This window comes from Lynx canadensis, chromosome A1, assembly GCF_007474595.2.
Source record: "Lynx canadensis isolate LIC74 chromosome A1, mLynCan4.pri.v2, whole genome shotgun sequence".
Classification (NCBI taxonomy): domain Eukaryota; kingdom Metazoa; phylum Chordata; class Mammalia; order Carnivora; family Felidae; genus Lynx; species Lynx canadensis.
The window spans coordinates 197,187,058-197,308,953 of record NC_044303.2 but is presented as its reverse complement, the minus strand read 5'-3'; the positions used below and the strand labels follow the sequence as shown (position 1 = coordinate 197,308,953).

The 121,896-nt window shown below is 46.0% G+C and overlaps 4 protein-coding genes across 5 annotated transcripts; 2 read left to right on the top strand and 2 right to left on the bottom strand.

Annotated features, from left to right (window-relative positions):
- Positions 1-408: 408 nt before the first annotated feature.
- On the top strand, positions 409-19,293 carry SLC26A2 (solute carrier family 26 member 2). 2 transcript variants are annotated; one of them, XM_030329515.1, is made up of 5 exons: positions 409-537; positions 3,860-4,008; positions 9,742-9,919; positions 10,997-11,726; positions 13,204-19,293. In XM_030329515.1, the coding sequence occupies exons 4-5, from the start codon at positions 11,022-11,024 to the stop codon at positions 14,722-14,724; spliced, it is 2,226 nt and encodes a 741-aa protein (XP_030185375.1). In that variant the 5' UTR covers positions 409-537; positions 3,860-4,008; positions 9,742-9,919; positions 10,997-11,021; the 3' UTR covers positions 14,725-19,293. The 2 variants fall into 2 exon arrangements, with proteins under 2 accessions (XP_030185375.1, XP_030185379.1); XM_030329519.1 differs by lacking the exon at positions 3,860-4,008.
- Positions 19,294-26,372: 7,079 nt separating this feature from the next.
- On the bottom strand, positions 26,373-31,285 carry TIGD6 (tigger transposable element derived 6). Its single transcript, XM_030329480.1, has 2 exons — positions 31,211-31,285; positions 26,373-28,342 (listed from the first exon to the last, which is right to left on the bottom strand). The coding sequence occupies exon 2, from the start codon at positions 28,257-28,259 to the stop codon at positions 26,685-26,687; it is 1,575 nt and encodes a 524-aa protein (XP_030185340.1). The 5' UTR covers positions 28,260-28,342; positions 31,211-31,285; the 3' UTR covers positions 26,373-26,684.
- Positions 31,286-31,472: 187 nt separating this feature from the next.
- On the top strand, positions 31,473-78,373 carry HMGXB3 (HMG-box containing 3). Its single transcript, XM_030327337.1, is given in 30 exon segments — positions 31,473-31,931; positions 34,577-34,715; positions 35,591-35,765; positions 39,556-40,053; positions 41,100-41,202; positions 46,691-46,705; positions 47,381-47,442; positions 47,444-47,494; positions 51,872-52,287; positions 53,892-54,067; positions 54,205-54,276; positions 54,279-54,301; positions 56,491-56,589; positions 58,990-59,139; positions 62,977-63,278; positions 63,792-63,919; positions 68,259-68,312; positions 68,315-68,395; positions 69,299-69,430; positions 69,433-69,476; positions 72,716-72,746; positions 72,749-72,838; positions 72,841-72,902; positions 72,905-72,935; positions 73,779-73,910; positions 74,456-74,463; positions 74,730-74,836; positions 76,442-76,661; positions 77,677-78,106; positions 78,109-78,373. Coding segments are annotated over 29 exon segments (3,867 nt in total). The 5' UTR covers positions 31,473-31,931; positions 34,577-34,578; the 3' UTR covers positions 78,147-78,373.
- Positions 78,374-79,254: 881 nt separating this feature from the next.
- CSF1R (colony stimulating factor 1 receptor) lies at positions 79,255-108,945 on the bottom strand. The gene is given in 22 exon segments (XM_030329489.1): positions 79,255-80,229; positions 80,328-80,436; positions 81,298-81,397; positions 81,941-82,052; positions 82,133-82,255; positions 83,176-83,370; positions 83,408-83,437; positions 85,539-85,696; positions 86,292-86,402; positions 86,892-86,996; positions 87,117-87,243; positions 92,215-92,330; positions 94,072-94,259; positions 94,353-94,473; positions 94,627-94,742; positions 97,066-97,252; positions 101,266-101,293; positions 101,295-101,426; positions 102,077-102,213; positions 103,872-104,156; positions 104,596-104,853; positions 108,742-108,945. Coding segments are annotated over 22 exon segments (3,075 nt in total). The 5' UTR covers positions 108,890-108,945; the 3' UTR covers positions 79,255-80,040.
- Between the last annotated feature and the right edge of the window lie 12,951 nt (positions 108,946-121,896).

The following is a 121,896-nucleotide window of genomic DNA, read 5'->3' as shown; positions in this document are numbered from 1 at the left end:
CAGCTCGAAAAGGCAGAACACTTAACCGCTCTAGGCCGAAAGCTTCCGGGTCTCTCCGGACACCTTTTCCTTGCTACGCTTTCAGGGTTCAGGTGCAAAACCGCCGATAATTCCTCACAGCCCCCAGCGGAGAAGGAACCTGCCGAAGAACCAGGGACTCGCGGCCCTGCCGGGCAGCCAATCGTGAGGAGGAAAACAGCCAGCGGGCGGCACCCCCGCGGTCCGGGCCGCGTCATTGGCTGGCGGCCGCGTCGCTCGCCCGCGGGGCCACGTGACTGCCACCGTCCGGGCCGTCGTACTGGCTGGGTCTTCCGCACCTCTCCGCCGGTGCTTCCAGGCCGCTCTCCGCGGTCCCGCCCGGTGGGGCCCCGCCTTCCTCGGGGGCCGGGCGATGGGCGGGGAAGGGGACTGGCCGGTTAAAGGGAGGCCGGCCCGGGACCGGGCTACCTCTGCCGGCGCTGCTGTGTCCCCTCAGCCTCGCCACGGCGCAGGACGTGCGGCGGGGCCTCGTCGCACGGGGAGGCCAGGGACCTAGAGGTGAGAAGAGGGGAGGGGACGCGAGAAGGGGGAACCGAGCGGTGTCGGCCTCCATGCGGTCGGCGGGCCCCTCTTAGGGTCGTTCTGGCCTGTGCCGGAGACGTGGTGGCAGGAAGCCCGGACCAACGGTCGACGTGGGCGTCGTGGCCAGGCCGTTGTAGGTGGGTGTGCGTCAGGGTTGTACCCTCGGTCCGCAGACCCGGAGCAGGATGAAAGCCCCCGTCTCTCGCTGCGGTGATTCCGACCCCACTCCTCGGCCTCAGGGCTACCCACCTTCCACCCCACATCACGCGGATGCCCCGCACCTCGTAGAGAGCGGTGCTGCTCTGGTGTCGGAGCCCTCGTCTAGGCGTCTCAAACTCGGAAAACTGGGAGAAAGACCTGGGAGATAGGAGCCGCCGCCACCACCCACCGTCCCACCCTCGGACAGATGGGGAACCAGGCTTGGACACGCGAGAGGACCTCATTCTCTTGGTTTTTAAAACCACACATCTGGTTAAGTACAAATCAGGGACTGTACTTCGAGACTCATAGACTAAGTTGTAATCTTTCACTGGATAGTTGGGAACACTGAAAGGACACAGAGAGGGAGGGCCAGGTCCTCTCCTGAAATTATACAGCATGTCATTTGCAGAGCTGGGACTTGTACCCACCTCTCCCAAACTCATAGAATATAAGGCTGAGTCCCTTTTTTTTTTTGCACGGATTGGGGACCACATGAGTTGGGAGCATTCAGGACTTAAACTTTCTGGCACCCATTCTAGTACCTTTTTTTCCGCCCCCCTCCTTTTCTCTGGGGCTCTTTATGTCAAATCTGGAACCAGTGTGATATCCAGTATTGGGTTAAGCAGAAGTTCTTTGTTTTTGAAAATCAAGAGAGAAAAGGAAAGCCAAACCTACTGGAAGACAGGAGCCCATTTTTTTTCCCCGTCAAGAATCTCGAAGGACGGACTAGTAACTGTCGTTTATTGAACAAATGCTATGTGCCAGGCACTGTGCTGGGTACTTGTGCTAGCTTTACAATAGCCCTGAAAGTTAGATAATGTTATCCCCATTTTACAGGTGAGAAAATGATGCTGAATAAAAGGAAGTTTTTCACCCATGCCATACAGTTGTTGAATAGTGTGGCTGGGATCTGAATAGAGATCTGTTCAACTCCAGGACATATCCAGTGATTTTCCTAGTAGGGCCCTTACCTCACTGGCTCCGAGTCTCCAGGGATTCAGTCTTGGATCTCATCCCTGGATTTGCCTGAGAAACTGCACTTGAATATCACTGTACTATAATATGCTGCCTCCCAGGGGTAGATCTAGAGATAACACATTCAGGGCTGGGGAGAGGTCCACATTGGATTCACGAGGGGTGAGGATTTTGATCATTGACTTCACTTTTAGTGAGCATAGACCCCCCCCAAGCAGATGCTTGCCACACTGAAATTTCATGACATAAACTTAGTTATGGCGCATGGAGGCGGAGAGAGAGAGAGGTCACTCCTTTTTCTTTTTTTTAATTTTTTTTTTCAACGTTTATTTATTTTTTTTTTTGAGACAGAGAGAGACAGAGCATGAACGGGGGAGGGGCAGAGAGAGAGGGAGACACAGAATCGGAAACAGGCTCCAGGCTCTGAGCCATCAGCCCAGAGCCTGACGCGGGGCTCGAACTCACGGACCGCGAGATCGTGACCTGGCTGAAGTCGGACGCTTAACCGACTGCGCCACCCAGGCGCCCCTCCTTTTTCTTTACTACATAGCTGTTCAACTGTCATTTCTCCATTCACTCAACAAATATTTGTTAAGCACTTATTAGGTGCTAGCATGGTTCAAGACCCTGGAGATAACAGCTGTGAACCAAAGAGCAAATTACTGCACTGATGAGAAAGACAATTAACCAAAAGTTAAATAAATAAATAAATAAATAAATAAATAAATAAATAAATAAAGTATGAGATGGTAAGAAGGGCCATGGAGAAAAATAAAGCAAAGTAAGGGGGACAGGAGTACAGGGCAGGGATGAGGGAGGGAGGCGTGGTGGCGGCAGTGATGCTGTTTTATGTGTTGTGTCTGGGAAGGAACTGCCTAGGGTAGTATTTGAGTGGAAACCTAAAAGCAAGAGGGAAAGCTATGAACACAGCCCCGAGCACCATTCTAGTTAGAGGGCCAGCAAAAGGAGACGGAGGTAGGAACAACCTGCTTGGCCTGTTTGACTCTTCGCTGGGATCTGAATTATTATTCTGGCCAAAGTACAGTTACAGAGATAAATTTTACATTGTTGCCGCTGACAGAAAAAAGAAAATGAAAACGTTACCAGCTCACGTGTGTAATGTGAAAGATAAAATTGATTTCATTCTTAATCCTCTACCAAACCTGCTTCAATAATGTTGTGCCAACAGCTTCAAGAGTTTTGCCACCTTCACTGATTAACATTAATAAGACTCAGAACTATGAGTTGAGCACTTGGCCACAAAATGGCAATTTGAACTAGCCCCGAAGACTTCTTAGCAAGGAAACAAATCTGGGGGGTCAGGTGGTATTTTGGAAAGAGAGGGAGCCTTGGAAATTGGAAAACGAGGGTTGAGACTTTGGTCCTCCTAGTTGAGGCAGTGACTACAACTTTGGTTTTTCTCATATTGGAGGAGAGGACTCATAATCTGTTCTCAGATCTGTTGAGGAGGCAAGTGGGAGGTGTATATGAAATCTTTTTGAAAGCTGTGACTTACTCTTCAAGGAACTATTATTTGATCGTGGTTTTACATGAAGTTATTTTCCTCTTTGGTATTTTAGTTTTTCGTCTTACATTGATTGGGCTTTATACCAGAAACAATACGTCATAGTGGCGTTTGAGGTGGGCCTTAAAGGATTAGGAAAAGGACCAAGATAGATGGAGATAGAAAGGAAAGGCATTCCAGACTGAGTGAACAACATGAGCAAAGGCCCAGAGGAACCAGGGATGCTTAATATTTTCCTAGATTGGTGACTAGAACACCAGAGCATGGAAGGAAGCAAAAGAAAGGCAGGTTCAACTCGTTCAGAGAGAGAAGCCTGTGCTAAACTTTGTAGACCGTATGCAGGAGGAGGTGGGGTGCCATTGCAGATTTCGAAGAGTGATCCAAATGGTTTGATCTCTTGTTAATGAATGCTTCTTTTGAAAAAGAGGCAACACAGCATGGTGGTTAAAAAAAAACGACGGGTTCAGTTAGGTGTTTAAGGCTGAAGTACGTCTGGGGACAAAACTCCAAACCAACCAACCGGTGTGGATGGAGAGGTGCAAAAGTGCAGACGTAGCAAAACATGGACAATTGGTGAATTGTGAAATTGTTTAATAGGTGAACTGTGAATATACCAGTGCTGCATGTATCATTCTTTCAACTTTTCTGAAGATTTGAGAAGTTTCAAAAGAAGCAGTCGAGAGACAGAGTGCGTGTGAATCACACAGGCTTTGCTTCCCGTCACAGTTCCACTACTTGCCAGAAGTGTGAGTACAGGAAAATTATTTCCAACCGCACAGTCCACACCTGTTACAGCCTAGTTGTAACTGAGATTTTTCCACGTAAGTGAAGAGAGAGAGTCTTTTGGTAGGTGACTTGTTCACATTAGTATGAGGTTAATGTTAAGACTTCAAGTTCCCCACAAACTTTAGATCTCGGTTACTTTATGGAGTCGCGATTTATTTTCCCTTCTCTGTTTTCTTTTGGATTGTTTAGTATTATTTTCTGTGATTCCATTTTATCTCCTCTGTTGGTTTATTAGCCATAGCTCTGTGATTAATGGAGTTGTATTAGGGTTTATAGTATGCATCCTTAATTTATCACACTCTGCCTTCGCCGTTATTATACCATTTTGTGTATAAGAGCCTTTTAATACTCTGCTTCCTCTCCTCCTGGTTTTATGTTCAAATATATATTAAAAATGTAAAATAGACCACTTTAACCGTTTTCAATTTGCAGTTCAGTGCATTAGGTATGATTCACTGTGTTGTGCAACTGTCACTACTTTTATTTTTAAAACTTAAGGGGCGCCTGGGAGGCTCAGTCAGTTGAGTGTCCAACTCTTGATTTCGGCTCAAGTCATTATCTCCCGATTTGTGAGTTCGAGCCCCTTGCCAGGCTCTGCGCTGATGTGCGGAGCCTGCTCAGGATTCTCTCTCTCTCTCCCTCTCTCTCTCTCTCTCTGCCTGTGCACTTTCTTTCTCTCTTAAAATAAACTTAAAAAAAAAAAACTCGGGACACCTGGGTGGCTCAGTAGGTGTTCTCCAGCTCAGGTCATGATTTCATGGTTCGTGAGTTCGAGCCCCGCATTCAACTGCACACCGACAGTGCGGAGCCTGCTTGGGATTCTCTCTCCCTCTCTCTCTGCCCCTCCCCTGCTTGTGCTCTCTTTTTTAAAATAAATGAATAGGGGCACCTGGGTGGCTCAGTTGGTTGAGCAGCCGACTTCGGCTCAGGTCATGATCTCGCAGTCCATGAGTTCGAGCCCCGAGTCGGGCTCTGTGCTGACAGCTCAGAGCCTGGAGCCTGTTTCAGATTCTGTGTCTCCGTCTCTCTCTGCCCCTCCCCCACTTGTGCACATGCTCTTGCTTGCTCTCTCAAAAATAAATAAACATTAAAATGATAATAATAAAAACCAATCCACCCATTAACAACTTATTAAGTGCCTTCTGTGTGCCAGATTTTATGCTAGGTATTGTGAGAATACACGAAAAGTAGAAAACATCTCCTTGAACAATTCTTAATCTAGTTGGGAAGATAAAGCATCTCCCCAACATCTAAACAATGGGAATTCAGAGAAAAAAATGAGGTACCATTTATATGCTAATATGTTCCTTTATGTGCAATATGTTCCTCCTCTCCCCATTTACTTTTCCAGTTTTGGCTTCTCTCTTGGGCCTGATACCCCCATTTCCAGTTGCTCACTGGACGTCCTCATGTGGACATCTGATAGAAATTTCAAACCTGTGAAACCTAAAGTCAAACTTTTTGTTGTCTCCTATCTTTTTGTTTCCTCCTCCGTGTTCCTATACCTCATTCTTCCTTGTGCGTGTCGCACCTCACGATCCGTCTTGGATTTGTCCATCTCCTTTAGTGTCTCCGGTCTTGTTCTACCACTGAAATGTCAAGCCTCTCCCATCCCTGCCCTGCCTTGGAGTTTATGCCTTTGTCAGCCGTAGCTTACAGGATGAAATCTAGGCTTCTTGGGATCAAATACGAAACCAGTCTTTCACTCTAGTCTTAACCTCCTGCAGCTTCACCCTAGGAATTGACATTCTAGGTGACTTTTTCCTGGGTCTTGGATTATACTGTGACCTTTTACTTGCCTGAGTTTCCTTTCCTTTCTTGTTTACAACTTGTTCACATTGGCCTACAGCTCATCCTCCACTCTCAGAATACGCCAAACCTCTGTTAATGGCACGTAGAGTGTTATAGCTTATCTGTTTATAATTGTCTTAGTCCTTTGATTGTTGGTAGAAACTGGGTTTCTTATTCATTTTAGCAAGAACTTACTGATCTATTATGTGCTAAGTATTGTTCTTGGTACTGTGGATACGAGAAAGACTATAAATAATAGTATTTTTAATGTATAAATACATTATATAATTTCAAAAGTCCCTGTGAAAGTGCTATGAAGAAATAAAGCCAGGTAAGGATTTAGAGAATGATGGAGTGGAGTATTATTTTATTTGGAATGGCCAAGGAATGTCTCTCTAAGGGGATGATACACCGGCTGAGCCCTGAAGGATGAGAAAAAGCCTGCAAAGGTCTGGGAGTGATTATTACAGGCAAAGAGAACTTGAGCAAGTGCAAAAACCTTAGAAAGGGAATCAACTTGGCGTGTTCCAGAACAGCAAGAAGGCCAGTAGGAAATGAGGGTAGAGAGGTAGGCAGGGTTCAGGTATTGTAGGCCATTAGAGTAGCCCAGATAAGATGTGATGGTAGAGGGGAGTGAAAAGTGATTAGGTTCAGGTACTTTGGACAGTAGGGAGCAGGTGGATATCATATTTGAGGTAGCACAGACAGGACTTACTGACGGATGATATATACGATTAGTAGGTTAGAGGAAAGAAAGATTGACCCCTTGGTTTTGGGTCTAGATTCTGAGGCAGTGTGTCTAGCACAGTGGTTAGCTTATGATGCTTAGAAGGGGCACCTGGGTGGCTCAGTCGGTGAAGTGTCCGACTTCGACTCAGGTCATGATTTCACGGTTTGTGGGTTCGAGCCCTGTGTTGGGCTCTGTGCTGACAGCTTGGAGCCTGGAGCCTGCTTCGGATTCTGTGTCTCCTTCTCTCTCTGCTTCTCTCTCTCTCTCTCTCAAAAATAAGCATTAAAAACAACAAAAATTAAAAAGAAAAAGATTGTCCTCTGAAAAGGCACTTCAGTTTCACAAATTACAGAACTGTTATACATGCATTGTTAGTTAAAAGTATGTGCTGTAATTACCAACAGCAGACATTGGTTTGCTTCTATCCAAATCTTCAAAAAGAAGTTGGCTGACTGCTATCAGGCTCATACAGAAAGGATGTAACCTCTCTTCTAGTCCAGTGCTCTAGCCTCTCAGTAATTCACACGGGAATTGTGTCAATGCTGCCTGTCTGCCACCTGGATCACACCGCTTTCTAGGTGTCACAGCTGCATGTGTGCAGCTAAAGAATAAAGTGAAGAAATGTCGTTCCTTTTTGTGTTACTCAAACTACCATTGTACTTTAATGTATGCATAGGTAAATGCACTGTTCAGACGTTTTGTTTTTTTCTTCCCCTGTGATTCCTGCAAGGTAATGTGGAAGGTTCAAGTATTTTCCTCTTGAACCTTTCCTTTTCTCACTCTCGATTATCAATGTTAATAAAGGGAGAAACTGGCCCAGATGATACGGTAGACTTGTGTTTTATTGAACTTCATGGAAAGTATAGTTTGTATTCCAGCCTCCTTAAAATGGAAGTCTGGCTGTAGGCTCTATTCCAAGGATAAACACTGTCATGTCTTAATTTCCACGAAGCAATTGATGAATACTATAACTGAAAGCAGTAACTGGCTTAAGGAAGTGAGAGAATTTTTGTGCGAAAAGGGGTATTTGAAAAATATGTTCCAAAGGAGATATTTCCACTTGAAAATAAATATTGCTTTGCATTCTACTTTTCCTGTACTTGAGTTATTTGCTTAGCAAATATTTTAGCTCCTATTTTGGAAAGCATATACCTGGACATGTTGGGGGATACAAAGATGAATTAGACCGGAGCTTGCTCTCAAGGAGCTTACTGTGTGTGAAGGTCACACCTACCATTTAGTGTAAAATAATTTTTAATGTAGTTTTATGGTGCTTTGTGTTTTAAAATCTGTGTGAGAAAGTAAAAAAAATAGTGTTGAGAGTTTTAGGAGGTGAGTAGAATAGATAAAGGAGACTATACGTGGCTTTTGGATTCAGACTGATGGCTGTATCAGTTCTACTTCTAGGACTGTTTGTGAATGAATACCTAAGTTTTTGAGAGTTAGAGGTGGAAAAGGGCCACGGCCAAGAGTATAGTAAAAGGAGAGTTGGGTACACATTTGTAGGTATCAGTCCAGGTCATTTGGGGTAGCAGGTAGGTGAAACTGGGATGTGTAGAGCAGCTGAATTCTAAAGTGTTTGGAATTATCTGAGGTTAGAGAAAGCTAATTAGATAGGTGATAGGAATAGTGCCTTGCTCAAAAAGAGCTATACTTAGAGTCCTAAAATCTGGATTTTATTAGCTGACTCAGTCAGTTACAAGCTAAATAAATTACTGCATTGGACAAGTCCTTTCACTTTTATAATCTATCTATATTTACAGTGGGTTTCTTATAGATAGCATATAGTTGGGTCTTAATTTTTAATCTAATCTGACACTTGCTACCTTTTCATTGGCATGTTTAGAGCATTCACATTTGATGTGATTATTTTTATGTTTGTTTTAAACTCTACCATCCTGCCAGCTATTTTCAGTGTGTTCCATCTACTTTTGGTCTCTTTTTTCCCCCCTCTTTTTTTGTTTTCTTTTGGATTGAGAATTTTTTATGATCTCATGTTATCTCCACAATTAACTTACTGTCTATGCCTTTCAAAAAATTTAGTGGTTCCTCTTGGGTTTACAAATACATCTTTAATCAGAGCCTACCTTCAAATAATAATGAATCACTTCACATCTAGTTTAAGACTTTACAATTCCCAATTACCCATTTTTTTGTGCTATTTTTATACATTTTATTTTGCGTATGCTATAAACAAAATACATTCCTACCGTTGCTTAGATGTTTACCTTTTAGAGCAGTTTAAGATATTTTAAATTAAAACATGGATTTGACTTGACTTTCATTTGTTCCATTCCTTGACTTTATTTCTTTGTTGTGTTTTGTGTAGCCCTAGTTTCTGTCTGGTATATGTATACATGGTAGTGCTGGTCTGCTGGATATTCTTAGTGTTTGGGAAAGTCTTTGTTTCTCCTTCATCTTCTAAAAGATATTTTCTCTAGGTGTAGAATTCTGGGTTGACAGCTATTTTTCTGTGATAAAGGTATTACGCAGTCACCTTCCGATGTTTCTAATAAGTCCACTGTAATTTTTGTCTTTATTCCTCTGTATGTAATGTGTGTTTTTAATTTGGCCGTTTTTAGGCTGTTATCTTTGTTTTCAGCAGCTTGAATATGATATGTGTAGGTGTGGGATTTTGTTTGGTTTTTCTTTCTATATTTGTCGTTTTTGGTATTCTCTGAGATTCTTGGATCTATACTTTGGTGTCTGCCTTTAATTTGGGAAAATTCTTGGCCATTATGTCTTCAAATATTTCTTCTCTCCATTCTTTGTCCTCTCCTTTTGGGATTCCAAGTACACATGAGTTAGATTGTTTACTATCTTCCATAGCTCTTGGATGTTCTCTTACATTGTTGTTACTGATTTAAAAAAAAAAAATCTGCTTTTCTCTTTCTTTTTAAATTTGGGTAATTTCTATTGACCTATCCTCAATTTCATGGATTCTTTCTTTGGCTCTGTCGAGTCTGTTGATGATCCTGTCAGAGGCATTCTTCATCTCTATTACTGTGTTTTTTCACTTTTAGTATTTCAATTCAATTATTTCTTATAGTTTCCATCACTCTTGTACTTTCTAGTATTAATTTTTATCTTTTTCCTTCCCGGATAGCAGCCGTGTGGGGCAAGATTTGGATTTTCTTAGGTTTTTTTCTTATGCCTCTTTTGCATATCTTAGGTTTGGAAAAGCCCTTTGACCCAGGAATCACCAAGAGCTGTTCCAAAATAAAAGGACCTAAGAAATGTACTCCAACTAGGTTGACCTAAGTAGGAGGTAAGAAGAGAGTTACAGACCAGTTGCATTGAGGAATGAAGACCTGCTGTGTGTATCCACCAATCTGATTGACTTGCTCAGGGTAAGTTGTGATCTAAATCTGTTCTTTTCTTCTTTTTCTACTTAATGAGACCATCAAGTAACTATTATTTTACTCTTGTTCATTGGGAGGATCAGCTATAGCCCCTTCATCCAAACAAAATTAATGTGGATTACTTTGCAAGGGTGTATTTTTCTGTCAGTTCCAAAACAGGAAACTTTCTGAGTCTTCTGTCTAGTATATTTTGTCTCTGTTTGCCCACAGTCATAAAGTGTGTATTCATTTGTTCTTTGATCCATTCAAACATTTTGTAAGCCTACTATCTTGGAATTACTATACACCTGTTGGTGATTACAATGATGAGCGAGATATCCTTTCCTCCAAGAGCTGGAGAGACTCTTACTTAACTAACACAAGAGTATTATTAGTACTATAATGAAAGTGAAAAATACTATGGGATATAGAAGTATAGTGATTCACTTGGGCTAGGGGATTGGTCAGTGCTTTGTAGAAAGGGTAGTGTTGTTTAACTGGGTATAAAAATGATTAGAATCTTGATGGGCAGAGAGGTTGATGGCCATTCTAAGCTAAGCAAACAGCTAACACAAACACACTGATTTGTGAAGTATCTGGTAAACAGTTTATGGTGTATTCAAAAAGAAAAAAAAAAAGACCATCTTCTTTGCTTCAGGGACTTGCAGGTAGCAGCAAAGTTTTGAGACTAGATCCTGTTTTGCAGTATACCTGGGGCTGAAAAACCTGGAAAGAAGATAGTGATAGTAGGAGACAGGCCACCCTGATACCTTTTCTGGAGGGAAAAACTGCAGGGGAAGCCAGGCAGAGATGGGGAAGAATCCTTGATGGTTTTTACTTTGGGGAAGTCCTATACCCAATCAATTATTTGCTTTGACTTGGCTATTTTTGGTCTATATTTGGTGTTTGTTTTTGTTTACCCTGATCAAGACATATGAGGCTCAACTAACTAAAGAAAGTGAATATAAGACACCTACCCCCGAACTGAACTCGTCTTCACTCTCATGGATGACAAGTAGGACTGTTAAAATGTGTGAGCACTGAGAATTACTTAACCAGTTAATCCTGGTTTTTTCTTTGGGGTAGGAGGCTGAAGCATCTATCTCCAGAAATGTCTTTGGAAAGTAAAGAGCAACATGATCTGTCACTCACTGACTCATCTGAAGGAAATGACCAACACGGCCCTCTCTGTAACATCCCTCCGGAGCCTGCAAATGAATCAAGTACCGACTTCAAGCAGTTTGAAGCCAATGATCAATGCACACCTTATCGTAGGATCCATATGGAGCCTCAAGAGAAATCAAATACTAACTTCAAGAAATTTGTCATTAAAAAATTGCGGAGGACTTGCCAGTGCAGTCCAACCAAAGCCAAAAATGTGATTTTTGGTTTCCTTCCTGTTTTGCGATGGCTCCCAAAGTATGATCTGAAGAAAAACATTTTAGGGGATGTGATGTCTGGCTTGATTGTGGGCATCTTATTAGTACCCCAATCCATCGCTTATTCCCTCTTGGCTGGCCAAGAACCTATCTATGGTCTGTACACCTCTTTTTTTGCCAGCATCATTTATTTCCTATTGGGTACCTCCCGTCACATCTCTGTGGGCATTTTTGGAATATTGTGCCTTATGATTGGTGAGGTAGTTGACCGAGAACTACACAAAGCCGGCTATGACACTGCCCATACTCCTCCTTCTTTAGGGATGGTTTCAAATGGGAGCACATTATTAAACCAGACATCAGACTGGATATGTGACAGAAGTTGCTATGCAATTGCAGTTGGCAGCACTGTGACCTTTATGGCTGGAGTTTATCAGGTAAGAAACAATGGAACGGGTGGTTGCTTCTACCAAAAGAAATCACCGTACATGAAATCTCAGATCTGTAAGGGATCTCAGAGATCATAGTAGTTAAAGCTGTCATTTACTGAATGCTTAGGATATGTGAGGGATAGAGCCAAAATTCAGACCATAGTTTGACTCCACATGGAAGATAAGGCTGCTTCTCTTTCCTCAACCTTAGGCTGCCTCTGAACCAGTGAATTTCAGTCAGCCAGATTGTAATTATTTGGTTGCAAAATGTAGACCAGAAAGGGACCTCAGATCACCTAGTACAACTCCTTAATTTTACATGTTGAGAAACACTGGGTTTTCTTGAGATTGTGTGTGGTTCCTTATTGGCAGAGTCAGCACTAACAAGCAGGAGGAGGGTAACAGGATGAGGGTTGGCAGAGGGAGGAGTGCAGGAGGTTTCAAACTATAGATGCCCGCCCCGCCACCAACCCCACTTTAGAATCGTTGCTCTAGTAAGTGACTCTCACTAAAGACAGCACTTCCTGTGGACTGCTAGGGAACAAGTTGAGAACCACTATTTCATATGATTAGCCAGAAGAAAGGATTACAAATTAAATTCTCCTTGGGTCTCCCATAGAATCCGCAAACCTACCATTATCATCACACCCCTGTCTTTTAGCATCTGGGAGTCGATGCCAGCATTAAACCTCTTCTCCATTATAGGCATCTGGTTCCAATATGGGAAAGGGAAGAGTAGCTCACTTAGTTTGGTGCCTGGGAAAGAGGAAGAGAAGGGGCTGCTGTGCAGAGTGGTGCTCTTCAGGGTCCGGTTTTGCTTTTTTGTTATTATGTCTCACCAAGAATGAGGAAGGGCTCAGGGAAATTCTGAGGAATTATCGGGAAGAGGAAAAAAATAAAGAAGTAAAAATGTTGTATCTTTGACGATGCAGAATTAATATGGGAAGCAGTTTGGCATAAGCACATACACACTGAATGAGAATAGTTTCTCAGCGTGAGGTTAAAGACTGTTCTATAATTTAAATGTGATTCTATTTTGATGTGAATCAAAATTTTTTTATTAATTAAAACTTTTATGGTAACGATTTATAATTTAACGGAAATACATGCCCTTGTCATTAGAAGAATTTTTCCAATTTGAGTTTTTGTAATTTTTTGTGGATCCTTGGAAATTGTTTTCTTGAGGTCTGAACTTTATTCACATTTCAGAAACATTGTACAAGAAGGTAGGAATCCTAAGTTCTTGTCTTATCCAGGCTGAGGAACAGTGGGACTTTGGACCAGTTGCTTAACCCTCTGAGTGTCAGTAAAATGAATCCTCTCTTTGTAAAATGAGAGGGCTGATGTATGATTGTGTTTTTTTCTACCTCTGACATTTTGTGATGCTCTGATGTATGTCTCCATGCAAGGCAGTGCCAGGATATTAGAGGATTTAGAAGCTCTTTTCCATTTATATTTAACACTTGTATATCCTTCCTTCCAGGTAGCGATGGGCTTCTTTCAAGTGGGCTTTGTTTCTGTCTACCTCTCAGATGCCTTGCTGAGTGGATTTGTCACTGGTGCCTCCTTCACTATTCTTACATCTCAGGCCAAGTACCTCCTTGGGCTCAGCCTTCCTCGGAGTAATGGTGTGGGCTCGCTCATCACTACTTGGATACATATCTTCAGAAACATCCATAGGACCAATATCTGTGATCTCATCACCAGCCTTTTGTGCCTTTTGGTTCTTTTGCCAACCAAAGAACTCAATGAGCACTTCAAGTCCAGGCTTAAGGCACCAATTCCTACCGAACTCATTGTCGTCGTGGCAGCCACATTAGCTTCTCATTTTGGGAAACTCCACGAGAAATACAATAGCAGTATTGCTGGACATATTCCCACGGGGTTTATGCCACCCAAAGCACCGGACTGGAACTTAATTCCCAGTTTGGCTGTAGACGCAATAGCTATTTCTATCATTGGTTTTGCTATCACTGTATCACTTTCTGAGATGTTTGCCAAGAAACATGGCTACACAGTCAGAGCTAATCAGGAAATGTATGCCATTGGCTTTTGCAATATCATCCCTTCCTTCTTCCACTGCTTTACTACTAGCGCGGCTCTTGCGAAGACTTTGGTTAAAGAATCAACAGGCTGCCAAACTCAGCTTTCTGCTGTGGTGACAGCTTTGGTTCTTTTGTTGGTCCTCCTGGTAATTGCTCCTTTATTCTATTCTCTTCAGAAAAGTGTCCTTGGTGTGATCACTATTGTAAATCTCCGGGGAGCCCTACGTAAATTTAAGGATCTACCCAAAATGTGGAAGGTTAGCAGAATGGATACAGTTATCTGGTTTGTCACTATGCTGTCCTCTGCACTGATAAGTACTGAAATAGGCCTGCTTATTGGGGTTTGTTTTTCTATGTTTTGTGTCATTCTCCGCACACAGAAGCCAAAGATTTCATTGCTTGGCTGGGTGGAAGAGTCCGAAATCTTTGAATCCATGTCTGCTTACAAGAATCTTCAGACAAAGCCGGGCGTCAAGATATTCCGTTTTGTAGCCCCTCTCTACTACATAAACAAAGAATGTTTTAAATCTGCTTTATACAAAAAAACTCTCAACCCAGTCTTAGTAAAGGCAGCTCAGAAGAAGGCTGCCAAGACAAAGATCACAAAGGAGACAGTGATTTTCAGTGGAATCCAGGATGAAGTTTCACTGCAACTTTCCCATGATCCTTTGGATCTCCATACCATAGTAATTGACTGCAGTGCAATACAGTTTTTAGATACAGCAGGGATCCACACCCTGAAAGAAGTTCGTAGAGATTATGAAGCCATTGGCATCCAGGTTCTGCTGGCTCAGTGCAATCCCTCTGTGAGGGATTCCCTGGCCTGCGGAGACTATTGCAAAAAGGAAGAAGAAAACCTTCTCTTTTATAGTGTGTATGAAGCGATGGCTTTTGCAGAAGAATATCAGAATCAGAAAGGAGTATGTATTCCCAATGGTCTAAGTCCTTCCAGTGACTGAGAAAGTAGATGGAAAGAATACTTATGTCTAGCCAGTAGGTTAGTTTGAAGTCTGTAACACTTTCCAGTTCCACAGCAGAAAATGTTGCACACTTGAAATTTTAACCTGATGATTAGGTATTATTCCTATGAAGCTGATGGCCTTTGTAGATATCTACACATATGCAGCAGAGTAGAGCTTATAGTCAACCAGAATCAAAAAGAAGAAAATACCATGGTTTCAAGCTTTCTTGCAGATATGAGGTATTCTTGGAATTAAATGTCTATTGAATTGAACTGTAAAGTGACCCCCAAACTTAATTACCATCATGTGTTTTAGAAGATTCGCATTTGGATTCTTCCTTCTCCAGGAAGTAAAGCTGTCGTTGACATTCTGGGAAGTGCTGGAGCCTGCTTGATAATGGCTCTTTGGAGAGGGAGTAGAAAGGAGGCAGGGAAACAGTGTTGTGCCTGCTCTTACACCAGCAGGTCGGGAGACTTCTGGAGCACCAGGTTCGTTCTTACTTGTGTTTCTCCATTCCCAGTCTTTACTCCCTAGACAGCAGTAAGATCTGTGGCTTTTAATACGAGAGCACCATTCCTTGCCTTAAGGCAAGGAACCACGGGCACTATCTTATTAGGAGCTGGATGGCTGGGCAGGCTTGTGAAATCCTACCAGCCAGCCTCATATTACTTACAGCATTCTCTGTAATACACTTGATGTTTTTATTCATGCCTTTTTGTTTAGGGTAAGTGGATAAGCAAAGGGCTCTTGCTCATAATCAGCCAAAATAATGGGAATCTGCCCTGTCTTTTCTGTGACCTCAATCAATCCCTGTTTCTGAGTATTTCTCTACCATTAAGCTCTGGTGTAGCTTTCATTCATCCATTGTTTCCCATGGAATCTGTCTTACACTGTTGTGGATTACCAGCAACTAGCTTGCCAGGTAGAAGGCAGAATGCCAACTCCACAAGTCTAGACGGCATTTTTAATGAGCTCGAGGCAAACTGTTGGATGGATTGCAAAAAGGAATGATTGACAGTTTCCCTTAAGAATTTGTATACTTAGCAGTGAATTTTTTTCCCCTTCCCTTGGCATTTTAGTGAGGGTCCACTGCGGATTGACAGTCTTTCTCAAGTAGGAGGTACTGTTCATCTTTACTCTGCAAGAATATTTTATTGTAACCAATGGAAAAGAATGCATGGAAGTGATAACGTGCTTCCAGAAGAACATCAATAATTAATTGGTGGATGTTTTAGTGAAAACAAAGCTAATGCTTACTGTCAGGCACCCTATTGATGTCCAGTAAATATGGATGACAGTGACAGCTTTTAACTCTTTGGGCCGCCTAAAGCTGTTATGCAAGAGGATTTAGAAACATCCCAAATTCTGTGGGTGTATTATTTATGACAGCTGGCCACAGGTTGTGGCTCCAGGAATAGTTCCTTTTGAAAAGCAAGAATGTCTGGCATTGAAAGCTTATCGTCCTGTATGTGGACCTTGATAGACAAGAAAAAACACAGGTTTTCCAAAGTTAGGACGAGGAGACTAATTTAGAGGACGTTAAAACATTTAGCCACAGTATTTAAAGCAAGAAAAATAATTGCAAAAACGCAAATCATTTTTTAACCTGCACTACATTCTAAACAATTTAAATGTGAGACCCAAACCCCATGGGGAGGGCATCTATTAGAATGGGACACTTTAAAACATATTTAGCTTTCTTTTGGGCTCCATAAATTTCAAGTATTGCTTTTCTATTGGTGGAGCTCTGTCCATCTATTTACATGGAAAATGCCTTTCAGTTGTTAAAGCAGTTTCTCAGTAAAAAAGTTGGATTTCTGTCTTTGAGGTGATTGATTTCATGATTAAATATAATAGTACTAAATTTTGACATCCTTTTAGAACTTAAGTCTAGAATTTCAGAAATGTTAACTACCGTTTGTATTCGTGGGGTTTTTTGGTTTGCTTTCAGCCAATATTTGCCCTTTCTACCCAGTTTTAGGGATAGAAATAGTAAAATTCCAGTGTCTTGGTTGTTTATTTGTTTTTAATCCCTGTTCCCCCTCCCGCAAGGCAGGTTTGAATCCCGACCATTATAGATGTCTAATGTCATGTGAGAGAGTAAATAAGTACATGTTCAAGATGACCCTGTCTGTAATTTAGCAAACACTACCACAGCAAAGAAAAGTGTCCACAGAATTTGGAGAATCCCTTAGGAGTAACAGGGTCTGATTTTTACCTGGCATTTCTGTCCACATGTGGATATAAGCAATTAATGGAGCTGTATGCAATTAGCAAATTCTCGAATTGTGTTCTGGTTTGTTCCTCTCCTACCCAAACAAACAAACAAACAGACAAACAAACAAACAGATTCTGCTTTTGGTAGCTACTTACAAAAACACTTAAGATTTCACTAGAATTTATAGCTCTATCCTCTGCTTTGGTCCACCTATACTTACACATTGTTGATTGCTAGTGTTTAAAAAAATCAAATCCGAAACCAAAATCTAGTTCACCAACAAAACTATTGTTTTCATTTTCTTTCTTGCTCAAGGGCTTAGACCTTGAGTTCAATAACTGATACTTTACATACTTTATTGATACAAAAATATCTTGCATACCTTAAACTTTAGCGTCTAAACAAAGTGTTTTCTCGTTGCTTATTGACAAATGTATAAAATTCTAAATATCTTAAAATGGTCATTTAATTGAAACGTAATGTGTACATTCTTGATAGTAAAAACTGGAAGGGGGGAGTATGCCAAAAACAGAAAGAGTGAGGGTAACTGTCAAGAGGAGTGAAGGGAATACACCATCGAAAAAAGACTATCTCTGACCAAATGAGGGAGAAAGGAGAGGGACTCAGTTGAATGGAGTCCAATCCCTGGTTGGTCCTGACTTTGGGAGATCAGGATTAGGAGCCACACCTTAGTTTTGACAGCAAGGTCGGAACTGGGTTCTGTTACGAGAAAGGGAGGGTAGATTCACCAAAGCAGAAAGAGCTGAGGAGCATGCGGTACCCCAGGGCTGGGGCAAAGGCCCAGTGGACCTGCTCCGGAGCACTAGACTGAGTGACTATAGCCTCTGATGGTGGTAGAAGTGACAGATGTCTAGTTGACAAGTTTTGTTTAATAGGACCAAAGGAAAACAAATTGTGATAGTCTGACTTAGCTTTTAAACAGTAGTAGTCATTGAAGCCAAAATTTGTTGGTAAATTTACAGTATGGTACATGGTAATCTTTAAACATGTATCAAGAAGTTCGATGAGTTCATTAGACTAGTCTAATGCTAATGAAAATGTTTTAACCAGAACAATAATTCTCTGTAAGGGGATTTTTCTTAGCAGTGGGTCACTGAAGAATGCATTGTCTGGCTTTTAGCCCTGATCTTAATATGAAACTGAGAAAAACACCATGAATTTCTTGGGAACTTAAATTAGTCTAGAAGTTACAGTGATAAATTTGAGCTTTGTGATGCTTGTTATTGTTCTTAAGGATTGTTTTCCTTTGTGTATTGCTACAGATGAGCTATAGGGTTTTGTTTTGTTTTTTCAGCAATGTAGATAATATCTCAGTACTTACTGAGGATCCATGCTGGAGTCTAGGGTCCTGCACCAAGTACTAGAACTATGGTACTAAATCTCGTAGATGGGCTATACTGGTCACCCTCCTAGGATAACACCCAGGACACTTGGAGGGGTTTATGGAGGGGCTAAGCTGAGCCTGGACTGAGGTCTGAGCAGAAGACCGGCAACTGAGGGAAACAAGGAGGCATTAACACTCCTGGTCTATTCAGGGAATGATTCCAGTGACATGGTAAAAATCCCATGAATAGGATTTAGACTTCGTTTAGTTTTTCTGTTCTTTGATGTTTTTCATTTTTTGCATCTGTTTTCTTTCTCTATTTTAGTGATGCCTTAATTTGAAGCTGGGTTTAAAAAACTGCAAAGAAGAGGAAATCAGATCTAGAAAGCTTTTAGCCTTTGAACTAATTTGGCTTTTTTTTCCGTTTGTACTAAGATTTTATTAGATAATCATGATTGGAATCATCAGGTGCTAATAACAAGAATGAAAATTTTAATGGAACAGGCCCAAATAATAAGCCTACTGGTTTGTTATCACAGCCTATGATTAAAGTAAAACACTATTGAAATATTGTAAGTTAAAGGTACATTTTAGTTTTTAAAAAACAAACATTAGTAACTTTAGGGATGGAGAATTTAGATGTGGGAGTAGGAGAAGATTTATTTTTATAAGGTAATTTTTATCCTAACAAGGACTATTTTTGAAAAGTGTTTTGCACCTAAAATTTTTAAGTGAACATATTCAATACAGTTGGGAAAGTTAAATAAGCAATGTACTAAATAGTGAATTTTTTGATATGAATTTTATTTTTCTCTTAATGACATAAGATAAGGAGATACTGAATTATGAAAACTAGAATAATGAAGGACACCAGATGCGTTCATTGGAGATATGATGTTTGCAAGTCTGCACTGGAGCATTGTACCTTTTTTGGACTTGAATTATAGCTCTTAAAAAGGCCAAATACTTACAATGTAATTAGTATAATCTAATCCAATATAAACAAAATACCAACGGCAAAATTTCTAACTGAAGGTTTTTTAGTTGGCAAATAGACAAGCAGACTTAGCCAGAAAGGATTTTTAACTGCAGCTTTAATGGACTTATTTTACGGGGCACGTGGGTGGCTCAGTCAGTTAAGCTCTGACTTTTGATTTTGGCTCAGGTCATGATCTCATGGTTTGTGGGATCGAGCCCTGCATTGGGCTCTGCACTGACAGCACAGAGCCTGCTTGGGATTCTCTCTCTCTCTTCCTCTCTCTCTACCCCTCCCCCCACTCACAATCTTTCTGTCTCTCAAATAAACTTAGAAAAATTTTTTTGACATTAACTTATTTTAGGGAAGTTCACACCCCCTTTTCCCCATCTCCCATCCCCCCGTCCCTCACCCCTAAAATAATAAGATGCTGGGAATCAAAAAGTTCTTGCCTTTTCCATTCAAATCAGTTGGGGAATTAGTATTTGAATTCTGATGCTACCATGATTTCTCAAAAATTAGTGGGAACAAATCAATCTATATACAACGCTACCTTTTTTTGTCTCCTTTGCAATGTTACATACAAATCAAGACAATATCAGGGTGACAGGTGAATGAACGTAAATTCTCAGTTTTGTCTATTCCCTAAAAAAGTATACTGCCCTTTTTTTCCCCAATTGTTCAAGGCTAATGACTTTTGGGAACATGTTTTATACCACATATATCTTTTTTTAATTAAAGCAAGTGCCTTGATGCCATTCTATATAAATCATGCTTAACCCTCTATGGGATGAGAATGAGTTGATGGATTGCAGTCTATTGCAGGAGGGGGGGGTGGGTAGTTGGTTAATAGCAGATGTTTTTCTTCTGGAAGGATATGTTCATGTTGTTTATTATGTAAGATCCTGTACGTGTTGAGATCTAGAGGTGTCATTTCATTCTGCTAATAAATTGTTAATGCTAATAAAATATTACTCTGTGTCTAAATTATTTAAGTGCTTCACTAAGAAATACATTCAGGTCACCAGTGATCTTTAAAATACCATCTCTTTACATTTGGAGAGGGATCCGGTCATTAATTTTTCCCAACTATGACAAGAGGATCTGTCCTTACAGAAAGCCATAATGCATAAAGAAACCCAGTTCTTTTGTCTCTGCTTTGTGATCCTGAGTGAGTACATTAACCCTTTGGGGACTCAATTTTTTCATCAGTGAAGAGGGGAGGAGCACTAGATTGCTTGAGGAACCTTCCAGTTCTCATGTTGCCTGACGACTACTACTCTGTACCATGTTGGAATCCGAAAACCCCAAAATGGCTAATGTCTCGCTAGTCCTAACTCTGAATTTCAGTAAGTGAATTTTGCGCCACATTTTCCCCGTCAGTAAGCGGAGGCTAACACCTTATACACAGAATGAAGGAGTTGGACTGAATGGTCGTCTAAGGGCCCTTCCAATCTTGCTGTCCTCTGTACTCACCCTGTCTGCACGCAGCACCTGGCGTGCAGAGCCTTGTGAAGTGCCTCACACACTCTGTAGCATCTCTGCAGGTGCCTTGGAGGGCTCTGCTTCCCCATCTGTCCTTTCGGTGCTCATGTTCTTGGTCTCTTCTCTCCTCATTTAGCATCATTGCTCGTTTTTAATTTTCAGATCTGATTGAGACCGATGAAAGTATGACTCTTGGAGAAATACCACATGTGCATGTAAAAATATCCACATTATTAAAAAGGTTGGTTCACAGACCCCACGTCATGACCATTTTGCATTATAAACTCTCTCCAGATGACTACATCCACGTCTATGGCTTCCGTTGCTTTATTATCTGCATGCTCGTGGCAGCCAAACACGATTTCCAGCCCTTCTAGATAGAACACCAGCCTGTCTATATATAAATCTCCAGAGCTGTTATTGGACAACTGTGCCTGGGTGCCCAGAGGCACGTCACATGCAACACATCCTCAAACTCCTCTTTTCCCGTTGACCTAGCTTGATCATGGCATGACCCAGCAACTCAAGCCAGAAACCTGGGAAATCCTAGAATATTCCTCTTCAATTCAATCACCAAATCCATCTCTTTCAACATCTCTTTCTTGCCCTGAATGTTCATTTATCTTCAGGACTATGCCACAGCCTGACTAGCTAATCTGTTTCTCCACCACTCAGCCTCCACACTAGTTATCAATTATTTTCTTTAAAAAAAGAAAGAAAGAAAGAAAGAAAGGACCTTTGCTATTTCTAAGTGGTTCTCTAGTGTTTTCAGAATAAGTTCAGAACTAATGCTGTAGCCAACGAGGCCTTAAAAACTTTGCCCTTGGGGCACCTGGGTGGTTCAGTCCGTTAAGCATCTATCGCTCAGGTCATGATCTCATGGCTCATGGGTTCAAGCTCCACGTCGTGCTCTGTGCTGACAGCTCAGAGCCTAGAGCCTGCTTCAGATTCTGTGTCTCCCTCTCTCTCTGCCCCTTCCCCACTCATGCTCTGTTTCTCTCTCTAAAAAATAAACAGTAAAAAAAAAAAAACAAAAAAAAACCCAAAAACTTTGCCCTTGCTTACATCTTCAACCTCTTGTCCTGCCATACATCCCTTTGCTTGACATAACCTCTGACCTTAGGTGATCCCAAATGGGCCGTTTAAAAATACTGTTATATACGCTCTTGTTACGCTGTTCCTTCCACCAGGAGTTGCCTCCCAGCCCCATATGCCTAGCTTTTTACTAGTCTTTCCAAATACTTCTTACTAAATGTCCCTTGCTCTTGCCAAAATTTCCCACTGAATTCCTCTTCTCTCATGCGGGGTCTCCCTTTGGGCTTCATCTCTGTATATTTTCTAAAATGGCATTTACCATTCTGTTGTTTTTTCCTCTCTCCTCTCCTAACTGGACTCCTTGAAGATAGGGCCATGTATTTCATCCTTAGAGACTTCATGGCCAGCAGTGGGTATAAGGTCCAATGTATGACTATTACAAGCATGGATATGTTTGGTGGATAGTCAATTCTCTAACATTGCCTCATTTGCAGAGCATGTCTATCTGTCCAGGGTCAATTACACGGCCTGTGGTTATCAATGGTTGGAAAAAGTCACTGGTGAAGGGGTAGATGTGCAATGGGGTGGATCACAAGGTGGTCCAAGTCAGTTATTTCTTAGTTGCCCGAACAAGTCTCACATCCTGTGTCTTTTCTCTCCTTGTCGTCCTTTTCAATCTTTGCCATGTCAGAGAAATTACACATGGCCGCTTCTAAGGATTCTTCGATTGGCCAAATTTTTCCATTATGTAGTCTTCCTCTGCCCTCTGGTGGCCAGAATGTGCTACAACATTCCACTTCAAAGAACTATGGCCTCTGGTAGTAGGAACAATTAAGAGGTATGCAACTTTGGAATACATTATCTGAGCCTATTTGTCCTTTTGCATTGCAATTTTCTGGAAAGATTAAATGATAAGGAGTAAAACGGTTCTTGGAATATAACAGGCAATAATTCTTAGCTTCTTTCCTTTTTAATGAAAGAACCCATCTTAAGAACAGGACAAAGAAAACTTGAATTTTATCTAATGATTAGGCTGGGTGGTTCCAGAACACTAAACCCCAAGATCTGTTAGTGAAAAAAAGGTCTGGCAAGGGAGGTCCCTGCCTCTAAAAAGTACCTGTAAAGTCCCAAATAGGGATGGAAACTAATGACCATAGATAGCACTTATAAAATACATAGTCTGGGCCAGGTATACTTTATCCTCTTAACAGCTCGGCTGAGGTAGCTGCCTAGTTCCAGAATATTGGCCTACAGAGTAGATTGGTCAACTGGGGTAAAATAAATCCTCAAGTTGGGGACGAGGGACAGGAGGGTCAGGGAGAAATCATGGCCTGATAAAGACAGCAGACTCAAAAGGGATAATATTAGATTCTTTTAGTTTAAAAAGCAAAGCATCAAACAAAAACCCTAATGTCCAACAGGATCAAAGGTTTATCCAGTGTAAACCAGACCGCAAAAGTTCTGCTTTAGATATGATTTCTATCTAATAGGATCTAATTCATATGATACACTAGAGTCAATGTGAGATTTAAAAAAAATGTTTATTTTTGAGAGAGAGAGAGTGGGGGAGAGGCAGAGAGAGAGGGAGACAGAGGATCCAAAGCAGGCTCTACACTGACAGCAGAAAGCCCGATGTGGTGTTTGAACCCACAAACCATGAGATCATGACTGATCTGAAGTCAGACACTTAACCAGTTGAGCCACCCAGGTACCCCCTCTCTCTCTTCCTATTTTTTAAAACAAGTTTAGGCACATATTTACTCAATACTACTATATGCAAGGCACTTAAATAAAGCCTTTCATACCAAAGTCTTGTGTGTATAAATTCTGCAATACCTTTATATGGAAGGAAACAGTTGAAATTCTTCATTATCAAAGAACAGATGATAACCTGGAATAATATATTTGAGGCAAAGATACTCATGGAAAACCTTTGCAAATTCTTTTAAATAGAGGACAGCCCTGCCCTATCTGCAAGTCATTTTCTGGTAGAATCAATGCTTCAAACAGCTTTTTTAAAAGGTGGCATTGACACATTACACATGTATATCAATTTATACACAAATGTTTATTGAAGTGCCTATGAATGCCCAGCACAGTGCTAGGCACCATTAAGGTTACAAGGGTCCCTGCTCCCATGGAGCTTACAGTCTAGTCAAAGAGCCACAGAACATAAACATTTAAGCGTTTGAGTGGTAGAGACAAAAAGTGCCAAGGACCTGAGAGACAGAAGGGTGCTTAATTCCTCAAGAAAGGCTAGGAGAAAGAGGACTCCAGTTAATTCTTGAAGGGCCTTATGTTCAGGGCCTACCTAGGTAGGGAGCAGGGCAAGGCATTCAGGTAAAGGCACACCAGCAGACATGGGGTTGGAGTGGAAGAAAACGGCCTATCCAGGAGCAGCACATACACTGAATCGTAGGGAACAAGCAAGCTAGAAACGTAGGTTGTAGCTAACTCTAGAGGGTGCTAAAACTCAACTGAATGATCGTCTTTTTTTTTTTTTTTTTTTTAAGGCATTTAGGGGACACCAAAGACACGTGGGCAGGGGGCCATCGCATGATGTCAATAGATCTGACATGTGCAAAGTGGACTTCAGGAGAAGAAAGGTGAGGGAAGAAACTCAAAATCATGTCAGTAACCCTGACACAAAATGGTGACCACAGGTAAGGTGCTGACAGTGAGATGGAACCCCAGGACTCAGCCAGAGGGCACTGTTTTCCTCTCCTAAGTATTAAGGATTTAAAAATATGTATAGTGCTTTTGGGGCGCCTGGATGGTTCAGTTGGTTAAGCGTCCAACTCCTGGTCTTGGCTCAGGTCATGATCTCGTGGTTCATGTGACTGAGTCCCATGTCAGGCTCTGTTCTGACAGCATGGACCTGCATGGGATTCTCTCTCCCTCTGTCTCTAAAAATAAATAAACTTTAAAAAAATTTTAAATAACGGGGCACCTGGGTGGTTCAGTCGGTTAAGCCAATCATGATCGGCTCAGGTCATGATCTCACAGTTTGTGAGTTCAAGCCCCGCAACAGGCTCTGTGCTGACAGCTCGGAGCCTAGAGCCTGCTCCAGATTCTGTCTCCCTTTCTTTCTGCCGCTTCCCCGTTCACACTCTGTCTCTGTCTTTCTCAAAAATAAATAAACATTAAAAAAAATTTTAAATATGTATAGTACTTTTAATTATACTAGTTTGTTGAGAAGAAAAATATCCAAAACAAGGTTTTAAAAATCCATTTAAGCATTTTTTTTGTGATTGTTGTTGTTTTGTTCAACATGGAAGCAATACTTTCTATAATTAATCTGCTTTATATGTGTTTCAATTAAAATGACTACAGAAATAAAAATCACTGAATGGCCACGGGTTTTTGAAGTAACCACAAAATTAAGCTGTGTGTGTAGGCCGGGGGAGGGGGCGGGCACGGGGGGGAATCTACCCGACAACACTGACAGGTATTGTACATACCTTCTAAAAATGAAACAGATGTCTCACATATTAGGAATAGATACCAGGGTTATAAAGGGTATCAAGGATATTAATAATATCCTTCTTTATGGGAAAGCAACTTTAATATTATAAATGTGGTCATAAGTTTATACAGTCCTAAATCACTTAAAATCAACTCAGCTCTAGCAGATATCTCTGAAGAACAAACATAAAGGCATAAAAGTGAAGTAATTTCAGTAAAGGTAAACATAGTGTGCCTTCATCTTAATCATAAAGTCCAGGCTGGATTATCCACAGGTGTGGAGAACAGTGCAAATGATCCAAGTAGAGGATGAGCCAAACCCTGTCACACATGTCCTCGCTCCCACAAACTTCCCTCTCACTTTGTCTGGAAAGTGAGAGGTACACTGGGCCGTATGTTCTCTCCCGTGATCCTGATTAGCAGGATTTTCTGATATTATACCATGCCTCCTGCTTTGTATTGTATCTCCTCTTTAATGCACCTCGTATTCCCCTGTGCCCCAGCTCCCTATAAGCAATAAGCCTCAAGTATTACAAGATGTGTCAATATGCTAGGTGACTCCTGTTAATTCTTTGGGCACAGACAGATGTACCTCTACTGAATACCTGGCTAACTGGTGGGGCATATAGGAGAAAAGCTAGGAAGGTTGTAGATTACCAAATCAGCAGAAAGGAGTCAACAGATCTGGAATAAGAACAGCTAAGGCTTTTCTTTTTTCTTTTCTTTTTTGCTAGTTAGTGAGTGGGAGTTTTCAGATGGCCAAACGAAGAGAGAAGTACTGGAATCCAGCTAAACCAGTGGTTCTCAAAGTATGGATCCTGGACCACATCAATATCAGCATAACCTAGGAACTTGTTAGGATTGCAAATTTGGGGGCCCCACCTAAGACCCACCGAATCAGAAAATATGGAGGTGGAACCCAGCAATCTGGGTTTTAGCAAGCCTTCCAAGTGATTCTAAAGGGAGCTAGCTAGCATTTGGAAAACACTGAGCTAGACTTACTGGGAAAAAGTTGGCTCTAGCCCCACAGCGTGTTTGACTTTCCTGTGGCCGATCCAATAAACTTTTCTGCACATCGGAATTACCTGGGGAGCTCCACAAACTAATGCCTGTGACCCATCACCAGTGATTGTGATTTAATTGGTTTGGGATAAGGCCTGGGCTTTGCAAATTTTTTTGAAGATCCTCAAGAGACCCTAAGGTGCAGACAACTTGGGGAACCATCTGATGAATCAAAAGATAACACACATAGTAGTCAAATTTCATTTCCAAATACCGTTCAAGGAAGTTTCCTGATTATTTCAGAGGACTGGAACGTTGTCATCAAAATCTTAAAATTTAAGTTCCGTATCCTATCTTTAAAAAAAAACCAAAACTCACTTTATTCTTGTAAACTACATTTTCTAAATTAAAAGGGACAGTTAATTCCTACATTATTTTGTTTGGAGAAAATCTGTAAGTTTGGAGTCAACAAGAGTTTGTGTCACTTTTCTCATTAAATATTCATCTATGCCATTTAGTTGTCCAAAAACGGCATCAGGAACACCTGCACAAGTGGAAAGGAACTGTCTGAGTTTCTGTACACTTGAGATGGCCTCTGTGATGGTGATTTTTGGCTGCTGTGGTGAAGATGCCTCTCCCTCATCCTCACTTCCAGCTTCATCTGTATTTTCACCAGCCTCCGTGCCCTGGATGACCTCTGTGTCCATCAGATCTTGAGAGATGATAAGGTCATCGTCTGCAGTGACAAAGTCCTGGAAATTTATTTCATTTGGGACACAGGTGGCAATAGCCACGGAGTGCCACAACTCTTCAGTGGCTATCTCTGGTTCACTGGCTGCTGCTTCTGGGCCGGAATCTGTCAGTTCCATAGGGATGATGCCCGCCTTCTGCCAGCATCTCACCACCGTGGACTGCTTGACTGACCACCATGCTGCAGCGATCATGTCAATGGCCTGCCTCATGTCCACTTTTTCTTGATCCTCACTGCTGTGGCGCTTGAGGAGGATCTGTTTCAGGAGGTGACTTCTATATAGCACTTTCATGGTGTGAATTATGCCAAGATTCAGGGGCTGCAGAACGGCAGTACAGTTGGAGGGCAGGTACCCCACCTGAATCCTTTCCAAGCGTGGCAGCATGTTGTGAGCCGAGCAGTTGTCAATCAGCAGGAGGATGCGGCGTTCTGCCCGCTTCATCCTGGCATCCACTTGCATCAGCCACTCGTTAAACAGGTCCTGCGTCATCCATGCCCACCGGTTGGCTCGGTAATCACAAGGGAGGGAATGGACATTCTTGAGACAGCGTGGGTTGGCTGACCTACCAACAATCAATGGTCTCATTTTTTCAGTCCCCGAAGCATTGCAACAAAAGAGTGCTGTCAACCGCTGCTTTGCTTTCTTGCCCCCTCTACAATGGTCCCCTTTAGCAGCAAGCGTGTGCTGGGGAAGCAACTGGAAAAACACTCCTGTCTCGTCAGCATTAAAGATATCATCTGGGCTGTAGTCAGCAATCAGTTTTATAATTTCCCCTGCATGCCACTCGTTAACCTTATCTATTCCTAGACCATTCATTAATCTGTCACTATCCTCTCTACAGACTGCTTTCAAAGCAATTCCGTGGCGATCCCTAAATCTGTTCAGCCAGCCCACACTTGCTTGAAAGTTGTCATAGCCAAGCATGTTGGCCAAGTTTAGTGCTTTTTTCCGAATGACAGAACCAGTCACAAGAATGTTTTTGGCATGGATTTCTCGAAACCAAGCAAAAACAGCCTTATCGATGTCGTCATAGAGAGCGTTTCTCATCCTTTTCCGCTGGGGTCCTACGGATGCCTCCCGGACCTTCTCTTCAAACTTGGCGCGGTCCTTTAAGAATGTAGACAAGGTGGAAGGAGTGATACCGAATTCTTTTGCCACATCGCCTTTCCTCTTTCCCGAGTCTACAGCTTCCACGACTTTCATTTTCTCCTCCAGGGAGAACTGCCGACGTTTCTTGTTCCCCTTGTTTGCCATGTCCGCAGAATGAGGGCCGGGCCACGATTACCAGGGCTGTGTGTGTCCCTCCTGCTGGCTTGTTTTGTCACAAGTGTAGAAAGCTGAGGAGACAAAATGGAGGACCTGTCGGGAACCAAAGATCACAGATTCCCCCTAAACGATGGGTCAGATTTTTCAAAATCCTACTAGGAAATGATAACATAAGGCCCAAATCAAGAGAAAACAGGATTCATACTGCTGCTTTTGGTAGGGATTACTTATTTAGACTCGTAGTATGTTTGAAATAGAAGAGATCTTACAGAGGATCTAGTTCACTTACACTTTCCGAGCTTCTGCAGAAATAATAATAATGTCTGCTCTGATATGAGAGTAGATTGAAATAATAGACGGTGAAGAGGTTTGCAAATAGCAGTGTGCTGTATAAATTCAAGGGATTATTTTCTGACTCATTTTAAAAACAGAAACTAAGGCCAAGAGAAGGGCCTACCCAAGTTCATACAGCTCAGATTTCTTGATTCCGAATTCGTGGCATTTCTGCTACTCCATAGTCCTGCTTGAAATGCCAACAAAATGAGATCTTCAAAGCTCTACCCCTATTTGGCTTGGAAGGATTTTCACTGTGGGGATGTTTGTGGTAGCCACACATTCGTTTATTGAATATTTATCGGTGCCAAGTGGCAAGGATATCGTGATGAACAACACAGTCAAGGTCCCCGCCCTTATGGAATATACAGTATGGTGGAGGAAGATCAACAGTAACTGAACAGATAAATAAGAGAATGATAGAGTGTGATATGGCTATGAAAAAAATAAACATGAGCAGGCAGCAGCAGTTTTGCTAATTGCCTGTGCAGACAGTTTATCATGAGAGTCCTCACAAGACAGGGGGCTGTGACCTTCTACTGTGACTGCAACTTTCCAAGCACTGACTTCTATCACCACCTCCACACTTATCTATTCATTCTTGGCATCCTCTACGTGCTAAGCACTGTGCTCGATGCCAGCCATACAGAGATGGATGGAACATAGTGCTCACCATTGAGGAGCGCACCAGGGACTCAGAGAAGACAAGCACTACAGTGTATGGAAAACTATAAAAGAGGTTACAGAGTACTATGAGCTAGAACACAGAAGTGGGGATGATCAACTGGGTGGGGCATGGGCAGTGCACTTCAAAGAGGAAACCACTGATATTGGGTCTGAAAGTATAAACAACTAGGAATTCATGAAATAGAAGGAAATGGGTGTAAAGGCAATAAAGTACTATATAAAACAAGATGGCATGGTCAGGAAAAAAAAGTCTCTGGAGAAGAAAGCAAGAGCCAAATCATAGAAATTCTAGCTTGATCCTGGGACAGTAAGAGGCCAGAGAGGTCTGTTTATTTGAATGACATGATCATATTTGCATTTTTTCAATGTTTATTTATTTTGAGAGAGAGAGCCAGTGTGAGCGGGGGATGGCAGAGAGAGAGAGAGAGAGAGAGAGAGAGAGAGAGAGAGAGAGAATCCCAAGCAGGCTCCATGCTGTCAGCACAGAGCCCTACGCAGGGCTTGATCCCACAAACTGTGAGATCATGACCTGAGCCAAAATCAAGAGTCAGACGCTTAACCGGCTGAGCCACCCAGGTGCCCCAGATTTGCGCTTTAGAGAGTCCTTTGGTTGCAAAGTGGAGAACCTGATGGTTAAAATCATTTCCCCAAGAGGTGGCCCTAACTCTGAAGATGAAAGCAAGCTAGCCTAATAGGCCATAGGCGGTTGGGATATGTTAATCTGAATGTAAAGGGAAGCTACTGAAGGATTTTAAGTGAGGAGAAAGATGACTGTTAGGTAAAGAATGGAACTGAAGGGGGTCAGAGAGAAAGCAGGGGAGACTAGTTAGGAGGCTGCTGTGTGAGTCCCAAAGTGAGAGAATGGTGACTGGGATTACAGGAATAGTGGATATGGTGAGAAATAGTCAGTTTGGGTCTATGTTTTTGCAGATCTTGCTGATGGACTGCATGTGAGGTGCAGGGGGAGTCAAAAGGTAACTCCCAGATTTCTGGCTGGAGCACTGAGCAATCCCATGGATGGTGGTACCATTTACTGAGATGAGAACTGATTACCGAGGAGATGGAAACCAATTACTGACGATCTACTTCATAAACGTAACTTGTTACTTTGCATGCTTTACACAGCTTACACACGACAGGACTGGGATTCAACTCCTGGGAGACTCGGCACGAAGTCAGTGTTCTGAACACTTACAGAGTGCTACATACCCTGTTCTGGGAACTACCAGTATCGAGAGGAGACACGGAAAGAGAATGAAGCAAGAGCCAAGCGAAAGTCTCGTAGGTCAAGCTAAGTTTGAATTTTATTCTAAGTGAATGAAAAGACACTAAGTGATCTTAAGCAGAAAGTGACCGAATCAGACTTAACAGTGCAAAAAGATCACTCCGCCTGTTGTGTGGAGAGCAGATGGCAGAGCTACAGGAGAGGAGGTGGGAAGAGACTGCATCAGTCCAGGAGGAAACAATGGTGACCAGGATGTTGGTGACAGTGGTACATGGAGAAAAGTATGCAGATTGGAAATACATTTGCAAGACAGTGAGGGTCGTGCAGGGACTTGTACAAATGTGGAACATTCTGTGACACTGGCGGGAAAATAGTATACCATTCTTGTCCGATTCCAGACCGTCTCCACTTGGGTCATTCGGCTAGGTTTCACTTCAGGAATTCACTATCATAACTGTGTGTGGGGCAGAAGGACGGATTGGGGGCAGATCACCCGGGTGAGGACAGCTTGATGCGGCACTAACAAGTAAGAATCCTATCCTGAAAAAGCAGGGACAGACTGGGCAAGGCTGGGGTCAGGCCTTGAACACCGTGCTGAAAGGGAGGTGCTGGGGCTCCAGAGGGCCCGACGTGGCTTTGAGAGGTGAGGCGTGGCCTCGACCTCTCACGCTCGGCACAGCCCCGCCCCAGTTACCTGAGCGCCCTACGGCAACGCCCGAGGGCTAAGCGGCCCCGGCGTCCCACCGCGGGCGGCCGCAGCTTCCTCCTCCTCCCGGAACTTCTAGCCGGAAGCAGTCCGTCCGCCTTACCAAGCCCCCTCTAAGCATCTAAGGAGTCCCTATGGGCCCGCCTCTCGACTAGGGCTGGACTGTTGCGCTTGCGCAAAGGGTCGCACGCAGTCACGCGCAGGTGGCCGCTTCCGGCGCGCCGCGAGGGCCGCCGGGAAGGGTCTCCCTGGCGATCCGAGGTGTGCTGCTGCCGCTGCTGCCGCCGCCGCCGCCGCCGCCGCGGAACCGGTGCTGCGGCGACGCCCGCGTCCCTGCTGTCTTCCTCGGGTTCCCCGGGGCTTGACCCCCGGGGCCCTCGGCAGGCGTCGGTGAAGAGCCTGCGGAGCGAACCTGTGCTCCCGTAGCCGCCTTCCACGACCTCATATCGCGACTCCGAGGAGGGGGAGCGAGAGGAGCTGTCGCGACTCCGCGCCGTGTGTCGCCGGGCGGGGCCGCGGGGCCGGGGCTCCTCCAGCCCCCGGGATGCGCGCGCGAGCCCTCGCCTCCACTTCCTTGTTGCCGCTGTCACGACTGGAGCCGCTTCTCGCCGACAGCGGGGAGCGCGAGTGCGCCGGCCAGCCCCCTCGTCGAGCCCTCGGGCCGGACGCCTCCGGGAATGTGAGCCGCGCGGCGTGCACGCTCCTCCGGGTAAGTCCCGCCCTCGGGCACCTCGCTGCACTGTGCCACCGACCCGCTGGGCCACCTCGAGTCGGGTCCTGCGGCTCTCGGAGCCCTGTTGCCACTTCCACAGAATAGGGGCAGTAAGCCTTAGTGTTCTTCCGCATTCGGAAGGGACGTCTGAGACCCCGAGAGGGGAAAGAACTAGCTCAAAGGCAAGCCATGGCCCCTAGTCGAACCGTCAAAGGCCATCTCGTGAGGTTATGAGGAGCATCTGAAAGAACAAAGTGTCTCCGATTTCACGTATTGCCCTTAATCCTGTTTTACAGATGAGAACAGTGAGGCTGAGAGAGTAAGTGGGTTTCTCAAGGTCATAGAGCTCTGTGTGGATGCCGTTAAAATGGGTAACTTAGAATCCTGATCTTTTGCCTTCTAGAGCTCTTGGTTTTAACCTTTATATTATCCTGCCTTTTTTTGCACTGGTGTATTGAGGCCTAGGGTCTGAAAATCATCTTGGACCCAGGTTAAAATGGGGTAGTCAAACAAGCAAAAACCCAGGGCAATCTATTCCTGCCCCCACCCCAAGGTGGTTGTAATGACTCTGTTTCCTAAATTGTTTTTGCTCTGGGTGCTAAAACCTTCTATGGCATTTTTTACAGATGCTTTCCGGCAGTTACTGCTTTTCTTTGCAAGACTCTCAAGGGCTGAAAAGTCAATTGATTAAGGGCAAAAAAAGGACAGTACCTACATAGCCTTGATTTGAATTCTAGCTACCCTTACCCTGTGAAGGCACTGGTCTGTTAACTTACCCAACCAAGTTGTGGGTTATATTCTCTTCCTGGGTTGCACTGTGACAGAATGCAGGGTTTATTTGTTTTAATGGGAAGGGAAATCATTAAAGTGACACAGAATGAGAAAGAACCTTGGGAATAATGTGTTTTTGACTGGGGGTGTCTTTAAAGTTATAGGTGACACATTGTTTGTCTGCATTTTCTAGGGGAGGGTTTTTAGCTTTCATAGCATTCTCAAAGGTATTCTTGCCTTCCCCAAATTTAGCAGCTTACCTGTTTCAGCTTTTTCATCGCACATAAGGAACAACTGAAATTCGGGGTGGAGTATCGACTTGTCTGAGATCACATGGTTAGAGTTGAGCCTTGAAGCCAGGTCTTCGTGCGCTGCTCAACATGCAGTGCTCTTTTTCTCGTTATACCTTAACCAGGTAACCTCGTCATTTGTTGAGTGAGGTTTAAATGAGATGTGAGTGGGCTTTGTAATACACAGATGTCTCCTGTGTTTTCTGCTCCGACTCCCTCCTCCCAGAAGCCTAAGTTCTCTTCTGACAGATTTTCAGGAGCAACAACAGTGTATCATTTCTGTCTCATAAAATTGAAGTGGTTTCTGGAAACCTTTCTCCCTCTAAGGATGGAGTCTTTTGGGTAAAACTCCTACTAAGAACGTGGCCACAGATATACTAGCTCTTGTGGCCACAAATATACTAGCTCTTCTTGAACTCGTCATTCAGGTTTTTTTGTGCCTTTCTTTTTCCAGCAAAATCTGTTCATAGATTTTCTGTTTCTTAGGCCGGACAGTAATGTTGGTCTGTCAGATTGCTGTTTAAACCTAAGCTGTCCAGTACTCTAGCCATATATGTGGCTAATTTAAATTCATTACAGTTAAACAAAACCAAATTAATTTGGTTCCTCAATCATACTAGTCATATTTCAGGTGCTTAGTAGCCGTATTGGAGAGCACAGATACAGAACATTCCCATCATTTGCAGAAAGTGTATTGAACAGTGCTGGTTTAGAGGATTGCCAGTGGAGATGGGGAGCCGTGTAGTGTAATGAAAGAAGGCTCGGAGAGTTGGCTTTTTCAGTTAAAAAAAAAAAAATCTGTTAAGTTCCTATTTGGGTGTGGTGGCCTTAGGCATGTCATGAAACCACAGATTATTAATCTTTACTAATGAACCCTTTATTTTGTGTAGCACTTGACTATTCTCAAATAGACTTACTTCTATGGTATCCTTTGAGCCTTATCACTGTAAATCTGTAGCAAAGGTGGATGAGACATCTTTCTTTTTATATGTGAAAGACTCGAACCTGAACTAGCTGAAGGACCTACCTGCTCAAAGTCACACAAGCTGGCAGAGTGTAAAGAAATCTATTACATACAGCCACTTACTGCGTGTCTGAATGAATCATTGAAGCAGTTTGCTTAAGGTAATGAAACATGAGAGAGGGTCCAGAACTTCTGACTCCTGGCTAAGTATTCTTTTTACCTGTTACCATATGGAATTCTTATAATGTGGGGGCTATTCTTTGAGTTGAAGAATTATTACGTCCCATGAATGATTATAAGCAAATGGGCTGTCTAAGCTAGTGATCCTAAATTTGCCTAGTCAAAGGAATCACCTGGGACACTTGTTAAGCATGCAGATTTCCATACCCTCTGGAGATTTCGGATTCTGAAAAGCTGAGGTGGAACCCTGGAATCTGTATGTTTGTTAAGTACTCCGCCCCCACCCCCCCTCCTCCCAGTGCTTCCTAGGATCTGCTGAGTTTGGGAAATAACTGAACCTTAAGGGCCTGGCAGAGATAGGGGATCACTGGATCAAGTGCCTGCTGTCCTTTTTAGGATAGATTCTTGAAACTTGTTTGTGTTTGCCTTTGCTCTAGCCATGGATGCATCATATGATGGTACTGAGGTAACTGTCGTGATGGAGGAAATTGAGGAAGCCTACTGTTATACCTCTCCTGGGCCACCCAAGAAGAAGAAAAAGTATAAAATACATGGAGAAAAGGCCAAGAAACCCAGGTTAGCCAACACATTTAGGTAGCTGACATTTATAAACACAAGCTGCTTGGAAAACTGTGTTGAGGAAGACCTTGGGCTGTGTCCAGATTCTTTGAGAGTGCCATGTCTGTTATTGAACGGGTGTGGTGTTGTGGGGAGAAGGGGATGGGAAGTAGGAAGTGATACCAGCAATTGCCATTCCTGGCCAGATTATGATCATGTTTTCCTGTCACTGGAAATTGTACTATACAAATGGTGGAAGCTATGTACAAATGAACTGTGTTATTTATTATTGTAATTGTCGATACTGAAGCATTTAAAATCGGGCATTAATAAAAATACAGAATCATAAACAGTATCAACGATGTCTATAAAGACCATCCATACTGTAGCTCTAATCTCCCTCTTAACTAAACACTCCAAACTTCTTGCTGAAGTTACCAGTTTCAGGTTACTTTGGTAGTTCATTTACTTCCCTTTCTCAACTCTGGGGAGGTGCTGTTCACCAGTGAGATGGCCAGAGGCTGTGTAGAGGAGTAAAGCATGTGAGTGATAACCAGATTGCGATCAGTCCCCTAAGTAACCTTTCCCTGAGAGAGGAGTGACAGGGCACTTGTATATCTTTGCTCATACTGGCCTTTAAAGTCAGTCATTCCTGTAGAAAATGCGGTCCATTGAAAAGTGAATCAGACAAGCTTCTGCTTCCAGCTTTCTGGAGGGAGAAACCCGTACACCATCTGGGGCTGTTATTTAAATGTTTGTTTGCTTCAGTCCCTGTTTGGTTAAATCCTTTGAAATAAAAAGCTAGGTTTTTGCCTCTTTACTGTCAAACCCTAACACTGCAGTATTTACTGGTTGAATGAGGGAAAATCTGAAGAGGTCACTGCTTCCTTTAGGTCGGCTTACCTTCTCTACTATTACGACATCTACTTGAAAGTGCAGCAGGAGCTCCCCCACCTCCCTCAATCCGAGATCAATAAGAAGATTAGTGAAAGTTGGAGGCTCCTGAGTGTGGCTGAGAGGAGTTATTATCTGGAGAAAGCCAAACTAGAGAAAGAAGGTTTGGATCCTGTAAGTAATTTTGTTTTCCAGCTAATTTCTCCACTGGGTCAATGGTGAAGGCCTTGGGAAGACCAGCCTCCTATTCTCGTTTCCTTTTCTTGGGAAAACTTTGAGTCCGTTTAATCTTTTTTTAGTTTTTCTTTTTTTTTTTTTTTTTTAAATTTTTTTTAACGTTTATTTATTTTTGAGACAGAGAGAGACAGAGCATGAACGGGGGGAGGGGCAGAGAGAGAGGGAGACACAGAATCAGAAACAGGCTCCAGGCTCTGAGCCATCAGCCCAGAGCCTGACGCGGGGCTCGAACTCACGGACCGTGAGATCGTGACCTGGCTGAAGTCGGACGCTTAACCAACTGCGCCACCCAGGCGCCCCTAGTTTTTCTTTATTAAGGTCTATTCATTTATTTTGAGAGAGAGAGCATGCATGTGCAAGGGAGGGGCTGGGGGGGGGGGCGGGAATGAATCCCAAGCAGACTTTGTGCTGTCAGCGCAGAGCTCAGCACAGGGCTCAGTCCCACGAACAGTGAGATCAAGACCTGAGCTGAAACCAAGAGTTGGGTACTTAACTGACTGAGCCACCCAGGTGCCCCAAGTTTGTCTTCATGTAGTAGCTTGTATAGGCATTTCTCCTGCACAGTGTTCATGTTACTCATTGAACGTAATGAATATGTGTCGTGCTGGTTGCTATCAGTTATAACATAATCAGCAGGTGGGCTTAGCTTGCAGAGTTTAGAAGTAGATATAGCTGCGTTGTATAATGTCACATTCTTCTGTTACCCGCTGGTGGTTGTGCACTGTGCCAGAAGCAGAAATGCAAGGTTAAAGCTGAAGATGATGGAGGAGACTGAGGCTTGAATTAAAGAATACTCTAGAGTGCCTTCCAGTTTGTGCCTGTCAGCCATTGTGTATTTGTAGTTCATAGTAACAAAACACACTGGCAACTATTAATAGGGCTGGCTTATTTTTGTTTGTTTGTTTTTACTCTTTTTTAAGAGAAAGAGCTAGAGAGCACGAGTAGGTGAGAGGGGCAAAGGGAGAAAGAAAGAAAGGAAAGAGAAAATCTTAAGCAGGCTCAAAAGAAAAGAAAAGAGAAAATCTTAAGCAAGCTCCATGCTCAGTGTGGAGCCCAATGTGGGGCTTGATCCCATGACCTATGCCAAAATTAAAGAGTCTGGATGTTCAACCAACTGAGCCACCCAGGTGCCCCAGGGCTGTTTTTTGTTCTGTTTTGTTTGTTTTTAACAAATTCCTGCAGGAAAAATATCCTTGTTACTGCAGGGTTAACCTTAACTCTTTTTTTCAGTTGAAACATTGTCTCTACTTTCTTTTTCGATAATATAGAGCAAAGGTTCTTCAGGAATGCAACAACTGTGTTACAGCAGAAGAGGTTGTGTTTTCCCTTAGTGGAGCCGTCTGCCAGTGCCATTTAGATTATGTTGTCCTTATTGGCTTGGCATTCCTCTTCTGGAAGAGTTTTGTGCTATCTACGGTTTTGGAGATACCACTTCGTATCCCCTCCTTTAGATGATTTGTTTATAAATAATCTGGGAGACAATTCCTGTTGGAGATGGAAAGTGGAATTTAGGAATTAAGTGCATATACCCCTGTGGTTTCTCCATTATAAATTCAGCAGTCTTTTGCCCTGATACGAGAAAATTTTCCCTATTCCCAGAGTGATAATAGCATTTAAAGGTAGACAGTAATATAGGTCCTTATTAAGACTTTAAAAAAAAATTTGTTTTTAAATGTTTGTTTATTTATTTTGAGAGAGAGAGAGAGATGGAGAGCGAGCAGGGCAGAGCCACCGAGAGAAGGAGACAGAGAATCCGAAGCAGGTTCTGCACTGTCAGGGCAGAGCCCAACGTGGGGCTCAAACTCACGAACTGTGAGATCATGACCTGAGCTGAAATCAAGAGTTGGACTGAGCCATCCAGGCACTCCTTGTCCTTATTAACACTTTAATTTTTTTTTTTTTTTTTAAGTAAATCATCTGCAGTATCCACATGGGATTTTATATATTTATTGTCATCTCTGCCACTACTGCCCAGAACATGAATCTCTGATATTAACTAGCTGTGACCTTGGAAGAATCACTTAATCTTTGAGTCTTAGTTTCCTCATTTATAAAGTGGGGAGTAATAGTAACTGCTTACAGTGTTTAAAATAGATAACATAAAGCATCTAGCTGAGTCCTTGGCACACACTGCCTTGGTCAATAAATATCACTCTTTACTAGGTTAAGTGTCCAGTGGCCACATAATAAGAAAAGGTGGTATTTCATGAGCATCTGAACGTGCCAAGACTGGGGAAGGCTTTAGGTGCTGTGTTTGAACTCTCCCATGTTGCCTGGTGTGAAGGTGAGACCCTCCTGCCTGCATACTTTGAAAGCCTGTCAGAGACTTTGTGGCAGCTCGGCGTCTCGGCAGCCCTTCCAGTGTCTTGCCAAGTGGCAAGACCCGTGGTTCCAGCGTCATTCAGGCCGGCCTGGTTTCTCTGTGCTCGGATTTGTTGATTAAGGCCAGATCATTCTTTGCATTTGCTACCACTTAATCTTGTTCTCCTGACCTGTCTGCTTCAAAGGGTGACTTGAGAATGTCATTTCTCCATTATCTCTCCAGTAAAGGCTCCATAAAGGATTTGGCCTGTCTGCTTTTATGTTTCATCTGAGTGCTTCTTTTAACTTTCATCTCTGAGTGCTTCCTTTGTACCTTAAGTAGTCTCATCGACTTCTTGCTTTTGATTTATTTAAGGATCCTTTTGTAATGGACTTAGTGTTCCTTTTAAAAGATGCATCTGAAATTATTTCCATTTAATTTCAGTTCTCACTTAACTGTTGACTTTGAACTTTTCTGTTTTACTTATTGGGTAACTTTCAGTTTAATTTGAAAAAAGAAAACAAAAGCACCTTTTTCTTGGGTACCAATTAGCCATGAAGGGTTGTGCTTTTAATACCTGGTTTCCTTTCTCCTTAGAAGAGCTGGCTTAGAGTCCTAGCTTTATTACTTTCTAATTTTGTATTTTAAGAAAATTTACCTCCCTAAGTTTTGGTAGGAATAATAATAGTACCCAACTTAATAGTGTTGTTTTTAAGGTCGGGAAAGTGTTTTCTAAACTTTAAGATCCTAGTCAGTGTTCATATTTCTATCTGGCCCACTCCCCCACCCCCACCAGTATATTCAGGTCCTTGTCAGATATCCCCATCCATACACACTTTGTCTCATGATGTGATCGGTTCATCTTTGTAAGTCTGGGAGAAACCAGTGTTATCAGAATCCTTGCTTGCTGCCTTGAGTTCCAGTTTGACCTGTTGACTTGTATTTTAGGCTTTTTGGGATTTTACTGAACATTGTACATTCTCATGTTTCAATCTTCTGCCACTTTGGAATCCTAAAGTACCGGAGCTGGGAAGAACTCATAAATAGCTAAATTCAGCTTCTTCATTTTATAGATGGGGCAGCAAGACCTAAAAAGTGGAAAGTATTTGCTCAAAACTATGCAGATCTGGGATTCCAGCTCACAGTTTCAAATGCCAAGATCAGTGCCCTTTCAGAGTCTGATCTATTTTATCTGTCTGTCTCCTGTGTGACTGAGCAAGTAAGCTACATTGGTGAAACTGTGATTCAGATGAAGGTGACATTGCTGTTGATGGAGGCTGACCCTAACTAAGTCTTGGGGTCAAGAGAGGAGTCTTTCTGGTACCCTTTTACAGGGGGGAAAAAAATCATCATACATGTGTGTCCATGCGGTCTCATGCCATTTATCTCTGCTTGTCTTCCCCTTCCTGGCTTACTCATCCTCAGAACTCTAAGCTCTCTGCACTGACTGCTGTGGTTCCGGACATCCCAGGTTTCCGCAAGATCCTCCCCCGCTCAGATTACATCATCATCCCCAAGAGCAGCCTACAGGAGGATCGGAACTGCCCTCAGCTAGAGCTTTGTGTGGCCCAGAACCAGATATCCCCTAAAGGGCCATCTCTTGTGTCCAGTGCTGCCCCGGAGGCAGTGCCCAGCCATGCAGGCATGGCAGAGCAGTGCCTGGCTGTGGAGGCCCTAGCTGAGGAGGTGGGAGCCCTTGCCCAGCCAGGTGCTGTACAAGAGATCGCTACCTCAGAGATCCTCAGCCAGGATGTGCTCCTGGAGGAGGCTTCCCTGGAGGTAGGAGAGAGCCACCAACCGTACCAGACAAGCCTGGTGATTGAAGAGACCTTAGTGAACGGCTCACCGGACCTCCCCACCGGAAGCCTGGCTGTGCCCCACCCCCAGGTTGGGGAGAGCATGTCAGTGGTAACTGTCATGAGGGTAAGTGACTTTGGTACTGATGTCTCTATTGCTTTATCTGAAATTCCTCCAAAGGCAGCAAGTGCCATGCAGTGGTAATTAAGAGTACTGGTGTGGACTTCTAGTAGGACTACAGTCCTCTTGAACCTTTTTGCCCCCGGGCTTACTCTAAAGTTCTCTTCAGTTTCTTAGGCACTCTTACCAACTCCTCTTGCCCATGATAGCTAGGGTTTTCTTCACATGAGATAGTCCAGAGGTACATTAACAGCATTTAAATGATATGGGCTATCCATGAATCGAAGCCAGGATCTGTCAAGCTGTTAGGATTTTATGTTCCCTGAAGATTGTTTTGGCAAACACAATAGTACCTTGAACTGTTGAGGAGAGTTTTCAGATGGTCTTCCTGGGCATAGAGTGTGTAGGAAAAAGGAAGCTCTACTTAAGGCCAGATCGATGGGACTTACAGTTAAGAGGAGTCTCTCCAGTGGCATAAGTGTCATGCCCAGCTGAGGGGAAAGAGCAGCTTCAGTGATCCCACTGCGTGGCTCCCCTCTATTACCCTGGGTAGTGTTGCATCCTTAGAGAGTAGGAGTTCTGCTTAGGCTGAGAGGAATGTAGGATGGCCTACATGTATGAGAGGAGAGCAGGTACCCCCTTGCGGAGGAATCTATGGTAGGCCTAAGTCCATTTTGTTTGTTGCCTCCCTGCTATTTATGATAATGAAGCATGCCACCTGCCTGCTTAAGGCAGATTGATAGGGTGTTAAGAACATGTGACAGGGTCAGAAGAGTTGGATTCTTTCACTAAGTGCTTATGTGATTTTAGGAATCCTAAGTCTGTTAGAACCTCAGTTTTCTCATCTGTGAAATGAGGATAGCACATTCTCTGCAGTAACAGTTTTCTCTTTATTCTAAATTAAAGTTTTGAGATGATCATAGATTCGTTTTTTTTGGGCAAGCACAGTGTTGTTATTGGACTTGATCAGTCTTTCAGTGTTGTGGGTGGCCCTGGGTGTTTGTTCTTTATTCCATCTCAGTAAAACCGTCCTTCTCTCCGTGTGCCCACAGGATCCCAGTGAGAGTAGCTCCTCTGCGCCAGCCACGCAGTTCATCATGTTGCCTCTTCCTGCCTACTCAGTTGTGGAGAACCCCACCTCCATCAAACTGGTCAGTGTGTGGGGAGCTGATGGAGATTAGGGCTCTGTAAGAATTCTCTTCCAGGTAGTTTTGTAAAAGTCCTAGTAACGTTAAGACAGTAGTACCACTGGCAAACTCAAATTATCTGGTCCAGGTATTTACTGGGCAGAGGGGTATGGGGAGGGTCTGTGAATGGGGTGCTGCAGGACCCTTAAACTCCTCAAGTTACATACGAACTTTTCTTCTTAAGAGCATTTACCTAGGATAGGTTCAGTACCTCTTTCCAAATTCTCAGAAGCATACATGATATAGAAAAATTGAGGGGCCACTGATCTGATTCAATCTTATTACTGTACCGATTAGAAAAAAGGGCCAGAGAAGAGAAAGGACTTGTTCTCCTAAGTATTCAAAACCACTGGGCTGCAAAACAAGCCAGAACCAGGACCCTAGTCTTTTGATTCTCAGTTAATGTTATTTTCCATCACATACTGCAGCATATGGGCTGAGATTTATCCCTAAATATTTCATGTTTTTTTATGCTATTGTAATGTTATTCCAAAGCTTTTTTCTTTTTTTTTTTTTTTTTTAAAGTTTACCTATTTATTTGAGAGAGGACAGCGAGAGTGAGGGAGGAGCAAAGAGAAGGAGAGAGAGAATCCCAAGCAGGCTCTGTGCTGTCAGCACAGAGCCCAACGTGGGGTTCAAGCTCACAAAACTGCAAGATCATGACCTGAGCCGAAATCAAGAGTCAGACACTTAACTGACTGAGCCACCCAGGCACCCCAAAACTGTTTTCAGTATCTGATTGTTCACTACTGGTATATGATAATATAATTGATTTTTTTTGTATATTAAATTCGTATTTTGCAACTTTGTTAAACTCATGTTTCCTGGTAGCCTTTTTGTAGTTTCTGTTGCATTTTCTACATAGATGATCATGTTGTCTGTGAATAAGGACAGTTTTATTTCCTCCTTTCTGATCTGGATTCCTTATTTCTTATCACCCTGTCTAGGACCTCCAGTACAATTGAATAGAAATGGTGAGAGCAGATATCTTTGTCTTTGTTCCTTGTCTTAGGAGGAAAGCATTCAGTCTTTCACCACTAGGTGTAATATTAGTTATAGGGTTTTCAAAGATACCCTAATCAAATTTAAGAAGTTCTCTTATATTCCTAATTTGCTGGGAGCTTTTATCAGGAATGGATGTTGGATTGTGTCAGATGTTTTTCCTATGTTTGTTGAGATGGTTGTAGGAATTTTCTTTTTTAGTTTGTTAACGTGGTTAATTTCATTGTTTTTCAAATGTTAAGCCAACCCTACATTCCTGGAATAAACCCCACTTGGCATTGAGGTGTTATTCTTCCAGCATATCGTTGGATTTGTTTTGCTGAAGTTTTGCGCAGAAATTTTGTGTCTATATTCATGAAGGATGTTGGTCTCTAATTTTCTTGTATATTGCTTATCTGGCTTTAGTATCAGGGTAATGCTTACCTAATAGAGCTAGGAAGTACTTTTTTCTCTTCATTTTTCTGGAAGAGTTTGTATAGTATTGGCATTATTTCTTTAAACATTTGGTAATTGCTGGTGAAGTCATTCTGGACCTGGAGACTTCTTTGTGGGAAGATTTTAAACTGCAGTCCAATTTTTAAATATGTATAGGACTGTTTCGATTATTTTTTAAATGTTTGTTTATTTTGATAGCGCGTCCATGAGTGGGGAAGAGGGGGCAGAGAGGAGAGAGGAAGAGAGAGAATCCCAACAGGCCCATGCTCAGTGCAGAGTCTGATTTGGACTCTGAGGTCGTGACCTGAGCGGAAATCAAGAGTCGGATGCTCACCCGACTGAGCCACCCAGGCACCCCTAAATTATCTGTTTTTGAGTGAGCTTTGGTAGTTCGTCTTTCAGGGAATTTGTTCATCTCATATAAGTTGTGAAATTTATTGATGTAAAATTGTTCGAAACATTCCTTTATTGTTTTTTTTTAAACTGTGGTAAGTAGGCATAACATAAAATTTATCATTTTATCCATTTTTAAGGGTATAATTCGGTATCATTAAGTATATTGACGTTGTGGAGTCATTACCAGTATCTATTCCAGAAGTTTCATCATCCCAAACAGAAACCTTGTACCTATTAAACTGTAACTCTCCTTTCTTTCCCTCCCTGCGACCCCTGGTAACCTCTATTTACTTTCTGTCTCTGAATTTGCATGGTTTAGGTACCTCATTATAATTGGAGTCATGCAAATATTGTCCTCATGGTCTGTCCTTTTTTCACTTAGCATAATGTTGTCAAGGTTCACCTATCTTATACCATGTATCAGAATTCATTCCTTTTATGGCTGAATGATATTCCATTGTGTGTATATGCTATATTTTCTTTATCCATTCTTAAACGTTGATGGACAGCTCGTGGTGTTTTCACCTTTCGGCTGTTGTGAATATTGCTCCTATGAACTTTAGTGGATAAGTGTCTGCTTGAGTCCTTGATTTCAGTTGTTTTGGGTATATACCTAAGAGTGGAATTGCTGGATCATGTGGTAATTCTGTGTTTAAAATGCTGAAGAATGCTTATCCTTCTAATATCTATAGATTCTACTGCTTTTACTTCTCTCATCGCTGGTAGCAGAAATTTGGGTCTCTCTCTCTCTCTCTCCGCCCCGCCCCCCCCCCCCCCAAGCCTGACTAGAGGTTATCAATTTTACTGACCTTCAAAGAACCAGCTTTAGTTTCATTGATTTTCTCTCTTGTTTTTTCTATGTTCTGTTTCACTGATTTTTGCCCAGTCTTTATTATCTTTCTTCTTACTTTGGGCTTCATTTATTCTTTTCTAGTTTCTTAAGATAGAAGCTGAGGTCATTGATTTTGAGACCTTTTTTTTCTAATATAGGTGCTTAGTGCTATAAGTTTCCCTCTAAGCACTACTTTAGTGGCATTCCACAAATTTTGATATACTTTCATTTTCATTTTGTTCAAAATACTTCTAACTTATTCTTTGACCCAGAAGTTACTTAAAAGTTTTTTTAATGTTATTTATTTTTGAGACAGAGACAGAGCATGAGCGGGGGAGGGGCAGAGAAAGGGCGACACAGAATCTGAAGCAGGCTCCAGGCTCCGAGCTGTCAACACAGAGCCCGACGCGGGGCTCGAACTCGCCAACTGCGAGATCATGACCTGAGCCGAAGTCAGACGCTCAACCGACTGAGCGACCCAGGTGCCCTGACCCAGAAGTATTTAAAAGTATATTATTTGCTTTCCAAATATTTGGGAGTTTCAGATATCTTGTCTTTTATTGATTTCTGATTTAATTCCATTATAGTCAGAACTTTGTAGTTGTAAGACCTAATCCTTTTAAATTTATTGAGACTTATTTTATGCCCAGGTTATGGTTTGTCTTGATAAATGTTCTGTGTGCACTTGAAAAGAATGCGATTTTGCTTTTGAGTGGAATTATACACAGATTAGGTCACGTTGATTGATAGTATTCAACTCTTACATCCTTAATGATTTTCTGTTGCCTTGTTTTATCAGTTATTAAGAAAAGACATCCACCTATCACTATAAATAGTATTTATTTCTTTTTCCATCTTTATTAATTTTTGTGTCATATGTTGACTCTTTTATTAAGTACTTAAACCTTTAGGATTGTTATGTCTTCTTGGTAAATTGACCCCTTCATCATTATGAAATGACCTTCTTTATCTCTGGCAATATTGTCTGCTATGAAATTTACTTTTTTTTAATGTTTATTTATTTTGAGAGAGAGAGAGAGTGTGTGTGTGTGTGTGTGCACACATGAGCAGTGGTGGGTAGGGAGGAAGAGGGGGAGGGAGAGAATCCCAAGCAGGCCCCACACTGTCAGCGTGAAGCCCGACAGAGGGCTCGATCTCAGGAACCATGGGGTCATGACCTGAGCTGAAATCAAGAGTCAGATGCTTAACTGAGCCACCCAGATGCCTTGTCAGTCTGAAATTTGAATATTGAGCTTTCTTTGCATTGTTGTTATTAGCAATTTTATCTTTTCCAGCATTTTACTTTTAACCTATTTATCTTTGTATTTAAAGTACTTTTTTTTTGCAGCAGTATATAGTTTGGCTCTAAGAGCAAGACTTTATGACAACCTTCTATTTTTTAATTGTGGTATTTGGGCCATATACATTTAATGTGATTAATTATATGTTTAAGTTTAAATTTGTCATTTTACTGTTTTTTTATTCTGTTTTATTTTGCTTTATTTTGAATTGGATATTTTTGATGAATCCATTTTATCTCCTTTATTGGCTTACTAGCCGTTAACTTTGTATTAGTTATTATGGTGGCTTTTTAGGATTAATATTGTACATTTTAACTTATCACGGTCTATCTTCTAAAACCTTAGATAAGCAATATATTTTTAGATGAGAAAGTTGTATCTTAATTTTTTTTTTTTTTTTTCAACGTTTATTTATTTTTGGGACAGAGAGAGACAGAGCATGAACGGGGGAGGGGCAGAGAGAGAGGGAGACACAGAATGGGAAGCAGGCTCCAGGCTCCGAGCCATCAGCCCAGAGCCCGACGCGGGGCTCGAACTCCCGGACCGCGAGATCGTGACCTGGCTGAAGTCGGACGCTTAACCGACTGCGCCACCCAGGCGCCCCGAAAGTTGTATCTTAAACAGGAACAACCCTTGCAACCCAATTCAAAGGCCTGAGCCTTTGCTCTCCTGGAAATTGTTATTCTTTCATAATTTAATAAGTGTCAGCCAGACTCTTCCAGAAAAGCTTTTATAGATAATACTTAAGAATGAAACACCAGCCTTGAAAACTAGCATTTTTTTTCCTAAAGTTCTTTCTATAAGCTGCTGTTTAGGAGTCTTTCCAAGTTCATGGGAATTTATTTATAGAACTGACCTAACTTAAATTTTTACTCTGCTTTCTGGTGGTATTCAGAATGAATATTCTGTATGGCACCACAGTCGGAGTGAAGATCAGAGAAGTTTTATATCCCAGTAATAATAATTTCTCACAAACCTATAGAATCTTCTACAGTTTACTGAGTGACATGTTTCCTTATTTCTTACCTCATTTGTTTTTCAAGAGATATCCATGAATAGGAAGAATAGGAAGGGCGGGTGATTTTACAGAAGAGGGGATAAGGTGACTTACCCCCAGGTCATCCCGTGTGTCAGTAGTGGAGTTGGAACTTGAAACCCGGTCTCTTTCCCTCTTACCACACTACTTCACCCTCAACCTTGACTTGCTACTATTAGAATCACCTTTTCCCTAGGCATTCTGGCACAGGTAGCCTAGTGGCAGCTTGGTGTTTCTCCAAGGGAGGTTTTTGCTTTTTGGCCAGGCTAGGAAAAATGGGATTAATATCTGAGTAAACATCTGTAAGACACAACAAATCTGACAGGAAAATGTCTCCTTTGCGGCATTAATCAAGAAATGGAGCTTGGCTAATTTCTATTTGTAGCCGAAAATAAAAACCCATTGTAATCATTCTGTTCAAAGGGAAATCATTGGAGATGGTGAGAGCCAGTAGCTGAATATATTCGTATGCCGATAATTAAATTCAGTTGCATATCAAAGGACTTGATTTCTGTTGGAATTCCCTTTTTTTTTTTTAAGTGGCCATACTCTATTTTATATCTCTGAACCCTAAAGTCCTAGGTTCTCTGATTTTAACTAACAGGAATGAAGAGGAAGCAATTCTTCGAAGTGTTAGGGCTGTAGTATGCAGCCACGTGCGTGGAAGGAATCTAGGACCAAGAATCAAAGACCTCTGGGTTCTAAGTCTAGGTGTGCCTAGATTCACTATACAACTTGAGGTAAGCATTTAACTGCTCGAACCTCATTAGTTACAAATACCTACTTCATAGAATTGCTGAAAGCGTAAATGAGATACTGGTAAAGTGTTTCAGCGCTGTGTGGTGCTTCATAATTAGTAGCAGTTATGCTGTGTCTATTCTTCTGATACCTTTGTAATCCTAGGCAGCTGTCTTTCCTCATTTGAACCCAGTTTCTTCATTTCTCAAAAGTGAACTAATTTGTATCTTAGAGCCTTTTCCAATTCTGACTTTTTAAGATACCACGAATTGGCTATTCTTCTACAAACTGGTATCCTCCTGGCAGTTTTGTGCTTATAATGGTCTTCAGGATCTGAGAGGGCTTGCACTGTGGTGTTGATTCTGACCCATTCTTTTCCTTACAGACCACTAACGTACACCCGCCGGGGGCCATGGGACATGCACCAGCCCAGGTTGCTCCTTTACCTATGTCACCAGGCACAAACCACCCTAAGTGCCCTATCTGTGGTAACTTCCTAGGAGGGAAGTGGATCCCAAAGGTAAGGTCCATTGGCCATTGCTGGCTTTGGAAACCCCATAAAGTAGGCTCCCCTGTTCCCTTTAGAGGCAAAGGACTTAAAAAATAAATATTGGTTTTACTTTCTGACTATATAAGTAAGTCATTTTCATAAAATGTCATCCATAATCTTACACATCCAAAGAAAAGTCATTATTAACATTTTGTTGTATCTTCTTCTAGTCTTTTTTCTGTGAATACACAGGTTCTGTAGCTTGACCTTTTTTTTTTTTTTTTTTACTTCACATATCATGCCATTAAATATTCAAGACCATTATCTTTAATTGCTTATAACTTCCTATGAATGACTAACACTATGTCAGTTTATTCATTTCCTGTTAAATTTTTAACAATCCACCCTCCACACTGACTGCTTAGTTACTCAGATGCGTAGCTCACATCTGCTCACTTTTTAGCTCAAAGTCCTTCAGTATCCTATAGCTGCTATTAAAAGTAGAGGTCCTTAACCAGATATCTAGGTCTTCATAGTTACTCTCCAAATGTATACTTCTGTCTCTGTTTCTAAGTAATTAATGCTTGATAAATAAATGAGCATCAGAGCTGTGCCCCTGTGAAGTTCAGTTCAACACATTGCTTTGTTACTTGTTTTATACTTCACATTGACTATATAAATCATACATAACTTGTCACATTTTGTATGAGACTGTAAATTGTTTAGGGTCAAAAGAACTAGAATCGTCCAGGATGGGATATAGAGGAGATGGTCTTGAAGGATCAGTGGAATTTGGGTAGGTAGAAAAAGGAAAGAGAGAGGCTTGTTTTTGTGACAATAACTTAGGCTATGTTTGTGTGTTGTTAGGTGTCTAGCTCAGCAGGGTCCACTTTATCTGTATAGAGAAACTTCTATAGTGCCACACCTTTTAAGTTCCTTGGGGGCAGTTTCCATAGAACATCTCTGAAAAATACTGGGATGGTGACTTTTGCCCTCTGGCTGAATGTTGGGAGTTCAGGGCATCACTAATTCCAGGAGACAGAATAAGTTAATACTTAAAAACACACTTCTGGGGGTGCCTGGCTGGCTCATTTGGGAGAGCATGAGACTCTTGATCTCGGGGTCGTGAGTTTGAGCCCTACATTGGGTGTGGAGACTATGTATGTATGTACATACATACGTAAATACATAAGTAAACGCATAAATACATAAACTTCTAAAGGGAAAGAAAGAAAGAGGTATTTGATCTCTGTACCGGATTCCTGGCACTGAGTTCCTAAAACCGTAGAAATTTCCAGAGTGTTAGGAGAGAGAAGAGTGTCTTTGGGAGGATAAGAAAAAAAAGTACACTTCTGGAGTCTGCTTTTCTCCGTTTGAACTTCTGTCTCTCAAGGATTTTAGCTATATAATCTTGGGCAAGTCATTTATGTCTATTCTTGATTTGGTTTTTCTTTCATTTGTAAATGGAAATGAACAATAGTGCCTACCTCATTAGGGTTTTTGGATGGATCAAATGAGATTATCCCTGTAAAGTGGATGGTGCATTCCTAGTATAGATTAAATCCTCAGCAAGAGGTCACTGCTATCATTATTGGCAGTAATAGAATTACAGTCTCTATTACTGCTTTTTACACTATCAGTTCTCAGGGCAGGAAGGGCCCAGTGCTTGTGTGTTTCAGATTTTGTTGAGTTTCTTGTGCTCACCATCCGTCTTGTGCTGCTGTGCAGCCATTCAGTTTCCTCCCATCCTAATTATCCTTCCCAAAATGTACTTCCTCATCTGCAGTAGGGAGATTGAATAGGGTAGTTGGACTCCTCCTTGACCCTTCTTCACAGATGCACAGCAGGTTTGTCACATGACCTTATTTCTGATGCTTTTTTATGGAAGAGTCTAACTCATTCTGTAGCCTTGTCTCCTTCAGGTTCTCTTTTTACTTTGGCTTTCTTTTTTTCTTTTTCATTTATGTCTTTTTCCCTCCTTTGATTGAAATAACTTGAGCCATGGTTCTCTTTCTGAGAGCAAATTCACGTTGTGAAATCAAATTTTTTTTATTAGCTACTTGTCCCCCATCTTTAAAAAAAAATTTTTTTAATGGTTATTTTTGAGAGAGAGAGACAGAGACAGAGTGTGAGCAGGGGAGGAGCAGAGAGAAAGGGAGACTCAGAATCTGAAGCAGGTTTCAGGCTCTGAACCATCAGTACAGAGCCTGATGCAGGGCTCAAACCCACGAACTGTGAAATCATGACCTGAGTCGAAGTTGGACGCTTAACCGATTGAGCCACCCAGGCGCCTGTAGGTACTTGTCCCCCATCTTGATTTGTTAAGTCAGATTCTTTTCTCCAGAGGTTTTTATAGAATTGCCATGTAAAGAGTAAATACTATGATTTCAGAATTTCATAGGATCAGAGTGAGTGAGTGTAAGAAGAAAAAGGGTAACATTTTAGCATCAGTGCACTTGGAATTTTAGGGAAAAAAGTGACTTTGGTTATCAGGCAGTTCAATTTCCAAGTCTCTAGTTGAGGAAAGATAGATTCAAGAGAAGTGACTTGTTAAGTTCATGTAGCTAATTATGTCAGTGCTTTTCCACTAAATCACACTTCTCAGGCATTGCTATGCTGTTTAGCTGCAGAATTTTAAGATTTCTGGAGTTCTGATTTTTGAAGCTGCAAGTATAAATAGTTTCTAAAAGCTCCAAATGTGTTCATGCCTGTCAGGAAATGACTCACCTTTTCTTGTATTGTTCCAGAGTTTCATACTGGCAAAATTAGCCCAAGAAACGTTTGGCACAGTTCCCAATGAGTTGGATGGAACAAAAGATAGTATATAAAGCTCTGTAGCCCAAGGCCTCACTCCTTTGGCTCTCTGATGGTGGTAATTGAGGTCTCTGAGCAGGCAACTGGTGGTATTTACCTTCTATCTTGAAAGAAAGTGAAATCTCAAAAGGGTAGGCTGAGTTAAGGAAATGTGAGCTCATTAGCTAGTTATTTTGCTCTGATTCCTTAAATTATTCAGTCTCCCTGAAGAGAATTTTTATCTGCAACAGCCTACTTAGTGGGCAGTGTTTTGCTCAGAGATTTCATTGCAGAGATTTAGCTTGTCTCCTGTTTTTCTACCAACTTTTCCCTCTCCAGCAGTCAGTAAGCTCAGTGCAGTTTACTAGGAATTTTTCTCTGTATTTAACTTGTCTTCACGGACTTATTAAAGTCTAATAAGTCTAATAAAGTCACACTTATTGTGTGTTAGAATCGGAGAATGCTTTACAGGAGATTTCTTAGGTCATCTATGTTGGTTCTTAACCAGAGGCAGTGTGCTACCCAGGCCCCTTTGGAAGTGAAGGGGTTTTGGTAGTCTGTGACTGGGAGAGAATACTAAACGGTAATAACATCAGCCACAGATGCTAGACTTCTGCAGCATGCAGGGGAATCCTGCACCATGAATTGAGCCCCCCGAAAGACTGTTGTACTGCTGTTGATGAATGGTGAGAGGCCGACCCTCTTGTTTCATGGTAGCAAAGTGAGAGTTCAGGTGAAGGTTGTCTGAGGTGACATAAGTCATTAGATGTGGAGCACAACCTAGATAGAACCCAGCCTTTATGTTTATATCTCTTCATTTATAGCACTTTTCACTATTCACATGGAGTTAAAAGAACCTTCCTGAGACAACCGCGGTTTTAAAAAAATTGCGTATGTAGGTAAATGTATGTGTATGTATGTACGTGTGTGTATAAATAATAGTATATTTCCACAGCATAAAAGCTAAGGCACCAAGGAATTTTTAAAGTAGGCTGACCTGAAATAGTGGCTGGGATTTATAGTGAGTTTGAATATTTTCTAGTAAGTAATTAATATACGTATGAGTTAATTTGACTGAGTGAGAAGTTTGTGGCGTGTGTGTAAGCCAGCCTTAAGACTCACCTGAAAGAATCTGGGACAAAAGATAGAGTTTTCCCTAACAGAATTGGAATTTTTGAGTCTCATCACGTGAGCTGTGACTGCATTGGGATAAAGGGAACACCAAGATAAAGAGCTTGGGACTTCTGGGCCCAAATATGGCAACATATCAGCTTCTTTCTAGACTTAGAGAAGCAGGCTTTGAACAAAGGTCAGGTTCAAAATGCCAGCTTCATTTGCTGAAACCTAAAGAGGCTATCAATGAGAAATTTGTTAGAACAGCTGTATGCTAACCTGGGTGTTGAATACTGTAGTGAAGGGGACCTGAAGTCTGAAGACTTGGATTCTGGCCAGCTTTGTCTTGACACCTGACATTAGCCTGTTCCTGCCTCTGGGTCTCGGTTTCCTAGTCTGTTTCCCATACATTGTTGTTGTGAGGAGCAAACGAGAAAAGATTTGTGATGTGTTGTCCACTGTAAAATGCCAGATGCCTACAGGCATTCTTATTTTTTTTAGGAAAAGCCAGCCAAAGTCAAAGTGGAATTGGCTCCTGGTGTCTCCTCCAAAGGTTCGGTGGTTAAAAGAAATCAGCAGCCTGTCACCACTGAGCAAAACTCCTCTAAGGAAAATGCCTCCAAACTGACTCTGGAGAACTCAGAAGCTGTAAGCCAGCTCCTAAGTGTAGCTCCTCCGAGAGAAGTGGGTGAGGAGAATGAGTGGGAGGAAGTGATCATCTCAGATGCCCATGTTTTGGTCAAGGAAGCTCCTGGGAATCGTGGTACGGCAGCCACGAAGACGCCGGTGGTCAAGAATGGTGTGCCGCCTGAGGTCTCTCTGGGGACAACTGAGAATGACAGTCCAGGACCAGACATACCACCACCAGCTGAGAGGACCAGCACCTCCAGTCCTCCCCTGCTCCCAAAAGCCTGCAGGTAAATGTGGTTTTTATGTTATAGGATTGTTTTTAGAATAGCAGGTTGGGAAATGTTCCTTGTTTTGTTTTATGTCGTTATTAGCATTACTGAGAGAGGCAGCAGAGCCCAATTAATGTTTCCTATTTTAGAGATATGGAAACTAAGGCCCAGAGCCACAGAATGATTTGCCTTTCCTCTTACACTCTGCTGTCTGTGCGTTGCTGGCACATTCCTGTGCATCCCTTCTTGTCATTTTCCCAGAAGCACTTGCTAGGATCCTGTTGGTCAGGCTGAGGCCATGTTAGAAGCTAGTATCCAATCCTGGATAGTAGATTTGGAAAGAGAAGCCTTATCAAGGTATAGAAAGATTCTTGTCCTGGTGATCAGAGAATTCAGTTCTGGTTGAATCTGTCTCTGACTTCTGTTTGACCTTGCTCATAGTCACCCTCATGCCCGTTCTTTCCTCTGAAAATCTTGAGTTTATTAGAAAAACTAATCCCTATGGCTGACCTCATAGACTTTAGATTGTGTGTGAAGCATGCATAGCCCAGTGCATTGCAGATAGGAGGTGGTCCATAAATATGGGCTATTTTTCCTCCCCATGCCCTCCCTAAAGGCTTGACTGCATTTTTCATGTGGCCCCTTCCCAGAGGCAGTTGTGGTCTTGTAACTAAAGGCCCTTATTTGTTTATATTAGTGGTTCTCAATGGGGAGCAGTTTGCCCCCAGGGACATTGTGGCAATGTTTAGAGACATTTTTGGTTGTTAACAACTGTGGGGGAGAGGGTGCTGCAGGCATCTAGTTGGTAGAGGCCAGAGATACTGCTAAACATTCACAGGACAGGCTCCTACAAAGAATTACCCAGCCCAAAATGTCGATAGTGCCAAGGCTTAGAATTCTGGTTTCTATTATTTGATTTAAAATTGTTTATTGTTGAATAGGAGATATATTCACATGATTCAAACTCAAAGGGTATAAGGAATATACCTGAAAAAATCTCTTCTAGCCTGTCCTTAAGTCATCCATTTCCATTTTCCAGACAATCCGTTTTCTCAAATTTCTGTTTTCAGAGATAATTTTAGACATATACTACAAATATGTGTATGTGTATATATATTTTTTCCTACCTTTTTTATACAAATGGTATCATAACTTATGTATCTCTACATCTTGCCTGTTTTTATTATAGTATACTTTGGGATGGTTCTGTATCTTTAGAGCATGAAGCTGTGTAGTGTCGACTGTTCGTTTTAGGCAAACGTGTCACTTGACAAGAGCCTTCTGTGATGTAGGCTCTATGCTCAGCATTGGAGCTGCAAGAAAATGTGGATTTTGTTCTGCGGGTGTTTTTAGCCTCCCTCATCTGGGAGACTGATATACTTTAAATACTAATTAGAGGCAGATCAGGTATTATAACTACACTAGCTGTTTGTATTCCTCACAGTGGGCGCTATTTTGTATTTATCTTCGTAATGACCCCTGAAATAATCTACCCTGAGTTTACTACACTATCCCTCTGCTAAAATGCTATTTGGAGATTGTGCTTTGGTTTCTTCCACTTGGTCCAGAATTTTTAGGTTTCCCTTCTTTTTTTTTTTTTTTTTTTTTTTTTTTTTTTCCAGAGTTGACCCGCTCACCCCTGGGCTCAGAGCCCCTGAGCTTAAGGGCAAAGCTCGGGGCAAGCCCTCATTACTGGCTGCGGCAAGACCCATGAGAGCAATTCTCCCAGCCCCATCTAATGTGGGCCGAGGCAACAGCATGGGACTGTCCAGGGCCAGGCAGGCCTTTCCCCTGAGTGGTAAGGGCTGGGACAAACCCGGGAGCGGGGAGCTGTCAGATAGGAAGGGGACAGCAGTGGGGTTGAGAATGGAGATGAGAGAATGAGGGGGACTCTGAATGCATTTAAGTCACCAGTTTGACTTCTGATTGTCTCAGATAAAACCCCCTCTGTGAGGACTTGTGGCCTGAAGCCAAGCACGCTAAAGCAGCTGGGCCAGCCAATCCAACAGTCTCACACAGCAGCGAAGTGAAGGTAAGACCCGTTCTCCAGAGGTAGGGCATCCTGGGGCAGGCCTGCTGCTCCGAGAACAGGGCTTCTATTTAGTGTCTCAGAGCCATAGGCAGAAGCCTATTACATTGGAAAGTGACCTCTGGAATGAAGTTGAGCATGAATGAGTTACTTATTTTTACTTTTTTTCTTATTATAAAATGAATGCACGTTTAAACTTTTGACTTGGAAATAATTTTTTAAGTTATTTTGTGAGAGAGTGTGCAGAAGGGATAGAAAGAGAAGGACAGAGAGAGAGGGGGAGAGAGAGAATCCCAAGCAGGCTCTGCACCCTCAGCAAGGAGTCCGATGTAAGGCTCTAACTCATGAACTGTGAGATCATGACCTGAGTTGAAGTTGGATACTTAACCCACTGAGCCACCCAGGCGTCCCTTAATTTAGAAACAATTTAAAATTTAGGAAAATAATTGCAAGAGTGAAGACAGTACAAAGTACCCATGTACTTTTCACTCATAGTTGCTTATTGGTAAGGTATCACCCATTTTGCTTCATCATTTGTGCTCATGTATGTTTCAAAAGTACATGTAATTTAAGGGAAAGTTACATGGCCTTTTGCTTCTTAATACTTCAGTGTGCATTTTCTAAGAATAAGGATATTCTGTTACTGAAACATTGATACAATACTTCAGTCTGTCATTTGTATTCCAGTTTCGACAATTTTGCCCAGTTATGTTCTTTATAGCATTTTTGTACTCCAGTACAGCGTTCATTGTAGGATTAGATACTGCATTTAGTTGTCTTGTTTTTTTAGCCTCTTGAAAAAATGAACGCGCGGTTGTTGTAGAAAATACAGAGAATTCAGTAAGGCAGAAAGAAAGTCAGTCTCTTGTAATCCTGCCACCCAGAACTAACTACTATTGGCATTCTGTGCCCATTCAGCCTCTGAGGCTTTTCCTAGGTTTGTGGGCATTTTTTTAATATAATTTTTTAAAACCAAAAATCATGGCTCTTCACGTTCTAGTTTGTAGCCAGTACAGTCCATTCATATTAATGATAGAGGTTTTTTTTTGGTTTTTTATCCATATGTGACCAGAATAGTTACTATCAAAATTCCCTAAATCAGCATTTTTTTACTAGACCTCTTTTTTTGGGCCATGACCCTCAATAACACATTTTTACATTACAGCCCAGTAAACATCCATACCTGTATACATGAAAAGAATAAGGAAGCTATGCCCTTACTATATGTGGTTATTTTGGTATTTTCCATTTTGCAAATGGAAATGGTTTCAACTCATTAAATTAATTTCATGACCTGTCAGTGGATTTTGTGGCCTGTAGTTCAAAAACCCTGTTAGACCAAAATGGAATAGGAAACTCGGGCTGCCTTCTCCCTTGCAGGGTGCTCTGCCAGGCAACTCCCTTTGTTCCAAATTTGCCCCAAATAGAGTATCAACTGGCTTTTATTTTGAAGGCTGATCTGTCACCCAGATGTGGTGTTAGCACTGGATGCATGTGTGATTTAGATCTAGAAGGATCTAGTCTGCTTTTCTGCTTTGTAGATTTCCAGCCTTTAAAGTCCCTTTACTTGGGTAAACTCCCAGTCTTCTCTGTAAATAGTTTCCTTTTGACTGGTAACATTGGGTATTTGTTAAAAGTTGCAAGTCCTTTTGCTAGTCTTAGGCAGGTTAAGTTACATGAAATTTTATGTTCTGAATATCAACTTAAATTCGGTATTACAGAATAATTACTAATGCTGTCTTCATCTTTTTTTTCTTTAATAGTATAGAACATTTGGAAAGTTCATAGATAGTGGTGAAAGGGGAAAAAGTCACGATCTTCCTCTCAACCTGTGACATTTTAGTGAGCAATCTTTTCGAGTTCTTTCTATGCCAGCATTATTCAACCACATATTTGTGTGGTATATGACTATTATAAGTTTTTCTCACTTGGTAGCAGTTGTAAATCTGATTCACAGTGTTTCTAGTATGCAGTGTTAGAAGCTGCACAGAAGAATGTGGCAACCCTGGACTTGAAAGTGACATTTAAACTTTTGGCGGGCTGGTGACTGCTGACTAGCATCCTAGAGCTCACATGGAGTGTGGCTCTACAAAGTCCCTGGGAAACTGTTTCCTCAAGCTCTTTCAGGACACAGGCCCTCGGGAGTGTGAGGTTTTATAGAAAAGCACTAAATCACTGGTTCTGATCCACAGCTAACAAATGGCCCGGGCAGTCGGACGTCACAAGTAAAAGTTGTAGAAGTCAAGCCTGATCTGTTTCCTCCATACAAGTACAGCTGCACTGTAACGCTGGTAAGTGTGGCCAGGTGATGGGTTGACAAGGACATGGGTTTTGGTTTTAGGTGGAGGGCAAGTAGAAGTCTGAGGGAGGTGGGGAGTGGTAGTTAGGAGTGAGAGTAGGTTCAGGGATAGATCATTGGTTCTGAAGATCCCTTCACTGATCCAGATGGTAGCCGCTGGGTGAATTAGCTAGGTGTTTTGCAGGCGAGATCTATAGCGTGTAGGCCAGCTGAGACCTGGATGTTTCTTGGAGTAATTGGACATGAGAATCCAGTCCAGCTGTAGCATTCAACAGTCTTTGGACCTTTTAGCCTCAAAAGTCTGTTATCCACTGGTAAGTGTGAGAAAGGTCTATTTTTCCCCCTTAAAATAGGGTCACAGTCAGTACTGGCCTCTTAAAGGATTTGAGAAGTGCTTTGGTAAAGCATCTTTGTTTAGCCTCGCATTTCCCACAAACCTCTTCCCTCCCCACCCACCTTTTATTTTTATCCTTATTTACTTATTTTATATATCTTTTTAAAAAAAAAAATTTTTTTTTAACGTTTATTTATTTTTGAGACAGAGAGACAAAGCATGAAAGGGGGAGGGTCAGAGAGAGGGAGACACAGAATCCGAAACAGGCTCCAGGCTCTGAGCTGTCAGCACAGAGCCCGAAGCAGGGCTCGAATTCACGGACCGCGAGACCATGACCGGAGCCGAAGTCGGCTGCTTAACCGACTGAGCCACCCAGGCGCCCCTTATATATCTTTTAATGTTTGTTTGTTTTTGAGAGAGAGCAGGAGTGGCGGAGGGGCAGAGAGAGGGAGGGATAGAGAATCCCAAGCAGGCTCCAGGCTCTGAGCTGTCAGCACAGCGCCGCAGGGGCTCGAACTCACGGACTGCGAGATCATGACCTGAGCCCAAAGTTGGACACCTAACCATCTGAGCGACCCAGGCACCTCATCACCTTTTATTTTTAACACAGCATATATTAACATCCCAATAAACATCCCAGTAAACAAACAGTGGGACTCTGGGGTCATCCTTTTACAGGGGAAGCCACATGGAGCAGTGGAATAAGCACTCAAAGGACTTAGTCCCAAAGTGGTTCTGGCTCTGCTGCCAGCATGCACATGACTTGGGGCAAGCAGGCATCTTTGCTTCTCTGGTCCTCAGTTTTCACCGTCTGTAAAATGCTGCATCAGTTTAGGTATCATGTTGGGGCTCTTTTTTTGCTTCTAGCATTCTCTAATTTTATTGATCCTTAGATACCGATTAGCCAGGTAACTTTTGGCAGGTTCTCTGCCTGAATTGAGTAAGATACACAGATTTTGAGAGAGCAGCTGGATTTTTAAAAACTCTTACCTGATAAAGGCAGACAGGTACAGAACCACTCATTCCTTCATTCAGAAAATATTTACTGAGAGCCTGCTCTGGCCAGACCCTCTGCTAGGGATTCTGTAGTAACAAGACAGGACAGTATGGTGGACTAGTGCATAGACTGGCCTGATCCTTAAGGAGAATATCTCCTTTATCCTGAATATCTGCTCAGGTTTCTTTTCTCGGAGACTAATTACTACCTTCTCCATGCCATCTATACCGTCACCTCCCTGTCCCTTTGACTACAGAAGGCCACTAGGGTTACTGTCTGGGGGGAGCTTCCCAGGACCTTCTCTTTTTTGATTAGATAGCAGCATGTCACAGGAGCCTAGATGCCAGAGATTTGAGCTTAGGTGGTCCAGAGGTCCTGATTGTCTTCAGGAAGGGTGTGGATGCTTGTTCACCACAGTCTTCAGCCTTCTGCTAGAATAGGCCTGCTTCTCTCCACCAGTAGCCTGGACCCTGAGGGCATTTGAATTTCTAACATTTTTAAAAAATATTTATTTATTTTTTTGAGAGAGTGAGTGAACATATAGGAGCATGTGTGAAATTGTGTGGGTGGCGGGGGGGGGGGGAGAGAGAGAGAGAGACAGAGAGAGAGAGAGAGAGAGAGAGAGAGAGGAGAAAGAGAAAGGGAGGGAGAGAGAAAGAGAAATCAGTCCTAAGCAGGCTCGGCACTGACAGCACAGAGCTGGACCCGGGGCTTGAACTCACAAACCATGAGATCATGACCTGAACTGAAACCGGGAGTCAGACGCTTAGCTGACTGAGCCACCCAGGTGTTCCATGGCATTTGAATTTCTGACACTAAAGAGTCAGCTCACTTGTTTCACAGATGGGGAGGGACTTGCCAAAATTATACAGGCTGTATTAAGATTGAAAGGAGGTAACCGCAGAGTAAGGATCTTGCATCAAGGCTCTTTGGAAGTTAGTCTAAATCTGGTTTTGCCATTGTCACTTTCTTCTCTGATTTACTGATAGCTGGTCATCCTGGTTTTTGACTCTGCCCAGGTGTAACTTTTGTGGAATTGAATATTGGTTTTACTTTTTTAGGATTTGGGCCTCGCTACTTCAAGAGGCCGGGGAAAGTGCAAGAATCCCTCTTGTAACTACGTCTACACCAACCGACATAAACCACGGATTTGTCCCAGCTGTGGTTTTAACCTTGCTAAAGACCGGACTGAGAAAACCACCAAGGCTCTTGTGAGTTCCTCCCCTAAACACATCCCCTAGCCTTGTGTTGGGCTTTGTTAGTGGACCTGTTTTAGTAGAAATAAAATGATTTCTTGGTACATGATCATAATTAGAACACCAGAACTGGAACCAGTTTTAAATTCTGGACCTACCCTTCTCTTTGGGCTTCCTTGTCCTCATTATTAAGTTGAGAGAATTGGAGAACGTTCTAGCCCAGTGGATCAAGAGTTCATTCACCAAAGAGAATGGGAATACAGGCTTTACAGAGGATTCTTAAGGGGTGCCTCATGGCTCAGTTGGTTAAGCATCCCCTCTTGATTTCAGGTCAGGTCATGATCTCACAGTTTATGAGTTCAACCCCTGCTGGTTGCACGGAGCCTGCTTGGGATTCTTTCGCTCCCTCTCTTTCTGCCTCTCTCCCTCTCCTGTCTCTAAAAACTAAATAAACTTAAAAAAGTTTTTTCTTTAAATAGGATTTTGAAGAGAGGGACGGAAGGGTTACATTCTTTTAGTTCTGAGACCTGGTGGAGCACTGGTAAATAGTATTTTGGTAAACAGAGAATGCCAGTCCTAAGACTTTGTAGATTAGATCACTGCCTCTCAGGTTCCTTATAGAGCTTTTGGCTCAATACAAAGCTTCACTTCTAGCAGTTTTGGCAAATCTCTGAAGATGGACCAAACTGTTTGGAGTGTAAAACACATTCCATTTGCCTCATTAGGGCTCATTTTTTATTTATTAGAACCAGGAAAAAATGGGTATTTTCAGAGGTCCTCAGACTTTACATGTGAATTTTTTTTTTTTTAATGTTTATTTTGAGAGTGTGTACATGCATGTTCTAGTCGGGGAAAGGGAGAGAGAATCCCAAGCAGGGTCCACACTGTCAGCTCAGAGCCCAGCATGAAGCAGAGCCCAGCATGACGCTCAATCCCACAAACTGTGAGATTATGACCTGAGTTGAAATCAAGAGTCGGGCGCTTAACCGACTGAGCCATCCAGGCGCCCCTCCACGTGTGAATTTCTTTAAGTGTACAGAACGTTACAGTACCTCAGGCAGCAGATGGAATGACTAGGTTGAAGGTAAGAAGATAGATCTCCCTGATCTGCCTTGGGAAGAAAGAGGATGGCGTACAGAACAGGTCAGGATCCAAGGTGGAGTCTGGCCACTCCAGATCTAAGCTGGACTTTGCAGGGTGGATACGATTTGGATGGAAGAGGAAGGCATGCCATACTCCAGGATAAGCATGGGTACAAGCGAAGCGCTAGGGAGCCTGGTGCTCTAATCACCTAGAAGAGAAAGGTATATATATATATATATATATATATTATATATATATATATATAGGGAGGAATATGCAAAATAAGCTGCTTGAAAGGCATATTGTGGCCATATTGTGGAAGATCTTTAACATTAGACCAGACAATTTGTATTTTAGGCAGTGAGGTCACATTGAATGTCCTTCATTCATTGTGAGGGCTAGAAGGTTGTGTCAGGAAGGAGGCATATGGGGGTTTGGGAATGGACAGGACTACCGAGGTGGTGAGAACCATTTCAAGCTAAGTTTTCTATGGATATGGTGGGCAGGGCAGGGGAGCTCCTGGCAGATAAATCTCACCCCCTGGTCCCAGGTTTGTTTCCAACTTGAGGTGGTGTTCTGAGATTATCCTTGTGAGAAAGGGAAATAGAACTAAAGTATGTGGGCACTGATGGCTTAGTGGAAAACACATGGGGACTGGGAATAGAGAGACAGCTGGGAGGACCCTCAGCTGGATGCCATCCCTCTTCTGAGTTTTAGTTTCTCCAGTGACAAAAGCGGGCCAGGTAGATTGTATCTAGACATTTTATTCTCAGGGCCATGAACCCCAGAGAAGACTCAGAATTGAGCTTCAAATAATCTGTAAATCCCTGAAATAGCATGTAAAATGGGTCCATAGCTTCCATCACATTCTGTTCCATTGGCTGCTCTCTGTTGGCAGTGAGCTTCCTGGATCTTCTATGCCTTTAATGGGAGGAAAGAGGAGGTTTTCACTTAGTGTTGACCATATTCTGCCTTGACTCTGTCTTAGCTCCCTGTGACACCGTAATCTCTTTTAGGACAGGTGTATCTGTTCCCCCATGCCTTCTGACCTTGGAGTGTGCACACTCAATGTATTGATCATGATCATGGAATGGAATTGAGTCCTGTATAAGTAGATGCTATGAACATTCCTTTCTCCTATTTGATTGTAGCAATTGGTGTGGTTTGCAGAGTGGAAATGGATGTTGATTCCCTGGATCGAGGATGATGAGGTGACCTAACTTTCCAGGTCAGACAGAAATTGTTCAGGGACTTCTAGCCAATTGATTTCAAATCCTACTCTTGGAATTTTATATTCTTTTGTCTTTGGTTGATAGCTGCCTACCTCCAGTATCCTTCTGACATTATGTCACCTTTCAACTTCCTAAGTTTTAGAGAAATAAAATGTAATTACTATTTTTCTGTAAACTAAAACACTGGTCTGAGACCCAAGGACCTTAGTGTGTAATGCCCTCTGGAGCCCCCTGGTGGCCATATGCTTCCTGCGCAGTTTGTCATTGGTAGCTGTAATTAAGACTGCAGCAACTCTGGGCTGGAATGGTCTTCATTCCTGTCTTTCACTGTGGCTCAGAGTAGAAGGATAGTATCCCTGCCAGCTACTCTTCCAGCCCATAGTTCAACATAGACAGGGCTGGGAACACACTGTCTCCCAGGGCAACTCATTCTAGTGTCAGTCAGCTCTCTGCAGTTGTTCTTTTTCTTCCAGCAAGCATGCATTTGAATGCCTACTGTAGGTCAGGCCTTTGGAGATACAAAGATAAATAGAACATGGTCCCTTCCCTTGAGGAACACACAGTCTCGTGGGGGAGAAAAGTAAGTAGCCAAACTACAGATAAATGAGATGAGAGCTATAGGTGTGCAGAGTTCATAGAAAGTTCCTTCTTGTTATTAGGCAATTAACTTCTGCAAAACAACATATTATATGTCCAGCAAATAGGAATTAGAATCTTTAGTGTGCTCTCATGCTGGTTTTGGGAATCAGCAAATAAACAGGAACCTTATACTCACTGAAAATAGGGGAACAGTCTCACCAGCTGTGAGACAGTGAATTCTGCAGTAAAAGGATGGACTCTGGAAACACGAGGGAGGGAGTGATTCCTGTTGCATTTATATAAGGGATCTCGGAGGAACCTCCATTTTTTAATGAGCATTTCAGGACCTTAGTCCTGAAAGCCTTTAATTGATACATGAAATAGTTCCCTTGTACCCAGAAGATAAAAGTGTTAAAGACAAATACCTTAAGTAGTACAGATATTTGGTGACATATCAAAACTACCATTTGTAGAGCTTTCATTGTCTACCAGGTACTATGCTAAGTGCTTTACTTGCAATATTTTGTTTACTCTGCATGATAACTCTAGGAGATTACTAGTACTTCATCCTTCATTTCATAGATAAGAAAACTGAGGCTCAGAAAGATTCAGTAGATTGCTTTGGGTCACAAATGTATGGCTATTAAGTGGCATATCCAGGATTGAGACCCGGGTTTGTTATTCTCCAAACCTGGTGAATGGGAGCTTACCTCTGAAACCATTTCTGAGTGATGTGTATAATCCTCTCCTTTTACTGGTAGAGAACTTTGTGCCAGAGAGAGAACACCTGCCTCGAGTCACGCAGCGAGTTACTAACTGAGGTGGTTTGGAAAGTAGGTTTCCTACCCTCAGCCACGGATGGGCCCATCCCTCTGCCGCTGGCAGCCTCTCAGCATTTTAGACCAAGGCTGGCGGTGCCCTGGCTGTTTGCTGATCATTCAATCTGCTCCTTTCCCAGGAGGTCAGCTCACCGCTCCCAGATGTGCTGAGTGCCACAGAGCCCCTGAGCCTGGCCCAGAGGGAGGTGCAGCGCCAGTCCACTCTGCAGCTGCTGCGCAAAGTCCTGCAGATTCCTGAGAACGAGTCTGAGCTGGCTGAGGTCTTCGCCTTGATTCACGAACTCAACAGCTCTCGACTCATTCTGTCCAACGTGAGTGAAGAGACGGTCACCATCGAGCAGACCTCTTGGTCGAATTATTATGAGTCTCCGTCCACGCAGTGCCTACTCTGTAGCAGCCCATTATTCAAAGGGGGACAAAAGTAAGCACCCCTTTCAGATTTACCCTGTCCCTAGCTGCCATATCTTACTTGGCCCATCTTGCCCCTTTTTCCAAACTTCTGTAAAGCTATATCCTTTGAAGATGTTATTCTCTGCTTCTCTTAGGTTTCCTTTGCTTTTTCGATTGCCTAAAGTAAAATCATAGTGATTAGTAATGATCCATTATTTCTATTGAAAATGTCTGAAAGTTGTTGTCACCAAGTTAGGATTTCATTTACATCTGGACTGCCCGGCACAATGCTTAGATTTGGGAGTTCAGGGGGATTGGTTAAAGTAGGTAATGAATCCAGAGTAGTATTAACTTAAGGGGTGATTCCACAGACCACATGCCACCAGAGCAGACACCCACCTAGAAAACCTTGGAACACGAGCTCCAGCATCTTCATCTGCCTACTTCATTAAAATCTTGAGAACTTTGCCGTTGATCACTGAGCCCTGGAACTGCATAAGTTGATTTCCTTTATGTTTTTCTGTTGGTGATGTTTTGGTACTAGCTCCCTGGCCGGGCCCCAGGAGTGCTGGCTGCTGACAGCCAGCCGGCTACAGGTGGTGACTGCCCAGGTGAAGATGTGTCTGAACCCTCATTGTCTGGCCCTGCACAGCTTCACGGACATCTATGCAGGTGGGTGTCATTGTCTGGCCCTGCACAGCTTCACGGACATCTATGCAGGTGGTATCAGCCTTTCTTCCTTCAAAGGGCCCCAAAACAGGCTTGGGAACAGCCTCTGTTGGTCAGACCTCTGGCTCTTTGAGCACTGCACCTTCCCTCAGATGTGGCTTCTGAGAAAGAGGGGATTTTTTCTCGTGGGTGTCTTGGTGCCAGAAGATTACTTCTGGGCTCTTATATTAGGGCTCTTGTACCTTGGATCTTTAGACAAAGTTAATTTTTAAATAACAGATCTTCATTGTGGAAAAAAAATAGAAAATGCTGACAGGTACAAAGAAGAAAATAAAAGGGAATATGGGATTTATGGGTTTATGGTTTTTCTTTCAGCAAAAGTGGGGTCGTGCCAGATATTGTTTTGGGATATTCTTATTTTTTTTATGTTTATTTTCAGAGAGAGAAAGCGTGAGCCTGAGTCGGGGAGAGGAGCAGAGGAGGTGAAAGAATCCCAAGCAAGCTTCACACGGGGCTTGATCTCATGACCATGAGATTGTGACATGAACCAAAATTAAGAGTTAGATGCTTGGGGCGCCTGCGTGGCTCAGTCGGTAGAGCGTCTGACTTCGGCTCGGGTCATGATCTCATGGCTCGTGACTTCGAGCCCCGCGTCGGGCTCTGTGCAGACAGCTCAGAGCCTGGAGCCTGCTTCCGATTCTGTGTCTCCCTCTCTCTGCCCCTAACCCACTCGCATTCTGTCTCTGTCTCTCTCAAAAATAATTAAAAACATTAAAAAACAAATTTTTTAAAAAAGAGTTAGATGCTTAACCGACTGAGCCACCCACATGCCCCGGAATATTCTTTTTAAGTTTGGCAGTGTACCATGGGCATCTTCCCGTGCCAGCAAGTGGGGAAATACATGACCATAATTAGAGAGTGTATGGGACTCCATTTTAGAATTCTCTTTATAATTAACTCTTTGTGTATAGCCTTAATTATTTCCTTTGGACAAGTGCTCAAAACAGAATTGCTGCGCGTTCACCCATTCTCCCTGTATGTTCATCAGCATCAGACATTTGTGGAACATTCACCATGTACCACCGTTGTAAGAATTTGGAATTTGAATTTCATACGTACACTTGAGTGCCAAAGATTAGAGTATTTGTGATTTATTCTTGTCTTCAGAGCCTTACACTGCCTTGTTTTGTATTCATGCTTTCAGTGTCTTGTATTGCCCAACTGAGTTTGTATTATTTTATGCTTTTGCCAGTAGATAATGAGAGTGCCATTTCCCTGCAGTCTATCTGGGTCAGTAGTACCTAGGATTATACATATTTTTGATTTTAGCTTTAATTTTAAATTTACATCAACAATAACATTTACTTCATTGTCGTACAGTCACATGAGTTCTGACAGGTGCACCGAGTTGTGTACCTGCCACCACAATCCGTATATAGGACAGTTCCATGGCCTAAAACATTCCTCCCGTGTGTAATCACCCCTGACCTCTAGCAGCCATCTGATCTCTTCTTCATTCCTATAGCTCCATCTTTCTAGAATGTCATTTAATCCAATCATAGTATGTAGTATTTTTTTAAAAATATGTTTTAAAGATTAAAATTCTTTTGAGTGTAGTTGATACACAATGTATGCAGTATTTTAAGTGAGTCTGGCTTCTTTCGTTAAACATCATGCCTTTGAAAGTCATCCACGTTGTTGCATGTATCAGCAGTTTGTTCCTCCTTCTTGTTGAGTAGTTTTGCATTGTGTGAAGTACCACAGTTAGTTTATCTGTTCACTTTTTGAAGGACATTTGTGTTGTTACCAGTTTTGGGCACTTTTGAATAGAGCTGCTATGAACACTCATGTACGGGCTTTTGTGTAAACACAAATTTCCATCTTTTGGATGAATACCGAGGAGTCAGACTGCTGGGCCATATGCTAAGTGTATCTTTATTTTTGTAAAGGAATTGCCAAACTGTTTACTTAAATGTTTGTACCATTTTGCATTATGTCCAACAGGAATGAGAGGGTTTTTTGTTCCTGTTTTTCTAGCCATTCTGATGGCTGTGTGTAGTGGTATTTCTTCGTGGTTTTAATTTGTGTCTCCTCAGTGACTAGTGATGTTGAGCATCTTTTCATGGGTTTATTTGCCATCCACATGTCGTCTTTGGTGAAGTATCTGTTCCATCTTTGGTCTGTTGGAGTAGATTGTTTGTTTTCTTACTGTTAAATTCTTAATTCTGGACCCATAGTCCTTTGTCAGATAAGTGATTTACAAGTGTTTCCTCATGATTTTTGGCTTGATTTTTCATTCTTCCACAGAGCAGAAGTTCTTAATTATGACAAAGACTACTTCATCAGTTGTTTCTTTAGGGATTATGCTTTTCGCAGTCTACGGTCTCTATGTCGGTGAAGACCTATATATTTTCTGTGTTTTCTTCTAATTTTTATAAGTTTATGGATACATTTAAGTTTGTAATTCATTTTGAGTTAATTTTATATAAAGTGTGAGTATAACGTGTGAGGCCCAGATTGAGTTCTTTCTTTTTTTTTTTTTTTTTGCTTGTGGACATCTAGTTGTACCACCGTTTGTTGAAAGATAGTCTTTTCTCCATTGAATTGCCTTTGCTTGTTTGTTGAAAACCAGTTGATCATATGTACGGCTTTATTTCTGTTCTCTGTTCTCTTTCGTTGTTTTATGTTTGTCCTTTTGCCAATACCACACTGGTCTTGATTACTACAGCTGGATAGTAGGTCTTAAAATCAGTTAGTGTGAGTCCTCCAACCTTGTTCTTCCTAGTTGTTTTGGCTAGTTTTATTTCCTTTGCATTTCCTTTTTTTCTTTTTTTTTTTAATTATTTTTTTAATTTTTATTTTGAGAGAGAGCGCATGCCAGTTGGAGAGGGGCAGAGGGAGGGATGAATTCCAAGCAGGCTCCGCACTGTCAGCACAGAGCTCTGGGCTCAAACCCACTTACCATGAGATCATGACCTGAGCCGAAATGAAGAGTTGGACACTCAACAGACTGAGCCACCCAGGTGCCCCTCCTTTGCATTTCCATGTAAATTTTAGAATCAGCTTCTCAGTATCTGCAGACGTCCTACTGGAATTTTAATTGGCATTACATTGAATCTGTAGATACAATTTGAAAGTTTAACACGCTTAAAAATATTGAGTCTTCCAATCCGTAAACATGTCAATCTGTTTATTAGGGTTTCTTTTATTTCTTTCATCAGTGTTTCGTAGTTTTCAGCATGTAGATCCTGCACATATTTTGTTAAGTATTTCATTTTGTTCAATTCTAAATGACATGGTTTTAATTTCTGACTGTTCAGTGTTAGTGTAGAATACCGTTGGGTTTTGTCTATTGAGTTTTTTACCAGTGACCTTGCTAAATTTCCGTAACAGCTTTAGGAACTTTTTGCAGATTGGTATTATAATTTTTTAAAGTTTTTGCCAATTTGATAGGTAAAAACTGGTGTGTCATTTCCTAATTTGTTGCATTTCTTTGATTCTTAAGAGGATTATATGTTGTTTTTTCCTTAAATCTCTTTTGTGAATTTCTTTTGTTTCCACCCTTCATTTGAATATTTTGTTGTTGACAGAGTTATTCCCCAGTTTATCCGTTGTCTTCTAATTGTGGTTAAATTTGTGGTTTTTTGGGTTTTGTTTTGTTTTGGGACACAAAGGTGTTTTTGTTGTTTTTTGGTTTTTTTTTTTTTTTCTTTTTTTAATTTTTATGTAACCAGATTTGGTATTCTCCTTTATGGTTTCAGCCTTTGGTATCATGCTCGGAAAAGCCTTCCCCACTCCTTTATACCCTTCTGTAATGAGAACACATATTCTAGAACTTGCTTTTGTGCAAATTTATGCTTTATGTTTTGTGCAAATATAAAATCACCCTGTTTTATTTGTCTTCAATTGATTGTATTTAAATTTTTCTGAGTCTTTCATCTTCGGATTTTGTTAGGGGTGATTTTATAGTTTTTGTTACATCCCTGGGCTAGAGGGTACTCCTGGCCTTCCCCCACAGTGTGGCTGTTGAGAAGTAGAGGAAGGGCAGCCCCGCTGGTAATGAAGACTGAGCTGGGCCACAGGGAGGGGTTTCTGTTTTTATGAAAACATTCTCTACACATTTAATTGCGTGCTTTTTTCATTTAACTGTGTATTACGGACGGCTCCCATGTCAGAGCATTTAGGTTTACCTTATTCCTTCTAATGCATAATTTTCTATTTGAAAAATGTACCATAATTATTAGCTCTTATGCTATTGCTGGACATTTAGTTTGTTTCTAATTTTTTGCCGTTGTAGATGTTTTACCATGAGTTTCTGTGTTGCTTCTTTTTAACTCTGCAGGTCTCTTTAATGTGGGGAACAAGCTACTAGTGAGCCTGGACTTGCTCTTTGCAATCCGAACCAGATCAAGTTGGGGGAGGACCCCAGAGTGTCCATCAGCACTGTTCTGAAGTCAGTGCAGGAGCAGACAGGTACAGGTTGTCTTTCTCCCTTTTCCGTGCTAGTTCTGAGTTCCCTGGGAATTTTCAGCGCTGGGCTTCGGTTTGAAAGAATCATCTTGCAGAAGAATCTGATAGTTCGGAAAGGAGACATTCTTGACTTCCCTGGTACTCTCCTCCTTTTGAATTTTACGAATGCCAAATTAACTTTGGGAAGAATGAGTCTTTCCATCCAGCCAGGGACCCCCAGCACGAGGTTAAGCTGACTCTTTAGAAGTTCATCCTCTGATCTATGGGTAGACAAGGCCTCACTGCATGTTGATCAGACTCACTCTGAGTACATAGCTTCTGGAGGTCTGCTACCGGTCCCAGGGCTCATGTTGAGACCTGAGGGTGGTGACCACCCTCCTTATTATTAGCAATTATTTTCCCCCTTGCTTCCTTCTCTCTGTTGGTGCTTTTCCCTTCCTATCCCTGTAGGTTTCCGTTCCCTTGCACCTTGCTTGCTAGGAGGTCAGATAGAGTACTGCAGAGGTTCTGGGGTCAAACAGGCTTGTGTTTGAGTCTTGGCACTGCTACTTAGTGGCAGCGTATTTTTGAGCAAGTTATTCTCTGTGCCTCAGTTTCTCCAGTTGTAAAATGAGGATGAGAATAGCTTCTATTTCATAAAGATGTGAGAGTTAAATGAGTAACGTATTTGAAGTTGTTTGCACTGTGTTTAGTGCCTAGTAGGTACTTAGTGCGAGGTGGTTACAACTCTGATTGGAATTGCCCTTTGGGGTTGCCACCCGAGCCCTTAGGGCCAGGGTGCTTGACCCTGGGGTGTTCTTAGGGGAGAAGCAGTCTTGCAGAGTTGCTGTTCTTGCTGGCCATTGGCTCGTGCCCAGTGGCCTCACGGTCTTTTGCTGTGACTTCTCAGAACTCTGCTCTCCTGCAGAAAAGACCTGACCTTGGAGGAGCTGAGCCAGCTGCAGGAGCTGCTGTGCAATGGCTATTGGGCTTTCGAGTGCCTCACTGTCCGAGACTACAATGACATGATCTGTGGCATCTGTGGTGTGGCTCCCAAAGTGGAAATGCCCAGAGGAATGAAGAAAATGTGTTGGCACTGAAGAGTGTGGAAGTAAGTATCTCCTGCCGCCTTTAGAACTGTCCTCACACTTCGGCAGCCACCTTCCTTCATGCTGTCCCAGGAACAGATGGCTCCAGTCCTGCCTGAGAGAAGGGAGTGCTTTTTTATCTAAGGAAGGCTGGATGGAAATTATGGCATTTGTTACTTGCCAACAAATTTATTAAACATGAACCAGGTACACTTTTTAGACACTTGGGCACATGGCAGTAAAAAACCTATAAAGTTCCTGTGCTCATGGGGCTCGAATCCTGCTTTGGGAATGTGGGAAATCCCCAAATTTGAGAATTTAACAGGAAACAAACATTGTTAATAATTGTATGTTATATCAGTGTCTATATTATATGTAGTAAGTAGTAATTAAAGTAGCATAGTGACAGTAAGCAGGTGAGGAGAAGAGAGCAGTTTGGTGGAGAGTGGGATTCCTGTTTTCTAGAGGGTAGTAGGGGGAGGCGTCTCTGATATGGTGGCATTTGAGGAGAGATCTGAAGCCCACGTAGCTCTCAGGGGAGGAATATTCCAGGCAGAGAGAGCAGCAAAACATGGTCTGAGGTGGGCTTCCTCTGCCTGGTTGAGGAATGGCAAGGAGGCTGGTGGAGAGAGTGGTGGGATGTGTGAGTTCAAGGGGCTTTGGGAGGCCAGACTCCATGGGGGCACATGGGCCCCTGTGAGGACTTACACCAGTGAGATGAGAGCCATGGAAAGAAAGTGTGTGGAAAAGAGTGACCTGATCGGGGACTTAGGTCGTTAAATAAAAAGCGTTCGCAGAGGTAATACCAAACTCAGATGGGTTTTATACCTTAATTCTAACATCTCCAAGAATCTATGATGCTGATCAGAGAATGGTAAAAGCAGATGTATTTCTCCACCTCATTGTATAAGACCAAATAACCTTGAAATAAAACCAGCCATTTACTATAAGAACAAATCGGAGCTGATTGTATTCATGAATGTAGATGACACAGTGCCTCTATAGGATAATAACAGTGAGTAGAGTAACACATCATGACTAAGCTTGTCCCGGGAAACCGAGATTGTTTCAACGTTAGAAAATATACTAATGTAATTTGCTGCCGTACAGGTAAAAGGTAGAAGCCTATATGGTCATTTCATTAGATGTAAAAAAGGCTTTCATTATTATTTAACACCAGTTCTTTTTTTTTGTATTTTTAATGTTTATTTATTTTGAGATAGAGACCAGAGCATGAGTGGGGGAGGGGCAGAGAGAGGGGTGATACAGAATCTGAAGCAGGCTCCAGGCTCTGAGCTGTCAGCACAGAGCCTGATACGGGGCTCGAACCCACACACCGCGAGATCATGACTGAACCAAAGTCAGATGCTTAACTGAGCCACCCAGGCGCCCCAACCCCAATTTCTGATTAAAACTCTTAGTAAACTCAGAAGAATAGGAATTTTTCTTAACCTGGTTACATGGTGTTTCAAAAAAATCCCATAGGTTCCTGAACTCTCTCCCACGATTATGCTGAGAGGTCTGGTCTGCATGCCTGTGAGTAGGCTAGCAGTAGCGTAGTGGTGGGGTGTGAGCTCCCCATCCCTGAACTTGCAACATGACGTGTCTCTTGAGGCGCTGGACCTTCAGCTCATCTGTTCTCTACCCTGGGGTGGGTGCGGGCCCTCTAGAGAAAAGTTGGGTGCATTTTGGCATGGCCAGCTGAGCCTATTAGGGATTTAATGCACATGCCTCTGTTTCTTCCCAATTAAAAAAAAAAAAAAAAAAAGCGCATATATTTTGATTACGTATTCCTTTGAAGGATGGTGGTACATAACAAGACATATGAACGTAAGCATAGTGCTTCCTGGAGTCTTGTAAGTGTTGTTTGTAGATAAAGTAAACTATAAAAAAATTTTGCCGTTGTGTGTTATGTCATCAAGAGGCTATTGCCAAACTTCTTCAGATCTGTTCATCTCATGGTTTTACAGTGTAGTGTTAATAGTAATGCAGCTAGGGTTTATTGAGCATGTTACTGCGTTTGCCAAGTTCTTTGGCTCTGCTCAGTGCTTTATTATAGGACTTACTTCTCCAAGCCTGTGAGATTTGTATAGATGAAGGGACTGAAGCCCAGGGGTTTTGTCCAAGCTCACCCTGCCAGGAGGGGTAGAACTGGACCTTGGTGTTGGCTGTCTGACTCCAGAGTCTGAGTTTGTAAGCACTGCTGTGCTCACTCCTGGGACCCTGAGCTCCATTTTTTGTTGTTGTTGTTGTTGTTCTTGTTTTTTGTTTTTAAACACATCTGGCTTCAGAGACCATTGCTTTCCAGAAGTAAACAAATGTCCACCTCCCTGCAGAGTTTAAGTCTCGTAGACCTGCCTGGTACCTGCTTTGTCAGATCAAGGCTTTTTCTCAGAGAATGGCATAGAATTCCCTTCACTCTCAGTATAGGCATCTCTTCTCTTCTGTGGTACTGGGTATTTTCTTTCTAGAGACCAGGACTTACTTTATTCTCCCCTTTTGTGTGTGCAGGGTGGTGTGACGGATGTGTGAGGGAAGCAGGTGGAGGCTCTTCTGATGTCAGGGAAATGAACAAGAAGTTTCTGAACAGAACTTAAAATTTGCATTTGTCCCTGAGGAGACTGTCTGGTGGCCTCTCCCCTCAGGGACTGTATAGAGGAAGACCGTCTGGACTGATGACAGTCACCACATCAGTTTGCGCACACAGCAGCACAGTCAGCTGGCATTTCTCGTCCCCTTGTTTGTGGAGAGGGTGGGCTCAGTAGCTGTAAAGTGTGGTGGGACATCTGTGCTCTTTGCTCACGGCGTGCACTAGCGCCCTGGGTGGCAGGAACACAAGGCTTATGCTTGGAACTGGACCTTTGTTCGCATTCTTACTCTGTCCCTTACTGCACTAGTGTCACCTCAGACAGACTCCCAGACTTACAGAGCAGTAATCAGTGTCCAGCACATAGCGGGTAGTCAGTGGTAGTCCCTCTTCCTTGCGAGTCAGGGAGAGGACTGGACTATAGATGGATGCAGAAAGGACATAGGATTGTTCGTGGTGTTGGGAAGTGCTGTAGTATGGGAGAGAGGAATGCAGCCAAAAGGCAGTTGGGTACTAAGATGTCAGATCTGGGGGTGCCCTGGCCGTGCATGGCCGTCAGATGCCCCCCCGCCTGCCCCCCACCTTTGTTGTCCGGAGTGTATCAAGAAGGGGGGCTGTTCTGTTGCTAATACTCTGTGGCTCCTACAGTTTGATCGTTTTATCCTTATCTTTTAGTTCACCTGGCCCGAGTTCTTGGGCCCTAGTGAGGTAACGTGGAGGACTTTTGGGCCACAATGGAGACAGAGGTGATTGAGCAGGTGGCCTTCCCTGCCAGCATCCCTATCACCAAGTTTGATGCGTTGTTATTGCCCCCTTCTTTCCACCGCTCATGAGAGGAGCTGTGGTCGTCAACACTGAGAAGACAAAAAAAACCTGGATGTGCAGCCAGTACCTGGTGAGATCACCTGACTCAGGTCAAGGGAGGCCCAGTCCAGAGTCTGGGACATTTTCATGGCCAGACAGCATAAGTGGGGGGCGGGGGCGGTGCGATGGGCAGGCTCGCCTAGAGGGCTCTTTGGAGAAAGATAGTGACAATCTGTGACAAAATTCCCTAGAGATTAAAGTCATGGTGCAGAATTTTGGAGAGCTGCCAGCCAACTTTCACAAAACGGTACTTTTCCTTACCAAGTGGAATACATTTCCTATTTTATTTCATTTTTTAAATTCTGGACGTGACCTCAGATGATCTTAAAAGTATTTTAATACATTGTGATCGGCTGGTTCTCAAACAGTGCTTCCTAACATTAGTTGCTGAGGTCTCACCTCATGTTTACTGTTTCAAGACCCAGAAACTGGTTTTGTTTTCTAAGACCTCCATATAGTTCTCTGTTGGCCAGGCAGGTTCAGGAACACAATGTACCGAGAGTGTTCTTGAAATGAGCGGTACTGCTCATCTGCTGCTGCCCTTGTGGTAAGCATCTGAGATCTTGGTTCTTAAATACCCATTTTGGGGTTCTTTGAGGGCGCTCTACTGGATCTCTTCCCTAGATGTTCAAGGGTAGAAAGCCAGTTCTGATCCGACTTCAAATATCTGCAGAAGTAGAAGACCTTCTTTGAGTCCACCTCCTCCAGCACCCGAGGCTAGTGCTTGGGGCAGAGCCTGCTTTCCACCGCCTGCTGTACTTAGGCCTCATACCCACCCCCCCGCTTCTCATCCTCACACATGAGGGGCTACCCGTGACCTCTGTTGGCTGCAACAGCCCCCCCACCCCCCTTTCAACAGGGCTGTCTCTTGTAGGCCATGGCAGTGCCTTGGTGAGGCTACTCCACGAGGGCACCTGCAAGCTTGAGGAGATTGGCTCCTACAGTGAGGAGGAGCTACGGCACTTGCTGAGGCAGTGTGGCTCCCCTTGGGGACAGAAGACTCAAGGTGAGTGGTCGGGGGTTGGCAGTGCAGATAGGGACTATGTGCGAGCAGGCTGGCTGCCCTTTCTGGGCAAGGATACGAGCACCCGTGACAAGTGCCTTCACCGGACAGAAGGTGCGGGCAGTCAGGGAGGCCTGGGATGTGGTCCGCAGCCAGAGCATAACAGGAATGGGAGGCCTTTGCCTCCAGTCAGTTCCTCTGTGGGCCCAGACTCTGGGGTCAGGAATCCTGGCTCTCCCACTTACTGGGCGTGATCTTGGATAAGCTCCCCTACGTTTCTCAGCCTCACTTTCCTGGTTTACAAAGTGGAAATAACCAACTACCAACCCATGAAATTGTTGTAAGGAGGCACTTTGGCAGTATGTGGTTATCATCTCTCCTGGCTCTTAGAAAGTGAATGCTGTTACATGCATGAAGAGAGACAGTGTGTGTATGCATGTGTGTGTGGCGTGCACACGTGTATGTGAAATGTGTGTGTTTTACGCATATATTATTTCCTTTTTTTATACTAATAATGCTGTTGAAATGTTACGCTTCTTCAAGTTCAGACTCAAATGTTAGCTTTTTTTGAAGCATTCCCTGGCCTGTAAAAAGTAGGAAGACCCCAAGCTTCAAGAGTCTGGCACTTTGGTCATTCTGGCTGGCTCTGTGACCTGGTCCTTTCACGCCCTCAGAGGACTTTGGGCTAGTGAGGCTCCAAGGCCCACTCTGGCCTTGACAGTTTATTCTTTTGCTTTGGATATTGAAGTGAGCATTTGGTGCTGCACACCAGGCCTGGTCCCTTAGCATTTACTGCTCTGTTTTTAATCTTGTCTGCTCCAGGAACAGCTCTGCTTCTCCTTGTTGGCCCTCTATGAATCTGTACAGAATGGAACCAGAGTTAGACAGCCCCCACCTCATCTCACGGGGGGTAAAATCTACAAGGTGTGCCCCATCAGGTAAGAGGATAGAAAGATACTGTGAATTGTCCACACCAGTTGTCCACACAGGGAATCTGGTTGATCCAGCTCATCCTGTGGGAGCTGGCACTTAGGTCACTGGGCAGCCTGCGGAGTAGCTCCTTATGGGTCAGTTGCCAGCGTTTGCACTAGGAAGGGAGCCTGCATCGTCACCAATGAGGATTAATCCCCTTTCCACATGCTGGCCCTTCATAGCTGTTGAGGATTCGGAGGTGAGCGCTGAAGATGTCATTCCTCCACTAGATGATCTCATTCTAGAGGGGAAATAAAGCCACCATGGCTTATGGCGCTAGCTCTGAAGGAACTAGATGAGACCTGAGATAGAAGATAACAGAGAGGGACCTGCTGTCTGGAGCAGCCAGTGATAAGCTGTGGAAGTAATGTTCCAGCAGAGGGAGGGGTTGACCACTAAGTCCTGAGTGGGGAAGCCTAGTGAGCCCAGAGGAGGAAGGTTGGAAGGGTCACCAGAGGCCAGATCATGTAGAGCTTTGTAGGCCACAGTAGCAGTCTGGGTTTCCTTCTGAGAGTGATGAAGGGTCCACTGGACAGTTCTGAGTGGGAACTGGGGAGGCCGTAGTTCAGATTTGGTTTAAGAAGAGCACGCCTTATGTCATAGAAGCCTGAACAGGGTAGACACTGGGATGACTCGGGAAGGTTGCGCGCCTATACGACAAAGCAGGCCAAGGAAGACGCTGGGGTTGAAAACCCGTTTGAAACGAGTATTTAAACAGGGCAGAGATTGCCAGCACAGCCTTCAGTTAATTCAGGTGTGTGAGCGGACGTGGCGACTGGCCAGCCAAAGAGAATCTGATTATCAGCTTCTTTGACAAAAGCTGCGTCTGAAGGACAGACTTGATGCCTCTCCCTGGCAGAACAGAGCCTGCTCAGAGGACTGTGCTCATGTGACTGGGGACTGTCTCGTGGGAAGCATTTGACCACACAGGGCTGTGAGAGCTGCAGAGCTCAGGGCTGTGATAGGCGAGCAGGGTTACTAGGAGGTGATAGCCAGGACTGGTAGGGGTGAGGGTAGGGAGGTGGAGGCAGATGCAGGATTCCCCACTGTACACAGAGTTCGTCAGCAATGAAGTGGCATCTGGGGGCGGGGGGCCCTGTTGGTGGAGGTGTTTCCTGGTTAACATTGGGCAACATATCCGGGTCTGCTGGAGAGCTGCTCAAAGTACAGATGCTCAGGCCCCACCCCCAGAGGTTAATTCCTTAGGTTTGGAGTGGGGCCCTGGAACCTCCATCTTGAACCAGCTGTTAGCTGCCGGTGCTGTGTGGCTGGGAATCGGAGCCACTGGACTCGACAGTGCTTGTTAGTGTGGAGGGTGGGGTTTGGAGCAGATGCCCTTGGGGCCTCTCAGCCTCAGTTGAAGACCAAATGGTCCCAGCTCTTCTCTCAGGAAGTCGGGGACGAAACAACTTCAATTAGGGACAGAAGTAGGAAGCAGGATGTGACGGGCTCTGGCAGGACGGCCATGGCTTTAGTCACAAAACCTGATTATTCCTGGGAAGAAGGCAGTGAAGACTCAACTCAGTCTGTCTGCTGATTGGCTGTGCTGTGTCCTCCCATCTCCCTGCCCAGGTGATCTGTGGCTCCAAGTATCTCGTGCGGGGCGAAAGTGCCCGCGACCATGTGGATCTGCTGGTCTCTTCCCGCCATTGGCCACCTGTCTACGTGGTAGACATGGCCACACCAGTGGCCCTGTGTGCTGACCTCTGCTACCCAGAGCTGACCAACCAGATGTGGGGGAGGAACCAGGGCTGCTTCTCTAGTCCTGCGGAGCCACCTGTGGTGAGTTCCCTTCTGAGGAACTGGAATAAATCCCGCAGACTCACCATGTTTCACCTCCTGGTTCTTTGGGAAGGCCTTACGGGAACCATCTCCAGCATCCTTTGTCTCTGCTACTATTTTGTCTTGATGCTCTGAACCAGCATGTACTCCACAAATTTTTACTGACTAATCCCTGTACGTGTGAGGCCACAGCATGTCACTGAGGAGTGCCCAGGATGTCCCAAACACAGATATTTTGGAGTCAAAGGAGTTGCCTTCCAGATAAGCCTAGAAAATTGCCGCTCTTTGGAGACATCATGCGTGTTGGTGTACTAAAGACCCAGACCAGCCAGGTGTTGGATTTGACCATGAATATACCGCATGGCATACCTGTTATGATCTAGAGGTACAGAGGCTTAGAAAACACCGGTCGTATCCAATCTACTCTTCTTACTGAAAGGGTAGAGTAAGGTCCAGAGAAGGGAGGTGGACTTATCCAGTGTCACAAAAGCAGATTAGAGGCAGAGCCCTTGTCTCTGCTTTTTGGTGCTTTGAACCAGGCAGTGATTCTTACCAGACACATGTGCCCTTTGCTGGAAGACATGTTAGGACCAGCAACAGGAAAAAGGGGGACATCATTGTCATCATTCATCTTTTCCTTATTCCCTGGGACTCACTGGCTCTGTGAGCTTGTGCTGGGCACTGCCGAAAGGTGAGTGAGCCTCAGCGAGGGCCCCCTTCTCCCCACTCCCTGCAGCCCCAGCCTGAATTGACTAGGCACAGTAGTAAGTGATAACAGCTCAGGTAATCCAACATCTGTTCTGGGAGGTGGCCTCTGTTGCTGTCCCCGTCCTCACGAGGAGACAGAGGCACCGAGGAAGAAGAGAAAGAGGGGACTTGCTCCAGGAGATGTAGGCATATGTGGAGACGTGAGGGTTTACTGGGCTGACTGACCCCACAGCCTTCATTCTCCCCCACCACAGCTTCTGCCTCAGTCATTCCCTCATGTCAGAGTGGTTTCTTCTCTCTCCTCTAGAGCGTATCCTGCCCAGAGCTCTTGGACCAGCATTATACTGTGGACGTGATGGAGGCTGAGCACTCCGTCCAGCACCCGGCCACCAAGACTGCCGCACGGCACATTGTCCATATAGACACACAGTCCAGTCTTGGTGACCCCAGTACCGGGCACCACTCTTCAGCCCTATGCCCTGAGTTAGCACCCTACGCAGCCGTCCTGGCCTCCATTGCAGACAGCAAACCAAACAGTGTCCGCCAGCGGCCCATTGCCTTTGACAATGCCACCCACTATTACCTCTACAACCGCCTCATGGACTTCCTCACCAGCCGCGAAATCGTCAACCGGCAGATCCATGACATCGTGCAGAGCTGCCAGCCTGGCGAGGTGGTCATCCGCGACACCAACCTCTACCGCCTTGGGGTTGCTCAGATCAAGACAGAGGCTGAGGAAAGGGTGAGGAAGAGGAGGTGGCTGCAGTGACAGTATAAGCCAGGCTCTTGCACCGGGACTGGGACTGCACCATCTCAAGCCATAGTGAGGCCCTTGCCCGAGGCAGATCCATCCAGGGAACCAGCGGGAATGTTCACCTTTGGGGAGGCCTCTGATGCTGGGACTGACCAAAGAGCTTCCCTTTCCTGAGCATGGTGGGGCACGGGAGCCATGGTTCTCAATCTCCTGGGGGTCAGGAGAAGCACCAGGACACTCCTTACTAGCCCCAGAGAGCACTTAGGGGATATAGGATGTTCAACAGAGGGGAACGGAGGCTGAGGGAATGCTGGTAGTGGATGGCTTCCCTGGGGCCTGCTGCGGGTCCGGGTCAAGGTCCTGGGGTGGGCTGAAGCGGAGTCCGGCCTTCCGGGGGGGGGGGGAGGCCACTGAGGTAGCTCTTCCCACCCCAGGGAACGCTCTTTCCAGCCCCTGTGGCCACACAACTTCCTTTTAGCCTGTTGCCTTTGACTTGGGGGCCTTTGGGGCCTCATTAGCTCTAGGGGTCCCTTTGGGCTCTTGATTTTCCCAGAGGGGGGATGCATTTCCTTCCTACTCTTCCTGCACCCAGATTTGGGGGAAGCTGAGGAAGGAGAAACAGCCACCGCTCTCCAGGACTGTCTTCTCTGCCCTGAGCTTTAAGGAAGAGGACCCCCTTCCTCCTTTCCCTGGCCACTGCTGCTGCACCCCACATCCTTTCTGGGCCCTGGATCCTCACCACAGAAGGGATGTGGCCCCTGGCATGACATAACCTGGCGGCAGTAGGAAAAACTCCCTTCTGTGAAGGGGAAGCAGACTGGGCCATAAGGAAACAGCGGGACTGGCTCAAGTGCCTAAGGTTTGCTTAGGGCACGGGAATTGGCCGTGTGTTATTTAATTTATTGAGAGGAGTGGAGTAGGTGGCTTTTTTCCCCTCCTTCCCCTGCCAAGAATAAAATTTATTAAATTATCTGTTTTGGTGAAGCAAGAATCAATTCCACGCTCCTTGTGTGGGGCACAGTGTGGTTGAACGGTCAAGGTGCTGAGCTGGTCACTGGACATGAAGAAGGATGGAAGGAGGTCCCAGGGAATCCGCAGGCCCTCGTGTGGCACAAAGAACCAGAGGCCAGCTGTGTTAATGCTGTTAGTTTAATGACAGAGACGTCCCGCAGCGTGACTGTTAGTTAAGAGGAGTCAGCTTGTCGGAGTGTGTGCTGCTTGCTTGGTGTGGCCAGCCACACGGGTCCCCTGCCTTCCAGCTCAGAACGACAGGTGGGGTGGGGGGGGCAGAACCCCGAACTTTTAGCTGCCACCTGGCTCGTTCTAGGGACCAGATCCAGGGAGGGTGGGGCTGTAGAGAGAAGGCCAAAGGGCAGGGACTAGGAGGTACAGTTCATTCTTACAAAAGAGCCCCCCCCTGCTCTCAGGCACTGGGCCAGGCACAGTCTCTGAGCACCTGTCTGCTCTTGCCGTTTCACTTGGCTGCAGGGGGGTCCTCTGCCAAGGCCTAAGGAGCCTTGTCTTCTCAATGTTAGGGGCACTTCATGGCCGTAAAATCAGTCCATTTCCAGTGAGACAAGGAGTTAGGGAAAGGGGTTCCTGGAAGTGAGAACAAGGTTAAGAGAGTGAGCTGGGGGTTCTCCCAGTCGGCATAGCAAACATGAGGCCATAGCATTGAGAACAGTGGGCGAGGTGGGGGGCTCAGCCCTAGCCCCTGATTGGCAGTGATGGCCCAGGCTCTGGAAGCGGGGTCCTCCCGAGACCCCCGTGGATCTCACGTTCCTGAGTTTCAGAGCTGGGCTGGGCTGTTGAGTGAAATGACCAAGGGCAGAGTCTGTAGGTTCTCCCCATGGTGCCCCATCCACGGAGGAGTTGAAGCTTGGAGGAAGGGGAAAGCAGCGCTTCCCTGTTGTCCCCTCAGCAGAACTGGTAGTTGTTGGGCTGCAGCAGGGGCTGGGCGATATCCCCCTGCTCACAGCAGGCCAGGTGCTCGCTAGAGCTCTCCTCCTCGGGCTCACTACTGCTGCCACCGCCACTGCCAGTGCGGCAGCTGCTGCTGCTGCTGCTGCTGCTGCTGCTGCTGCTGCTTGGCAAGTTGGTGTAGTTCTGAGGGTGGGAGAGTCGGGGGTGGTCAGTCCTGACCTCTCAGGCCCAGCCCGGCCCTGCTGGAGCCAGCCACCCACCCTGAGGCCGGCCCCACTCACCGGCACTCTCCTGTCCTCTTGGGCCTGCTTCTGGAGGAGGGAGCAGATCTGCTGGAACGTGGGTCTGCGGGTGGGCTCCAGGGCCCAGCAGGCCTGCATGATGCTATATCTAAGGTAGGACAGAAGCTGCCCGTGGGTCTGCGGACCCAATATGCACACATGCACACGTGGGCACATGCACACACACCCTTACAGTCTTGCCCAGCAGAGGTCCTGAAACCTAGTGAAAAGTGTGCCTGACACAAGGCCTGTGCTAAGTCCTTGATATGCATTATCTCATTTAATCTCCCCAGTAACCCTTGGAAGCTATTTTCATCACGCCCATTTGACAGCTGAGGGGAGAAAAAGCTCAGAGATGCTGTCTTGCCCAGGCTCCTAGAACTGAGAAGGGGCACTCCCGCTGCCTGCAGGTAGGTCTGAGAGGCGGGCTGAGATGACTGTAACAAAAGAAACATGGCAGTGAGCTGGCCACAAGTGCCTGGCCAGACGCGGGAGCGGCTGTGTTGAGAGTGGCTGGGGAAAGGTGTGCTGGGCGAGTTCATGGCCTGCTGGCCCACAGAAAGGCCGTGGTGAGGGTAGGGAGGCGGCAATTCTTGGTGGGCCAGCTGTAGCGAGGTGGTTAGGAGGCTGCATTGCAGGCTGTCTGGTTACACAGTGAAGGAGTGGCTGACACCAGAGAGCCAAGATAAGAAATGAGAAGAGTCTGCCTCAACATAATAATAGAGTCTGACTTCAAAGTCTATCATTTGAGTTAGCACCAGTCCCATTTAAGAGACCTCTGAGAACAGCTACTTGGAAACCAGCGGAAATCCCGCACTCCCTAAAATGGGCTTGTTTTGGCCCACTGTGGGGGAGATGAAGCCTGGCCCTGGAACACTGTGGACAGGGAGAGACTAGGACCACACACCTTTCCATCCCCTTCAGCCAAAGCCTGGGGAATCCTCTCTCCTCCCTGGGGTCCCTCACTTACATGTTCTTTGGGGCGAATGCAGGTTGGGCCATTTGGTATCCATCCTTCACCAGTTTGTAGAACTTGCTGTTCACCAGGATGCCAGGGTAGGGGTTCAGCCCTGCAAAGGCCAAGAGCACGTAGGAGCCCATGCTCGGGGCTCACGTTCACCTGCCCCCCACACCCACACCTACATAAGAGTTACAGTAGGCATAGGCTTCAGTGAAATTTGGGAATTTCAGTGAAATTCACCCCAGCCTCATCACACCACACAAAGAATTCCAGCACAGGCTTGGAATAAGAGGTTACAGGAGCTCGCTGAAGGGCTTAGCCCAAGTCTCTGTGCCTAGCACTCCAGAAGTGAGATGTGCACACTTCAGACAAGGAGGGAAAACTTCATCTGAGGAAGCAGCAACTGCACCGGCAGGCAGATGAAGGAACAGCCCAGAGGGAATGCCTGGCAGCATGGAGCATCTGCCCGGCCCACACGGGAGCTGCACTGCTTGGTTTTCAGACGCTTTGCCCGTCACTTCACTCCCACCAGCCTTTCCTCTGCCCTGGGCAGCAAACACCCTTGGCTGGCATCCTTCGTGAGGTATAGGACACCATGGTAACCAAACACGGGTCAGCCCCAGGCTGAGCCTACACTGGCCCAGTGGCTTACCGAGTGAGAAGATTTCCCAGAGCAAGATGCCATAGGACCAGACGTCGCTCTGAACCGTGTAGACACAGTCGAAGATGCTCTCCGGAGCCATCCACTTCACAGGCAGGCGGGCCTGGCACGGAAGACCCCGGTCACCTCGGACCCTGGCTCACTGCCCCCTCCGCAGCCCAGCCCACCCTCCCCAGCACTCACATTGCCCTTGACAATGTAGTTGGAGTCATTCATGATGTCCCTAGCCAGCCCGAAGTCCCCAATCTTGGCCACACGCCCACTGGTCAGCAGGACGTTTCGGGCTGCCACGTCCCGGTGGATGCACTGACAGAAAGTACTTACAGAGTTAGTCTCGGCCCATCCCCCACTTGAGCCTGAGGTGCAGGGGGAACAGCCAGAGTCCCCCCAGAATGCCTTGGGCTCCTCGTCAAGGGAGTGAGCATCAGTTTTGGTCCTGTACCCTGGCTCCCGTCCCTACCTGCTACCAAGATCCAGGTCTGAGGAAGTTTCATATGGCTGGAAAGTTGGGTGTTTAGAAACCACCATCACTGTGGCCCACTGGGCCTGAGCAGTGGGAGCTGACTCAGAGCCAGGTGACCCGCTTGTGCTCAGCAGCTATGAGCCCTGGTGCTGGAAACAGCCTCTGACCCCACCGGCTGCTGATAATAGCAGCTGCCACTTCAGGGCCCGACCGTGCCAGGCTCTTCCCTAAGCATCTGCACACACTGTAACCCTGTTTTGCCCTCCCAAATCTGCTGTGAGGGGGGCAGTCACAGCCCCCACCTGCTGGGAACCTCCTGAGTTGGGCATATTGTACACATCATCTCCTACCCTCACGACAACTCAGGGAGCTTCCTTTATGGGCCCCACGAGACCGTGTGCTTCACAAGAGGACACAGTCGTCTTGTTCACGCTGTTGACCAAAACTGAAGGAACAAGGCCTGTTCTCGGAAACGGGGTCCTCCGTGGCCTGCTGCACCCCAGGGAAACCGGTCTGCTCAGGCTGGGGCCCTCACCGTCCTGAGTTTGAGGAACTCTTCAGGCATGGGTTTCTCCCACTCACCCCTAGAGGCTGTGTGGCCGCTGCCCACCTGCTCTCTGGCACCCTGGCTCCTCCTTGCCTTCACCACGCGCTCCCCTTTCCTCCCCTTCATCCTTAATCACACAGCCTCACGGGAGATGTGGGGGTTCAGCCACCTCCCACCTCCCTGGATGACCACGTTTGGACCCAGTTTCCAACTCACGTTCTTAGAGGCAAGGAAGGCCATCCCCTGGGCCACCTGGCTCGAGAAGTGGAGCAGGTCCCGTAGCTCCAGTGGCCTCCCGTCCTCCTTGCCCAGGTCTGGTGTGGGAGAGGTCAGGGAAGCCCCACCACACCCCAGCCCCCAGCGGCCCCTGTCCTCCGCCCTCCGCCCTGCCACCCAGCGCCTCCTCACCTTCTTCAGAGAAGGAATCGTTTGAAGAAGAAGTGGAGACAGGCCTCATCTCCACATAGGTGTCTACACCCTGGCTGGAGGAAACCGCTGTCTCTATAAGGAAAAAGGATGTGGGGCGGGTAGGTCCCCATTGCTATACTAACCAGCGCGGGCCTTGGCCTCCAGCTCCCCGTGTCCTCTCCAATCAGCAGGGAAGGGCAGGGACCTCAAGGTCAACTTGAACATCCGTTTCTGACAAGGAAACCCCCCAACCCCAACTGCCACCACATTCTGTGTAAGCGATCATTGATCCCTGCTTGGCCATCCCAGGGAGGAAGCTTACAATTTGTTCTGTCGTTGGGCAGCTCTCTGCCTATTACAAAGTTCTGCACTTTTCCTAATGCCAGTCTGCCCCTGGGATTTTCCTCCTGCTGGTCCTTGCTCTGCCCTCAAGGGCCACACAGAAGTAGGCTCCCTTTTCCCATAACAGCCCTGCAGGGATTTGAGGATATTCTAGGGCCCCTTCTTTGAGCCTTCCCCGCCTGGACAGTGGCTCTCACCACTGGCCAGCTTCACATTCAATCACCTGGGGAGTTGTCAACTCTCCCCATGCCCAGAACACCCCAGAAATTAGGGGTGAAACCCAGTCGTTCACACTTTGAAACCTCTCCAGGCAGTTCCTGTGTGCAGCCTGAGCGGAGGCCTCTGGTCTAGAGGAGGGCTTCCTAAACTGTAATTCATGAGTGTAGGAGTCACCTGGGCAGTCTCATCTAAATGCTGATTCTGATTCAGCAGGTCTGGCGGGCCTGAGCTGTGTCTCTAACAGCTCTTAGGTGATGGCTGTGAGCATAGGCTTTCAGTCGTAGGTAGGTTGGAGAAACACTTCTCTAGATTGAATAGCCACTACTGTTTCTAGTATTCTAACAGGTGTGATTTCTGGCCGTCTCCCCTTCCTGTCCCCTCTGCGATGGAGATGCGCACCTTGACCGTGCCCATACTCTAGTGTTCCCAGAAAGAGAAGGGAGTGTCTTATCTATGCTCTGACCGTGGCAAAACCATCCCCTCCCCTGGTCTAGAAACTATACTTCTAGCCTGGGAACCCGTTGGCAGGATTGGTTCCCATGCCATTTGCCCTTGAAGTGACCCCACCGTATGAATCCTTTCCCCATCTGCACATTTGAAGATAAGAAGTTAATACTTCACTTTAGTTCTCATTTTGATTTGACCTGGCCTGAGGTTCCAGCCTGCAGAGGCCCAGTGTGAGCCGCCCTTTCAGAGGGGTGTCAGAGAACCAGAAGAGGAAGCAGATCCTGCCAGCCCTCCTATTCGAGGATACTGGATGGAGTTAAATGGCCTCCTTCCCCTTTTGCCTCCCCAGGCTTGGCAGCTGACAGTGGCTAAAATAGGGGTTCATTGTACACCCTTCTTGTTCTGATCCTGTGTCAGCAGCCTGGCCCTGAAGCCCCACAACCCCCAAGACTGAGACTTCCAGGACACCACTGTGGCTCAGGTGAGCACTGGACCAGGAGTCAAGGGAGCAGAATCCGAGCCCAGGCTCCGCCCCTGCCCCTGACTCATGTGTGACATGAAACTGGCCACTTCCTCTCTCTGGTTCCCCATGTGGCTTTGTCCATTTGTCTCCGAGTGGCTTCCAGGAATCACAGCAGTACAGAATAACAGAGACGGAAAGTCTCTGAGAGGCTCAACCCCTCAATGGCTTGCCTGGGGAAACCGAGGCCCAAGTAGATTAGGGACCTGGCCACAGACTGTTTTGCCCCTTCTCACCCAACAACCAACAGACTCTGTCCAGGTGCTCTGCAGCCCCTGACGGCATGGGAAAAAACAGGGCCATTACCGCCAAGATCTGCCCATCTCTTGCTAGAGCCCTGAACGGATCTTGACTGACCTTTTACGTACATTCAAGTGACGATAGCATTAACGCCTGTCTCCACCAGACTATGAGCCCCCTGTCTTTGCCCAACATGCTCCTAGAACATAGTAGGTCCTCAATTATTTGTTGGATGACAGAAATAAGTAGTAGAAAAACTGAGTTAGCCCACAGAAGCTGGGGTGACTACTCCCCATGGAACGTGAGGGCCACACAGCCACCGAAGCCTGAGTTCACTTTAGGGACAGACCCTGGGGCTTCCTCCCAGTCCCAGCCTCTTTCCTGTCCTTTGCCAGGGTACTACCTGCGAACATATTTTTCTCCAGGTGATGTTCTTGTAGCCAGCGCCTGCCTCGGGGTCCTGGCCCACACTCATGGGGCCCAGCATGGCCTCAGCCTGCCTTCGCAGGAAGTTGAGCAGGTCGCCGTAGCAACAGTACTCAGTGATGACCAGAACAGGGCCTAGAGCAGCCAAGAGAGTGGGGTAAGTGCACTCCTTATCCCCCCCACCCCCGTGTGAACAGACATGGGGTAGGGCAACAGGACACCCTGGAATGGGGATTCAAGAGCCCTGAGTTCTAATCCTGACTGACTGTGAGCAGCTTTTTCTGCTTTCTGTGCCTCAGTAACCCCATCTGTCTAAAGCAGAGGAACCTCAAAAAACCGTAGTAGAATTCCTTCTTCAAAGGATATCTGTGACAGTTCTGTAGAGGTCAAGGCCCTGGGGTACCTCTGTGGACCCTGTGGTGAATGTCCAAGTGTCTTTGGGTGGGATCTTCCCTCCGGACCCCCGGAATCAGACTCCCTGCAGCAGGGCCTGGGGACCTGCACTCTTATTCCCCTCTCTGGCTGACTCTGATACCCACCAAAGTCTGAGAGCCACTGATCAGAGCTCCCAGAACTATCTATCATTCATAAACAGCTTCTGACCCATCCAGGCACCTGGTGTGGGAATTTGAGGAACGCTGAGATAGATAGGGATCCTTCCAGAACTTGGGGGAGATGGGAAGATGGGGTGGGGTGGCCATGGGCCCCGATGCCTGCCAGGACTCCTCACCTCCGTGGGTACAGGCTCCCAGAAGGTTGACTATGTTCTCGTGTTGGCCCAGGTGACTCATGATCTTCAGTTCTGACATGAGGGCCTCCTTCTCATCTGCATGAGCAGTGGCTGGGAGATGGAGCCACAGGTCCCATAGATGGGGAAGGGCAGGACATACAGAGCCACACGGACAGATGGGAGACACCCAGGAGAGCAAGCAGGGCGTAACCAGGGCCCCAGAGTGACCAGTGACCGAAAGAGGGAAGAGGAGAAATGCGGGCACACAGATAGGAGTTAGGGAGGGAAAGAGGAGAGATGGCCTGTCACTGAGCTGCTCTCGAGTGGCAGGCAGCCAAGCTGTGGGCAGGCCGTGGCCCAGGGTGGCCTCTGTGCACCCCAGCCTCTTTGGGGCTCCAAAGAGCCGCTCCTACACCCAGGAGCTAAGGGGAGGCTGGGGCTCACTCAAGAAGCCAAGAGTCCTTGCCCCCAATCCCAGGCCCTGTCCCCCAGGCTGTGATAGGCCGAAAATGTGTCTCTCATGGCAGGGCAGCCCCTCCCCTAGGTACATGGGCTCCTACCCGCTCCCCCAGATTCCCGAAGCCCCTGCCCCTCACTCACACTTCAGCATCTTCACAGCCACCTTCAGGACGGCATCTTCCTTGCCCAGACCAAAGGCTGTGGCCTCTACCACCTTCCCGAAGGCACCGGCTCCAAGAGTCTTACCTGCCACACACACACACACACATGTACACACACACACACAGAGTCTCCTTAGGTCCCGCCGACAAAGGGCCCATAGGCTCCTGCAATGTATGCGTGGTGGGTGCCAAGACCTCATCTCACCAAACTGCAGGTTGTTTCGGGGGAACTCCCACTTCTCATTGTAGGGCAGCTGGGTGGGGTCGATGAAGGTGTAGCTGTTGCCCTCGTAGCTCTCGATGATCTTCCAGCGCACCTGGTACTTGGGCTTCTGCAGAGGAAGAGGGGGAAAGTCAACCAGGCCTGCCTGCAGGCAGATGGGGGATCTCATCCCCAACCCCCAAGAGCAGGGGGTGTGGGCAGTCCCAAGGCATGGTGGGAGGAGGCAGGGGTGGCCTGAGATGTGGTGAGAGGGCCCGGGTCATCCCATGTCCAAGGCACTGAGAGCCCCGTCCTTGAATGGTTTGGCCTCACCATGTGACCTGCCCTTCTCTAAGCCTTGGTTTTCCCCACCTGTGCACTGAAAGATGTGAGCAGGGTCACCTCTGAGAGCCTTGACAGCTCTGATAACTTGGTAATTCTCGAGCCAGGAGGGTGGGGGGCCCTTGAAGTATGTCCGTCCGTCCATGCATCCATCCCCCCATCCTCCCATCCAAATAGTGTCTGGGTTTATTTTTAATTGTGGCAAGATGCATACAACAGAAAATTTATCATCTTAAATTTCTCATTCTCATTATTTGAGTGTACAGTTCAGTAATGTTCATTCCCATTGTTATGCAACCAGTCTCCAGAATTCTTTTCACCTTGCACGACTAAAACTCCTTACTCATTAAGCAGCTCCCCTTTCCTACCTCCCCTGAGCCCCGGGCCACGTATCCCTTGAATCTGCCTACTCTAGGTACCTCATTTAGTTGGAATCACACAGTATGTGTCCTTTGTGACTGGCTTATTTCACTTAGTATAATGTCTTCAAGGCTCCTCCGTGTGTCAGAATTTCCTGCCTTTCTAAGGCTGAATAACATTTCCAGACAAATATTTCACCAAACTCCTATTTGTGCCAGACGCCACGGATTCAGAATTAAAGAAGAGAAAGCCCTGCCCCGTGGCATTTGCATTCAGGGGGCTAAGACAGGCATTCAACTCAAATTAAATAGATAAATAGATAAATAGATAAATAGATAAATAAATAAATAAATAAATAAATAAAGAGAGGACATTTTCAACTAGTGCCGTGAAGAAAATAAAGCAAAGTGATGGAACAGAGAGAGCCAGGTGCAACTGAAGGTGTAGGGCAGGGAAGGCCTGAGGAGGAACCAGCCAGGTGACTGGCAGACGAAGCACTTTGCAGGTAAAGTCAATAGCAGATGCATTGGCCTGCAGGTGGGCAAAGTCCTGGCAAGTCCGAGGGACTGGCCGGTGCCCGTGTGGCTGGAGGGGGTGAGGGCTGTTCCAGAGACAGGAAGGTCTTGAGCGCTGGGATGAGCGGATTCCCTCCTAGCTGCAATGAGAAGCCCTCGAGGGCTTGACGCCGGTCTTTACACGGACTTTGCACTGCGTTTGTTTTAAGCTAGAGGGAGAGGGAGAGGGCAGAGCCAGATCTAGGAGGAGGAGTGACTGCCTCTCTCTTTCCTGCCCAGGGTGGCAGCTGCTTGGGGGCATCATGCCAGGGGGTGGTGCCCAGGAGAAGTGCTGATGGAAGATGGGCTTTAGGTGGAAAGTGGAAGCTGGGCTTGGGCGGTGGAGGACACTGAGGCCTTGGGTCAGCAGTCCACCTCTTTCCGGTCAGCCCTAGGGGACAAGGACCAGCTGGGCTGTGCTTAGCCGCTGGGCTCCTTCTCGGGTCACCCAGCCCAGGGGAGCTAAAGGGTATGTGAGTGGGTGTTGGGGAGGAAGGCAGCCTGTGGCTGCAAGTTGCGTCAGGTTAAGAGAAAAGACTCCAGATAGCTGTAGGGGAGAGCTTCCAGATGGTAGTTTGGGAGACGAGACTGCAGTTAGACATAAGGAAGAACTTCCAGGTTCTGATTCAGGAGAAAGACTATAGCTAAACTTAACATCCATGCTGTGACTTGGGAGGAGAGTCTGAAACGGGACAAAAGGAGGAACCTCCTGAGGCACAGAGGATTCAGGCCCTGCGTGTGGGTGCCTCCCCAAACCAAAACATGGAGAGAAAGCCGGGAAGGGATTCTTTGACCTCCCCTGGCCACTTCCGTCCCCAGGGGGCTTCTGTGGCCAAAGCTGTTTTTCCTCCTCACCACTTCTCCTTCTTCTGGCCCATGCAGCTGGGCCTGAGTCAGCCCCCTCCCCAGAGCTGCTCTCCTTTCCCCACCCCCAGCCAGGCAGGGGATATTGGGGAAAGGGAGGGGGATCACAGGAGGAAGAGATTGTGTGGCTGGATCTCACAGATCTCTGAATCCCAGACTCTACCAGGAGGAAGACACAGCTCTCTCCCCGCCACACCTCAGGCATCCCTATCCCTTCCTCTGCTTCTGTGCCACCTTGGCTCCCCAGGGCTTCTATGTAGAGGGTCTCCTCGGAGGGTGAGCCCTTACAGGGAAGGTGGGATGGGCCACCTCAACCAGGTTTGCTAACGGGAGTAGTTCCAAAGAGAGTAGGGAGTGCTCCTTGAGCACCCCTGTGAGCTGCGTTCAGCCAAGCCGAACACTCAGTGTGCTCCATGTTTCTTATTCCTCGCGGCAGGCCCAGGCCCAGGCTCACCCCCACTGCCCTCGGCGACTGAGATGGGCAGGGAGACATCAAAGTCTTGTGGCCCTCCCTGTCTAGGCCTGCTGTTTCTGGGCTGGTGGATGGTCTCTGTCTTGGGAAGGTAGTGACCTCAACATGTCCCACTGGAAACCTTGGAGACCCTCCTGTCCGGCCCCAATAGGCCTCCAGTCCCCAGAGGTCGGTTCTGACTCCAGAATCCCAGCTTGCACTCCTCCCTATCTCATCCTTTCCTCTTTGAGTCCCTCCTACCAGCCTGCTGACTCCTGACCTTTTCTCCTCCCCCTTTGGCCCCCCTGTGGTCTGGCTGGGGCCAGAAAGGCGATGACTCAGCCCTGAGGCAAACAGCCCTTCCCCCCACCCCCAGCTAGCCACCCCTTAGTCCAGGCTGAATTCTCAGTGCAGAGGCAAATCTCAGAACCCCATGGGGCAAAGCAGAGGGGAATTGGGTGGAAGGCCCTGAGGCAAGGCCAAGGCCATCTTGACCCCTCAAGGTCTTGTCTCATGGGATGCCCTCCTTTTCTTGGCCTTGGATGGGCTCAGGGGGCAGCTGAGTTTCCTGGATGGGAAATGAGGTGTTTCCACATTCCAAAAATGGTCCCATGGAGAGAAGATAAGGTGCCCTCAAACCAACACTGGCCAAGGGCGCTGGACAGCTCAAGGTAGAAAGGGCTGGAGAGGGAACTGGACCCTTCTCTGGAATCTCAGCAGGGGTGTCATGGGCTGAGGAGGCAGCTCTGTGGGGCACTGGGAGCAGTTTTCAGCTCCGTATAAAGAAGAAGTTGGCAATAATCAGAGCTGCTCAGAGAAGGAACAGGCGGCCACAAGAGTGAGTTAAGTCCTGTCCATAGAGGTGGGCGAGCAGGGCCCGCTGTGTGTGTGTAGTCAAGGAGATGCCCAACCTCAGACACCCCTCCAGTCCCAAGATGCGTGAGCTAACTCAGGTTCCCCAGTCAGCTTCCTCCTGGGACGAGGGCGGGCAGCTTCCATCCTGAGCTCTGTCTGTGCCCAGCACCCTGCTAAGTCCCCTACCTACATTCCGTTGTTGAATCCTCACGACAGCCTGGTAGGGTGGCCACCATTATTAACCCCATTTCACAGTTGGAGAAACAGAGACAGAGATACTCCCAACTTCCCCAGAGTTCTAATAGCTGGAGACTGGCAGAGACAGGACCCACATCTATCCAACTCCCAACCCCAGACTCTCAGGAGGCTCTTGGAATGTCAAAGAAGACGTTACCATGGTACAGGTGGGGAAACTGAGGACCAGAGTGGGCAGTGAGTCAGCCAAGGTCTCATGGCAAAATAGTTTTGGAGCTGGACACAGATCCCTGAAGTCTTGGTCTGAGGCCTTCGTTTGCTGGGTGCTGGCATGAGCATGAGAGCTGACCCCATGGCCCCCAGGGTGCCCCAATATCCTGTCCACACTGCCTACTCCAAGCCCTCTTCTCATACTAAAACCCCCGAGGTGGGGAAGAGAAGGCAGCAGAGGAGGCCCACCAGGTGGTTATTCACCCCTAAATCACATTGCTCCCTTGTTCAAACCCACGGATGGCTCTGAGCCTACAGGATGGGGTCCAACTTCTTGGACCCCTCAACCCGCCCCACCTGCCTCCTCCCTCTTCCAGGGACCAGTATTTTCAGAACTCGCCTCTGTCTTTCCCCCCTCCCTCCCCTTTGCACACATTACCCTTCCCCGGAGATACCCTTTCCCTGAGCCTTGTCTCCCCCTGCTGCACACCCCCACCCCCACCTCCATTCTCCAAGGTCTGTCCCACCCATGCCAACCACCTCCTCCAAGCAGGCTCCCTTCCTCACCAACAGAAGAGATCCTTCTACCTCTGACCTCCCACAGGCCTCAGTATCTATTGCAGCGGCCACCATCTTTTGTGTAGGAAGGCAGCTAGGCAAGGTGGCAGAGGCCTCGGGCTGGCATGTGGGAGGCACCTGGGACCCTCGGGCAGATTCTTCAACCTTGCCACCCCCCAGTTTCCTTACTGTAAAATGCTGGCTGCTACACTCCCTGCTTCCAAGTTGTTGCGAGGGAAAGATAAGATGATTCAGTGTTTCACGTGATGGTTAAAAAACATGTTTTTTTTTAAAAACCCAGCCTCTGCCACTGACTGGCTGTAGACTAGAGCACTGTCTAAACCTCTCAGAACCTCAGCTTCCAACTCTGTAAGATGGGGTTAGTGATGCTATCTATATGCTGCCATTGTTGAGGGCATTAAGCTCTGTAATCCATACCCTGTCTTTTCCGGTTATTTGACTTGCAGCCATCTCCTGCTCTAGACGGTCAACCCTACGAGGCAAGAGCCTCAGAGGCTCTGAGTTTGGGCTCACTTGGCACCCAGCCACTCACGTTCGCATACAGTTGGCGCCCGCTGAAGAGCGGCTGGCTGAATGGGTGACAGAATGACTGGGTGTGCGGGGGCTAAAGGCTAGATCCTTGCAACCCGGTGACACTCCCCCAGGCCACCAGGCGCCTGGCTCCCCACCCCACCACCCTGCCCAGGCTCACCTGCTTATACTTGTACAAAAGCAGCAAGAGCAGCAGCAGCAACAAGGCCATGATGGACATGCAAGTGAGCAGCACGGGCGTGAAGAGCAGCTCGTCGGGGAGCTGCGTGTGGGCTCCTGGAAAGGGAGAGCAGAGGAGGGAGCCGGCAGAGAGGGCCTTCAGGACCCTCCGCCACCACTGAGAGCAGGCCACTGCACTGCCTGGAGCACAGTAGGTGCTCAGTAAATGCCTGTTGACCGAGCAGTCTTCTCCCCCAGAAGCCCCAGACCCTCGCAAAGCCTTCCTGTAGACCCGCCCCCAGCCAGGGGGGGGAGGACGGCGTCTCCAGTTCTGCTCATGCCTCGCCCCAAACCCTGCCCGAAGTCACAGCGTCTGTGGCTGGGGAACCCCTCAGGTCGTGCAGTACCCACTCCTGCCAGTGCAAGGAACCTCTGCAACAAGCTGGCTTAGTACGGCTGTGGCTTCCATGCACACATGCGCACGTGCGCGCGCGGCACACACACACACACACACACACACACTAGTGATGGGTGTTCAGCTCCTACGCCTTTGGGCAGCTCAGACAGACAGACCTGGAGGTTAGACTGAACTCTGCCTTCCCAGCATTTCCCTGCTGCTTCCTCGAGGGCCCTTTGGAACCACACAGCCCTTCTAAGGGTCTGAAAGCCTGGCTCATGGCCACTGGCTCTCTTCTTCCCAGACCATTAACCTTAGTTCTTTCAATGCGTTTGAAGGACGTAACTTCCATTTTCCACATCAACACCAGCGTGGTTCTGAGGCCAGATCGCACCTCTGCCACTTAGGAGGTGTGTGACATTGAACGTGTGTGACTTCTCCCTAAGCCTCAGGTTCATCATCTCCCAAGCGGGAAGGAAAATAGTGCCAACCTCCTGGGGTCATGTGAGCTCGCTGAGATAATGACTGTAAGGTGCTTAGCACAATGCCTAGCACAGGGTAAGCATGCAGTGAAATGTCAGTATGGTCTTTTTAATATATGACCACCAGCAGTGAGACAGAGCAGCCAAGGGCAGCTGCACGCGGAATCTGGCCCTGGTTGCAGCTGCCCCAAGGCACCTGAGGGGCCACCTCTGAGCCAGTCCGAGGCTCCCACTCTGTCCGTCTGCCCAGAGGGTCTCGCCGGGGCTTGCCATACAGTGGTGCTGAAACCTGGCTGTTGGAAGTCGGAAGGTGCTGTGGATCTCTACGGCTCTGGGCCTCTCACACCCAGACACCTGGAGCCTTTGTGCGACACAGAGAAAGGCACCCCTTCCTCTAAACGGACACAGCCTGCGTCAGCGCCCAGTGCTGGCCATCAGCCCCACCCTCCGACAGTGGCCCTGAATGGATGGGGCTTGTGTCTCTGGAGGGAAGAGTCCAAGAGGGATGGAGAAGGCTGTCAAGGCTGGCCCTGGGGTGGGGATGGACTGTGTTCACTTGTTGCCTGTCTCTGTCACCAGGCTCTAAGCCCCATGGAGGCACTGCTCACCCGAGTGAGTGCTGGGCACATAGCAGATGCCAAATATCCACACTTGTGAATTAGTGAGTGCGTTAAAGTGCAGGAAGATGAGCGGAGGGGCCAGACGAGGCCACGCTCCAGGCTGCTTTCTTTCTGGGCCTCACGGCTTGCTGCCCTTTGCCCTTCTCCTCCCTGTGTCTAGTCCCATGTGGTCCAGACTCCTCCACCTGGCCTCTTCAGGAGACCTTTGGTCAGGAGGCGCCTGGAATCAGACCCCAAGAGGTAGAACACGATGGGGCTGGGATCTGCTCCACTCTGGCACTCTGGCCCTGGCCTCCAGGGGGCTGGGGCAATTTCCCGAGCCCGCCTCCCACCATGGGCTGGGAGGGGCAAAGGCTCACCTATAGAGATGGGCCAGAAGGTCTGGGAGCTGTTCCCCACGCTGTTGAAGGCTCTACACTCATATGTCCTGTTGTGTTCCAAGGTCCCGATGGCCAGCAGGCTATGGACGATCACCTCGTGGAAGGGCACTTGGCTCAGGACCTCAGAGTGTGAGTCCTCTAGGACCAGCCCTGCAGACTCATCACACCTGGGAAGAGCAGAGTGTGGCTTAGAGCTTTGGGATGCCCAGCCCCCCTTGGCTCCGAACCCCGGGGTGAAGAAGGTAAGCAGAGCCACTTACCTATCGGTGTGGCTCCTGCACTGCAGCCACGTCACACTGGGCTGGGGGTACCCGGAGGCTTCACAGAGCAGTGTGTCAGAGCCATTGATGAGGGTCATCGTGACCCTTACCTCCGGGGGGTCTGAGGAGAAAGAGAGGAGCGGTAGAGGGAGGGATCAGCCCCAGAGGCCCCAACTCCCCTGTGTGACCACCCTGCACTGAGCTGCTATCCCTCCATCACCCCCACCTGCAAGCCCCAGGGACCTTAGTGCCCAGCCCCTGCTCCATCACTCACATCGCAGGGTGAGCTCAAAGGTCAGGGCATTCTGGCCTCCAGCGTTTCGGGCCAAGAAGGAGTAGCGACCGGCCTCCGAGCGCTTCAGGCGAGGCAGGGAGAGGGTCGAGGTGTACCTGCACGAAAGGGGCAGGCCGTCTGGCGTGAACCCCAGTCCTGGTATGGCCCCCCCTGCAGGACAGTGGGCTCAGACAACCTCCCTAAAGGGCTTTGTCTTATTTTTGGTAAAGCGTCCAGGGCACAAAGGCCTTGGCTGAGCCAGGTCCCCAGGCTGAGTGCCATTGAGACATGGGAAAACCAATCCAATTCCCTTAATTTCTTCTCTCGTTTATGAAGTGGTTTTGTTCTGAGGTTTAGTAGAAATGATGTCTGTGAGGTGCCGACCCTGGAAGGCACATTAGCTGCTATCTCTAAAGCACCACCCTGGCAGGAGGGACCATGAGAGGGACGAGAGGCAGGAGATGTAGCCATGGGGCTACAGCAACCAGGGCTCAAGTCCTGGGGCTGTCATTTCTTAGCTGTGTGATCTTAGACAAGTACTCGCCCTCTCTGACCCTCTGTCTCCTTTTCTGTGAGGGCAACACTGATGGTAATTAATGCACAGATTTGGCCTGAGGATTAAAGGGACATATATTCAGGGTGCTTGACACAGAGCCCGACTCATTGTAGGTACGCAGTTTAATGGTGCCCTTTGCTGCAGAAAAGACCTGGAAGCAAATGAGAAAAATGTCACTTATCCTCAGCTGATTCCAGGTAATTTTTTGTTTTTTTCTTTTCTTAAGCCCTATTTTGGCATTTGTCCGTAACGGACGTGCATAATTTAGGTAATAAATAAGTTGTTTAAAAATACATTATAGCATCTAATTATAAATCCTACTAGACTAAAACCCATGGTATGCAAAGGGCAATCTCTTCCAGCCAGAACTTTGGTGTCCAGAACCCCTGCACTCATCTGCTTGGTAAACTGAAAGAATTTAACTTCTTTTTGCCGGACTCAAAGTCACCGTTATGAACACATCCATCACATGAGCTAAGTTTGGTGGCAGTTTGGTGCCCCGGGTTATCTGCCCTGTGCTGGATGGCCCCACGCTACTGCGTTTTGGGGGAGCTCCATAGTTTCTTTCCACAATGTCCCTGTTGCTTATGGACCAATGTTTCACCTATCCCTGGACTGTCCCCCTCCCAGAGGTCTATAGGTTCCAGATTCAGAACTTCTGCTTTAGACAAGGGGAGGCTCGAAATCCTGACCAGAATGGGTGAGAAGGAAACTGAGAAGAGAAAAATGAGGACAAGGAAACATTTTTGTTCTGTTGAACATTTCGTTCTGTGCTGATTCTGACAACTGGAAAGCAGGAGTCCAGGATTTAATGAGGTCTGGGCTTCAGCAGCTAGAAAGAGAACCCCAGAGAGTTCTGGAGTTGGAAGACGGCTGAAGGATTATCTGCCCCAGGGGATGGTAAAAACATTTCCTTGCCTGAGTCAGTTATAATGAAAATACTGTTTGGGACTGTGTCAAGAAGGACTCCGAGGCTGCATTTGGACCCTGAGGGAAAGAGTTCAAAAATGGATTAGAATTAGAGATATCTATCAAGAGTGTGGGAGGGGAAGCGGTTGCACGCACAGCGCACGCTTGCTGTCCTTGAACGCTGGACTCTCGTTCAAATAGAAGTGGGTGAAGCAACTATCGTTTTAACACGTGCCATGGTGTTTCTCCCGTGGAGCAGACTCTCTTGTGTAGAAGTCTACGCTGGTGAGGCCACTTTGGATGGGAAAGTAACACCCTGAGGACGTAAGGAGACAGGAAAAAGGGACTTCTAACATGTTGTGTTTGCGGGAGAAGCAAGAGTCTGGAAGTGGAGAGATGGGAGAAAAGAGGAGATACAGTGAGATGGCACTTTGTGAGAAGAGTTTTGAGCCTGTGGACAAGAATAGCTAGTGAGAAATTCTCAGAAGCGGGCCACCACGGGCCTTTCAAGAACTTTTGATGTATACGTGATCATGTGATGTGAATTCTCTCTACCCCCAAACCCATGTATGTGGCAGAGTCCCTGTGCAGTCCTTATTATGAGTGTGTTTAGTAGAAATCATGGAGCAGTGGTCTTCTGTATTTGGATCGGCCGCAAAAGAAGAGAATGAGATTAAGAGTTCTTGAGTGAGCAGGAGAGTGCACACCCCCAAGAAATGGTAGAGCTCTTGAGGAGGGCATTGGATCTCCCAAGGATGTGGGACAGAGGGGCAAGCCAATTTGATTTCAATCTCAAACACAGATGATTGATATTGAGGTTCTAAGATCAGGGAAAGTGAGACAGAGAAAGGGGAAGGGGTTTACTCAAGGTCACCAGCAAGGTTGAGACGTGACCCAGTCAGTGTCCTGCCTCCTGGCGGAAGCATTCCCCTTCTGGATGTGGGGCTCTCCAGATGGGAGCTGATAGGTGGTACCTGTATGTGTCCTTGATGGTGACAAAATCGAGCTTGTCCTGGTAGTCAGAGAAGGGTCCCAGATAGGTCCAGTTAAAACTTTCTAGGCCTGGGTAGGCCTCCACCTTGACTTGGAGATCAACCTTCTCACCCACAGTCACCTCCTGGAGGAGACTCTGCTCAGAGGTCAAGTTCAAGTAGGCACTCTCTGGAAAGTGTAACACATAAAGATCTGGCATTAGTGGGAAGATGTCTCAGTTGGTTTGTTCACTGGTGATCTACCCATTCATTCAGCCATTCAGCTGGACCCTTCCTGAGTGCCTACTATGTGCCAGGCACACAGCCCCCACCTCTAACCAAAACTTTTCCTCTGACATCTTCCTTCTTACCACTGCCCCATAGAAGCCCAAACTCTTCTCTTCACTGAGTCCCTGGGAGAACCTGGACAAATTTCGATTCTCCTTGCTACCTCTGCCTCCTTATCTGTATAACAAAGAGATTGAGTATATTTGTGTTGTTGTAACTTTTTGAAACTTTTTCAGTAGCAAAAACATAAAAATCTGCTGTTTTTTTCGGATGCCCTTACCTATTTCCCCTTCTCCTGGTAATAGTTCAGGCAGAGAGGCTTCCACATCCAGCTCTAAGCGGGCATGTGACTCACCAGCCAGTCAAGGTGATGCCCCCTTTACACCAGTGAGTGGTTTGGGGTAGGCACTTGTGCCCATGGGTCCATGACACTTATTTCCATGATTTTTGTTGGAGCTCTGAGAAAGAGAAGCCCTAATTCCACTCGGGTTGTCAAGCCTGATGCTGCTAGGGGTCCCACAAGAAAAATGTACAGCTGAGAGTTGAGAAACAACTAGAAGCAACTAGATCCAATTTACCCGAAGCTCATATCCATGGGCTTTTTAGCTATAAGGCTGATGAAAATCCCCTTGTGATTAGGCCAGCTTAAGTTGGTTTCTGTTACCTGTGCCTGAAAGAGTCCTGACTAGTTTCTTCTAATTAAATCTTGCGTGAATTAAAGTCAAGTTGCCGTGGTTGAATCTCAGGCAGAGGAGCTATGGCAAGAATCCCCATGTACTCAGCTTCTCCATGCCTCTAATGGAAGCCCCTGAAATGCTTTCTTAAATCCCCCAAGACTTTGCAAAAAGCTCTGGACTAGATGATATACAGGGGCTCCTCTCCTTACTCAGCTCCGTGAAATCTAATATTCACTCTTCTATCCTGTGATGTACCTGTTCCAAAGCCCCTGTGGGTCCCCAATCACTTCTACTATACAGATATGCATTTAAGGCTCTCTTCAATCAATTCTCCTCCTCAGGCCCATCTAGCTGTCTCCCCTCTTCCTACACACACACACACACACACACACACACACACACACACTGCTCCATCCCACCCATCTGGGTCTCCTAACATCCCATGAACACACCACACCGCAGTCATTCCAGCCAAGCTTGGAGGTTTTGTTCAAGCCACTTTCTCCGCCAGGAACACTGTCCTCTTCCTTTTTTCTATTTAGATCCTTCTCATCCTTCAAGGCTCCTCCCCATCAGGGGGTCTCCACCCACCACTCCAGGCCACAGGGAGCTCTCCCTCCTCTGGACCCGTGCCACCCTTCTAGATGACACATTCATGACGTACCATATCAACACTACTTTGCGCATCTGCTTCTCCCTTCGGCTGGTCATCTTTTCTGTCCAACTAATCTGTGAGCTTCCTGGGTGAGGCTTTCGTCTTCTCTCTCCTACAGAGAACGTCTATCTATCCATCCTGCATCCATCCTCTCACCTCCTTCAGCACCACCCTTATCAAGCCACCATAACCTCTAGCTTCGGCGACTGCAGTAGCCTCCTAACTGCCCACCCCCCCCCTCCATTTCCACCCTCAACGAAGTAGGTGAGAGTGTCACTTTCCTTTACTCAAACCCACCAATGGGCACCCCATCTTTCTCAAGGGGAAAAGCCCAAGTCCTTACATTGGCTTACCGAGCCGAGCCCTGTGGAATCTGCCACCTTGCCCCCTCCCTCTTTGACTTCACCTTGTGCCACTCTTCCTCCCGAACTCTGCGCCAGCCACACCGGCTGACCTGTGCCTTGCACGTGGTGAGCACAGTCCTGCCTTAAGGACAGTGCTTGCCGTCTGCCCGGAGCTCTGTTCTGCAGGATATCTGCCTGGCTTACCCCTTCCCCAACTTCAAGTCATTGCTCAAGTGTCAGCTTCCCAGTGAGACCTTCCTTGATGACTACCTGATTTAAAATTCTTTTTTAACGTTTATTCATTTTTGAGAGACAGAGATAGAGCATGAGTGGGGGAGAGGAAGAGACAGAGGGAGACACAGAATCCGAAGCAGTCTCCAGGCTCCGAGCTGTCAGCACAGAGCCCGACACGGGGCTCAAACCCACAAACTGTGAGATCATGACCTGAGCCGAAGCCGGACACTTAACCGCCTGAGCCGCCAGGTGCCCCTTTTTTATTATTATTTTTCACGTTTATTCATTTTTGAGAGAGCACGAGTGGGGGAGGGGCAGAGAGAGAGGGGGTGACCACCCGATTTTAAATAGCAACCCTATAGAATTGATTTGGTTTTCAGGATTTATTTTGCTCATTGCTGTCTTTTCCCAACTAAAGCACAAACTTCATGTGGGCAGGGGTCTCCGTGTCTTTGCAGCTGTATCCTCAGCATCCAGAACACTGTCTGACCAGAAGTGTTCATGGACACAAACGTTTATTGAGTGACTACTATAGACGTGCACTAGAAAACACATAGGATTAGAACTCTTAACTGGGGATCAATTCTTTTTGCTCCTCTCCTCCTTTACCCCCCACAGCTCCCAGCACAGAGTGGAGCCCAGAGCAGAGGTCGCGTCTACTGTGCATCTAGCCTAGTGCGGGTGCCATCATGGTGGTGACTCTCATGCTTTTCTCCCCTCCACCCCTCGTTTAATACACGCGTCATGGCCAGACCCAAATGACTCAGCCTGTCTTGACCTTTGCTTCTCCAGCCTCTGATCTCCCATCCAGTGCACAAGGCGTCAGACTGGCCTTCTAAGATAACATCTCCTGTGCACACTTAGGCAGCATTTACTCTGTGCCAGGGTATATACAGATTCACTTAATTCTCACAACAAACCTCTGAGACAGTTCCTGCTCATACCGTTAGTATCCCATTTTGCAGTGGAGCAAGCTGCTGGTCGTTAGCAGGGTCAGCTTGGAGTGCTGCCTGGGAGTGTGGGCTCCCGGCCGCCACAAGGCACCCCACCACGCAGCCTGATCCCGCCATTCTCCTCTAAAGCTCTCAGTGACTTCCAACCGGATATGACGCAAACTACCCGCCCATTTTACTGGCTGGATACTGCCTCCATCTCTGCGCCTCCTTGGCCACTTGTCACACGCCTCCACATCCCTGCCATTGTCAACTTCTTTTGATGCCTGAAATGCCCTCCGCTCCCTTTACCTTTGGGCCTGACATACGCGGTGTGGTTCCTCTTCCTTTCCCACCCTTCTACCTAGCTAACCTACCTCCATTCTTTTGGGCCTAGCTTAGGCCACACTGTCCAAGCCAGGATTGGGGGACCCCCTTGGTGTTCCCAGGACACCCCGTACTTCCTGCCTGATCACACTGGCTGAGCATTGTCTGCTCCTGTGTCCATCTGACGTGAGTGTTGCAGGCATGAAGGAATGAATGAGGGAGTGAGCCGCAAAGTAGGTCCCTCCTGGACACCGGTCACAAAACAAAATGCAGTAATGCACTGTAGGAGCTCCAGGGAGGAAGCGAGGGATTCTGGGGGAGGATCTGGGAAGGTGTGGCTCCCTAGCCAGGCCCAAGATAAGGGAAATCTAGCCCAGGTGTTCTTTTTTTTTTTTTTTTTTTTTTTTTAATTTTTTTTTTCAACGTTTATTTATTTTTGGGACAGAGAGAGACAGAGCATGAACGGGGGAGGGGCAGAGAGAGGGAGACACAGAATCGGAAACAGGCTCCAGGCTCTGAGCCATCAGCCCAGAGCCTGACGCGGGGCTCGAACTCACCGGACCGTGAGATCGTGACCTGGCTGAAGTCGGACGCTTAACCGACTGCGCCACCCAGGCGCCCCTGCGCAGGTGTTCTTAACAGCGTCTCCTTATTCTCCACCATCAGTCCCCTCCTTCCCAATCCCCATATACACCCCCTCACCTCAGGATCCCCGTCAACCCTCCTCCATCACCCCTAATGCTCACCTACCACCCGGAAGACCATGGAGGCGGAAGTGGTTGCCCCAGGCGTTGGTGGCCGTGCAGGAGTAGTTGCCAGCATCTTGGAAGCTCACGTGATCGAGGTTGAGGGTCAGGACTTTTTGGTAACGGTTATCATGGAAGTCGGATTGTTGAGAGATTGTGAGCTGTAGCCAGAAGGAATGGAAATGCTATACCAGGGTTGTTGAGGGATTAGAAAACTCTAGGTTCAAATCCTCAGCCTTAAAGATTACTATCTGCCTTTTCTTGGGCAAGGGACTCTGAACTCTGAGCCTCAGTTTCTTCATCTGTAAAATGGCACTAACACTGACCCCTGCTTCCTAGGGTTGTAGTGAAGGAACAATGAACGATTACACGTAAACGGGGGTAGAGTTGTGCTTGGCACAACATAGGCACAGTGGACAGGAAGGGGCTCTTAGATGCAGCCCCAAACCATTCCCTTTTACTCCCTCTGCTCTCCCTCTCACCTTTATATTCCTGGGCTTCAAGGTGGCTAGGAACCTCTGCTAAGTCAGAAATGAACTGACCTCTGACTCTTGTCAACAGGCTGGGGCAAAGGTCATGGGTCAAGGGGGTAGAGTACCACCTCCCTTCCCCTACAAGATTCAATGACATGAGCCTGAATCCTGGTCCTGAATCAGCTGTTGACGAGTAACGGGTGCACTCCCCTCTCTGGGCCTGGCCCATGCCCTCAGGCTAGAGAGCCAGCTCCCAGCGAGGCTGGGCTCGGTCCTGCCAGGCCTGGTGTGCTGGCAGGGTGGGCACACTTCACCCTGCTGTCTCCCCAGGGACTGACCTTGGTGTCTCCATGACGGAGGGAGACGTCAAAGTTAACATCAATGTTGCTGGCTGAGCACACGATCTGGGCAGCCTCTCCTTGAATCCGCACCAGCTCTGCAGGCTCCAGCGTCAAGGTTCGCAGGCCGGAGATGTCTGAGGCCAAGGGAAGCAACCCATTGAACACCCAGGCCTGAGCCGTTGCTCTGCTCAGGGCCAGGCTACTGGCTGGGGCCCCCACCATGCTCCCATCCCAAATCCTGGGGGTGGGGGGTCAGCCTTGAGGTCCCAGACAGCAAATCCTGTCTTTTGTACAGACTCTCTGAAGTCCACTTCCCTTCATCACCTCACCTCTCCCCAGTTGTCACCCCGTTTTCTGCTTTGGATTCCCTGCAACAGCCACTTGGAAGGCCCCCACTCCCCCTCTGACCCCTGTGCAACCCAGATGCCTCACAGCCAGCCCAAGTGAGCTCTTAAGAATGTAAATTGCGTCACGTCTGTGTCCTGGGCCAGTATCGGGCGGCTTCCCACTACTCTCGGGATACAAGCCCGGGCCCATTACTGACCGCCTGAGCGGCCTGCCGCCCTGGTGCTCACCACCCTGCAGCCGCACCGGCCTTCCCACCTCACACACTGTACACTCGCCCACCTCCCGGAGCTTTACCTTCAATGCTGCGAGTGGGTGGCCGCTCTCTTCCTTCAGATCTTTCGCTCAGAGAAGCCGTCTGGGACCAGTCAGCTGAATTCGCCTCACCCCACACCCCACACACATCCAGCTTTCTCCGGCTTGGTTTCTTGTTCATCCCAGTTGAAACATTATTTGCTCTCTAGTCTGTTTCTCCTGGAAAGATGTCAAATCCCCAAAGGCGACATCCCCAGCAGCCAGGACAGTGCCTGATATAGAGCAGGTGTTGAATTAAAGTTCATGGCTATTGCTGTCATTGGAAGAAGATCTAATCCAGTTTCGCAAGGTCCAGAGACACTAAGGGACTCATCCAAGGTCACCAGGGCTCCAGGGCCCTGCCAGATGGAGTGCGGGGAAAGAGACCTAAGGACTTCCTCTGTCCACATAGTGGGGTCCTGTGACTTCCTGAACAGGTTTCATGGCCTTAAAACCCCCAGGGCATTGGGCCAACCATGCCACTCTTACCCTGGCCCTCATTGCAGGGACCTGATTCCTGTCTCAAGCCCAGGTGTCGAGCCTGTTACTCACACCAATCGTTCCAGAAACCAGAATCCAGTCCATCAGCCTAGCCAGGGCAAGGGGGAAAGGAGTGAAATTTCACCACACCACTGTCACCCCCACAGTGAGAGCCTTCCTGTGTGCCCACGCCCACCTCCCCAGCACTCAGCTCCCCACCCTTCCTGTGTGTGCCCAGCACCTGGCACCAGGCCGGCACCGAGTGGGAAATCCATGTCTGAGGGTGTGGGGCCGCTTTGGGCCCTCCTTCTGTTCCTGGAACATTCAGGGCCTGTTCCCACCTCATGGCTTCGTACCTGCTGTTTCCTCTGCTGAGGCACAGCTTTGCACAGCCACCTGCTCCCCATCATTCATAGTTCAGCTCGAATAAAATGGCACCCTCTTAGAGAGCCTCCCCTCCCACACACACCCTCTCCTCCATCACCTTGTGAGACCATCTGCATAGCGTGTCTCATGAGCTGAGGTCACTTCCCAGCAGGTGCCCCATGGGCGACCATGGTACAATTGGAAGGAAGAAGCCCAAGAAGGGGGCACCCCGTTACTCTCCATCAGGCCCAGGCCCTGCCGCAGCTCGTACATCTGCGGCTCTCTGGCCCCTCCCAGCCCCACGCACCTTTCTGCACTTTAAGCCAGATGCCCATCGATGTCACCGTCCTGCCGTCTACTCGTGCACTGCATTGGTAGACGTGATTCTCAATGAACTTGGCCTTGTGGATGGTGAAGCCATGCCAGGGCGAGAAGGAATAGTTGGTTTGGCGCAAGACGGGCCGGCCACGCACCCGCACCAGCGAGACGCCTGCCTCCAACGCTGGGTCAGTAAGCAGGCAGGGCAGCAACGCATCCTGACCTTCCAACACCGTCACTTCCTGGGCCAGCACCTTCCAAGGCCGAGCAGGGTCTGGGGCAGAGGAGATACAGGGTTACAACTGTCCTCCTTCCACCAGGCCGAGTGGTCCCTGAACCCTGGGGACAGGGAGGCTCAGAGAAGCTGATCGTTTGCCGGAGGTCACACAATACCAGAGAAGCTCAGCCAGTGCTTTAGAGTGGGGACACTAGAGCCAGGTTCAGCCCTATTATTTGGTGCTGTGCGACTGTGGACAAATGACTCAACCCCACCAGCCTCTGGAAAATGGCTGTAATCATGGAACCTACCTCACAGGGTTATTATGAGGATTACATCAAACTGGAAGGGCTGCACAGGTTTTTGTTAATGGCAGGCACTCAGTACATGTGGAACTGGCTTCTTATGGCTGTGAATATTAGGGCCCAGCCCTCCCGCCCATTCCCAGTGGGACCTGTTGGGCTAGGCCTCTTGGGGGTGGGCTCAGAGTCCTCACCTTTGACATAGAGGTGGATGGTGGCATTGCCCCCCTGGGGGTTTCCAGGCTCAGTGCAGTGATAGGTCCCTGTGTTTTGGAAGGTGGCATTATTCGTGGTCAGGATGCTGCTGGGGGGCTCGAGGTCCAGGTTCCAGTGCGGGGAGATGGGGCCGTCCCATTCCACACTGCCGTTGCCCACACATCGCAGGGTCACTGTTGTGCCTGGCTCCACGACCAGCTCAGGGCCGCTGGGCTGTATCACTGGGACCCCTTGAGCTGGGGTTGGGGGTGGCAAATAGACAGAAGTGAGGCCTGAGGAGACGCTTCCTGGTCTGATGATCCTGGCCTCTGAGATGGGGAGTGCCCTGGCAGGGGTGGTGCGAGTGCTGGCATTCAGCTGTGATTTGGAATCACCTTACACAAGTCCCTGCCCCCTCTGTCATGTGCTCAGCCCCCCCCCACCCCCACCTCAAACCTGCTTGGGGATGGCTTGATGTCCAGCAGCCCCCTCCTCTGAGAAACGGAGACTGGGAGCTTTCTCAGCTTCTAGTCACCTGCTGTCCCACGGGGTCTCCCCAGACTCCTGCCTCAGTCTTCCCAGCCTCCCCAGGGGTTGACCCCTTCGGCCCCATGGACAAAGCGGGCCGTATCCCTTGTGCCAAGCCCAGGACCTGGCTCTAAGCAGGGGACTCAAACAAGCAAAGGAAAAGACAAATGGATGGAATGTTCATGGCAAAGGTCCTCGACTTAATCTATATGGGAAGGAAGAAAAGGGTCATAGGATCTCAGCCCAGCAGTGTTAGAAGGGTTCTGAGAGTCTTCTGTCATGCCCGCTCCCAACATTGGACATCTGGTCTGCAGCACGGGGGGATGGTTCAGAGGCTCTGTGCCTCAGTTGCCCCACCTATAAAATGGAGGCAATAATTTGTACCCATTTATTGGGATGCCGGGAGGTTTAAATGCATGGAAAGCCTTTGGGACCTCACCTGTCACCAAATAAATAGTAAGGATTGGTCAGCAGTCCAGCCCAGCACCCCAGCACTGCTCTGTTTACTAGGAAGCCAATCTCTTTTAAGGAAAATTTGCTTGAAGGAGAAAAGAGAACTTGCAGCCCATATCAGGCCCTCCGGGAAGAAGGCCCGCTGCCTCTGCAGTGTCAGCATTTTTCCAGGGCTGAAAATAGGGGCAAAGGAGGGAAGTGAGAGCTGATTCAAGGCCTTGGGGGGGCTGCCAGGCGCCCCTGAGCCTGTGTGGGCGGAAGCACATTGCTGGCGTCCAGCCCGGCCCCCGGTTTCCGCTCAGCCTGCAGCCCTTCCCCCCCCCCGGACGCTCTCACTTCTGTTTCCTGGCCCTCCTGGCTACTGTCCCCTCTCCAGGGGTGAGACCCCCAGGAGAGGGAGTGCCTCCTGCCGCACACTGGAACATTCTGGGTTGCAGGGCCTGGCTCTCCCACTGACCAACTGGGTGCTCCCGATGAATCTGACCCCTCTACTCTAGTGACAGGGACAGGGACAGGGACACTCCTCCCCCCAGGGAACTGGCTGAATTCAGGGTGTCTCACTGTCCTACACGAAAGTCCCTCAAATGGTTATTTCCACCCCATCCCCACTACAGACTTCAGAATTGGAAAGATCTTCCCTGTCAAATTATTTCAGGATGACTCAAGTTCTGTTTTGATTTTATACCCATCAGAGGCGCGGGTTGCCTCTCTGCCTGAGCCTCTGATCAGCATGAAGAATTGAGTGAACTGGTGAATTCTGCCAAGCCCGCCTGACACCTGGGGGTTTTTATCCCTCCTGGGCCACGTGACCACCAGGGAGAGGGGCAGGTGGCCATTTCTGGCAGGCTGTCCCCAAATCCCAACAGAGCTGGTGCTGCCCCATTACAGCCGCAGCAGTGCGGCGACCCCCACCCCGGGGTTTTACTGCAGGTGAGAGCTTGGACTATGGGGTCACACCCCCTTGGTCTGAAACTTGGTTCTCCCTGATGCTGGGTAGGTCACTTATCCTCTCTGACCCTTAGCTGCTCTTCCATCCAATGGGATTAGTCCGTTTCCACCTCTGAGGTCTTGGGAGGATTCGATGAGGTAATACGCAGTCCTTGTCTCAGTCAACTGCTGGTGGCCTGGACTACTGCTTCAGTGGAGACATTTCTAACCCCCTTTCTGGTCCTGACACTCTAATATCTAAAGTTTTGAACCTTTAAAGGTCACAGTCTGTGACCGTACCATCGGCGATCTCGGATTCTGTGATTCTTGCTGTGGTCCCCTTCTGCACCTGCCTGGTCTCACAGGCACCTTCTCCCTTCCCCTCCCCTGCCCTGTCTCTCTAGTGGCTGTCTCGGCTTCCTGGAAATGTGGTCAGAGAAATGTGTCCTGTTTTGTCTTGTCCTGTTGTCCCGGATATTCATGCAGAGCAAGGCTGACACCCTCAACTTCTGCCCCTAACTTCCCCCTGCTGGCTTGGCCAGTGGGGAGAGCCTGCTCAGGCCAGTCCTCCTTGGGCTGGGGGCTCGGGCTTGGCAGACACTGACCAAGGTCCCCTTCTGTGCCTGTCTCTCATCTCAGCTCCCAGGGTGTCCCCCAACTTCCACTCCTCTCCCTCAACCCACACACACATGGCACTCCAAGGCCTGGGACGTAGCCCCCTCATCAGACCGGGATCTTAAGGAGCCTCTAACCATCTCTAGGGTGTTCAGAGCCTGGCCCTTGACTCCCTCACAGCAGCCCTCACCCGCCACTCACTCATGACTGGTCTGTTGGGCTAAAAGCTGAGGCTTCCAGCTTGCTGCCTCCCATCTTTTCCTTCTTCTGGGTCTGGAGGCTGGACAACCTCCCCACCCCCAACAGGGTTCCATGGGCAAATTCTGGGCATGAAGACAGGACAAGGCAGTGAAATAAAACCCATAGAACTTTCTAGAGAGAGGGGAATAGTTTTATCTTAATTGGGATGGTGGGTACACAAACGTATATGTTTGTCAAACCTCATCAGGCTGTATATTTAAGAATCTGTACATTCTACTGCAAGTAAATTACATCTCAATTAAAAAAACAAAAACAACCAGACACACTCAAGCCCAGAGACGTTGGGCCAGAAAAAGACCTTCAGTGGGGTGGGCCATCTCCTCATCGGGGACTAGACGTACCTCCTCCCCAGGATCCTGCAGCCCCAGAACTGTGAGGAGGCCAGAGCTGATGCTGCCTTCCCACCCTACTCCAGCCCTATCCTGGCCCAAGATACCTCCAAATAAGCATGTGATCAAATAGAACTGTAGCTACAAGCCAGGTCGCCAGTCCCTCGCCTCCAGTTAGGCACCCTCCTGGGAAGGAGATTCTTACCAGTGTGGCTCTACCAGCGAGTTGGAGGCAGGGTAGCAGCCTACGTCTGGGAGGGTTCTGGCCAGGGAGTCCCTCACTGCCCTCCCCACCCAGCCCCCCACCCTCACCACCGCCCCAGGCCCTCCTCTCATCTCCTCCCAAATTCACCTCACCTGAGCCCTGGGCCAGAGAGGCTAACCTCTTATCTCTCCTTCCAGCCCCTTCCCCAAGCCTCTGGAGGAATGACCCTCCCCCCCTCTGGCCTTTCCAAGTTGGGTCCTGCCTACTCTCCACGGCTCATGGGCTGGCAGAATTGGCAGAGCCATCAGGAGCTCTCTAGGGCCTCCCTACTAGGCATAGGGCTGGACCAGCAGCTTTGGCCTCTCCTAGGAGCTTGTTAGAAGTGCAGAATCTCACGTTGTACCTGGGACCCACTGAGTCAGGATGTGCATTGTGACAAGATCCCCAGGTAATCTGTATGCATAGCAAAGTTTGAAAAGCATCGTTTTAGTCTAGTTCACCACTGCCCCCAACACCTGCCATTGGATAGATGAGGACACGGCAGCCCTGAGAGCATCAGGGGCTTGCTCAGGACACATGGTGAGCCAACATCTTAGCTGGAATGGATCCACAGCCCTGGCTGGGCTGGTTCCACCCCACCCATACCCTCTTTTCCTCCGCTGCCTTTCCAAAGCAGATACCTGCAAACCTGTAGTGCAGGCTGGGAGAGATGCAGGCACAGAGTGGGGACACCCGTGAGGAGCAGGGGTTTACAGAGTCCTTGCACAGGGGCCGCCTGTGTCACTCATTTCTGCCCCCCCTCCAACCCCCAGAGTCCCTGGTCTTACCATGCCAAGCTGTGGCCACCAGCAGGACCAGCAGAGCCCTTGGGCCCATGGCCTCAGTGGGGATGGTGCAGGATGGTGCAGGGCAGAGGGGTGGGCAAGGCCCTGGAGTCTCAGCGCTAGCTCCGTAGTGACCAGGACCACTGGGCATACGTTCCTCTCTGCTGTACTGGCTGTTTCTCTTGTTTTCCTCTTCCTCCTCCTCCTCCTTGGGCTGATCCCCTTCTTCCCCTTTTAGCTAGGCAAGGCAACCACAGAGTTTGGAAATCTTGGGTCTTTAGAAGAAAACAAAGCCATGACCCCCAGGGGGAGGGGTTGGAGTCTAGGACAGGGCCAGTCTGAGCCTGGGGGAGCTGGCTAAGTTTAGGGCCCTTCTGAAACCACCTCCCAAGGATCCTGGCAGAAGAGACATGCCCGAGGTCAAGCAGACAGTCAGTAGCACAAAGGGAGGGGTCTCCAGAGTGGCCAGGCAGCTCTGGCTTAGCCAGAAGGAAAGTTAGGTTGGTCTGGGAGAACTTCATGATAGAAGCAAGAAACTTCTATTTACAGGACACTCCCCAGCTGAGCCCTTTACATTCACTGATTCCTCTGGTTCCTGTAGAACCTTTATGTGATGGGTACTATTGCCATTCCCATTTTGCAAATGGAAAGACTGAGGCTCGGAGAGATCAAGCATCTTAAACTTCTCCATAGTTACATGGCTACCGAATGGCAGAGGTGGGATTTTGATCTAGGCAGCCTGGTTGTAGAACTCCCTTTACGTTGCTTAATTATTTGTTTGTTTATTTGTTTATTTTTACAAAGAGTCAAATTGTGTTGCTATATTTCTTCAGAAAAATAGCATTCCTCTGCCCCTTTCTTTCCTGGAGTCAATTGCTTTTACTCCTTTTAATTGATTCCTGTAGTATTTTCCTTCTTATTTCTAAGTAACATGGTTCTAGAGTTAATTCTTGAAAGTAAAAAAATTCCAATACAACATTGATCCAGGAAAGTGATCATTCTTTCCATGTACTCGGGTATATGTAATATATTTCATATATACTTTTTTTTTCCAGGAAAGTGTTCTGAACCTCAAGTAGTCATGAATACTAAACAAAACTGACTCAAGAAGAAATAGAAAATCTGAATAGACTTATAACTAGCAAAGAGAGTAAATCTGTAAACAAAACCCCCCCAACAAAGAAAAACCCTCGATTAGATGGATTCACTGGTGAATTCTACAAAATATGTAAAGAGTTAACCCCAATTCTTCTCAAATTCATTCACAAAATAGAAGAGGAAGGAACACTTCTCAACTCATTCATTGAGGACCTTTATACTAAAGCCAGACAAAGACATCACAAGAAAAAAAAAAAAAAAAACTACAGACCCATATCTCTGATGAATACAGATGCAAACATCTTTAGCAAAATACTAGGAAACCAAATATAATAGCACGTTAAAGTGGGATCCCAGAAATACAAAGATGGTTCAACACGTGAAAATCGATCTGATACACTACCTTGATAGAGTAAACACAAGCCACATTATCATCGCAATTGATGCAGAAGAAAACCTTTGACAAAATTTATGTTAAACACACACACACACACACACACACACACACACAAAACTAGGAACATAAGGCAACATCTTTAACATGATTAATTAAAACCATGGATGAGGGGCGCCTGGGTGGTGCAGTCGGTTAAGCGTCCGACTTCAGCCAGGTCACGATCTAGTGGTCCGTGAGTTCGAGCCCCGCGTCAGGCTCTGTGCTGACAGCTCAGAGCCTGGAGCCTGTTTCCGATTCTGTGTCTCCCTCTCTCTCTCTGCCCCTCCCCCGTTCATGCTCTGTCTCTCTCTGTCCCAAAAATAAATAAACGTTGGAAAAAAAAAAACCATGGATGAAAAACTCGCAGCTAACTCAATGGTGAAAGATTGAAAACTTCTCCCTTTAAATCAGGAACAAGACAAGGATACCACTTTCACTGCTTCCATTTAACACTGTACTGGACGTTCTAGGCAGAGCAATCACAAGGAAAAATAAATATCCGAATTCAAAAGGAAGAAGTATTTGACATAATCCTATGTATTGAAAAAGCCTAATGAGTCTATAAGAAAAACCCTATGTATAGAAAACACATAATCCTGGGGCGCCTGGGTGGCGCAGTCGGTTAAGCGTCCGACTTCAGCCAGGTCACGATCTCACGGTCCGTGAGTTCGAGCCCCGTGTCGGACTCTGGGCTGATGGCTCAGAGCCTGGACCCTGTTTCCGATTCTGTGTCTCCCTCTCTCTCTGCCCCTCCCCCGTTCATGCTCTGTCTCTCTCTGTCCCAAAAATAAACGTTGAAAAAAAAAAATTAAAAAAAAAATACATAATCCTATGCATAGAAAAATCCTAAAGAATCTACAAGAAAAAAAAAAAACCCTCTTAGAGCTAATACATTCAGCAAAGTTGCAGGGTACAAGATCAACACCCAAAACTCAGTCGTATTTCTATACACTGACCGTGAGCAATCTAAAAAAGAAGTTTAAAAAACAATTGTATTTGAAATAACACCAAAATGAATAAAAATACTTGAGAATAACTTTAACCAAAAAAACGCAAGACATATACCCTGAAAACCACAAAACACTGCTGAAAGAAATAAACCAGACTAAACAAATGGAAAGACATCCCGTGTTCATGAATTGGAATATTTAATATTCCAGTGGCAACAGTCCCTTGAGTGATCTGTAAATTCAATGCAGTCCCTATCGAAAGCCCAGTGGCTATTTTTTCAGAAACGGAAAAGCTGATTCTCAAATTCATGTGGAATTTCAAGGGACTCCAAGTAGATAAAACAATATTAAAAAAGAACAAAGCTGGAGGAGTCACACTTCCCAGTTTCTTTTTTTTTTTTTAATTTTTTTTTTCAACGTTTATTTATTTTTGGGACAGAGAGAGACAGAGCATGAACGGGGGAGGGGCTGAGAGAAAGGGAGACACAGAATCGGAAACAGGCTCCAGGCTCCGAGCCATCAGCCCAGAGCCTGACGCGGGGCTCGAACTCACGGACCGCGAGATCGTGACCTGGCTGAAGTCGGACGCTTAACCGACTGCGCCACCCAGGCGCCCCACACACTTCCCAGTTTCAAAACTTACTACAAAGCTACAGATATCAAAACAGTGCAGTATCGACACAAGGAGAGGCATATAGGTCAACAGAATAACGTTGAAAGTCCAGAAATAAACCTTTACATCTATGGTTAATTGATTTTCAACAAGGGTGCCCAGGCCATTAATGTGGAAAAGACAATCTTTTCAACAGATTGTGTCAAGAGAACTGGATATCCACATACAAAGGAATGGAGTTAGACCCTTCGCACCATATAGAAAAATCATAAAGGATCAAAGATTTAAATACAAAAGCTAAAGCTATGAAACTCTTAGAAGAAAACCTAGGGGTAAACATGCATGACCTGAACATGGAAATGGTTTCTTAGATATGTCAGATGTGCAAGCAACCAAAGAAAAATTCAGTAAGTTGGGCTTCAGCAAAATGAAACATTCTGGTCATCAAAGGACATTATCAAGAGAACAAATGAGGCGCCTGGGCGGCTCACTCAGTTGAGCGTCTGACTTCGGCTCAGGTCATGATCTCATGGCTCGTGAGTTCAGGCTCCGCATCGGGCTCTGGGCTGACAGCTCAGAGCCTGGGGCCTGCTTTGGATTCTGTGTCTCCCTTTCTCTCTGCCCCTACCCCACTCACACTCTGTCTCTCTCTGCCTCTCAAAAAAATAAAGAAAACTAATAAAAAAAAATTTAAGAGAATAAAAAGACAACACACAGATTGGGAGAAAATATTTGCAAATTATATATATGTTATCATATATGTTATTACATATTGTATATACAATATGTATATACAATATGTATATACATATTATACATATGTTATCATATATCACATATAACATATATATATGTTATATATATATAATTCCAGAATATATATATATGTATGTCTTCTAACTCATCAACAAAAAGGCAAACAACTCCATTAAAAGTGAGCAAAAACGTTGAGTAGATATTTCTTCAAAAAAGACCTACAAAGGACCAACAAGCACATGAAAAGATGTTCAACGTCATTAGTCATGAGGGAAATGCAAATCAAATCTGCAGTGAGATAGCACCTCACACCAACCAGGTTGTCCATAATTTAAAAATCAGAAAATAACAAATGGACAACGGGGAAAAACGTGAGCCCTTGCATGTTGCCGGTGAGAATGCAAAATGGTGCAGCTGCTTGTGGCAATGGTTTGATAATTCCTCAAGAAGTTCCACAGACTTACCTACCATATGAGCCAGCAACCCCAGTCCTAGATGGATCCAGAAGAATGAAAAACAGGTACTGGAACAAATACTTGCACACGAATGTTTAATGCAGCACTATTTGTAATAACTAAAAGGTGGAAACAGTTGATTCATAGGTAGACAAAAATGAGGCACAGCCGTACAACGGAGGGTTATTCAGCCATAAAGAGAATGACGCGCTGATACGTGTCACAACACGAATGCATCTCCAAACGCTATGCTCAGCGAAGAAAGCCAGACGCAAAATCGCATATTGCATGACTACATTTAGATGGAACATCCACAATACCTAAATCCACAGAGGCAGAACGCTGACTGGTGGTTGCCAGGAGCTGGAGGCAGGGGGAACAGGGAGTGACTGCTCGATGGGCGCAGCATTTCCTTTCAGGGTGGTGAGAATGTCTCAGAACTAGATAGAGGAGATGGCTGCCCAACATTGTGAGGGTATGAGACGTCACTGGATTGTACCCTGAAATAGTCGATGTTTAAGTTATGTGAATTTCACCTCAATTTAAAACAAAAGAGGAAGAAGAAGAAAGAATGCAGACTTTCTTAGAAAAGCAAAAACGGGGGCGCCTGGGTGGCGCAGTCGGTTAAGCGTCCGACTTCAGCCAGGTCACGATCTCGCGGTCCGTGAGTTCGAGCCCCGCGTCGGGCTCTGGGCTGATGGCTCGGAGCCTGGAGCCTGTTTCCGATTCTGTGTCTCCCTCTCTCTCTGCCCCTCCCCCGTTCATGCTCTGTCTCTCTCTGTCCCAAAAAAAATAAATAAACGTTGAAAAAAAAATTTAAAAAAAAAAAGAAAAGCAAAAACGGAATTCATTGCCGGGAGACCGCGCTGCAAAAGAAGAAAATGTTGAGGGAAGCTCTTCAGGCCACAAGAATACGATACCAAACAGAGCTTAGCTATGCACACAAAAATAAAGAGTGCTGGAGATGAAAAAAATAAAGGTAAATATAAAGAATACTTCAATCTTACTTTTAATTGCTTGAAAGATAACAGACTGTCTAAAGCAGACATGGGCAAAATTTTTTGTAAAGAACCAGATGGCCTATATTTTAGGTTCTGTGGGCCATAAAGGTTGTGTGACAACTGCTTAAGGCTGCCATTGTCACGCAGAAGCAGCCACAGCCAACACCTACTATGCTGTTGAGTGTAGCTGTGTTCCAATGATACCTTATTTACAAAAACAAGTGGCAGGCTAGGTTTGGGCTGTAGTTTGCCAACCCCTGACTTAAGGCTAAAATAGCAGCCATGTATTATATGTTCATAGCATATGTAAAAGTGCAATGTATGACAACAATATTACAAAAAGATGGGTGGGAAGGATATGCTGTGTACTCTTGTAAGATGCTTATACTATATTTGGAGCAGTATAATATTATTTTAGAGTAGATTGTGATTAATTAAAGATATATATATTTTTAAGTTTATTTTATTTTGGAGAGGGAAAGAGACAGCATGAGCAGGGGAGGGGCAGAGAGAGGGAGAGAGAATCCCCAGCAGGCTCTGCGCTGTCAGCACAGAACCTGAGGCGGGGCTCAAACTCACAAACCGTGAGATCATGATCTGAGCCGACATCAAGAGTCAGAGGCTAAACCGACTAAGCCACCCACGCACCCCTAAAGGTATATATTTTAAAACCTAGGATAACCACTAACATTTTTTAAAAGGTGTGAGTTATAAGCCAATATGGAGATAAAATAGGGTCATAATAGAGTCATAAAATATACTCAGTTAATCCAAAGAAAGAAAAAGAGTACAAAGGAGAGACCAGGTGAAACAAATAGAAACATCTAACAAGATGGTAGACTTGTCTTATTATCTTACGTGTAAGTTATTATCATATATGTAAGCAGCCTAAATATACAAACTAAAGACTTAGGTTGTCTGATTGGATAAAAAAGCAAACTCCAGCTATTTGCTTTCTATAAGAAACCCACTTTAAATATAAAGACACAGGTAGGATAAAAGTAAATGGAAAAAGATATCCATACAAACAATAATCAAAAGTGCTGGGGTGCTGTATTGATATCAGACGGAGTAGACTTCAGAACAAGGAATACTTCTTCTTTTTTTTTTTTAATTTTTTTTTTAACGTTTATTTATTTTTGAGACACAGAGAGACAGAGCATGAACGGGGGAGGGGCAGAGAGAGAGAGGGAGACCAGAATCGGAAGCAGGCTCCAGGCTCTGAGCCATCAGCCCAGAGCCTGACGCGGGGCTCGAACTCACGGACCGCGAGATCGAGATCGTGACCTGAGCTGAAGTCGGACGCTTAACCGACTGCGCCACCCAGGCGCCCCAAGGAATACTTCTAAGGATAATGAAAGGCATTACATAATGACAAAGAAGTCAATTATCCAAAATGACATAACAATTCTAAATGTATATGCACCTTAGAACAGAGCTTCAAAATAGAGGAAACAAAACCAATAGAACTGAAAGAACAGATAGACAAATCTCTGGTAAACACTTCTCTCTCAATAATAAATAGTACAAGTAGAGAGAAAATAGTAAGAATATAGACCTGAACAAAACTATAAACCAATTTGACCTAATTGATATTTATAGCACAATCCACTTAACAGGTGCAGAATACACATTCTTATTCAAGGCACATGAAACATTCACCAAGATTACTATATTCTGGGCCATAAAAAGAAAATAATAAAAAAGCACAAATACCTAAACTTTACAAATTATTTCTTGCATTATAACAGAATTAAACTTGAATTCTTTGGGACGTATGGGTGGCTCAGCCAGTTGAGCGTCCAACTCTTGATTTCATTTCAGGTCATGATCCCAGGGTCCTGGGATCAAGCCCCACATCTTGAATTCTCTCTCTCTCTCCAACTCACACATGTGCTCTCTTTTGCTCTCTCTAAAATAAAATAATTAATTAACTTGAATTTATTAACAGAAAGATATCTGGGAAATCCCAAATATTGGAAATTGAGTAACACACTTATTAACAACCCTTGAATCAAAGAGGAAATCACCAGGATAATTAGAAAATATTTTGAATTGAGTGAAAAAATAATCAGTGATCTGAACTGATTAAGGTAGAAACCTCTCGAGACTAGAGAAAGAAGAACAAATTAAACCCAAAGCAACTGTGAGGAAGAAACTAAAGATACCATCAGAAATCAGTGATATCCAGAACAAAAGTGTTGGAGAAAAAGCAGTAAAACCATTGAAAAAAATCAATAAAATATACAAGGGAAAAAAAACAAAACAAGAAAGACACAAATTACTAATATCAAGAATGAAAGCGGGACGTTACTACCAACCCTATGGACAGGGTTACAAGAAAATCGCATAAACAACCCTAGGCCCATAGATTCATCAGGTTAGATAAAATAGATAAATAGGTAAAATAGACTAATCCCTTGAAAGACACAAAGTGCCAAATCTCACATGAATGGCCCCGTATTGATTTAAATCTTTCCAATGAGAAAAACAAACCCCTAGAAAACAAAAACCAAATTCTAGGACCAGCTGTTTTTGCTGGCAAATTCTACAAAACAAGGAAGAGCTAATACCAATTCTATACAAACTTTTCCACAATGTAGCAAAGGAGAGAACACTTTCCAACACATTGTATTATGCCAGCACTACCCTAATATCATAACTATACAAAGACATTACAAGAAAATAAAACTACAGGCCAATGTCCTTAATGAACACAGATGCAAAAAATCCTCAACAAAATATTAGCAAACCAAATCTGACAATACATTAAAAAAATTATTCACCACGATCAAGTGGAATGTATTCCCAGGATACAAGTGGTTCAGTATTTGCAAATCAATAAACGTGCTATGTCTGTCACATTAACAAGAGAAAAGACAAAAACCGTATGATCCTCTCAATAGATACAGAAAAAGCATTTGACAATGTACAATGTCCGTTCATGATAAAAAAACACAGTAGGTTTAGTGGGAACATACCGCAACATAATAAAGGCCATATATGAAAAACCCATAGCTAGCATCATATTCAATGGTGAGAGATTTTCCTCTAAGATCAGGAACAAGACAAGGATGTCACTCTCATTACTTTTATTCAACACAGTAGTGCAAGTCCTGGCCCCAGCAGTCAGAGTAGAAAGAGAAATAAGACACATCCAGATTGGTAAGCAAGAAGTAAACTTTCACTATTTGCAGATGACATGATATTATATATAGAAAACACTAAAGACTCTACCAAAAAATTATTAGAACTGATAAACGAAGTCCATGAAGTCACAGGATACAAAATTAATGGACAGAAATCTGTAGCATTTCTGTACACTAACAATGAAGTAGCAGAAGGGGAAGTCAAGAAAACACTCCCACTTATAATTGCACCAAAAATAATAAAATACCTAGGAATAAACCTAAGCAAGGAGGTGAAAGACATGAACTCTGAAAACTATAAAGCACTGATGAAAGAAATAGAAAATGACACAAATGGAAAGACATTCCATGCTCATAGACTGGAAGAACCAATATTGTTAAAATGTCCACACTACCCAAAGCATTCTACAGATTTAATGCAACCCTTATCAGAATACCAACAACATTTTTTTAAACAGAACTAAAGCAAACAATATTGAAACTTGTATGGAACCAACAAAGACCCTGAATAGGCAAAGCAATCGTGAGAAAGAAGAATGAAGCTGGAGGTATCACAATCCCGGAATTCAAGACAGACGAGAAAGCTGTAGTTATCAAAACAGTATGGCACTGGCACTAAACAGACACACAGAACAATGGAACAGAATAGACAGCCACAAAAATAAACCCATGCTTATATCGTCAATTAATCTATGACAAAGGAGGCAAGAATATCCAATGGGGTAATGACAGTCCCTTCAACAAATGGTGTTGGGAAAACTGGACAGCAACATGCAAAAGAATGAAACTGGACCACTTTCTTACATCATACACAAAAATAAACTCGAAATGGATTAAAGACCTCAAATGTGAGATCTGAAACCATAGAAATCCTAGAAGAAAACATAAGCAGTAACTTCTTTGACATCAGCCATAGAAACATTTTTCTAGATACATCTCCTCGGGCAAGGGAAGCAAAAGTAAACTATTGGGACTACACCAAAATAAAAAGCTTTTGCCAGAGAAGGAAACCATCAACAAAACGAAAAGAGAACCTACTGAACGGGAGAAGATATTGGCACATGACATATCTGATAAGGGGTGATGGAACTATATCTTTTTTTTTAAGTTTATTTATTTTGAGAGAGACAGAGACAGCATAAGTGGGGGGGAGGTGTGGGCACGCAGAGAGAAAGGGAGAGAGAGAGAATCCCAAGTAGGCTCCACAACTGCCAGCTAAGGAACCCGACTCGGGGCTCGAATTCACCACCCTGGGATCATGACCTAAGCGGAAACCAAGAGTCAATCACTTAACCATCTGAGCCACCCAGACACTCCTGATGGAACTATATCTTAATTGTGGTAGTGGTAACATGACTATATACATTGTCAAATGGAGCACTACAGGGCTGCCTCGCTGGCCCAGTTCAAAGAGCAATGCAACTCTTGATCTCCAGGAATCGAGTTTGAGCCCTACGATGGGTGTAGAGATAACACAAACAAAACAAAATAAAATGGACTACTATAAGGAACTGTAGATTTGAAAGGACGGATTCTACTCTGTGTTACTTAAACCTTAACAAAACAAATGGGGAATAAAAGTATAGGACTGAGAATAGCTAAGACAATCTGGAAGAAGATGAAAAAGAAAAATGGAAAGTCTTGTTCTACTATGTATCAACACATGCTATGAAGACACTATGTTGAGGTTGATATTGACTCACAGACGGACAAATGGTACAAAGTAAAGATCCTAGAAATAGATCTCTATCTACAGGCACTTGATAAATGATAGAGGTGACCCTGCAAGATTGGGGGGGGGGGGGGGGGAAACAGTCTTTCCAAGACACGGATGAGGTAATTGGCTACGTTCACATTTTTTGAAGTGTATTTCTTCTACAGAGATCCTTTGTCCGTGTTTCTATTTGCCCTTGTCTTTTATTGACTTGTTGGGACTATTTTTATTCTGTATGATGTCTATTAACCCTGTTCTCGTGTATGTTGAAAGTATTTCCCACTAGTCTACCACTTCTGTTTCAACTTTCTTTTTTGGTGTCTCTGTACACTCTGTTTACTTGATATGTAGTAAAATCTGTTGGTCTTTTCATTTCTGGCTTCTGGGTTTCATGTCTTGGTTGGGCAGGGTGGGCCATTTATTGTTTACAGGGCACTTTCATTTCCATTTTCTCATACAGGCCTGGGCCACAGGGATGCAGCAAAGTACATACGTTCTCCACTGTAGAGATGAGAAGCGGGAAGGTCAGAGAGGGTAAGTGACTTATCTCTGATCACACAGTTACTTTTGGGAAGACTCAGAGACAGATTTGGGATTCTCAGGGTCTGAAGCCAGGGTCACCGTTTTCTGCTACTGGGGCCACTGGCTCAATAGCATTCCCCTCACCCCCACTGGTAGGTCACCTGCACACCTCCTGTTGTTGGAAAGTATAGCCCGTGCTTCCCTATCAGGGAACAGACTGCCTCCTGGAGGCATCTCCTGTCACTTTTGGTGCTGCTTTCTGGACCCCCAGACAACTTTGTTCCTTGTCTCTCGATCGGCCTCCCATGATGTGGAGGCAGCCCCGTGCTCCCTGGAGGCACCACTCCTCCAGGCTGAGCACTCCGGTCCCTTGGCACTCCTCCTTGGACCTCGTCTCCAAACACATCCAGTCATCCTCACCCTCATCAGATCTTCGACATATGCGGGGTCATCAATACGACATTAACTTTCTCAAGTCCAACACGTTTGGAGGGAGTCCCTTCATGTAGTGACAGGGGTACAAAGGGCTACAGATATCATGGGGGGAATGGGCCTTGGAGGAGTCCTCCAGACAGAAAGAGAATCCACGAGAAGGACTGGTATGGGGGCGGAGAGGACGAAAACTCAGGGTGAGCCAGAGGGATGGAACAGAGGTGGAAGTAGGAAGGGGTGAGGTCCAGGTGAAAAGAGCCCCTGACAACCCAGCCCAGACTTCATCCTGTAGGCCACGGGCTCTTCATGGGAGCCTCTAGATGGGCACCACCAAGTATGTATAGTCTGGGGACTCCAGCCTCAGAATCGTAGAGGTGCCTGTTGAAATGCAGAATCTGAGGCCATCCCAGGCCTGCTGAATTAGGGACGACAGGTACAAACCTGCCCAGGAAATATGCTCCCTGGGGGATTCCGATGCTCGCTCATGGCGGAGGCCACTGCCCTCAGAAGTCCACGGATGGCCTCAAGAAAACCTGAGAACCCCTAACATGTCGGTAAAGTTTGTGTCTAATCTCAGGGTAGGGTGCCCAGCTTCCATACCATTCTCACAAAGTCCTTGACCAAGTCTGCCAGAGACCCCTCTCTGGTGAAGGGTGTTGAGGTAGAGAAGGGATGTGGCCCTGCAAGGGATCTGCCATGGTGGCCCCGAGGGGTGACCTAGTCCACTTCAGCAGAACCTGCCTCTTTCCCAGATCCCAAGAAACTGCTTGCTCTGCTGTTTCTGTCCATGCAGCAAACTCCCATGGCTCCTCCTACTCCCTAGCTCCAGGAGGCCTCCCTATCCCTGACAGACAGGCAAGTGTCCTTCCTGTGCCTCCCAGGCCTTTCTAGTACTTTCCTCATTTGGCAGAGGAGGTTTAGCAAAGGTGCTTACTATGTGTCAGCAGCATGTCAAGCGCTCTTTGAAGTGTTCTCATTGAATCCTCAACCCTAGAGGTAGGTGTTGTTATTATCCCGAAGTTCAGAGAAGTTAAGTTACTTTCCCAAGATCACACAGCCAGGGGGTGGGGGGTGCAGTATTTCTGCTTCCTGAGCCTATCGTGTACATGACCATTATGATCCATTGACTTTAGGTGTTTGAAGAATGAACGAATCAGTGAATACACGCTGTGTTCCAAAACTTTGCAAGCAGGAAAGTACTCTCCCCTCCTAGGAATATGGCATTTAGACCCCTAACATTTTCTGAGTGTTGTTTATGTGCCAGGCACCATGTCAGGCTCTTTGCATATTTATCTCATTTAATCCTCTCAACCGTGAGGCTGGTTCTATTAATTATTCCCATTTTGCAGGGGAGGAAACTAAGGCTCAGAGAGGTTAGGTCACTTGCCCAAGGTCCCAGAGCCAGCAGACAGCACAGCTGGGGTTGGGACCAGGCAGCCGGGCCACAGAGCCTGTGCTAATGACCACCACACTGCACAGAGTGATCCCGGGCCTTCCCCAGCTGCAAACGTGCTGTCAGTGGACATGGGGTGAAACTGGCCTGGGATTCAGTGAGGCAATGCCCAGGAAGCCGCAGTGATGCGGCCGGGAGGATGAAGGGCAGGAATCTTGGATTGACATCACTCCTTCCTGTAGCAGAGGAACTTTGAAAAGGGTTTGCATGTCAGCCCAAGGATTAGGAAATCCCGAAGTCACTGTGTGGGCTGTGTCACACTTTTGCACATACTAAGGGCCAAAAGCTCATCTCCCCACCTGGCTCCTGGCTCCTGGCTCCTGGTACCTCCAGACCTCATGGCAGGTACAACTTGTCCCCCACCCTCCTGACCACTCAACCCCAACCCACGCCCCCAGATTTAGGAAGTTCCCCCATCTCGGGGTGGAGAAGCCCACACCAGGAGCCAGGGACCCAGGACAGTTGGCTACTGGTCGTGCTACAACCCCAGGCCAGAGAGGTTCGACCGCCCCAACCCCTACACCAGAGGATTCAACGGGCTCCGGCATCTGGGGTACGACACTGTGGGGCACTATTCCA

Bases quoted from the DNA above. Each gene is read 5' to 3' on its own strand.
- SLC26A2 (XM_030329519.1), top strand. From the start codon at position 11,022: ATGTCTTTGGAAAGTAAAGAGCAACATGATCTGTCACTCACTGACTCA. The intron at 11,727-13,203 runs GTAAGAAACAAT...CCTTCCTTCCAG, and splicing joins TTATGGCTGGAGTTTATCAG to GTAGCGATGGGCTTCTTTCA.
- TIGD6 (XM_030329480.1), bottom strand. From the start codon at position 28,259: ATGGCAAACAAGGGGAACAAGAAACGTCGGCAGTTCTCCCTGGAGGAG.